Source organism: Cryptomeria japonica, chromosome 3, assembly GCF_030272615.1.
Source record: "Cryptomeria japonica chromosome 3, Sugi_1.0, whole genome shotgun sequence".
NCBI lineage: Eukaryota > Viridiplantae > Streptophyta > Pinopsida > Cupressales > Cupressaceae > Cryptomeria > Cryptomeria japonica.
Genome location: NC_081407.1, coordinates 995,786,044 through 995,923,947, shown reverse-complemented (window position 1 = coordinate 995,923,947; position 137,904 = coordinate 995,786,044). Strand labels below are relative to the sequence as shown.

General features: G+C 37.5%; 1 protein-coding gene across 3 annotated transcripts; it reads left to right on the top strand.

The window, feature by feature from the left end:
- Positions 1 to 16,466: 16,466 nt before the first annotated feature.
- Positions 16,467 to 84,947, top strand: LOC131045307 (probable inactive purple acid phosphatase 2). 3 transcript variants are annotated; one of them, XM_057978875.2, is made up of 3 exons: positions 16,467 to 17,431; positions 83,127 to 84,371; positions 84,599 to 84,947. In XM_057978875.2, the coding sequence occupies exons 1-2, from the start codon at positions 16,733 to 16,735 to the stop codon at positions 84,339 to 84,341; spliced, it is 1,914 nt and encodes a 637-aa protein (XP_057834858.2). In that variant the 5' UTR covers positions 16,467 to 16,732; the 3' UTR covers positions 84,342 to 84,371; positions 84,599 to 84,947. The 3 variants fall into 3 exon arrangements, with proteins under 3 accessions (XP_057834858.2, XP_057834857.2, XP_057834856.2); XM_057978874.2 differs by having other exon boundaries at positions 84,548 to 84,947; XM_057978873.2 differs by having other exon boundaries at positions 83,127 to 84,947.
- The last annotated feature ends 52,957 nt before the right edge of the window (positions 84,948 to 137,904 follow it).

Below are 137,904 nucleotides of genomic sequence, written 5' to 3'. Positions count from 1 at the left end.
TGTATACCATAAACAACTTCAAAAGGGATTTTACCTGTAGACCAGTTGACACTATCATTGTAGGCATATTCTGCTTGATGAATGAGCTGATCCCAACTCTGCCCATATTCCTTTGTTAAGCACCTAAGCATGTTTCCAAGAGACCTATTCACAACTTTAGTTTGGCCATCATTTTGTGGATGATAAGTTGAACCAAAAGAGAGATTAGTACCCAATCTCTTCCATAATGTTTTCCAGAAATGACCAAGAAACTTAACGTCTCTATCTGAAATGATGCTAGTAGGAAAACCATGTATTCTAACAACTTCTTTGAAAAATAAGTAAGCAATATGACTTGCATCATGTGTTGTCTTGCAAGGAATAAAATGAGCCATTTTGCTAAATCTATCAACTACTACAAAGATGCTATCAAATCTTGCTTGAGTTCTAGGTAATCCTACCACAAAATCCATACTAATGCAATCCCAAGGCCTATGTGGAATGGGAAGAGGCTGATATAAACCAGCATTGGAGGAATTACCTTTTGCCTTCTGACATACCAAACACTGCTCAACATACCTCCGAATGTCTTTCTACATCTTAGGCCAATAATAGAACCTTTGAACCAGTTCTAAGGTCTTGTTGAGACCGAAATATCCACTTAAGCACCCATTATGCTTCTCCTGAATGAGGTTCTCTCTCATAGAACCTTTTGGAACACACAACTGTCCACCCCTGAATAAAAAACCATCCTACAAAGTGAAATCAACATATGCACCATGGAAATTATTCTCAAAATCTTGACAAACTTTATAAGCTTCAGCAAAATCATCATCAGTAGGATACATATCTTTAAAACTATCAATACCAATGCTTTGAACTTGAATCTCATGAATCGTTAACAACCTTCTACTCAAAGCATCTGCTACTTTATTCAACTGACCCTTCTTATGCTTAAGAGTAAAAGTGTAAGCTTGCAAGTATTCTGCCCATTTAACATGCCTATGATTCAGTTTATCCTGTGAGTTCAAGAAACTTAGTGCTTGATTATCTATGTATACAACAAACTCTTTAGGAAGAAGATAATGTCTCCATTTCCTAAGTGCCTGTACTAATGCATAAAGTTCTAAATCATAGGAAGAGTACTTTTTCTTGGCATCATTCAACTTCTCACTAAAGAATGCAACTGGTCTATTCTCCTGACTTAAAACAGCTCCTACAACAATATTACTAGCATCACATTCAATAGTAAAAATCTTATCAAAACTAGGTAAAATGAGCACTGGTTGAGTAGCTACTTTAGTTTTAAATAATTCAAACCCCTTATTGGTTGCATCTGTCCACTGAAATTTTACCTTTACACCCCCTTTTATGGTGTCTAACATTGGAGCACAAATCTCACTGAATCCCCTAATGAACTTTCTGTAAAATTATGCCAATCCATGGAAACTTTTGACATCACTGGCTATCTTAGGAGTTGGCCAACTGGTTATTGCTGCAACTTTAGATTGATCCATTTTCAAATTGCCTCCTGATACAACAAAACCAAGATAGACCAATTCTTGCTTCAAGAAATCACATTTTTCTAGATTAATGGTTAGTTGTTCATCAGATAACTATCTCAAAACAATAGCTAAATGCTTCAAATGCTCTTCCTTAGTCTTATTGAAAATAAGAATATCAATTTAAATACACAACAACAAACTTGCTAATAAAATCATGTAAAACTTCATTCATGAGTCTCATGAATGTGTTGGGAGCATTAGAGAGTCCAAATGGCATGACAAGCCAGTCATAAAGACCCTCATTCATTTTGAAAGTTGTCTTCCATTCATCACCCTCTTTGATTCTTATCTGACGGTAACCACTCTTCAAGTCAATCTTACTGAAATACTGTGCACCCCCCAAATAATCCATCAAATCATCTATCCTGGGTATGGAAAACCTGTATCTGATGGTGATCTTGTTGTTAGGCCCAATATGGAAAGCTAATGTACTGAGAGGGGAGGGGTGAATCAGTACTTCCAAACATTTCTTCAACAATATCTTTACTGTTATGCATAAACCAAATAGTACAATAACATAATCTAAAACTAAAACAAATAGATAACAATCATACATGATTCACTCCATAACACATATATTTTGATTACGCAGAAAGCCTTGGTTAGAGAGAAAAACTGTGGTGGGGATGGCACCCACAACTTCACTACTGCAATAATAAAGAGTGCTCAGTTAGAGCCACATGTTTAGCTATTTCTGATAGCTTACCCTGTTAGGAGTAACAAGATCTGTTAGATCTACCTTGCTAAAGGATTTTACAACACTTCATCTAAATACTGCACCTAGTTAGAGGCTTTACAATTTATAGACTTGATTAGAGTCTTTTACCCTGTTAAAGGTTTCTCTTACAGCTTCAAAATATTACAATAAAATCATTACAAATATCTGCAACCTTACATCTAGAATGTTATAGCAGATTCTATGTGCTCAGAATAGATTACCTTGCTTATAGCATACCTTGGTAACCCATATAGTAACCCGGTAAACCCTTCTGTTTACTCTGTTCTTCGACTGTTCTCTGAAAACCTTCTCGGTGACCTTTGTGTCTCTATAACAGTCTTCTTACACTCATGCACACACCTTTAATTCTTTAACTCATGCTGTATAAATAGATCTTTTATGACGGTGATCCAATTCATTGCTTTGATCTTACAAACACGATTTATTGAATGAATAACCATGCCAAATATTTCATTGGTTAGATAACCTCAAAATCATACATAATCTTCAAGTGCAATTTCCAATGTGATAACGGTTAGATGTGCCTCGATCTTGTAACACATTTTCATATGCATGTCTAGGTTCAATGAATCTGGTAACACCTTTCACTCGGTGTAAATCAACTCGGTGTGTCATCTTTGTTGCTCAATAGACATGTAAAGATACTCGGTTGACAGCTCGGTGTATACTGCGTTCTGTGACTGCTTTCTTCTGTAACTGACTAGACTGTACATACCGACTGAATATTTCGGTAATAGATAACTAACTAGAGTATATAGTATAACTTTGACATAAAACTAATGGCAATCTGATAAGTAGTAACACATGTTTATGGCTCTAGAATCTGTACAAAGTCTCCATGTTCCACCCTTCTTAGGTGCCAACACTGTAGGTACTGCACAAGGACTAATTCTTTTCCTAATCAGCCCTTGGTCTAAGAGTTCTTGTATTTGTCTTGCTACCTCTTCATTTTGTTCAGGGGTCATCTTATATGCTACCTTATTTGGTATAAAGGCTCCAGGTATGAAATCAATTTGATGGCTAATAGCTCTAGGAGGTGGTAAAGTTGTAGGTGTACCATCACTAATTATTGCTTTGAAGTTATCAAGGATTTGTTGCACCTCATATGGTATCTCAACTTTCTTTTCTACCTTTTCTTCCTTGGGTTTCACAATGAGTGCAAATCCCACTCCTTCACCTTCTTCTAGTGTTTTTATGAATTCTTTCTCATTCACTAACGAGATGTTAGGCACTTTATTGCTTCTCTCTCCTTCTTCATTGAGGGATTGAATCTAATAGGTTACTCCATCTTTTTGAAATGAGTAGGAGTTTCTTTCCCCATCATGGTGTTCTTTTCGATCAAACTACCATAGTCTACCCAACAGTAGGTGGCAAGCATCCATAGGAAGGATGTCACATAGGATCCTATCTATATATCCACCTATGTGGAAATCTACCCAGGCTTGCTCATTTACTAACACATGTTGTCCCTTATTTAACCATGTGACTTTGTATGGCTCCTTGTGTTGTACCCTAGGTAGTTTCAATTTACTCACTGCTTCCTCTGATATGATGTTATATGTGGACCCTGAGTCTATGATAACCTTACACACCTTTCCCATGATTTTACACTTAATCCTGAACAATGCTCTTCTCTGTGAGACCTTTGTACTGTGTGGCTTCTTCATTAACACTCTCTTGATCATTAAAATCTCACCATCTTCTGAAGCTAGGTGGTTCAATGCTGAAGTTCTGGTATTACCTCCATCTTCCTGAACATAGTTTACCCTCTTCTCACCACCATAGGATGAACTAGGCTTCTCTAGGCATCTATAGGCAGGGTGGCCCAACTTTTGACAGTTAGCACTTCATGGTTGAGAAGTAGGACCCTCTCCCTGGTCCATTAGATCTACCCCTACTCGGGTTGCTTGATCCCCTACCCCTATAGTTGGGTTTCCTCTGAGAATCCCCACTTTTCTCTAGAAGTTTAGACTCTCCCTGGGATCGTTGATCTATGCTCCTTCCCCCAAAACTTCCTCTATGGCCTCTACCATCTCTTCCCCTACCTCTTCCTCTATTATTTTGATCTTGCTTTCTCTCGCCTTTCTCTTCCACCTTAAGTGCTTGTTGATAACACTTGTGTACTGTTTGTGGGCATAACAAGCTCATCTCTTCCTGGATGTTCCATCTCAACCCATTCAAGTACCTTGCCACTTTTATACTCTCATCCTCTACTACTCTGGATCTCATGCACAATTTTTGAAAATCCTTAGTGTAGCTACTAACATCTAGGTCTTTTTGTCTCAAATTTTGTCTTTTCCTGTGAAGTTGTACTTCATAGTCTTCAGGAAGGTAGGTTTCTTTTATTTTGGCTACCATTGCTTTCCAGGTGGCTATTGGTTGCTTACCTTCTTTCACCCTTTCCTCTTGGATGAACTTCCACCACGTTAAGGCTGCCCCTCTCAACCTTGATTTTTCTACCTTAACCTTTTGTGCTTCTGTTACTCCATCACATTCAAAATGGTTTTCTAGACCTTCAATCCACTCTATAAGAGCATCTGGATCCATCTTCCCACTAAAAAGAGCCACTCCCTCTAAGGTTTTACCACTCATGGCTCTCAAGGCTTTCAAGAATGGTTCTTGCTCAATGGCAGGGTCAGGCATGGGGACCTCATCCTCTATTGCCATCATTTTACCCTGATCTCCAACCTTATCATGGACTTCTTCAGTTTTGACTTCTACTTCAACTAGTTTCATTGCTAGTTGATCCAATCTTTCTTTGAGTGCCCTATTTTCCTCTTCTTGGTCTTCAACCTTCTTGGCTAACTCAGCATTAGTCACCATGTTTTCCTAATGTTCCTTTCCTCCTGAATCTATTGTTGGCTCTGATACCACTATGATAGGGAGATTGCTAGGTAAGTGCTCAAAAGGCCAATTTTGGTCAAGTTACAAAAGGAAACAAAAGTATTGTTTATGTCTGCTCCTTATGTTGGCCAATATCAAGATTAGTTGCAATAGTCAGGTCTCTCTACAAGTCTTCACCAACAACCTCCCTTTTTGGTGATAGCTCACACCCATGCTCAAACCTACTCCAATTTCTCACTCCACCCATCTACACATTCTCAAACCCTGTTCTTTTGGCATTCAACCCTCTGTTTCAGAGTGCATTAGGAGTCTTCAACATGGACGTGTAGGGTAACAAGATTTACTCAAGGTTTTGGCAATCAAACTTAGTTAAGGCCCATAGCCTTTGGCTTACTCAACTCACCAACCAAGGGTCAAAAACTCCAACTGAGGCTATGCACTATCCAAGGTCCTATTTGTCATTTGGTTCACTATTTTAAAATTTCCACACAAATTCTCATGAGCCCCAAACTCCTCCTTGCAATCGGGTTCTAAAAAGTGTGTGTTATGCAGTCAAAGGGCTACTAGCCCGTGGAGGCCTAATTGGCACCTTTTTGCTCACCCTGCCCAACGATGGGCTTCTTGACCATGGAATATGTTTTGGATAGTGTGGAATAGGTCTTAGCAAAGATATTTTTATGGTTTTAGGCTCCCTCAACCTGGTTTAGTGACTATCCACAAATTTAGGCTTAAACATAGGGTTTAGTGAGGGTTTGGATGCTTCCACCATGGATTCCTTTCACCAAGATTGATTCAAACTCCCACACTGTTGGGAGACCTATTCCATAGAAAATTAAAGCTTCCCCTACCTTTTATTGACAAGCATTATGCCAAACACTTGGAAAGCCACTGAGAAAAACAGTAAAATTGTCACTGTCACTGTCAAAATGCTGCCCTTTTACTAGTCGGCAGTTATCACACCTTTGGACCTGCATAACTAAAAAAGTGGAAATGTAAATACACCTCAAAGAGGTCTAAACACACTTGTGAAACCTCCTATTACATAGCCTTCATAGTTACAAGGCTTGGATTATGCTCTTGAAGCATTCCTTGAGCAATTTGGCAACACAATTCACAAAAACAGTGAACTCACTATTTTGCTTACAAAATGAGAATGTTCAATAAGAATAAGCTATTATAACAAACCAATATTATGCTCAACACTCTTGGCCATATGTCTAGACCTCTGCTTTATACATTTGTTCACTCCAAATTTCTTTTGGGTGCAAATCTTGAGTTTTTGATCATGCTACTAGCCGAGTAATCAATACTTGCCTAGTATTCACTCAAGTCCTCCTTCCAAACACAATTTTGGCACAATGAGAAGCATATCTACACTATATACATGAGTACCAACTTGAATAAATCCATATTGTGGGATCCCAGACCTGGATTAGTCAAGTGGTGGCATTTTGGAACTTCAAACCCTTGACAGGGCAGTGAGCACACATAAGTAAAATAATTTTGTATAAACAAATTTCCAAAGGGAACTAGTACTACAATAATTTGGAGAGAATTGTAAAACTACTATGCACACTTTCCAAAGGTAAAATATGGACTAGCAAAGCTACAGTACAAACTGTTACTCCCAAGAAGCAAAAAACAGTGAATAAAGCCAAAATTTCATGATTTTTTATTAGGAATCTCTTGCTCATACAATCACCAACCTTCTTCAAGGAAAATAGAGCTCTTTTTATAGTCCAAAAATTTATTTATCAAGCCCAGTATGGACATGAGGCTTCCACAACTTCATTTTGCAAGAAAAGTAAAAAAATGACAACTTTTACAAGCCTAAATGACAACATTTCTTGCTCCAAAAGACATTTTTGACAATATAACCTTATCAACTTGTCTAGACAAATTAGAAATGCTTAAAAAAACTTATCGAACATGTTTCAATGCTTTGGAAATCATTATAAGACCTTTTTGGAAATTTTGCATATTTTTGCCAAAAATTGTCAACTCAAAGCCTGAAAGGAAAAACTTGACCTCTTGAACCCAAAATGAGATCAAAACCACTAAACATGACACACAACAACCTAAAACAACATTATAAACTTGACACAAGACTTTACAAACATGAAATCACAAATTACTCAAAAAGGAGAGTTTTGCTCAACTAGGTGCTCTTGCACCACTCATCCTCATCATCATCATCTCCCTCAACATCATCATCTCCCTCATCATCATTTCTACGCCTCTTCCCTCCATGACCCTGTGGTATGTCCTCCTCCTCCTCAACAAAGGCTGGCACTGGCTCAGTTGGATTCGACAACCATGGCATTGCGTGTGATATCCAAAACTGTGAATACTCAGTTTTCATACTAGCATCAATAACCCCCATAACATAATTTTAGGTTCGAACACCTAGGCTTAGATACTTGGTCACAACCACATTAGTCGAGATGGTAGGACCCCACTTTGGCAAATCCTATTGGCGACGGGCGTATAAGCAAGCTCCCTGTGGTATACCTTGTTGTCGACCATACCGTCAATATACCCGACTGTGTAAGAACCTCTCAATAATGAGTAGAGTCCAACCAATCAAATACCATGAAATAAAGGTATAAGGCATCTCTTGTGCGTCCTCAGGCCAAGCCTCACAATCTAGATACGATCCCCAGATGATTGTATCCAAATCATCTAATACACGACACCAATACTCTAGTTTGCCCACTTTACGTTGAACAAAAACACCTGTGTACCCATATACATAAGGGTGGCCGACTGGTCTGTCTCTATCTACTAGCGGCCAAGTAACCACTATGTGCTCCAAGGCCCACACCTGTAGCAATTTCACCCCTACTGATAATCTTGTGTACTCTAGATAGACCACCTGATGGAGCTCTCTGTATAGATGAGCTAGCATGCATAACCCCCAAGCAAATCTACTACCCTTCGTCACCATGTACTCCAGAACTAATCCCCATCCCACTTCCAGTCCCTTCGACCTACGGTCGGGACATAAGAATCCTCCAATGAAGCCTGCCAAGACAACATACAATGGTGCATACCTATCAACTATCTCCCGCTAGGTGATCTCATACCCACTAATGTGCTCATCCTGGCACACTCATTGTAGAGCCTCAGTTCCACCCTCCTCAGTATGCTCATAGGTAGCAAACCTCCAACAATAGGGATCTGTAGAATCACGTACACGTCCTCAGGTGTCACCGTCATCTCCCCCATTGCCAGATGGAATGTGTTGGTGTCGCTACACCACTGATCCACCAACGCTATCAATAGAGCCCGGTTAATCGTATATTGAGGCATGTCAAGAAGAGAGGATAATCCACACCTCTCAATGATATCTCTATCCACCTTTGACAGCTGAGAGATCAGTCTCCATGTCTTCGAGAATTGCTCCCAAGACTGAAGGACACCTAACCTCTCTTGCATATTGAAACCATATCAATTCAAATCATATCAGCCATCAATCATAAACCAAATCTAATCTATCAATTTTATCCAATCACTCAACCAACATGTCTCAAAGAAATAAAAAACACAATATCATAATCCAATAATCAAATCTCAATCCAATACCATATCGAAATCAAAAAGCACCATATCAAGATCCAATAGACCCATATCCTAAATCAATAAAAAAAAAAATCAAAAATCAATCATTAATCAAATTAAATCTATCAATCAAGATCATCTTAAACGAAATCAAAGCACACGATATCAACATCAAACAATCACTCCTCAAGATTAGACCCATAACACAAAAGAAACCATATCAAGCTCAAATCCATATCAAGATCCAAGAGAATCATATCAGAACTCATCTCAATAATCAAACTATCAAACAATCCATATCGTGACCCATATCGAGCCCCATCTTAAGCAATCAAATCAATTAAACCCATATCAACACCAATCAAATCAAGATGAATCATATCAAAATCAAAAATCAACTCAACCCGAAGAAACTTTTTCATCTTACATTTGGATGCGCTAAAACACACTTCAAATGTGCTATAATCCCCCCTATGCACTAAAATTTTCATCTTATCAATTTGTTAAGAAATGCAAGCAATGCCAAATACATGGAGACTTGATACATGCACTAGCATAGGATTTGCAACCAATTATCACCTCTTGGCCCTCTTGTCAGTGGGGACTCGACCTCGTGGGCAAAATCCATCCACCCTTATCCAATGATGACAAATTCATCATCACTGCTACTGAGTGTTTCACGAAATGGATTGAAGTTATTCCCCTTACCCATATCACTGGAAAACAAATTGCAACATTTATTTTGAATTACATCATATGTCGATTTGGTGTCCTCCTTTCCATCATTATTGATAACAGTCGCCCCTTCAAGAACCAAGATGTCTGTGAGCTTTGTGAGAAATTTCATATCCAACACCATTTCTCCACATCGTACTATCCTCAAGGTAACGACCAGGCCGAGGCCTCTGACAAAAACATCCTTAGAATCCTCAAAAAGATGGTCAATGAAGCTGGTCGTGATTGGTATATCCAGTTGAACCCCACCTTGTGGGCTTACCACACGAATGTCTGCACTCCCACAGGTGCCACTCCATACTCCCTTGTTTATGGTGCTGAAGCTATATTGCCCATTGAGGTCGAGATACCCTCCCTACGAGTCTCTTTGCGCAACCTGATCAGTGATGAAGACTACAAAGTCTCCCACTTGCATGACTTAGAATTGCTGGATGAAAGAAGACAAACTACTTTTGATCACCTCTGAGCATATCAGTAGCGCATGTGCAAAAGTTACAACCACAAAGTTAGATCTCGCACATTTGAGGTTGGTGATCTTATCCTTAGAGAAAATCCAAAGAACCAGCAAGACAAAGAGAAAAGAGGCAAGTTTGAACCTAATTGGTTGGGTCCATATATTATCACTGTTGTGCATGGATCAGGAGCATATCAGTTGGCAACTCCCGAGGGTGAACCGCTTGAAGATCCAATAAATAACATTCACCCTCATAGATTCTATGCTTGAGCACTTTAGAAAATTTTCTTTAAAAGATCCTAAAAAATACTAAAAAATGAGAAAAAGATCCAAAAAAAACACAAAAAATGAGAAAAAGATCCTAAAAAAATATCATCACTCTGGTGAAAACCTGGTAAACAGGTGCCTTGTGAGACAAAAAAAAAGTAAAAAAAGAAAAGAAAAGTAAAGACAAATAAATTGGTCCACCGGTGAAAACCTGGCAAACAGGCACCTTGGGCAAGTACCATGGTGAAAACCAAACAACCGGTGCCATGTGTAGAGATTTGGCTCCTCTTTCCTTCAGTACTCTACGTGATCATGCCTTATTTGTATCTTCTCTACCATTCCATAATAGCCTTCGCACCCCCATCATAGCTTGTGGATTGTTTTGCATAACTTGCGCAGACGCTGCTCTTGTACGCTAAGCTAGTCTTATCCCTCACTAGGCATCTCCTTAACTTTAGCAGTCGGTTGGGATATTTGGCATCTCACAGTCGGAGGAACTATCTTCTAAAATGTACTGAAAAATCATAAAATGTCCTGAAAAAATCATAAAATGTCCTAAAAAAAATCATAAAAATCATAAAATGTCCTGAACAAAATCATAAAAATCATAAAATGTCTTGAAAAAAATCTTAAAAATCATAAAAAGTCCTGAAAAAATCTAAAAAATTAAAACATCTATAAAACCCTAAAAATCATAAAATTCCAAAAACATGTAATAAACATTGCAATGACACAAACACTTCGGACAAGCATGCAACTTTGGAACTTCAACGAACTCATGACATGATGAGATTACGATTGATCAAACATAACAACATCTGATCGACTTATTAAAACTAAACACATTAACTGTGAACAAAAATCATTCATCATGAAACATATTGTTTGCTTGTTTTCTTATTTTCTTTTGATTATTTCTGATTTTTTTTTTTTTTTTGACATGTCTTTTAGCTTTTCCAGGATGTCTCTTACTAGAGATTTTATCTCCAGGATGTCTTTGACTAGAAAGGCGAGGATGGGGGCATGTTCACCTATTTGTTGCTTTTGGATTGTTCCTTAGTAATATGATGACTTGTCTTAGGACATGATCATTTAAGATCATTGAGGACATAATAGTTTGATGCAAATTGAGTTAATCCTTCTTGTTTGATGTGTTTTCTTTCACACAATTGGTATGATGATTCATTTGGGTCTTATTTGTATCTAGATGAGTTTTTCTATTTGCCATAATAAGCTCAATGATGACTTTAGCACTTCAAAAGCACAAGAATTTTTATCACCTTTCATATCCTCTTTCTCATCATTCTTCTTTCTCATCACTTTTCTCCTTTCATCACCCTTTTCATCTCTCTTTTTCATCATTTCTTCCATCGTCTTCTTCATTCTTCTTATTGCAACAAGATCAATCAAATGCTTTATCCAACAGATTCATGTCTCTAAAATTATTAATCGCTTTATCATTTCAACCAACTTGCTTCTTGCAATCTCAATGCCCCTGGATCAATCAATCAATCAATCAATCATTGGATCACCTTATCTTGCGCTTGCATCAATCCCTATCAGCTTAATCAACTTAATCAACTTATCAACCTGGCTATACTATTCATTGCCATCAATTGTTCAGTTATGCCTTCCAACTGTGCATTTCCATCAAATGTACATCTCAATTTAATCACTTGTGCAATACCAATCATCCAATATCCTTTTTGTAATCTATTGAGAGATCAATCTCCATCAAATATGTTCGATCAATCTCTTGAGGGGGATAACCAATCAATCATCACCCTTATCAGGATATCTCTGGGGCATGTATTAGTTAATCATTTTCTTTGAAACAACGCGATAGCTGCATTGTCTCAAAGAGGGACAAAATGTAGACACATAAAATTTGCCATCTTAATCTCGGATGAATCCACCTCATTTTCCATGCATTATTCTATCTATTGTCATTTATCATCATTTATCCATTATTAATATTATCATTAATATTATTATTATTCATCACTTATCCATTATTAATATTATCATTAATTATTATCATTTATCACTTAATATCATCAATAATATCTATATTATCATTAATAATATAATTCCATTTATCATTTATTAATATTATTATTCTATCACCTATTTATCATCTATCACCTATATATTTTATAATAATATCATTTATCTATTTTCACAAATACATGCATTTACATTTATACTTTCTTCTCTACCCACTTACATTCACCTTGCACATGTGGGATCAAACTCTCAAGTCCAATCTTTTATCCCACATTCATCACATAACCTGGATTCACCTAGAGAATGCTTATAAAAGTAAAGCCCCTCTCCCATTTTGGGATCCACGACTTTGCAATCAAACTCTTGCATTCATATCTTACATTTTGATAGTTGATTCTTGCTTTCTTGCATTTCTCATTTTTGCATTTATTTGCAATCATCTCAAATCTTAATTCACAATAGCCTCTTGTGCATGTGCTTCTAAGAGCATCATTCTTGAACACAAGATCTTGGTTGATAGAAGTGTGATGGAGTAGGATTTCATAGAATGCATGTGTGTTTCTAGCTTAGAGTTTTGCTTTACATGTGTGTGTTTTGCAGGTACTTCATTGTTGGGTGATTGATCTATCTGAATATTCTCTCATAAGATTTCAAATCAAAATTTTCTCACCTACACCTCTTAAACATTTTCACATTGCTTAAGAGGTCACTTCTCAAAAACCCTCAAAGTCTTCATAAACCATTAAAGGCTTTATGTCTTCAACAAGCCAACCTCCAAAGTCTTCAATAACCATTAATGGTTAACTCAAACTTGACCCTTGGTTAGAGACTTTCTCTCTAACTTAACCCTTCTTTAACCCATGGGTCTCTTCAAGCATTCATTGCTTTGACCACGGTTATCCATTAACCCTTACACGAGTTTATCCTTTGGACAAAGGGATTATCCATTAAATCAACCCTAACCTTACCCCATAGGGTGACCACCATGTCTTCTCAGGCATTTAATGCCTCTTCTCTCTCCTCTCAAGCCATCTCATGTTGACAATTGTCACCATTTCATTGGTGAAAATTGTAAACATGGATTGAAGATCATTCAATCTTAGCCCTTGTTAAGATTACTCAATTTTAATCATCCAATTGCCCATTTCTTCTATAAATAGGCCTCATTTCTCTCATTATTGATATCTAGGTTTCATGTATCCAAATTATAGTCTACTTTCATCAAGCATTTGCCTCTATTTGATAACTAGCATTTTAATCATTTGGGAGCATATTAACATAAGCATTTTCATCATGAATCATGTTAGCATAGCTTGATTAGTTTATTTATCATATCATTATCTTTATCATAGAACAAATAATCATATCTAAGTAAGCTTATCATATCATATAGACCTTAGGTGCATCTTGCATATAGATCATTTTCATCCATTATCACTCATTCTTGGAGTTGTCATTCCAAAAGTTAGTTGTTCAATGATCTGAGAGCAACCATTGACTCAAGGAATCCTGTGAGATAGAGAACAATGAGAAACATCTTGGAGGATTAGCTTGTTTAATCCATTTAAGATTAGTTAGTCTTTGATGATATGATGAAAGAACAAGTATTCGATAGATTACTGAGGGGGGGGGGGGGGCGGCGGTGGGTGGGGTGAATCAGTAAATAGAAAAACTGATACAAACTTCCCAAACTCAAACTCAAACATACAAAGTAAACTTATCAATGAAATACCACTGTCAAGATCAATACTCATAAGAATACCGATTGACTGTTACAACAACTTAATAGTAAACAACATTTAACTTGTAAACATCCAAATGCTTTATCATATGCCAATGCTTCATTTCTCAATGCTTCCAGTTATCATGCCTTATCATAAATAGTTAAGTAGTTAATCAAATCAACCATAAGATCATAACCACAAAAACATTCACCACATGACACAAGTATTTATACGTGGAAAACCCAAATAGGTAAAAACAACGGTGAGATGGGACTCACAAGATAATATCTGAACTCTTCTAAAGTTCGCCCTGTTAGGAGCCAAGCCTGTTAAAGCTTTTACAAAAGTCCTGTTAAGAAACGATCCTGTTAGGAATCACCCGGTTAAGGGATTGACTACAAATGCCTTGTTAGAAGCAAATACCTTGTAAGGAGTAACCTCAGTAGAGGATTTGAAAATCCAATCTAATGGACCACCTTGTTAGAGGATTTAATAAGTAACCAAGCTTGTTAGAGCTTACCTAGTTAAGGGATTTCAATTCTGCTGTAATTGTTAGAAAACAATAGGAGTTTCTTGATCTGTCTGAATAACACTACACTTGCTTGATCAAATCCATTTAAGATTCTATCTGCCTTTACTCAAACTGCAGACTCATTCTCCAGTTCGGCAACCACACACTCAACTAATTTCCGCCAACTCTTGCCAACACTAAACAAAACAACTTCATCGACCTTAAATCTAAATCAATTAGGTCGGTAACACAACAAATATCTAATCCTCTTATTGAAATTACAAACAAGTCGGTACAAGCATGACCATTGGATTTCATAGCAATCTCTACATATCAATCAAGAAAACCTCAACCGCTCCTTGATTACCGCTTCATCAAGCTCAGTAACTCATCACGCGCTTTGCATTAGATGCAATACACTTTGCTCATTTCCTAGACAAACAAACAAACAAACACGCATATAATGACTTTACGTGTCACCATCATTACCGCTCAACATCAAATCATAAACCAACATAACCAATTCAACAACCTTAATCGGTTAGGGTTCAACAAAAAACAACTGGTAGGGTTTACCAGTTACATAACATAGAAAGGGTTTAACCTTTTACTTCGATTACCGGTTCAACTCACAAACTTACATACCGATTTACAATATCCTTCACAAAGCTCTTCCTATCGGTTACACGACAATATCAACAATAACAACAATATCGACAATATCATTACCGGTTCAATTGACATCAATGACAACATAACATATCATTAATACAATCTTCATGCAAATGCCAATAGTCTTTATATTCAAAAAAATCATTGGTATGTTAGTTTCTAGTTTCAAATTGATTGACTGATTATACTAAAAACCTTGCATACACAATGTTTTATCTACAAGCATAAAGGCATATTCAAAGAAATGTTTCTATTAGGATATAAATTTAATATTTAATTTAAAATGATTTTAAAATCTCTAATATAAATGATTTTAATTTTTAAAATACTTTAAACTTTAATAAATATCAATTTACAAACATATTTTTAATTTAATATTAATTTAAACTATTTTTAACATGATAAAATGTAAATGATTTTTAATTTTTATAATTATAAATTTTTTTAAGAGTAAGATTCATTTAAACCTTTTTAAGAAAAATATTAGAAACATACTTATGTGGGTTACATTTCTCGAGGCTTCATGCAGTTTGTAGATTGACCATATTGATGATGGAAGCCATTAGAATGGTGTTGGGTTGAGAGTTTTTGACCTCGTCAAATAAAGACTAGGTGAACACATACATTTCTTCGCAATTTCTAGCCTTCCTACTAGACCCTGGTGAGTTGAAGGTGGAGTGGCTTCACCTACTTTGTCTTGTCTTTAAGCAATAATTTTTGCTAGAGGATATAGACAGTTGTGTCGACGAAACCAAGAGTGGGAATTCCCTAGCCTGACGATATTCTTAAGATGTTTAAGCCTGGAGTCGAGGTCGCTAGGCAACCATTGGGGGCTAGAGCAACAATGTGCTCGACTACGGTGGGAAGAGCATACCTTCGTCGAGCGGTAGGTTTCTTGGGTTTTGAACATGGATGAACTATTGTAAGGTCACCCTAGAGCATCGATGCTTGATGACTGCAAAATCTGATGTAATTTTATTTTATTTATTAATATAATACCAATCTTTTTCTTTACAAAGTATTCACATCAAGTTTGCTTTTAAATGTGATTAGGATTACATATAAGTTTCCATGTTTCTATGACTAATATAGGACTTAATCTCATTGATTCAATTATAATTTATTCACATATTAATTTCAAAATATATGAATACAATACGCTTATTTACATAAAAAATAAAATTTTAAAAATTAATCATTAGTTAAATTTGATTAAAAGTTCAATTCAAATCTAAAATATCTCTCAACTACTTGATATATATTTTTCAAAAAATAAATATGTTATAAAATAAATATATTTAATAAATATATTTAGAATATTATAAGACCTTCATACATTTAACGAATAAACCAACCGTCAATTAAATACCACTTAATACACATCTATTCTAACAATAATAGGGATTGACTAACACGCATGTTAGTTACAAGTTTTACACCGTGGATTTTGCAATGGTTGTCTATTTTGAAGCCAGAATAGCTTCGGCCCACATAAACACAGGCAGTCGAAGTTGACATTCGAACCAACTGCTGCAAAACCAAACATCCTTTCTTGCTCGCTTTCTCAGTCAATGTTTCATTGCCTGCAAAAATCAAAAGCTAATTGCATTATAGCCAAGGTGTTTATTGCTGAAATATATTCGTATCAGTCCTCCCAAGCCAAGATTCGTAAAAATGAGTTTCGGCATTGAACAAAAGCGTGCATTTTTCGTGTTGGTGGTTTCAGTCCTCATAATTGGTTTTGCCAATGGTGTAAAACTGGAAGCATTTCCAAAGATATTGAACAGTTCAGGAGATAACATCACCTTGCGATGGGAAGACATATCCTCTCCTTCAGGCAAGGACTGGGTGGGCATTTATTCCCCTCCCGACTCGGCAGATGACCGCTTCATAGGCTTCATTTATCTATCCTCATGCCCAAATTGGAAAAAGGGTTCCTGTTCCATAAATCTTCCCCTTATCAATCTTAGATCTCCTTATGAATTCAGAATATTTCATTGGGACAATTCTATCAATGCAAGACCTGTGCACGGCGATCGCAATCCCCTGCCCTCCACTGCTCATTTCCTGGCCAAAAGCCAGTCTGTCACATTTAGGAATCTGAATGATCCAGCTCAGCTCCATCTGGCATTCACGTCCAATCAAGACGAGATGCGTGTCATGTTTGTGACAAAAGATGATCTCAAAAGCTATGTGCAATATGGGCTTGGAGAGGAGGGGCTGGATGAGGTTGCAGAGGCTGTGTCCATCACTTACAAGCAGTCGGACATGTGTGATGCGCCTGCTAATACTAATCTGGGATGGAGAGATCCGGGATACATTCATGATGCTGTTATGCAGAGATTGAAGCCTGGAAAGCGTTATTTTTATCAGGTAAGATGCAAAAAGATTTTTTTTGGGTCATTATTTGGCTCTTCAAGAGTTTCATCTTTTGGGGTGTCGGGGATGGAGAGAAATACCATTTTGCTTCTTGTGGTCAAAGATATGACATCATTCACAAAATAGCTGAGCTCAAATGGTAATACAGGCTTGTATAATGGAACTCTGTTTCATATTCCCAGGAATTATGCTTAAGTGTTGAAATTTGTTAAAATACTGCTTCCAGCTTGTTAGGTGTGGCATAATCTGACAGACAAGGCCAGTCTCCAAATAGATAATCCTAAGTCTTCAGCCATAGCATTTAAGCACAATGTTAGCTTGCAAAGGGAATTTATCAAATAAAAGAAAAGATGCATTTTCATTATCTGCAAGTCATGATGCATCCACATTCCAGAAATAGCAATTTCAAATATGAAGTGCTTATGATAACTATGTGTAGATTCAAACAGTGAGAATTCGATTGGAAGATAGCATTGTATGTCAACTACTACATGAGTAAATCCAGAAGCGCTATTAGGTGAAGAAGCAAAAACTACTGTACAGGAAAACCCAAAAGCACTATTATCTCATTATCATGGACTGTGGAAATACTATGTCTCTCATTGTCTATCAAGTTGTGTGGTCCAGTGATTGATCAAGATTTGAACATGTTCTTATCTTATTTGCATATTTAGGAATTTGCCTTCTTGTGTATTGGGGAAGGGAAAAGAAAGGAAGGACAGCATGGGAACATACCCCAAAGTCAGCCAGCAGAGCCGGGAGCAAAACAACCCAGTGGCCTCAGAAAAGGAAACAGCCACAACCCAGCAAGTTCATGGCCCTACAAGAGAAACAGCTGTCAAGTCACCAAAAGCAAGGGGAAATAAAGGTTTTTCATCTAAAAAAGAAAGGAAGGAAATGTCCTTTTTAAAAACCTTGATGCACTTTGCCCTATGATTCCAGCAAATTCAACCGTGCTTAGACTTTGGGTTAACATTATGCTTATAGGGCAACAAAGGATTCTCACTATTTGATGCAGTCAGAGATAAAGTGCAATACTAATTTGCTTCATCTGATAACAAAAGTGACTTTATTTTCTTCAATTCATCATTCATTCATACTACAGGAATTTCAGGCACCCACACATTCCTTGATGCAAACCAACTCCTCAGGATTAGGAGGCAGGACAAACTGATTCCTCAGAATCAGGAGGTATGTTGAATTGTATATGCTAAATTTAGAAGTGGTTTTTAACCATTCAGGCTTTTGGGGTAGAGTGGTCATGTGGATTCTATTTTTAGATTGTTAGTAATAAACTAGGAGATGGGGATAAGCCGAATGAAGGTAAAAACAAAAAGTGGAAGATATATAACGATTTAGAATTCAGGGCTAGGAGAACGAATTTGCTGTGAGTCATTTTTTTTGAGATGGAAATTGTGACTCATATATGGTTCTTTTCGATCTGTAAATATAATATTGCTGAAACATACATACTGTCATGCAGGGGATGTTTCTTCCCTAACTTTCTGCTGTGTTTTAAGAAGGATTTTGAATGTTTCTATGTTGAGTTTGACACTGCATCAGTTTGTAACACAGCCAAACCGGCTGCATGTTTGTGGATTATATCCTTCACTTATAAAACCTTTGTCATTTGGTGACAGCTGCCCCACCGCTTATGCCAGCAGTTACCCTAGCTTAGGCTGGTATTTCCTTTTTGTTAACAAATTCCTTCCACTCTTGATGGCCAAGTGTGTGGAGGCAGTCTATTTATGGACGGTGCTTGAGAGGTGGAAATAAAGGTACTGTTAAGGTAAAAATGGCAAGGTGAAATGCAGCAGGCTTTGAGCGTTGTGAAAGCATGCATTTGTTTTTTGTTTGAACGACTCATTGGAGGTGAAGAAGGATTAATAGTTTGAGGACTCGGATTCGGAGCAGACTCGGCAGCCCAAAATAGGATTTGGACTCAGGAATCGGCAAAAAAAACTCGGCAAAGAAGAAAACCATAGTTGTACAAAAAAACAAAAGAAATTAATGCATTTAGAGAACATAAGAGCCATAATTCAAACATTACACATGTCATACAATCTTCAAACACTCAATAATTGAAATTTCATCATTCAAGAATCATAAATTCATAATAATACTCATAGTGTCAAACTTTCAAATGTATAACAGCATCATAAGTTTATAAATGTTTACATATAATTATATGTCAAAATGAGAAAAACAACCAAATAAAATCTACATCTTCCTCTTTCCTCTCCTAATGTAACCCAATTTTTTAGGCCTCAAACTAGAAGGTGCTACGGGAGGAGTTTGTTCTTCAAAATCAAAACTGTCTTCGTCCTCCTCCATTGCTTTCAAATCTGCTTCTTCTGCTGCTCCTCTCTCCAATTCTGCAAGTTCTTCTTCAATAAGGAGGACATCATCATCATTTTATTCACTGACAGTCCATTCACCATATGGATTGATATCATCCAAGTCTATGGACTCTTGTGAAACTCCCTCCACCTTTCTAGTTTGAAGGCGAAGGTTGTACCAAACAAAGACAAGATCATTGAGGCATTGCTAGGTCAACCTGTTTCTCTTCTTTGTGTGAATGTTCTCAAATAAATTCCAATTGCATTCACACCCAAAAGCACTAGATGAATGGGATAAAATACGAATGGCTATTTTTTGAAGATTAGGTGTGCCAGCACCATAATTCTCCCTCCATAAATCTACAAAAAATCATTTAGAAATAGAAGAATTAAGTAAAAAAATATGAGAATCAAGTTTCTAGTTTTTTCTTGAAGTGTTAAACTAAATTTTTTACTTGGTTGTTGCTTATCTCTCCTATCAATTGCTTGAGATGAAGAAAAAATTCTCCCCGTTGTACCCTTGTAGACCTTGAATAGATTGAAATTAAAATTAAATCAAATATAGAAAATTAGTTACTATGTATGTAAAATGGATGTTTCTAGATAGTCAACACTGCCATAAATAAGGTATAGCAAATCTCACCTCCAACTCATCAAGAACCTTATCTCTCAACTCACGACGAGGCGCCATCTTATCAATGCATGTAATAACACCTGGCATGACCTCCTCATCAACCTTAAATGTATCAAAGAAGTAGGATTTTGGGTTCAAGAAGTAGGTCAAGGCATATATTGGCTGGTGGAGTTGGTTTGTGCATCTACAATCAATAATGCGCCAAATGATTTCATATTTTTTTTTGTTTCCACCATGGTAATGTGAAATAGCCTCTTTGGCCCTATTCATGGCCTCATAAATGAAACCCATTGGCATGTCTACCTAACCAAAGGTTCTATCACCTAAAAAAATGAAAACAAGTTTTAAATTATTAGAAAACTATGTTGGTGTAAATAATTATTCATTTTGGATATTATTACACTTTACTTAAGTTTACTCAGGAAATGCATTTCATAGTAGTTTGGGTATGAGACACTCGGGTGTTTGTGCCACATTGGGAAAGTGTGTGTAGGAGAAATTCCACCTTTTATGGTGTTGATCTTGTTGTTACACTCCACATTCAGTGGGTGATCCACCTCATGTGGACTATTATATTATTTCTCCTACCTACCCACACCTATTTCCTACCTACCCTTGTTTCTTATTGAGCCACATGTCATGTTTGTGTGCTCACATATCCCTAGCCTTGCCTATATAAGCAAGCTCATCTACATTGTATGTAATCATTATTATTGATCATTTTCTATTGATGAGAATACAGTTTATTCTTGTCCTATATTGTGTCTCTATTTTGTACATTTCATTGAGCTCTTGATCTTGGCAAAATCTCACATGGTATCAGAGCCATTGGGGCTTCATTGATTCGTCTTGAAGAGGCATTATTGTGACGTCAAGAGGCAGATCTGAGGAGCAGCATCTTTTGGAGGCGTCCTAAACCAGATCCAACCCTGCTATTGCGTCCAGAAGGCCGTTTCCATGAATTTTGGTTTTAAAGTCAGCCTATTTTGGTGAGAAAATTTTTTTCGCCAATTTTGCTATTATTGTACGGATTTCCAAATTTTTTATTAATTTTTCGAAATTTTTTTTTTTTAATTTTCTGCAAAAAAACTTTTCGAAAAATAAAAAAAATAATTAAAAAAAACTTTTCGAAAAATCAAAAAAAAAAAAAGAAAGTTTTTTTCTGCATTTTTTGGGGGGTCCGCAGACCCCCTCGTACCTGCATGTCGTAGGTTGCAAGCGTACTACCTGCCGGACTCTGCAGGTCTGGACCTGCCGCCGTCGCTCGCGCCTATACTAGCCCGCGCCCACGCCTGTACCCTGCAGGTTCACCTCCAGCCGGCGACGAATCCCCCGCTCCCGGCCACATCTTCCGGTACCTGTTGCCACTGCCGTGCCGCCATCGCAGGTCTCCATCCGCCGGCGTCCGAGCAGTTCCCTGCGACCCAGACTTCCGACCCGGGCCCATGGTCCTTCCGACAATGCACCCAGCAGCTCTCTTCCCGGCGGCGTCCTTACCTATTGCCGGAGCCTCCCGCTGACGGCAGTGTTCTCCGCCGGCACCTCTGCTTGCCAGCGCCGGACCCTCCACCGCCAGCACTTCCTTTCGCCGGCGACCACCCAGACAGGAGGACCCGCGTCCGCCACGTGGCAGGCGCCACTGGCTCGCGGGTACAACCCGTACACAGAGTCATCCGCCACGTCATCTGCCACGCAGAGCTGACGCAGACCGCCTAGTCAGCAAATCCGTACGGTACGACCTGCACAGTCACCTGCCAGTCAGCAGTCCGTACAGTACGGACGCCAAGTCATCAAGGAGGCAAAGTTTTTGCGACGGTCATACGGCCGTCAAATTTAACACAGTGACTTGTTGACGTCAGCACCACATCAGCATTTTTCAAAATTTTTGCAGGCCCCTCTCATTGAGCTTTTTGATTTTGCAGTTCAACTTCAAATGGCCATATCTTGCTCATTTTTGCTCCTTTTTTTGAGCAATTTTTTTTGAAATGGGCTAGAATTTCGTGCTCTCCGCAGTGGTGAAGAAATTTTTTGATTTTGATGCACTGTTTTTTCAGAAAATGCAGTTTTTGGTGACTGTACCTGAGTAATCCCAGTTTTTGCAACTTCAGAGGCTTCGTTTAGGGTCATACGACCTCCTTTTCAGGTGCCGTTTTTTTTGAAAGTGCGTATTTTTTCGTCTACTTTCACATGATGCTATCAGATTGATGCCATTGTAAGTAGAAATTGTACTTTCAGATTTTGGCCATTTTTGGCTCTCTTGGTACTTGTATATTTGCTTGAATCTCAGTTAGATTCATTGCACTATTGATTGAAGTCTCTTGTATCTCATTTGAGAAGTTGTAAAATTTGCATCATAAGTCCACTTTGCCTTGTTTTGCAAGTGGCTCATTGTAATTGCACTAAGTATAAAGTGCCAAAATCATCACTTTGGGGGGGGGGGTACTTTGATTGATTGAATTTGGGGGGGTGTCTCTTGTGCTTTTGTGCTATTGTGTTCCTTCCTTTTTGCTGCTATGGGTTCTTCTAAGTTTCCTCTCTTAACTCCTCATAATTATGCTACTTGGAAAATTGATGCATGGAGTAAACTTATGGAAAAAGGACTCACTCATTACATTGATGGAACTATTGTTGCTCCCGCTGATCCTAAGGTTGATCCAGTTGGTCACTTGGATTGGCTCACTAAAAATATCATGGCAATTGGTACCTTAAGAAAGTATGTATCAAAGGATCTCATTTTTCATATTGAGAAGTGTACTCTAATCAAGGATGCTTGGCAAAAGTTTCAAGACTTGTATGGTCAAGTTGATGAGATTAGGGGATATCAAATTGATAGTGATCTCACCATGCTAGATCCCAAGAACTTTGATACTATACAAGATTATGTCACTAAGGCAAATGAGTTGAGGGCACAACTCAAAGATTGTGGCATTGATAAGAAGGATATTCAATTGATATTCAACTTGATAGGCAAGCTTCCACAAGAATATGCAGCATTTGTTTCTAGTTTCCAAACCCATAGGATGACAATGGGTTCAAGCTACAAAATGCCTACATTTGATGCTTTCAATGAAATGTTGATGATGGAACAAACTAAGTTGATAAGCATGGGCATTCTTAAGGCTTCTAAGTCTCAAGCATTAGTGGCAAATCAAGGGAACAAAGGAAATCAAGGAAAGGACAACTCAAACAAGAAGAAATGGCAATCAAAGCCTAAGGAAAAAGCACCATCTTCTCCAAAACAAGGAGATTCATCCTCTTCCAAGAGAGATAATTCACCAAAGAGGGAGAGACCTACTTGTGCTTATTGTAAAAAGATTGGTCATGAGGAGCATCGTTGCCATTCTAAGAAAATTGATGAGCTCACACATATCATCAAAAAGCATAACATTGATTTACCTAAAGTCTACAAGAAGGATGATTCATCAACTTCCACTTCCTCACATTCAAAAGGAAAAGGGCAAGCATTCATGGCTTCTACAAGTGGGAAGACTCACTCTTTTGGAACAAGAAAAGGAAAAGCTCTATGTGCTACTATTAGTCATAATTCAGAGAGATGGCTTCTAGATTCAGGGGCTTCTCATCATATGGCATCTTCGCAGTCTATGTTCTCTACATTTGAGCCTTGCACCATGCCACAAATTTTGATGGGCAATCATACATACATGGATGTGATTGGGAAAGGATCTATTGACATTGAGGATAACTCCTTCAATGATGTGTTGTGTGTACCCCACTTGACAAACAATCTCCTTTCTATCTATCAAATCACACATGGCGCAACTAAGAGAGTTGTGGAGTTCACACCTGACTCAGTTTTCATTAGAGACTTGGAGACTAGAGCTATCATTGCGACTGGGGTGGTTGATCATGCATCTCGGTTATACTCCTTTTCAGATTTTGTTGATGATGATGATTTCACATTTGATGATTCTACACATGATGATCACACTTATTGTGATGGTTCAGTTTTTGAGGAGAACTTTGGGCACTTGAACATGGGGATTCTCACATGTGACCCCATTCTTGAGCCTTGTATTTCATCTCCTCATATTGATATCACATCACCTATTGCACCTGATGATACGGATAGTGCGACAGTTTTGCCTTCATGTGATTCAGTGCAACAGGATATTCATTATCTTCCAGCTTCAGATTCAAGGGATGATTACTTGACAGACATTGTAGGTTTATTTATGGAATCCTACATTGCAGATTTGGGAGACATCATTGATGACATTCATCGTCTCTTTGATGAAGGTGATCCTTCTTCGATTGTTGCGAGGGCACACTCTGACCCTCTTGTTCATTCTCTACATGATCATTCTTTCGAGGTTGACATGATTGTGGATACTTATGTACAGTAGTTGGAGGAGGTCTCTTTATGTTTTGAGGAGACATGTGAGTCTTTGGGACATGTTCTACATCCATCTCCACTAGATCTTGGAGTGCCTTTTTCAGCAGTGTGGCACAGTTTACCACCTTTGGAGGGGGTATCTTTCAACATCGACATGGGGACACTTGAGCAGTTTTCAGAGATTCCATTCATCATGAGTTTTCTTCATACATCTTCCCTTCATGATTGGGGAGACTTCATGGATACACCTTTGGTTTTGTTTCTTCCTAAGGGGAGGAATGTTGTTCGACGTTCATGGAGCAGTTTCTTCATACATCGAGCTTCTATCATTGGTGCAGATTCCACATTTAGGGGGGGCTTCCTAGCTTCTCTTCTTCTCTCAAATGGGGGGGACTTTTTCCTCACATGGGGTTTTGTCCTTCACATTCTTCTATGAGAGTTCTCTTGTATGTTTTTCATCTCTCTTTTGGGGGAGGGTTTTTTCCCATTGGGTTTTTCTCTCTTTCCCCACTTTGTGAGAGTTTTCATTGCATTGGTTTGCATGCATTTGCATTTGTACATGGGTACCTAACATGGCCTCGTAGCCGGGACCCATCTTGCATTGCTTAGTTGCATTGTAGACTTAAGTGCATTCCCCTAAGTTGCACTTAAGGGGGGGTGTTGGTGTAAATAATTATTCATTTTGGATATTATTACACTTTACTTAAGTTTACTTAGGAAATGCATTTCATAGTAGTTTGGGTATGAGACACTTGGGTGTTTGTGCCACATTGGGAAAGTGTGTGTAGGAGAAATTCCACCTTTTATGGTGTTGATCTTGTTGTTACACTCCACATTCAGTGGGTGATCCACCTCATGTGGACTATTATATTATTTTTCCTACCTACCCACACCTATTTCCTACCTACCCTTGTTTCTTATTGAGCCACATGTCATGTTTGTGTGCTCACATATCCCTAGCCTTGCCTATATAAGCAAGCTCATCTACATTGTATGTAATCATTATTATTGATCATTTTCTATTGATGAGAATACAGTTTATTCTTGTCCTATATTGTGTCTCTATTTTGTACATTTCATTGAGCTCTTGATCTTGGCAAAATCTCACAAACTAACCTCTCATTTTAAAAAAACAGCAAATAGATTGTCTTATATAAATTTTATGTTCGTGTTTGTTAATTACTCTAATTAACTCCTCTCCATTTTTGTTGAATGCGTCATCAAAAACTATACTTACAATCTTCTCCCTTCAGTTTTCTTGGACAAAGGAGATTGCAACCAAGTATCAGACACAAACATTTGCTTGAGATGCGGAATGGCACCAAGAATGCATTGCAATGTAAGGAAATGGTTAGCAAATCGTGTTACTCTTGATCTCACAAGATCCTTGCCATTTGTGTGTTTCCTCATCAAAGAAAGCACCCAAGTATGGTTGTAGATAAATGTGGTAACATTTTTAGCATCTTCAACCACACTTTTCACCCATCCAATCTTGCAATGTCCTCTAACAACAAGTCCAAGCAATGTGCAGCACAAGGAGTCCATGAAATTGTAGGATGCCTCTCCATAAAGAGTCCACTTGTAGCTACATAGGCAGATACATTATCTGTGATAACTTGGACAACATTCTCAACACCAACCTCCTGGATCACCCCATCTAATAAGTTGCACAAAGTCTCAACATTTTTGACTTCGTGCGAGGCATCTATGGACTTGAGGAACACCAATCCACTATTTGAAGCCACTAAAAACTTTAGGAGAGTCCTATTCCGTCCATTTGTCCATCCACTTGATAAGATGCTGCAACCTTTTCTCTGCCAAATTTTTTTTTTGTTCATCAACCGTAAGCCGTGTATTTTGTATGGTTTCCTTTAGCAATGGCCCACTCAAATCTCTTGTTACCTGCAACTGTCAATGCATTCACCAAACCTTCCCAATATGGGTTGTTCACCACATTAAAAGGTAAATTATTATAGTACCAAAATTTTGTTGTTGCCATCCTTGCTTCATGATGTTTTTCTTTATTTCATCCTGTACCTTAAAGTGAAGGTTGTGCTCTTGCAAGATTGCATGGAATAAAGTAATTTGGCCCTGATGGAGGAATTTGGCTAGCACTAGCAGTAGAAAAAGAATCCTGAGGACTCTCACCAAAAGAAGATGTAATGTCCCCACGTTGAAATAGGATTTAATAATAAATAATAATAAAATTAAAATACAAAAGAATAAAATAACATTTAAATTAAAATATAAAATTAAATATAATTAAAATTTAACTAAGTTAATGAATGGTCAAAAGGCATGAAATGAAAAATTGTGACTCCCTTGAACATGAGACATAAAAGGGAGAAGAGGACCTCATTTGAGGGGGGAGATGGAGGAAAAAAGAAAGGAGCATGTGAATCAAGAAAGAGACAATGGAAGAAGGAAAGAATGGGAAGTAAATAAGGAAGTGACTCTTCCAAAGGAGGGCAGAAATTATGAAAGGTTATGACTCTTTTGAAGGGCAGACATGTTGAAGGGTTGTGACTTCTCCCTCACAATGGAAGATATAAAGGGAAGGTGGTCTCATTTGAGGAAGGGAGGAAGAGAAATTGATTGAGAGGGGAGGAAGAGAGAACAATTGGGAAAGAATATATTATTTTAAAAGGTAGCGATGAAGGGTGGTGACCCAAGTCTTATGAAAGGTGGTGACCCTTTTACCAATGAAGTGTAAAAGAGATCATTCCAATTATTTAATGATCACTTATCAATCATCACTCCAATCATTCAAATCAAGAAACAATCAATCAGCAAATTATTCTATCAAATCAGCATAAATTCAATCATCATCCACCAATATATCAAACCAGCCTTCATTGCATTATCACTCACCAATATCTCAGATCATACAATCAAAGGAATTCATTCAATCGATCAATTATTCATGAATCATTCAACTATCGAAGGATTCTGATTTTATATAGATATTAGACATTTCTCTCAGCAGTTCGACTTAACACTCCAGTTGGTATGAATTTCTGTGCATAATATAAAGTGCTGTAACTGCATATGTTATTACTGCGTACTTATAATTTATGATGCAATGCATTATGAATTATATATAAATCAGTAAATCTGGTGACTTATATTTTGTAATTGACTTACTGAATGTCAGATATATTTTTCCGTATGTTCTCAATGTCTAATAGTATATCTGCATACATTCTGAGTATCTCCAGCCACGTGTGTGTGTGTGTGTGTGAGAGAGAGAGAGAGAGAGAGAGAGAGAGAGAGAGAGGTTTACAAGTAGGGGAACAGTGTTGGGGTTACCTTCTAGGTAGCCACCTCATGGTATAAGACCGGGGGGTCCCATGAGGCCAAAGGGGTACAAAGGGTGTTGCCTTTGGGCCTATGAAGGATGGACTTCCTGGGCACCCTATTCTTATGGTCCTCATGCTCTCTATCATGGTGAATGAATGTGTTAATCATGAGACACATGATAGGGGTGACAAGATTAAGGAAAATGGTGATAGGATATCTCACTAGGTATTCCACCTCATATGGTATGGGCCACATGAGGCCAAGGGAGAATGAGATCCGCCCTTGGGCCTAGGTTAGAGGGTGTCTAGGGCACCCTATCTAATCACCTTCTTCTATGCCCTTTATGGTTGAACTCTCAAGCATAATTTAATCTTGTAATTAGGACCATGTCTTGCATATGTATGATTGGTGTTTACTAATTAATAGATCTATTTAAATGAAATATGATTATTATATGTTTTTTAACTTACTTGCAAGGTTTCAGTCAAAGTAATAGGTATCTCTAACCCCTATCTCACCTCAATTAGGGGAGAAATTGGGTATCTCTAATTTGAGGACAGTACAAGTGGTATCAGAGCATGATCCTACCAGCCTGCAGGGTAAGATAAATCAATGGATGTTTTTGTCATTGAGAAGGAATCTAACAATATGTGTATTTCCATGTATACTCCATGTTTGCATATATCCATGTGTATGCTTTGTGTTTTTATGTGTATGCTTGGTGTTTGGTTCATATCTGATGTGTTTCTAGGATGTCTACTCCATGAATATCTATGATTACTATAAACATATTCCTATCATGATGAGATTTCTAATTTTGGCTGATCTAATATGAGAATAACTAGAGTGAACCAAAAAAAGATATGACATTGCTTGGGGAGAATCAATTTTGGGAATGGCAGATTGTAATGTCTCTGCTTTGAAATAGGATTTAATAATAAATAAAAACTCAATAATACTATAATTATAATATTAAAAAAAGAGAGGTGGCGAGACCTGTAGGGGCGGTAGCGAGAGTTGTAGGTTGGGCAACAGTGATACTGGGTGGTGGTGGAGAGACTTGCGACCTCTGCCAAACGGTGGAGATAACAAGTAACAAAGATCGCCCGTTGATTGTGAAAACATGCATTGAGTAATTCGGAGTGATGCGGCGAACCATGCAACCAGGGTTGCTGGGACCTAGACTCGTGGGAGTTAGGCAGGCTTCGTGGCAACTACACGATGATATATCAGAGAATAGGCACTCTTTTGATGGATTCCAGTGGTTTCCAGGCAGGCTGCAGGATAAGGGGAGAGAAAGAAGATTCCCACGACATCGTTTTGCATGCCGACTAGATCGAACACCACAGCCCCCCTTTGACATTTGCGAGGGGATACCACCGTTGTCACATCGTTCTCTATTTGAATCGCAGGCTAATCCTGCTAATCTTCCATCATATGTGACCTGGCCAAACAATACCTAGTTGATAAACCCCAAATTTCTTTCAACCCCAAACAATCTTCCAATAAACAACTTGCGCCAAGGAGCACCCTTCAAACCAAAACAGATTACACAGAACTGGAGAAAGAAAACCCCTTGCATATTTCTTCCCGATCCACTAGCACAAAACTCAGATGCAGAAGGTAATGGGCAACGTTTAAATGATACAGCTAAAGAGGGTAGCTGGGCTCCAGTCTCGCCAAAGATCACGATTGCTGCTAATACTGGAAATCTGGCAAATTTGAAGGTGTGTATAAGATCGTTTTGTCGGACCACATTATTCAACCTCAAATAGATCTATTATGCGCCACAGACCTCATTGGTAAACTTCATTCTACTATTTCCTTTATGCAACTTTCATTTTGGGCTAAATAGATTTGGCTGGGCTTGAAGGATATTTTTTTATGGATAAGCAATCTCTCTTTTTTATTGCCATTTTTTATTCCAAAGAACATAGAAATTGTGTTCATAGATATAAGGGATGGTTCTGTAAGGGTGTTGGTATTATCACTTTGGCGTGGGTTCCAAATTTTAGTCTGGATTCAGTTCCCCCTCTTTTCATGCCTTTTTGGATTACTCTCCCGGGGCTCCCGCTTGAATATCGTGATCCAGATATTGTGGAAATTTTGGCTAATCAAATGGGTATTTTTATCAAGTAGGATCTTATCCCATACGAACTTGCCCATTTAACCGTCAGGGTATGCTTATTGCTAAACCTCACAAAGCCACTTCCCAAGTCCATTATAATGACTTCCTCCATAGGGAAATGGAATCAAGACATTTGCATACAGGGTACTAGAGATGTTGATGACCGTGTAGATAAATTGGGTCATTTTAATTCGCAGTGTCAAGGATCAGGTATTGATGTTGTTCGGGTCTGCAAGGATTTTGTGACTGATTTCCATAAATGCTCCTTTTATCAGTCTGCTCCATCTCATCCTTCTACACCAAGTGGGACAACAAGTGTAGTTGACTCAACAAAGAGCTCCGTACCTCTGAATAATGTTGATAATGTTGCAAGACCTTTCTAGGGTGTTCAGTTTTAGGCAGTTCCTCCTCTTTCTCTGATTCCTTCTCAATTCTTCTTGGGTTGTATGACCGACATTTTACTTCCAGCAGAAAAAAGAACAAAGCCCTCCAATTGGAAGAAATCTCCTCAATATCAGGTTGCTATTCTTGGTTCAAGTTCTTTGCAAAAATTTGGGGGTAGATACAAGAAAATATCTTTTAAGATCCACTGCCCTTCAATCCTGGTTGATTGGTTGTATAAGAAAATATTTGCTTCCTCTCTCTTTAGGCAACTCACTTCTTCTTTTCTGAGTTTAACTTCTATGGGAACCTGTTGATGTGTATTTTGTACACGACCAAACACAGAATAAAATACCCAGAAGTATCTTATCCTCTCTTGAGTAAAGTTCCCAACTGCTGAAGATCTCGCCGAAGGATCAGTCAGAGTAACTCCAAGGTTCTGTTATGTAGGATCTCTACGTGTGGATAAGCTCTCTGTGGTATGATGTGATTTTGCTGGAATCACAAGGGGACTTACACTTGATGATTGAACGTTTGATTTGCTGTGAATATTGCTGGAACACAGGATTTCACTAATCTAGATTTTGAAAAAAAAGGAAAAGGATGAGGGCGAGGAAAGGATTTAATTCGGACACTAAGAATGTAGGAGCAATGAATAATCTTTGATGAAATTCTAACTAAGTCTTTTTTTGACATCCTAGGACCATCTCCACAAGGTTAGTGCGATCTTTGGAGGAAAGCTTTATGATGTTTAGATCATCGCTACAGGCATAGACACCATCCGATTGATGCATATCAGTGAAGAAGCGACAATTGAAGTTAGGCTTACGCTGAATGATTCCAGTTGACTACACAAGGCAAGTCTGCAATCAACAAACTGCTAGTAGTATGGATATACAAATTTCACCATCAATCAAACACATTTCTTCCACTCATCTAATAACATGAAATCAAATCTGAGAAGTATAGAGATCATGCAAATTGTTGAATCGACCCATAGATTTCACCATTTCTTCAATGAAGTTTTACAAGCCTTTTACAACAACATCTTGGCAACAATCTTTGCCTTCTCTTTCTATTCTACTCTAATTGCTATACTATTAACTGACTATTCACTATTTCTAACAATTCACCCTCTAACTACTGACTAACTATTATTAGCCTTTACAAATGAGGAGCCAGGGCTTATATAGTGCCCACAATACAATTCAATGGCTTAGATCAATTTGAGATCAATGGCCAAGATTTTACAATGAAACCCTAATTAGGGTTTGTTACAACAAACTTAATTCTGACCAATGAAATAATTGCATTATTTGGACACATGTCTTCTTTGGAATATTCGACCAATGGATAGCTGGTGTAGGTACATCGAAGTTAGTGCCATCTTTGATGAGTCAGGTACATTGAATCTGGACATGCTGAAGTGAACCAACCCGACTGGAGGAGTGATGACTGGGATGCTGTTGTGCGTTGCACACGCCCCCTGTCGCCGACAGGGTCCCCCTTTCCAGTTTTGAGTTTTTTTGATCGTCATCCCGAGAATCGAAGCAGAGTTTCTCGTGTCTCCTCGAGCGAGTTCGTGATGAGTTCGTAAGCTGATCGACGTTGGAGTAATGAACCAATGAGTCCTCTTGACTGATTTGGCTTTCGGGCGTAAATACCGAAAGTTTGTTCCAAAATTTCAAAGCTTAACGTGATGCAAACATTTTTCGGACTCCAGGTCCGAACTTGGCGAAAGTCAAGTTGAGGTAAAAGGGAAACGTTATGCGCTCCCCCTTTTGGATGTAAGCGTCCGAAGGTGAAAATTCAAAATTTGAAAGCATAAGGTGGCAATCGCATTCCGGACCCTAGGTCCGAAATTTCCAAAAAGTTAAAGTTTCAAAACATAACACTGCCCAGCCATTTCGGACCTTAGGTCCGAACTTCAGTGAAAGTTAAGTTTTAAAGCATATAGGCGAATAGCCATTTCGGACCCCAAGCTCCGAATTTCAACCAAGGCGAAATAAAGTTAAAACAACGTTTTCGGACCCCGCCTCCGAATAACACAAAGTGTTAAGTTTTAAAAACACAACAAAACAACGTTTTCGGACCCCCGCGTCCGAATAACACAAAGCGTAAGGTTTTAAAACACATATCAGACACGCACTTCGGACCCCCGCGTCCGAATAACACAAAGTGTTAAGTTTTTAAAACATATCAAATGGCGCATGCCTACTTCGGACCCCCGCGTTCGAATGAAGAGGGCGAAGTGTAAGTTTTTAAAAGCAAACAGCATCGAAAAACGTACTTCGGACCCTAAGCTCCGAAAAGGGCGAAGTTAAAGTTTTTAAAACATATCGAAATGCATACTTCGGACCCTAAGCTCCGAAAAGGGCGAAGTTAAAGTTTTTAAAACATATCGAAATGCATACTTCGGACCCTAAGCTCCGAAAAGGGCGAAGTTAAAGTTTTTAAAACATATCAAATGGCGCATGCCTACTTCGGACCCCTGCGTCCAAATGAAGAGGGCGAAGTGTAAGTTTTTAAAAGCAAACAACATCGAAATGCATACTTCGGACCCTAAGCTCCGAAAAGGGCGAAGTGTAAGTTTTTAAAACATATCGAAATGCATACTTCGGACCCTAAGCTCCAAAAAAGAAAGTGTAGTGTTTCAAAAGCAACATCAAAAACGCACTTCGGACCCCCACGTCCGAATGACCAAGGGCAAAGTGTTGGGTTTCAAAAACAACATTGAAATGCATACTTCGGACCCCCGCGTCCGAATGACAAAGACAGTATAAGCTTTTAAAAAAACATCGAAATGCATGCTTCGGACCCCCGCGTCCGAATGAAAAGGGAGTGTTAAGGCTTTAAAAGCAACCATATCAAACACGCATACTTCGGACCCCTGCGTTCGAGCTTCAACAAGGTCGGGCAAACCACGTTTCGGACCCTAAGCGTCCGAAATTCCAAGGTGAAAGTTTAAAAACGAAGTCCAAAAAGCAAGCAAAACATTAAACGCAGAAGGCACAGTGTGTAACGCGGAGGTCAGGACGAGCACACCCGCGAAGGTTAGATTCGAAAACCTCCAATTCAAAATTCGAAAGGAACTCTTAAATCCGAAAGCAAGGAGGTAAGACACTGCATCATCCTCCCATCGACCATTTAAAATTCAGGTTGCTAGGCACAGAACCATGTGAAATTGATAAATCCTCTTTCATCTTCCAAACTGCGAAAATTTAAACAGGAAGGATAACCGTTGGGATTCAAATTTTGCAGGGTCATCCGCTCGCCCCACCGCAAGGTCGAGCAATCACCCATCATTCGCTCCGATCAGGTAAGTACGCCTTATCGCGTACGGTCATTTAAAATGTGCGGATCAAATATGCAAATACGCAAAATTTGAAATGCTTAGAGTCTGCATCTCCATCATTCGAGCATCCAAAATTTAGGACTTATTCCCGGAGTTTGGCCGAAAACTGCATCTCTTTTCAAAATTCTCATGTTTTGTCTTTGTTAAAATTAATCAAAAAATTCGAAAGTGAGAACGCTTAGTCATAAATCTTCAGGAATATGATGCTGTTGAAGTTAATCAGATTGTTAGCCCAGAATGATATTTAAACTAATCTCGGTCTGTTGAAACACTTCTGTTATTATCTAACCCGCATCGTCATTCTCGTATCACCTTGTAATCCGTGTCTGGCTGTGCAGGATAAATGCCTAAATTAGCGGCAGAATCATCAAGAACACCCGCTGCAGCAGAAACCTCACGAGCATCCAAATCAGACGTCCCACGGAAAGTTGAAAGAATGAAGTATCAGTATCAGAGAGGAGGGTTAAGAGAGTCAAAGGTCCAGAGCATCTGGGACAACATTGGTGACACCGACCTTGGCCATATTGATATTCAGGATTTCAGGGATCGGGTCTTCTCACCCAATGCATATGGCAGGCCTAGGCAAATGCTAGAAAGTGGCATCGCCCAAGCAGCAGGTTTTCCTCCAGCAATCCAGAACTATGAATTAGTAGTGGAAGCTGCTCGGCATTATGAGCCAAAGTCCAGATTAGTGCTTCTGGAAGATATCACTATTGCCGACTTCTCCCCGGAGGCTATCGGTGATGCATTTGATATCCCCTTTCCAAATAATCCCATAGCTACAACAATGGATGAAGCACAAGGGGCATATGATATGAACCCAGCCCGATGCAGGGCATTGATTAACGAAGAATGGTTCAAAGAGAAAAGGCCCTCAAGCACCAGGATTGTGAAAAAGACCCCCAGAAGTGACTTTCATAATGAACATGGCGATATGGTCACCTTACTTAGCCGAGTCATGGGACTTCCTAAGTCCAACTACTTTGAAGAATGGATGTTCTATTTTACAGAACAGGTCTTTGCCGGAAAGTCTAAGTTTGACTGGGCCCAGATCATAAGTGATAACATCCACGCTCAGCTGATTGAGCTTGAGACAAAGAAGTATTTCACCATGACCTCCTATTTGGTCTATATGTTCGCAAAGAACCAGCCACTGCCAGGATTAATAATGAAAGGTGAGATCGGGAATGGGCCTGGTCAGGTAAAAGTTTATGATTGCTACCCGCAGCTGCACTACCAGGATATAGCTCAAAGGGAAAAGAGCAGCCCGGCTTACGCAGTTGGACAGTACGAACGTGTCAACGACGCCTTCACAATGCGCCTAGTCAGGCTAATGCAGGGAGGGTTACACATAAGGCTCTCGGAGCAAGCAACCATTTTGGTGCAGAGGTATGGGGCCTGGTTTATTCAGTTCCCAAGATTCTCCTACATCCGAATTGCTGGCTTTGAAGGTGCCCCCCTTCGACTTCCGCGGTACCCAACCGATAAAGTAGTCCTCATGGAGGTGGCAAGACAATCACGCCCTGCCGGCATATTATTACGAGAAAGCAAGCAGGCTGGATTTGCATTTCCAATGATCATAGGCAACCATGATGTCCAATTGAGAACTCCCACCCTAGCAGAAGAGTCCCTTGTAGAGCTAGCCTCTTATGGCCTACAGGAACATTTCCCAAGAAAATGTTTTGATCATGACAATTTGGCGAAGAGAGCTTACGGTAGGCGCTACAGAGCAAAGGAGTCAATTGAAGATTACTGGAAAAATTGCTCCGATGACTACGAAGTCAGGCGACGGGAATATTCTAGATTGAGTGTGCAGCAAATGCGACTCTTTGAGTACCGTCGAGTCCCGGATCAGCTCACAGACTCGGGGAACTATCTCCAAGTCCGGGAATTCGAAGCAGTAAGGCATCTCTTGCCAGGAGTTGATTGGTCTCAAGACCCAATCACGGATTTCGAAGCAGTCATGGCAGCCCTGGCAAGATACACAGATCAATGGTTACAACACCAGATCGAGAGGCTAGTCCATGAAGGGGTCCAGTTTACTTACCATCTGATGGGCAATTTCGACTCTCAGTCTTCCGAAGATGAAAGGACATCAGCTGAAAAACCAGAGAAAAGGAAGAAAACTAAGGCTTGTAGAGGGACTCGGACATCCAAAAGAACAAGAAGGGAGAAGATTCCCATAAGAAGGCCAGAGACCACTTCATCTTCAAAGGACCCCAGTTCATCCGACGACGCCATAGATTTGGATTGCATACCTGCTCCGCCTTCCCAGAGCGACATAGAGGCATTCCAAGCCAATGATCCTCCTGCTCCAGATATGCCGGACACCGAGCAAAAGGGCCCCAATCCGATTAAGCCGGGTGACCAGATAGAGGAAGGAGAAATCCCATCCACCCAGGGGATCGAAGTGCATGAACCTACCCAGCAGAGCCGCCATGAATTACTACTCCTCCATGCAGCCAAGGACGACTCAACTGTCGAAGGGGAACAAAGAACAGACGAGATCCATGAGCTCGAGGGAACCAAGGAGCCACCATCACAGGAAAATGTCAGACAATTATTCAGTGAGATAGGGGAGAACTCAGATGCAAACAAGGAGCTTCCTCCTTCTTCCACCCCTCCGATGGCGGGACAGCTGTTAATTTGTGATCAGCCAGTTGGAAGCATGGGAGCACAAGGTGCTAACTTAACCCTATCCTCAACCCAGACAGTGCTTCAAGAGTGGCTGATCGCCAGAGCTCAGCGCAGGGCCGCCACCAAGGCGCCCATCGACCTTGAAGACATCTTCTCACGAATGGATCAAACAAAAGCAAAAGGGAAGAAGAAACCGAGAACATACTCTAAGATAACCAAGGATGGGCAAAGGAACCGCACTCTTCATATTGCTACCCCGCCCGTAAACAAGCCAGCAGATCAAATAACCCTGGCAGATTATAGCATTACGACTGTCCCCATCGGACGAGCTACAAAAGAGCAAGAAAAGGAGGAATTTAAGGACTCAGTGCAGAACATACTCAGACAGCTCGAGGAAATCACGGCTGAAAAGGACATGTATCGGGCCCGTGCTGAACAAGCCGAGGGATACATCGATAAGCTCCTACGGCCACTACACAACCCCTCTGAATCCCATATTCCCCCAATGGCATTGGCGCAGAGGACCACAACTGAATTCGAAGGAATCCGGGATACCGCAAAGGCCGTTAAGGAATGGGTGCAAGACATCAAGAAAAAGGGAGAACAGATCCTTAAAGAAGTAAAAGAAATGGCTCTCCATCGAGAGCTCACTCTAGTCAGGCTGTTGGAAGTAAAGAGAGAATCCCTTCACATGCATGAAGTAGCGGCCTCTACCCTTCCCCTCCTAAGAGCTCTTTTCTGGACACATACACAAATTCCCACACTGCCTGACATCTTGAATCCCCATAGCATCAGTGTTCTCAAGGAATGGTATTGGGCCGTCACCATGAAGAACGACGCCCAGGAAATTATTGACAAAGAAAATGATGCATGTGAGGCAATTCTGGGGAACATGCAAGAACTAGGCAAGACCATCCTCCGATCAATGGTTTCGGGGTGGATAAATGACCTGTCCGACAGTGTAATCCGGCCGGATTGGGAGGAAAGATTGGGAGCAGATAAGGCTTCTTATTCCATTGAAGACTTGAGTTTTGCTGGTCAGTTCCATTCAGACATATTATGCTTCGAGCATAATCGCTCCAGCTGGAAGGACGGTTTAAGGCACGTGGACCAATATCTCGAAGGCATGCAATACAAAATTCGCCACCCTCCCATGCCGCCTTTTAATCCCCTCTTCCAATTATGCATCAAGTTTCAGGAATATGTCCGCGAGGAACGAGCAGCAGGTCGTGATTTATGGCGAGAGTACCTGCATGGCGAAGACCAGTTTCTGCAAAAGGAATGTGAAACCAGGATAGAGAAAGTAGTTTCTCAAAAATGCCTTTTTCCCTCCAAGTCTTAAAAAGTGCACTTTTGTCCCAAAAAGGTGACAGTTGACTTTTGGTCAACATATTGTAAAGTTTTTTGGTGCACCTCCCTTTTTTGGATTATTTCAAAAGTTGTAATTATCCTTTGGTAGTTATTGCTCCTTTTGGGGTAGTTGTAGATATTTATCCCCCTATTTATGAGTGTGGGTCCCTCTTTTTGTAAGGATGAATCTGGGCCACTAGTTTAGATTAGATCTTGGCCGTTCATCCATTTTTGAAACCTATTTAAGGGGACTGGTTTTCCCTCATTTAGGAGGAAGTTCTTGAATTGTTGCGAAAGCTCTGAAGAAATTTTGCAGGAATTAATACAATGGATTGAAATTACCTTCAAATTTCCTTGTGAGTGCATGGTCTCCTTCTTCATTTAAATTAGAAAGCTTTTAAATTATGTCTGTTCATTTTACACAGCAGTTCTTACCAAGCATCTGATAGAATCTTCACAGTCCATACCATTAGAGGATAGCTGATTGCTTTTTTCCTTTCTGCATGGTTAATCTGGGCTATTTTATGATTCAGTTCGATTATCAAATGTACACATATCATGAATGTAGAAGTTCTAATATTGTATTTGATAATATGAAAATCTGGTTTCTCCTTTGAAGATTGCACTGAGTTTATGCAAACATTGTGTCTGAATGACTGATGATGCTTAATTTGGTTTCCCGGAGGTGTCTGTCTGCTTGGGTAAATCTGTTGTCCTAGTTAACATTTACCATTCTCTTTCTCCCTACCCTTCCTTTCTTTCCTCCCAATCTTATTCCCCTCTTTTTTTAGAAATCTGCAGTCTTGCTAAATCAGCTTCAAATTAACCAACATCACCTGAAAGAAAACCAAAAGAGGTCCCTGGGAATTCGTATATGAAATTACTAATCAAACGTAAGCCCCCTTGTGTTTCCAGCAAAAACACATCAAGCCACTGAGAGATCCCGCAGTCAAGACCTGACAAAAGAAACCTTGAGGTTATCCCCATTGATCAAAACGTAGAAAATAGCATTAGGGATTCCCTTATTTCAAGAGAGGGTAGGATACTCAGTGAGTTTATTCTATTCTGCGTTGGCCGTATGGAGTTTGCATCGATGCGATTTCATCCACGTCAACAGATGCCACCTTGTCTTTCCTTCAAATGTTGGACTAGAAGAGGTCGTCCTTGATGAGGCTGGGCTGGAGAAGGTCGTCCTTGTTGATGTTGGGCTGGAGAAAGTCGTCCTTGTCCTGGCCTAGTCTTCTTTCATCTGCCAAAACAAACCAAAAGATGATTAAGGACACATGATAAATTCATTTCAACATAGCATTTTCAACTTAAATCATCAACAAAAAGATATTAACATGAAACTTGCCCAATATTTTCTCCAGGAACAGACCCTATAAGAATTTCGCCCTGGACCCTTTGGAAGGGTCAAGAGCGAAATTCCAACTTTAGCTCAAAATTCACATTTTTGAAGGTCAAACATCTTTCCAAGGCATTCCAAATAGCTTTTCTCACCCTAGTCCAGGCCTGACTTAGCACAACATTTGGAGAAAAGGATGGTTTTAGTGTTTTTCGCTCTGGACCCTTTGGAAGGGTCAAGAGCAAATTTCTTGTTTGTAGCTCATTTTTTTCATCATTTCAACTTCAATCCACCTCACAAGGCAAGGAAACACTTTTCTTCTCTCATCCAACCCAAGTTTATCTTGATTTTGCAAGGCAAAATAGGTGATTGAAGGATTTTCGCCCTAGACCCTTTGGAAGGGTTAGGAGCGAATTTCCTCTTCTGGCCTAAAATCATCACCTCTGGAGACAACCATCGACTTAAGGGCAATCACAAGGGCATCTTTTACCTTGGTCTAGGCATAGCTTAGCATAAATTTGAAAGGAATAGGTAGATTTTAGGATTTTCGCTCTGGATCCTTTGGAAGGGTCAGGAGCGTAAATCTTGTTTTAGGGCTATTTCACCATCCTTTCAACTTCAAATCACCTCCAAGACTTAGAACACCTTGCCTCATTCCTCCGCAGGTCATAAAAACCAAAATCTTGACTTGATTTGCAAGGAAAAAGGGTGATCTTAAGAATTTCGCTCTGGATCCTTTGGAAGGGTCAGGAGCGAAATTCTCATTTGGCTTCAAAATTTGCATTCTTGGCGACCAAAATCTACTCTAAGGCAATCCAAATGACCTCTCGCACCCTTGTCCAAGTTTAACTTTGCTCAAGTTTTGGAAGAAAAGATGGTTTTTAGGATTTTCGCTCTGGACCCTTTGGAAGGGTCAGGAGCGAAAATCACTTTTAGGCTCAATTCCTTCATCTTTCATGGTTTCTAGCAACTTAAAGTCACTCTCAAGGGCAACTTTCCTTGATTTTACCTTATCCCACACTTGATCTAGCAAAAAATTGATAGCAAAGAGAGGTTTTAAGAAAATTCGCTCTGGACCCTTTGGAAGGGTCAGGAGCGAAATCTCATTTTTGACCAAAAATCATCATTCTTTCAACTTGAAACTTCATTGCAAGGTAGAATCTCATCTTTCATCGCCCTAGGAACAAGATTTCAAGCCCAGGAAAGGTCAAAAGGGTAGGTTTGTAAAGAATTTCGCTTTGGACCCTTTGGAAGGGTCAGGAGCGAAATTTCCTTTCCTGGCTAAAATCCTTCATTTTCATAGCTACCAAACACTCTCAAAAGCTAGATCATGTTCATTCTCCTTCTCAACATGCCTTGGACATCAAATTTTAGCCAAACAAGGAAAGAAATGCATCTTAGGAAGATTTTCGCTCTAGACCCTTTGGAAGGGTCAGGAGCAAAAATCTTGACTTGGGCTAGATTCTTCATTTCTCCCTTTCAAAACAACCTCAAGAGGCAAAGACAAGTTACTTCTCTTCCATCCACGTTATAACAAACCAAAAACTTGACCTTCTTTAATGCAAAAATAAGAGTTTTTAGGGATTTCGCTCTGGACCCTTTGGAAGGGTCAGGAGTGAAATTTCCTTTTTTGGTCCAAAATCCTTCATTTTCATAACTTCCAAACATTTCAAAGGCAACAAGAATGTCCAACCTTCCTTCCAAGATACCATGCAAATCAAAATTTAGCCAAACTTAGGAGGAAATGAGCTTTAAGAAGATTTTCGCTCTGGACCCTTTGGAAGGGTCAGGAGCGAAAATCTCTTTTAGGCCAAAATCTTGTTCTTCAAAATCAATCAATTCCATCTCCAGGCAAAAACATATCAATTCATTCCCCAACATGCCCTAGAAACCAACACTTAGTCAAAATTTGAAAGGAAATGAGAGCTACAAAGATTTTCGCTCTGGACCCTTTGGAAGGGTCAGGAGCGAAAGTCATGTTTTTGGGCTTGATTCCTGACTTTTCCAACTCTCACCCTCTTTGGGAGGCAAACAAAGATCCTTCCTCATGCATCTCCACCTTGGTCTTGACTCTTGCTAAAGGGAAAATGAGTGTTTTCAAGAATTTCGCTCTGGACCCTCTGGAAGGGTCAGGAGCGAAATTCATCTTCTTGACTAAAATCCTTCATCTTTCAATCTTGACAAGGCTAGAACATTCAAAAATACCTCCAAACATGCCTTAGGAACTAGAAATTTGGCCTTGATAAGTGAGAATTCGAGGTCTTCAAGGATTTTCGCTCTGGACCCTTTGGAAGGGTTAGAAACAAAATCCCTATTCTTGGCCAAGATCCTGACTTCATTTTCACATTTCTTCATTCAAACAAGTGCTTTTGCCTTCATTCAAGCCTGGGAATGCGTTAGTTCTAGGTTTTGGTCAAAGTAGAACGTCTTATGGAGAATTTCGCTCTGGACCCTTTGGAAGGGTCAAGAGCGAAATTTGACATTTTGGACTCTTCGTCAGGATCATTTTATGGAATATAACATTTAAGTATAAGTCTTATAGTTTAAGTTATATTCCATATATACTTTCAGGATGTTTGAGAGTGGTTTCAGACCTCCATGAGTTATATTGCAAAATCTAGTTTCTGGAGGATTCTTCAGTTTTCCAGACAGTCAAATTTCAAGATCAGGACATTCCAGACTTAGCCAAATTTCAGGATCAGGACATTCCAGACTTAGCCAAATTTCAGGGCATTTGAAGATCAAGATGACATTCCAGACTTCATCACTCACCAACTCGACCTAGCTCGGACCTTCAAGGATGATACCCACTCACAAAGCAAGACACAATTAGCAACAAGAGCAAAACCAGGCCCTAAGGAAGATTCTCAAAGAAACCCTAATTCTGGGGCCCTATGGACTCACCCTGCCTCAAGCAAAGCCTGCAATCCAACGATCCCCTCGACAACACTTATCCTGCAAAGGCTAACAGACAAAACCCTAAAAGACCTAGAAAACAAACCCTAGAAAGCAAAAAGCAGGGGTCTCCATTTGCAATGGGGCGATGTGTGAATACGTCACAACAAAGGGTCAGGAGCAAAATTTGCATTTACACTCAACCTTTCATCATTTCCTTGAACTCTGCCGCTAGGCTAAGCCTTTGGGTCCTCCCCCCATACTATCAAGCCCATCTACCTTCAAAGTAATGTCCATTTCAATGTTTTTTGGCAAGAAAATTAGGCTATCCTAAGGATTTCGCTCTGGACCCTTTGGAAGGGTTAGGAGCGAAATTTGCATTTTAGGCCCAAATCCTCCAATTTTTCACCCCTCAATTGCTTCCAAGGCATGATGACATCCAAGCTAAGGCTCCAAGGCACAAAATTAGTCCAAATTTGAAGCAAAAGGGAGGATTCTATGAAAATTCGCTCTGGACCCTTTGGAAGGGTCAGGAGCGAATTTTTTTTTTTGACCCCAAATCCACCATTGCCTTCACTTCCATTCAGTTCTTAAGGCAAGTATATATCCATCCTCCCTCAACCATGTCCTAGGAACAAAGATCTTGGTTTGAACAAGGAGGAAAATAGTGTTTTTAGGAGAATTCGCTCTGGACCCTTTGGAAAGGTCAGGAGCGAAATTCTTCCTAGGCCCAATTTCTTCATCCATTCATCCTTTCTTTGTCTTGAATTTAACTTATTACACCTCCTTCCATCACCATCAAGTCAATTTGCTATCAAAACAAGGCTCATTTAGTACATTAGGCAAAATAGAGAGTCTTTCTAGGAATTTCACTCTGGACCCTTTGGAAGGGTCATGAGTGAAATTTGCAATTATGTTCAAATCCTTAACTTTTCATCACTTCACTCTGTTTCACACATCAATACTCTCTCAACTACGCCATAGGGATAAGATTTATGAGGCAAATTAGGACCAAGAAGGGAGATATGAGGAAATTCGCTCTGGACCCTTTGGAAGGGTCAGGAGCGAATTTGGGGAATTAGTCTTAAATACCTTCCAAACACTCAATCTTCACCCTCATTCACATTATTCTCACCTCAAGACATGCTAACAAATCACCTTAAGGAGGCACCTAGTCAAAATGTTGAATGAAAAGTGCATCTTAACAATTTCGCCTAGGTACCTTTGGAAGGATAGGACCTATCTAGGAATTTCGCTCTGGACCCTTTGGAAGGGTCAGGAGCGAAATTTTGCTTTTTTGCATAAATTCCTCACTTTCCCTCATTTCACTTGGTTGCAACTCATTTCCAAAGGCATAGATAGATCATTTTTCATTCAATCAAGGCGTGGAATCAAGGATTTTAACCCATGTTAGAAGCAGGAGAGGTTTTTAGAGAAATTCGCTCTGGACCCTTTGGAAGGGTCAGGAGCGAAATTCATGTTTTAGGTTCAATTTCCTCATCCCATCTCGTTCCAACTTGTTCACAAGGCAAAAATAGGTCATTCCTCACTCACTCAAGATGCAAGAGCAAGCTTTGAGGTCTAGACTGGGAGCAAAAGAGGTTTCTAAGGAAATTCGCTCTTGTCCCTTTGGAAGGGTCAGGAGTGAATTTGGCAATTGTGCTCAAATTCTTCATCACTTCCTTGACTAAATGTCCTAGGTCTTAAAGGCAAGGCCACCCTAGCAGGATATAAGGACTTCCTCAAACTCAATCAAGACCTAACCTAGAAACAAGAGCAAGGCTTGACCTAGAAAAGGCTTTCAAAGAGACCCTAACCTGGACCACCTACTGACCCACCTCAACTCAAGGAGAGCCTGCTATCCTAATGATCTCTCTGGCAACTCTCCAATGCAAAGGCAAAACCAGACAACTAAGCAAAGAAAACTTAACCCTAGAAAGCAAAAAGTAGGGGTCCCCATTTGCAATGGGGCGATGTGTGAATATGTCACAACAGGAATCCAGTGTCATACAAGTGGATACATTCGGATTCATCACTACTGCTAGTGCTTCCTTAGGCTTTTGTCGTTCTTCTTTTTTCAACTCATAACTAGCAAGAAGGGCCTTCATCTCTCTAACCATCTTTGGAGTAGATGCAAAGCACATGTCCACATTTTGTCCAAGTATTTTGGCAATATGGTATTTTAATCTATTGATTCCCCTCGTCATCCATTTTATCGCATTCAGTGCAAGTGACCTTGCCTTTCTTATTTCCCGATATCATATACTTCCATTGAAGGTCTTTTCTATATGGCCTTGAAGATGACATTGCTGTTTGAACATGTAAAAATAAAAAATATTAGGAGAATTTTGTAAAAATTCAGAAAAAAATGATAATCAATCTTTTGAAAAAAATAGATTTCAGACACAAGCTAAAAATACTAGGAACTAGGTAAAGAAGAGAAATGGAGTTTTTTTTGCCCGCATTTCCCCCTATTTTTCAGATTTTCAATTGAAGAAAACAAATAAAAAGAGAAGAAAAATCACTTACTTGGCTCTAGTTTGATCTTGTATGCTCCTCTTCTCCTCTTCTTCCAACCTATCTCATCGTGCAGACTTATTTTTGGCAACCAAGAGGCAAGAAATGATTTAAAAAGTTAAAAGAAAAAATCATGTTTTAATGTTGGCTGGGCATGTGACTGGACGCGCGAGAGTCCTAGGTTGAGACTTGTGAGTTCGACTCCAGAACTTGCGCGAGTCCATGCCTAGAACTTGGCGAGTCTGTGCTTGGACTTGCCAGAACACAGCCCATGAGTCCATGGCACTTGGACTCGGCAAGCTCTGAGACCCACAAGTCCACCAAGTTTTGGCGTGTTTTGGTCGAGTCATTAAACTATGGATGGATTCACAAAGATCGATTTTATTTGAAGTTTATTATGAGCCTTGTGGGAAAAATCTGTAGAGATTGATAGATCGAAGTGCTGTTATTCTGGAATCTAAAGCTGTAATGGCTGACCAAGTGAATAGAGCTCGAGTTGTACAAAACATTAGAAGAAAGAGACAGTCAATGAAAAATATTGTGAGAGCTATCGTTGAAGCTACACGAGTTTGGAGTATAAGGTGTTCAAGATATGAGATAAGGGACATATCTTCCCCACTAGGTGTAAAGGAAGTAACAATAGAACTTTAGGGAAAGAGAAAGGCGTGAAGTGGAAACTATGGAAGCAATACTATATCAGAAAGTTGGCCAAGCTTGAAGAGCTGAACAAGTACGTGGGGAGCTCAAGAGATGGCTCAAATAGAGTCAAAATTTCGTAGACAAGGTTGTAATCAAAATTTATAGAATAGAGAATGCTTATGGGTTGTGATTGAATGTATTATGAGCTGTTTGTAGAAGGAAATCGAGTTTGGAGGATAATTCCAGTTTGTTAGAGTTGTGGAGTGACAATTTGTAGTGGAGTCTTAATTGAATGTGATTGAATTTGAAGTTCATGATTGATGTTAATTGATTGCTGCAAAATAAATGTAGCTAGTATGAGTGAAGATCTGCTTGGATGGTTTCCCTTCAATGAACACCCAGTCAAGGACTACATTAGTTTGATCTCACAAGCTCTAACCCAACAATTTTTAAAGGTGAGCCTTCATATCTTCCTTTAGAAAGAAAGTGATGTTCTAATAATGGCAGTTCAAGTGTAACATCTGCTTTTTCAAGTGAATGGAGTAGGAGAAAACATAGGAGGGGGGGAATCAAAAGCAAGGAGGAGGAGAGCAAATTTTATTTTGTGCAGGCGGGAGGAAGAAGCTGGCCATTGATATTGTCAATAGGGAGAACGTGGTGGAGCTCATTAAGCTAACGAGAAGTAGTTGCAGCTGTGTAATTTGGTTTTAGGCTCTGCGTGCAAAATATGGAATTGTATCACAATGTGAAAAAGAGGACAATCAATTTGGTAAAAGGAACAAGGAAAAGACAAAGACAAAAGGAAACAGAAGACTAGCAAACGGAGTTGAAAAAAATAGAGTATGAGTTGGAGAAGGTGAAAAAGGATGGTGAGGATAAATAGTAAATACTCACCTTGTGAGTATGAGTAATATTTAAAGAGAAATCCATAGAGTCAAAGATGAACCAAGGGATAAGAATATGGAAAGATTAAATCCCTTGAAGGGTTGGCAAAATTATTAGTGGATTGAAAACCCTTAAATATAATCTTCCAAAAGTTTTAGAGAGTAGATATAGATGAATGGGATAAAGATAAAGAAGATGAATGGAATGAAGCTTTTGAGTTGTGTTACCCTGAAGGAGGGGAAGGTATTGAATATTACAATACAAGAGGAGAAGAGTTTGAAGACTGCAATGAAGAGGACTGCAGCCAATCTCAAGAGGAGGTCCAAGATGTTGTAGTTGTGGAAGTAGTCCACGTTAGAGATGAATTTACAACAAAGATGGAGATCTTTTAGAGCCCTATATGTGATGAAGTGTTATTGGTTTTGGAGAGTACAGCCAACAAGGAGCAACTAGAGGTTTGTCTTGAAAATCCCTTAATCGATGAAAAGAGAGGAGAAGATCATCACTTTCTTGGAGAAGGAACAAGAGTGATTGGGGGAGGAAGCAAAAGCCAGACATTTGTTGTGTAGCAAAGGAGGACAATGCAAAAATGGAGTTGACTTGTGAATGATGTCACATGGAACTAGGAAATGAAGACCTCCTCACCATGGATGATTTAGGAAGCATGCCTAAATGGCATAATGCAGAGAATGAGGAAGCTCATATGAGAGTTTTTGTTTTTAATGATTTATGTGCAGCTGCAATAGGAGGTATGAGCGCTGAAAAGAGCCATAATGATTTTGAGTGGAGAAGGACCACTTGGCAGAGGAGGGAACCAACTGGGCAAAGAGAAAGATAACTAATTGGTAGAGGAGGAGGATCTCTGTTCCAACAAGGTTACAAGAGATCTTGAGCTGTCACTAGAGATGCATATAAATCATTACTCAAGTGAGCATGCCTTGAGTTATATCATGCACTTGTAGACTTCATAAGTTTATCTAGGAATCAGTATAAGATTAGTTAGAGAATATTTCAAATTAGAAGAAAGAGCCTCTTAGGTTGAATTCTTGTGGATCTTGTAAATAGTAGTAAATGGGTTTCCCTTTTGACTTTAGACTCCTGTTGGAGATTCACATTATTAAACACCCTTTTAAGGGCCCTATATAAAAGAGATTGCTCAGCACTCATTTGAAATGGTAAGGAGAGGCTTTTAAGGGGAGACTAACTTGTAAAAACTAAAAAGACACCAGGAGATAGTTTTACTGAGTGAAGATATCACTAGTATTAGAGTTAGTTAATAGAAAATTGCATTCACTTTTAATGCTAATGTTTCTTTTACCACAATGGATTTGTGTCTCGAGATCTTTGTCTTTGATGCAAATACGCTTGAGTGCTTGTTTTCACAAGATATTTTGGAAGTTGATCGATGACTTGGGTTCAATTTTACAAATAACCTGTGGGATTCACAGCTGCTTGCTGCACCAACTGACATTAGACAAAAGAGTATGGCTTAGAAAGGAATTAATTTTGGTTGGGGAAGAAAAGGTGATTTATTGCTAAAAGGTAGAAGGAACATGATCATGAGGTTTGAACCCAGCAATGTGATAAAGATGAGGATGTATGATGAATCATTCACTTAACACAATCATCCATATTACAAACATCACTTCACAAAATATGACCTCTATTCTGAGCATATTATCTAATAAAATATATGCTTGCAACAAAAAATTATATTGTTCAAGTAAAGATGCAGGATCATGATGTGGGATGTCCACAATAGTGGAAGATTCTCCCTGATGATCTCTAAAGGATGCCCCTCTATAGTAAAATGAGTCTCCAGATCTGCATGGATCTCTGTGGGTATTATTAGTATTTAGATTAATTTAGCTTATAAAAATATATTATTATTTGCATTAGAGGCATAGTTTTGATTGTGCTAAAGATGGCATATGGTTGTACCTAGGTTGAGGTTGTAGCAGACATAAACGCATTAAATGGGAATAAAACATGATGAATTGTATTTGATTGGTACCCAGTGCCTAGGCTGTGCTATGGCAAACCGGCATGCCTTTGACCCAGTTAAACTCAGGTTTTGCAGGTTATTCAATAACCCACGTTTTCATCTGCTGTTTTAGACTTTAGGGTTCAATTTGCTTTTCTATTTTTCTCTCCCCTTTTAAACCTGTGTAATTGGATTGCATTTACACTGTCAGTTGGCCATGTTAATTCCATGTATATGTGATTCTAAGATGGCTGTAGAGATGTTCCTAAAGTGTAGAAACTATTGTTTATACTCTGGCTTAAATAATAAGCCGTTCTACATTGCAATAACTGTGACTGATGTAATCAATCTAATATGGTAGCATAGCTAAGTTTCTGAATGCCATGTCACTGAAAAATATTCTGGAAGCTTGCTGAAATCAGAGAGGTGTTGTATTTGTTGGCTGGCATAAGAAAGAAGTGAGAAGAATGAGGAAGAGAGGGGTATTTGCAGTTATACCAAGGTGCACAAATATACTGGCAGATAGAAAGTGCTGGCACTGGCCTGTGGGCTTGATGAAGAGTGTAAAATCCAAGTAATGGCAGATGGTAAAGGCTAGTTCAATATAAGAACAGGTTTGTGGATGTGTTATGAGCAGAATGTGAGTTGCTGCAGGGAGCATCTCATTTGTGTGCTAGCTAGACATGCCTCTGAAAGGATATGGATCTGCCAGACTGAGATCTGCTGATGCTGTGTGTCTATTGCCAGCGTGAGGAGTGGAACACAACAACACTAGGAAGAAGCCATGAGAAGAAGCTGTGGGTCAAGCTCTGAGATGTAGCAGGTGTGGCACCAAGTTTTGATAAAATAAGTTCTATATTTTAAATTTTTATCAAAGTTAAATCTTTATTTTGGGCTGCACCTTCCTTTTTTGCAGTACATAAAATTTGAACTCTATATTTAAAAAAAATATTTGCGTTAAGTCTACCTGGGAATAATTCCGTAAACTTTGAATGGGAGGATAGTTTTCCTTGAAAGTTTGCCACATTGCGACTATTGGCATGTTAAACATCCCTATAAATTTGTTTTGCTTGAGCATTGCCAAGTCTCTGGATTTAATTGTTTCTGTAATTTTTCTAGAACAATAATTTTATTCTAATATCTTTCAAACTATTAAGAGTTTCCTTCTGAAATTTTGCCACATTTTTATTTATTGAGGTCTAAAACATTCATGTAAATTGGCTCTACTCTAGCTCTAATGAGCCTTCACATTTAATTGTTTTTGTAAACCTGGAGACGTGTATTGTATCCTAGTATGGCAGACATTCAGACCTTTCTTTTTCCCAACTCTAAAAAGTTGATGAGAAAGAATTATGGCTCATGGAGTCATAAGATACTCACCTTTTGTGAGTATTGTGACATTGGTCAGATCATGTTGGAGAAAAAATCTGATGATAATCTAAAGGACTATGAAGGAAACTATAAGAAAGCTTTAATGATGGATGCATTGATTCTATAGGCTCAAAAGTTGTTAATGTAGCTATGCTTTGGGAGAATCTCAAAACCAAATACTAGATGTTGGAGGCTAGACAAGGCTTGTATTTGAACATTTGTTTTCTCCTAAGTTATTGAAGGGTGGATCCATGTTAAAATAGTTGTTGTTTTTGAACGATCTAAGTGATCAATTGTTCAATAACTAGTAGTCGGTGGATGACAAAGATATGGTAGCTTTGGTTGTATGGAATTTGCCATTGTCATATGATTCATTTGTTGAATCTTTACATTTGATTGCAAAGACGCAAACACTTTTCATTTTGAGAAGGTATTTGCAGTTCTCTTGCAAAAGAAGAGATGAGATCTGGTAGAAGAATCAATTTTATAGTCTATAGAAAGTGCATTCAATATGCAATACAAGAATGAGAGGCAAAGGCAGGCAAAACACCACAAGTGCATCAAATGACTCATCAAGATGCAGTAACACATCTGGAAGATCCAGATCAAAGTGCTTTTATTTTAATGAGCGTGGATACTTTAGGAGGAATTTGTTAATGATGATAGCTTCGGTCAGATAAACATAATCATGGATGATAATTACATCAATAGAATGATTTATGATTTTGTTATATATGTATACCAATATGCATAATAATAATAATTGAGTTTATTATTATTACATATATGGATATACATACAAACATAATTATAAATGGATATTAAATCATAAATCATTATATTGATTTATTCTATGTGGAATAAATAATCATGTTATGAATAAGCATCGATTCGATTGAATGATCAAATGGCTGATCATACATCGATCATCATTACTATTATTCTTCCAGGTATAAATCTGTGTTTATCGATCTAAATTGAGTATCGTGCATGATCTAAACCCAGTCGATATTGTTTATTGACTACTTTCATTTATCTTTACTATAACCAATAATGTGTATCGATTTACTTGATCTTTATTATAATCAATAATGTGTATTGATTTAATGATGCTTGTGTTATCATCAGTCTAACATACCGATTAGGAATCGATTTGTTAATGGATTATAAACTACCGATTATGAATCAGTATGTATTATGTTTGCATTGATTAATGAATAGACATATTGGTGGAGAGACATGTCTCCACACATGTGGAGACATGTCTATCCATCGATATGTCTCCTCACCCATATATTTATAATCCACGATAGATTGGTGAAAGGATGTACAACAATCTATTAGTGCAAGCCTTTGAAGATCTATCTCATTCTCAACACTTAGCAATATTTGTGATATAATCAGCAACACTTGAAGTATTATCAATACTTGGCGAATCAACATACTTTGTGTTCATACTATCTTCTCTTTATACTTGCAGCAACTTGCAAGATTCATAGGTTAGTGAGACCATCATTTGGGAGACAATAAAATTAAAAGATACCTCTATTTCTATCTACTAAGAAATCTAATCTACTTTAACATGGTATCAAAGCAAGGTCAAGGAAGATCCGATTAGATTTGAGATAGTAGATTATCTAGACTATCATTTTGCTCTTAGGAAAAATCACATTCCTTTCTTCATAATGGCAAGCGGAGTCAGATTCGAAGATCGTCTTGAAGGAGTGTCTAACTTTGTATCATGGAAGTTTAGGATCATGCTTACCTTGAAGGAGAATGAAGTAGATTCATTTATAAAGGGAAACATACTTGAACCAGACCATGATGTTGAGAAAATTCAATGGAACAAGAACAATGGAAAAGCTATGAAAGTGATTGTGGATGTAGTTAGAGACCATATAGTTCCAGTTTTTTCAAAGTATGACACAACATACCGCATGTTCAAATCACTTGAAGACATGTAAGAAATAAACAATACCAGCAGAGCTCTCACGTTGAAAAGAAAACTCCATCACGCGAAGATGAATAAGGGAGAAACTGTCTGTTGTGACCTTTTCACACATCGCCCCATTGCTAATGGGGACCCCCTCTTTTCCTGCTTTCTGTGTTGTTAGGTTAGGGTTTTGGCTGCTTAGTGGGCAATTTTGTGTTTCTCGTGCTCGAGTCTTGGAGTTTTGATCATGCTTATTGTCGTCTAGGGTTTTTGAAGTTATAGGATCAAGTTGCAAACGTTGATATTTTAATGATCCTAAATTTTGTCTAAGTGTTGACCTTTTGAGTGTTAACGTGTTTTTTAAACACGTGCATCAGTGATTTTAAAGTGCCAAGGTATTCCCAGACCTTTTGGAGTTGTTTTCTCGCTCCTAAGGTATTATTTAAATTGATTTCGCACTTTATCCCGATAATTTTCTAGCGTTTCGCTCTATTTTTTGGAAAATTTGCCTAAGTCCAGTCTAATTTTGAAGTTTCTAAGTGATTTTGAGTGGTTAAAATGCCAAATTTCTAAGGGAAATTCATATTCCAAGGGTTAGAAGGTCAAATTCCATGCTAGAGGTGCTTTTCCCCTCATATTCCAGACTACCCACCCTTTTCCCCCACTCAAAATCCACACTACACATGGGTTTCCCCTGAAATCCATACTGGCTACAATTTTCCACCACTGTTTATCCATGCCTGGGTCGATTTTCCCCTAGAAGTGCTAAAATTTGGCTAAGTGTCAGGATTTTTCTAGACTGCCATCGATTTTCCACCAGGAGTGCGGACTGGAGTGCGGACTATAGTGCGGACAACGTTGAGGATGATTCCATGCCTGGATCGATTTTCCACCAGGATGTTTTATGGCAAGTTAGTGCAGATTTTTGTGTAGACTCTCAATCCATACCCAAGTCGATTTTCCATTGAGAGCATTTTAATGAGTTTTGAGTCCGGATTTTCATCCATACTGAGGTCGATTTTCCATTAGGGAGTGTTTTTTGCAAACAAAGTGAATTTGGAGCGTGGGTTCCTTTTCCAAACTGCCATCGATTTTCCCCTAGGGTGTTTTTTATGCATTTTGATGAAATTTTGTATGGATTTTTGTCCAAGCTAAGATCGATTTTCCCTTGTGGGGATTATTTTGACATTTTAAGTGATTTTAATGGGATTTTTCAATCCCAACCCAAGTCGATTTTCCCCTGGAGGCTCAATTTTGATTTAAAATTGAAATATTTAATAAATGAGCCCCATTTAATTGCTTTTAAATGATGATTAACGATTATTTAAAATTTTAAAAGCAAAAATTTAATAACTTGCAATAAGCATTTAATATTTTAACCTTCTAGAAGCAAGTTGGTTTTTACCAAACAAGTATATAAGCAAGTGTTTTATCCCACATTGCTTGTGTGGTGAAAGTGAGAGGAAAAAGCAAGTATAAGAGAGGAGTCTCCAACAATATTTTATTATTAAATCTGCCAGGTGTCTCCATGAAAGGCGATTTTTCTCTCTTATTGGCGAATTTTGGCAAAGTGCTGAAGTGAAGTGTTGGATTGAGGATTTCTTTCCTCCATTTTTTCCACTTGGCTATCCATTCCCTTGCTACCATTGAAGACCATTTTCAGATTTGGCGATTTTTACAAGTTTGGCGTTTTTTCCAAATTTGGCGATTTTTGGTGTTTGAGAGTTTGGCGATATTTTTCCTCCATTGCTGCTTGTTGTTCCAGACCTCCATTGTTGTAGATTCGAGCTACATTGAAGACATTTTTAGAATTCCAAAATGGCGTCATAGCTGGGAAAGTTTGATTTTTATTTTGCAAGTGTTGGGAGCTTACTTTGGCGAATTCCATGCATGTTTGATGTTACCTTGACCTCCCTACTTGCTGTCATTTGCTTCAGATCTGAGGTTGTCTTCAGATTTGGACCTCCATTGTTGGCTGCACATTAATTTTCATTGCCCAGCCAATTTCAACTTAGGCGATTTGCATTTGGAGGTGTTTTGTGGAGTTTTAGTGCATTTTTCAAACGATTTTATCATTGTTGCAGGTCTGAAAACTCCATTATAGGCGGTTGTTCTCAGAAATCTTCATTTCCAGCCACCTAACCACTTTGGCGATTTTGCTTGGTGCTGATTTCTTAGTTATTTTCTATCATTTTCAGGGATTTTTCACTACTTTGCAAGGTGCTGGTAAGTCTGAAGTAATTAATTTTCAGACTTGTCCTCAGAAATTTATTTTTTACCAGCCACACTTACATTCCTGGATATGATTGTTTTCATCATCAAAACTGATTTTTATCGAGTTTGTGCATATTTTTGAAGGATTGCAACATGGTTTTTGAAGTTAATTTATTAGTTGCAGGTTGTCTTCAAATTTAGACCTCCATTGTTGATTGCGGAAGGTGTCTTTAGACATACCTTGTATGAAAACACAACCTTTCACACCTTTCCTTAGTCATCGTTGATCCGGTATACTCCTTTGCATTTTAGTTTGCATATTTTCTAAGCATAAGGAGGTATTAATGAATTTTATAGAGGGTTTCCATGCCCTAGTGTTGTCACACTTTGAATCTAATTATCAAAATCTACAGAGTATGGATTATTTTCTTGACTTCATGCTCTAATTAGCTAAAATCTTTAGAAAGTCAGGAATTTTATCAAGAGCATTCTTTATTTTCCCTAGTCTATCTTCAACCTTCGTATAGGTGCGATGTCGAAGTCCGGATTTAAGGAAAGGAAGGAATTACTGAAGATGCTGGAGACTGGATTCTATCAAGAGCTCAAGATTTCATCCAGATGGAAGGAGATCACAGATACAAACATGCATTTCCTAGACTTGGACCAGATGCGACAGCGGATGTTCGGAGTCGGAAATCAAGTTCCTTCCTCAGCATATGCGAACATTATGAAGAGTGGTATTTTTCATGCCGCTGGATTTCCACAGTCCATACAGTGCAGTGAGCTTATCCTGGAGTGTGCACGGTGTTATGATCCGCTCATGCGAATGATCAAGACTCCTAAGGCTGTTGTTATTGCTTACCTTGCTAAGGATGCTATTGCTGAGGTGTTCGGAATTCCACGCGGAACAGATATGAAGGATGTGATCAAGGATGAATATACAGAAAGATACACGAGGATGGGTATATGCAAGAATATGATAAACAAGGAGTGGATGATTGAGCCTAGGTCTCATCATTCCAAGGCTGCCAAGACACTCATGTGCATAGATTTCAAAGAGGAGTATAGCGACTTAATATTCCTACTCAACAGAGTGATGGGGATGTGTTGACGTGTATTTTGTACACTATCAAACACAGAATAAAATACCTAAGGGTACCTTATCCTCTCTTGAATAAAGCCTCTGATTGCTGAAGATATCGCAAAAAAGGATCAATCAGGATGACTCCAAGGTTCTTCGTTGTAGGATCTCTACGTGTGGATAAGCTCTCTGTGGTATGATGTGATTTGCTGGAATCACAAGGGGACTTACATTTGATGATTGAACGTCTGATCTGCTTTGAATATTGCTGGAACACAGGATCTTACTAGCTTTGATTTGAAAAAAAAAAGGAAAAAAGAGGAGGGTGAGGAAAGGATCTAATTCTAATACTAAGAGTGTAGGAGCAATGAATGATCTTTGATGAAATTCTAACTAAGTCTTGTTTTGACATCCCAGGACCATCTCCACAAGGTTAGTGCGATCTTCGAAGGAAAGCTTTATGATGTTCAAATCATCACTGCAGGCATAGACACCATCAGGTTGATGCATATCAATGAAGAAGCGACAATTGAAGTTAAGCTTAAGCTGAATGATTCCAGTTGACTACACAAGGCAAGTCTGCAATCAACAAACTACTAGTAGTATGGATATACGAATTTCACCATCAATCAAACACATTTCTTCCACTCATCTAATAACATGAAATCAAATACGAGAAGTATAGAGACCATGCAAATTGTCGAATCGACCCATAAATTTCACCATTTCTTCAATGAAGTTACAAGTTTTTTACAACAACATCTTGGCAACAATCTTTGCCTTCTCTCTCTACTCTACTCTACTCTAATTGCTATTCTATCAACTAGCTAATCACCTTCTAACTACTCTCTATCTGTCTTCTGACTGCTTCCAACTATATCCTTTACAAAATGAAGAGTCGGGGCTTATATAGTGCCCACAATACAATTCGATGGCTAAGATCAATTTGAGATCAATGGCCAAGATTCAATAATGAAAACCCTAATTAGGGTTTGTTACAACCAATACATAACATTTAATGCTCGACCAATGAAATAATTGTATTGCTTGGACACATGTCCTCTCTGGAAAATTCCACCAATGGATAGCCGGGGTAGGTACATCGAAGTATGTGCCACCTTCCATGAGTTAGGTACATTGAATCTGGACATGTTGAGGTGGACCAATTCGACTGGAGAAGTGATGACTAGGATGCCACCTCGTCTGACACTTGTAACTTGGTAGATATTCAACTTGATGTTGTTGAGAAGCTAGCTTTAATTAATTCATCTGGAACTATCTGCTTCTTCAACGAACCCTTTGCTCTGACTTCTTTTGTCTTTGTTTGCAGGATGTTGATGTACCTCGTCTTGGAATGCTGGATTGGAAGAGGTCACCCTTGATGATGTTAGTCCGAAGAAAGCCATCCTTGTCGATGCTGGATCGAAGAAGGTCGTCCTTGTCGATGCTAGACTGGAGGAGGTTGCCCTTGTCCTTGCTTGATCTTCTTGGAGGAGACCGTCCTTGATCTGGCTTGATTTTCCTTGAGGAGAGTCTTCCGACTTGTAGATCTTTCGAGCTTGGGAGTCACCATCTTGATACCTACACAACATTTCACAATTAATAATATATCTTGAAGTGTAGAAATTAGGATTCAAAAGGAAGATTTAAGATTTTAATTAGGAAACTTCATGATAAATCTTGAGTTATCATTTCCTAATAACTACGCAATTTTCAAAAACTTGAAGTTCAAAATTCACAATTTCAACATTGGGACTAGGATGATCTCGCCATACCTCCACTTGAGAATTAATTCTTAAAAATGATGCAAAAATAAGGTGAATTTTGGCTAGGCGAAATGTAGATTGAAGTCCTTCCTTTAGCAAAATGTGCCTCCTTTAATCTTCTCAAGCATCAATTCCACCACCTTTAGTCTTCAACACTTAAGATAATTCGCTCCAACTAAACCAGATTTTGCACCTCCTTCTTTGCTCCTCAAATCACACTTGAAATAATGAATGAATGATGATTAAAATTGCTCAAAATACCCCCATTATATAGGGCGCTCACCATTTCATCTCCCCATAGGCCGACTTGGCAAAATAGGCCAAAAAATAAATAAATTTGCAAAAACAAGAGGCCGACCTAATAAAATGGATAAAAATAATACCTCAAGCACTCCTTTTTCAATTTTAATTTTAATTTCACAAAAATTAATTTTAAATGCCTTAATAATAAAAAATTGATTTTTTGAGGCTCAAAATTAATTTATTAAATGCTATGCGCTTTTAAATGCCAATTTAATTAATTCTTTTTTTATTTCGAAGTTGATGATTTTGGCATTTCATGCGATTTGGAGGATGTCAACGTTGGGATATGGCAAAAATAAAGAATGCACATGTTAAGCGCTCTGGTCCCTTGGAGAGGGACAGGAGCACTTTTTCATTTTTAGGCTAGGATTCTCAATTTTTTAAAGTCAAACCTTTGTTCACCATGTTTTAGAAGATCCTTCCCATCTCATACAACTTTGCCTTAGCATAATCTCGGAGGGAATTTGTTGTTTTCATAAAAAGCGCTCTGGTCCTTCAGTGAGGGACGGGAGCACTTTTGAGTCCATTGCATGAATTCTTGATCACATTAATCTTCAATTTACCCTCAAGGCGTAGAATATCACATTTCACTCCATCTTGAGCCTTGGTGATAAAAATATCCTTTCAAAATGCAAGATAAATGGTCATATTTGGAAATTGCGCCCTGGTCCCTTGATGAGGGACAGGAGCACTATTGCCAGTTGTCGTCAAAATTTGCAACTCTCGCATCTCAATTCCACTTCAAGGCATTTTAAACATTTTTTCAAACTTGCGCCTTGGCCTCAATTTGTCCAAAATTGGCGAGAAAGGCGAGATAACATGTTAAGTGCTCTAGTCCTTCAGTGAGGGACAGGAGCACTTTTTCATTTTTAAGCTTATCCGTCCTTTGCTAGCTTCCCAAATTATCTTCAATGGGCTAATCATGTCCTCTTCCATTCATTTCAATCACAAACTTGCCTTGGCCTTGCAGGAAATTTACACTTTTTGGAAAATCGCTCTAGTCCCTTGGAGAGGGACGGGAGCACTTTTTGCATCTTGGTGTATTTCTTTGTTCTTTTAAACCTTCCAATTGCATCTAAGGCATAAAACATCATTCCTCCTTCCCATCCAAGTCAAGTTTTGCCATAAAATATCGAACAAAGAGGAGAAACTTGAAAAAGTGCCATGGTCCTTCAGTGAGGGACAGGAGCACTTTTTGTCATTTGGGTTGATTTACTCCCTTGTGATCCGCTTAAATTATATTCAATGGACAAAACATGCTTCCCTTAACCTCTTCAAACCATAAAATCACTTTAATCTTGTAAAGGCAGTGCAAATTTGAAATTCAAGCTCCGGTCCTTCAGTGAGGGATGGGAGCACTTTTTGCCCTCTAAGCCAAATTGTCTCACTTTCCACCTCGAAATTCCTTTGCTAGGGAAGATTTCATCTTACTTCATGCTATGAATAGAAGTTAATGTCCAATAAAGGTCTAAAATTGTGCATATAAAGAAAAGTGCTCTGGTCCTTCAGTGAGGGACGGGAGCACTTTTGATCTTCTAAGCAAAAACTTCATCATTTCATTGTTTTCAATCAAGTTTGGATGCTTTATCATGTTCATTTAGTCCTCCACTATGCCTTTGATGTTTCGATTTGACCAAACAAGGCCAGGAATGGCTCAAATAAGTCTTTTCGCTCTGGTCCTTCAGTGAGGGACGAGAGCACTTTGCCTTGGTCCCTTGGTGAGGGACAGGAGCACTTTTTCCTTTAACCTTCAAAATTCACCATTTTTGTGCCTTCAAAATCTTCAAAAGTATCAAGTCATGTCCAATTATCATTCCGGAAGACCCTGCACAAAACAAAATAGAAAAGTCAGTGACAAATATGCATAAAAGAACATTTGTGCTCTGGTCCCTTGGAGAGGGACGGGAGCACTTTTGTCCTTTCTAGCTAATCCATTCAAAATTTAGGTCTCCAATCATTTCACAAGGCAAAGTTAGGTCATCCTCAAGGCCCGGAATTTGTTAGCAAGCCCTCACAAAACAAGAAATTGCACTTAGAATGAAATTCGCCCTGGTCCCTTGGAGAGGGACAGGAGCACTTTTGCTGTTTCAGGTATCATCTTGCCTCCGAAAAATGATCAAAATTTACCTAGGCAAGAATACACAATTTCATCTTCAAAGTGCTAACACTTAGACAAAATTTGAATTTTCCCTCAAAAACCCTGACTAGACCTAACCTGGGACCTATCTGACCTCCTGACAAACTCACCTTACTTCAATAATCAATCCTCGGAAGGATGCTTAATAACTTTCAAAATTTGACTGGACTCAGCTTGAAAAACATCCAAAAGAAACCCCTAAGGTTTAGCCCTAGCCCAGACAGACAACTCACTCATTCAAAACCCTAAAAGCAGAGAGAAGAACAGGCAAAACAAAAGCGAAAAGAGGGGGTCCCCATCTAAATGGGGCGATGTGTGAAAACGTCACAACAGGATGCTGCAGGGAGCAATATTCGATGGATGGATGTTCTATTTCATCCAGGATTGTCTTAGAGGAACATTGGTAAATTGGTCTAAGATTATAAGTGACAATCTGGACTTTCAACTGAGGAATGTAGAGCGGTCCAAGTCATTCGCCATGACTTCTTACCTAGTATATCTTCTTGCACAATGTGTTTCATACAGAGGATTGATATGCAAAGGTGAAGTCGGGAATGGGCAAGGACAATTCAAGAGTCATGAATGCTACCCCCAGCTGAGCATGTGTAGAATTGAAGACTATAAGAGAGTGAATGATGCATTCACTATGTACATCACACGGATGCTACAAGGCGGAATCCACAGAAGATTGTCCAAAGAGGCAACGGAGTTAATATAGAAATATGGATCGTGGTATATTCAGTTTCCCACTTTCACGTACCTTAGGATTCATGGGTTTCAATCCGAACCCTACAGGCTTCCTAGTTATCCAACCGACAAAATGATCTTGTTGGAAGTGGTGAGACAACTTCTAGAGTTCGATGTCATTCAAAGAGAGAAGCATAGGACAGGCATGACATTCCCTATTTCGGTTGGGAAGACGTCAGAGGTTTGCCAGTCTGCCATAGCTGCCAGCACTGCGAGTGAGGAGCTTGTATTCTATCGATTTTCTACATATAAGAAAAAAGAAAGATTTGATCCAGACAAGAAAGTTGGAAGGATTAGAGGAGAGAAGTTCATTCACAAAGTTGACATAGAAGTTATTGGGTCAACCTGATGGACGAGCAAGCAGTGAAGAGAAGAATGTGGTCCAGAATGTCAATGGATTTCATGAGGAAGTGTGGACTTTTCCTCATTCCTAATCAAGTGTTAGATAACAGATATCATACACATCCACAGTATGAGAGTGAAATGAAGAAGGCAATCCTATTGCCTAATTGGTCAAAGTCAAAAGAAATTGACCTGAATATATTGATGAGAGAGGTCTTGACTTTCTCCCCTGCATGGGTAGATATACAGATGAATAAGTTAGTTGATATGGGTGTTCCCTTCACTTATGAAAGGATGAAGCAGAAAGAGTCTACTTCCGAGGATGATCAGAGGACTATCAGTGATGTCAGGATTCATGCAAACGAAGAGAGTCAAGCTCCCAAGAGAAGGAAGAACATGCTAGGAGAAGTCAAGGCCAGAGGGAAGAAGATTGAGGAGATTAAGAAGAAACAGAAGACTATCATTCCTCCACCTATCATTCCTTCACTACCTCTCAGTGTCTCATCAATCGAAGTGATTGAAGTAACAGAGTAGAACAAGGAAACCCAGTAGTGTTCCAACACAGTGATACTACCAGAGAATACTCAGGAGTTACATGCCATAGCGACATCTGCACCTCCGAATGAGAATGATGATCAGTCGGGATCCCCTACTGTCCTTTTGGAAGTTAGTTTGGGAAATGAGGTATACAATTGGACCAGGAATAATCGTGATGATGATGATGATGTTATCTCAGCATTGAGAGGACTTGATCGAGAAATGTGTCGTGATGATGGTATGGAGATGGCCACTATTCCTGAATGGCTGATGAGAAGTATGGAGAAAAGTAAGAAAATGATAGAGGTACAGCCTATTGATGACATTGATGACTACCTAGCTAGGAGTGTTGAGGAGAAAAAACCCAAGAGAACGAAGATTTTGTCGCACATAGCTAGAGATGAGACAGGAATGCGGATTGCTCAAATTGTTGTTCCTATTGCAGGCATGACAACGGACATTGCTACCCCTATAGATTTCCAGATCACTTCAGTTGCCCTTGGTTGTACATCCAGAAAGCAAGAATTTCAGGAGGTTGGTGAAAACCTCAAGACAATTGATGCAAGGTTAGACAGAGAGATTGTGGAGAAAGAAAGGTACAGAGAAGAGAATATCAAACTTAGAGAGTATATTGCAGGGATAAGGCGTGAAAATCCCACCCTTATTTTCCCTATTGCAGTTGACCATGGAATGCATTCACACTATGAGGCAGTGAGAGATACACTCTCGGAGGTGGAAAAGTGGATTGAGAATACAAGAAAGCAGGCAGATGATTTCCTTACTCAGTTTGTCCATGCATATGATAGGACAATAGGGCTCGCATTCAGAATCCAGTATTTGGAGGGAGTTTGGGAAGAATTCCGGCCTATTCAAGAGAAGACTATTCCACGCCTCCAGGCTTTGAAGAGGATTCCTAATTCCACCTTGGTCAGCGAGAACATTGTGCACAGTGGAGACAGATACGATTTCCATGGCTGGTATTGTTCATTAGCCATGAAGAAATCAACTTATGAGAATGCCCAGTCGAGTTGTACGTAGATGGAGGGATTGATTTAGGACATTCAGATGAAGATCCTTGCCTCAATTGAGGAATTATTGGGTGTTGATGTTAGTGATGCAAGTGGTTTACACTTAGCCGAATTAAGAGACAAGATGAAATTTATGTATTTTTGCCAGTTGGACTCTTTGAAGAAGAGTCAGATAGACGACTTGGTCTCTTTGTTGATTCATGTTCATAGTTTGGAGAAGCTCATGCCAGAATGGGAGAACACTTTGGATGCTTGCTCGGATTCACTGGACGTGATTGATTTACAGCAGGATACCTTGCCTAGCATTTCCATGGAGGAGTTAGATTCAGTATTGGCTAGATTCTTGGAGTATGCTAGGAGAGAGAGATGCAGGGAGGAATCTTCTAAAAGGTTCCCTATTTGATGACTAGGTATCTTTTTATTGGGCCATATGTAGGTGGCCATTTTTTATGTAAACCCTAATTAGGGCAATTCTAGGGTTTTGTTGGCATGATCTCGACTGTTGATCTTGTATCAATCTGGGCCATACATTTTGTAAGAGACTCTATATATGCCTCCTTGTCTCTCATTTGTAAGAGAGTTTTTGTAGAATTGTTGGTATATGCTGCAACTATTTGAATCATAATCATTGTTCAATTGTTGGTGATTTTGCTCTTCAAGTGTTGTCTTTGCATTCATGGTTCTCAATTCCTCCAAGTTAGATTAGAATTTATTTTCATGTATGTTAGATTAAGTGAAAGATTTGTTGAATTTATTTGTGTGGAATCCTTAATCCATACCACTAGCCTCTTGCCACTGGTAAGTGTGCCTTGTGTGGTCAACTGGAAATTTAAGTAAGCTTAACTTCAACTATTATGTGTCCCTTGACAAGCATCAACTTGGATGGTGTCAACGTTTGATGGTGATAGCCTAAAAATACTTAAGTATACCTTAGATGATTGCACTAAGCTTGTGTCAATACCTATTTGTGAGACCTCGCCTAGTTTGATTCCGCTAGATCTGTTCATCATTTCCTACATTCCTAGGCTTAGAATAGATTTCCTGAACCCTATTCCTTTTGCCCATTTTTTAGTAAGAAGTAAATCCAGAGCCATATTGATAAATCTTAAGTTGTCAGCACACCTACTCCGCATCTTCATGATAATCCAAACGTTTGCGTAAGTCCCCTAGTGAACACAGCAATTCACATCGACCATTGAGTTACCCACTCGTCAAGACCTGACATGTAGAAACCTTGGAATCATTTTAGTTGATCTCATTCTTAGCATCTGAGGTGATTTTGTTCAAGAGAGGGTAAATTATCTTGGTAATTTATTCTGTAATGTTATGTGCCTAAAACACACATCAATACTGTCACATCATATTTTATGAGGATCACTGAATTGAGGGACCAACTTTCTACAATTGGTCATCTAATTGACAACAAGGAGTTAACATTGATGGCTCTGAATGGACTCCCAACATCATGGGAATCATTTATTCAAGGAATAAGTGCACATTCAAAGCTCCCCAAGTTCGATTGGTTGAAGACGGATTGATCACCAGGGGGATTGACTAAAATACCACCAATGAAGATATTCATGTGTTGAACTCTCACTCTCACAAGAAAGGGAAGAAGAGGAACTTCAAGAGGAAGAAGGACAAGGGCACCAATGGAAAAGGCTCTTCCAAGAAGAGGAGAGACATATCTCAAGTGCAGTGTTTCAGATGTCATAAGTATGGACATTATGCCATGAAGTGTCTGGATAGGCCAAAACAACAAGCCTCCATTGTTGAAGTTGGAAAATCTAGCGTGGGGAATGAACCCAAGAAGTTTGTCTTCTATTCAACTCTATCAAGCCAAGTTTCAACCAGCCTGAACACCTGGGTGATTGATAGTGGAGCCTCGCGTCATATCACCGGATTCAGAGAACACCTAGACACTATGGTGGAGAATTTTGATGAGGAAGTAACCATTGGGGACGATTCTAGCTACCCAGTCAAAGGGATTGGAACCTGTACCATAAATCTGAAAACAGGCATATCTCTTCAGCTCACAGGAGTATTATTTGTGCCAAGGATAAAGAGAAATCTAGTCTCCATTTCTGCACTTGAAGATAAAGGGTATAGGATAACCTTTATGGAAGGCAAAGTTCTAGCATGGCCAAAGAACTCCACAATCAAGAAGGCTCATACTATAGGAGTTAGACATGGATGCCTTTACAAACTATGCACTACTCCCACTCTAGCCCTAATTCATGAGACTTCAAATTCAAATGAGATTTGGCACAAAAGATTATGGCATCTCCATTTTTCGTGCTCTACCCTCCATAGAGAAAATGGTGATTGGTTTGCCTAAGCTAAATCAAAATCATGAAGGAACATGCAAGGGTTGTGCCCTAGGAAAGAATACAAAAGGAACTTTCCACAATAGTGATAGCAAATCTAAAAATGTATTAGAACTAATTCATTCTGATTTATGTGGACCCATGTCTATAACCTCTATAGGAGGATTTTTGTACTATGTAATATTTGTAGATGACTTCTCTAGGAAAACTTGGATATATTTTCTTAAATGTAAAGAGTCTAAAGAAATCCTTATGAGGTTCAAGGAATTCAAGGCCCTTATAGAAAACATGTCAGGGAAGAAAATCAAAACATTAAGGATAGACAATGGGGGGGAATATACTTTAGACATTTTTAAGGAGTTTTGTGTAAATGCTGGGATTATGAGGGAGTTTACTGTACCTTATAATCCCCAACAAAATGGGGTGGCAGAAAGAAAGAATAGGACTATAGTAGAAGCTGCTAGAGCTATGATGTATGATCAAAACATAGAAACTTCATTTTGGGCCGAAGCCTCTAGGACAGCTGTCTACATCCAAAATAGATGTCCTCATTCACTTTTAGACAACAAAAACCCCGAAGAACCATTCACTGGCATCAAACCTGATATAAGTCATCTAAGAATCTTTGGTTGTCCTGTCTACTTGCATGTACCTAAAGAAAAGAGGTCTAAGTTAGAACCCTCAGGCAGGAAAGGAGTATTTGTAGGCTATAGTGAAACATCTAAAGCCTATAGGATATACATACCTGGTCAAAGATTAATTGAACTTAGCAGAGATGTCATTTTTGAGGAAGACATTGCTTTCAAGAGATCCAAAAGCTCTCATGAGATAGAAGATCAAGATCCTTCTAAAAATATGGAAGAGGATCATGCTCCTGCGATTCAGAGGGAGACTCTTGAAGAAATTGAAAGTGAAGGTCAAATTGCTCCCTTAAATGAACCCTGTAATGTAAACCGAAAGAGACCACTTTGGGCTAGGAAGATGATTCAGGAAGCCAAGAATTATGCAGCACCAAAGGGAACCTTCAGGGAAAGCAAGAGACCTCACAGATTCTCTAGTTATGTTGCCTTGATGAGTGAGATCATAAATTCAGAACCATCTTGTGTTAAAGAAGCTCTCAATCATCAAGTGGGGAAAGATGCCATGTCAGAAGAGTATCAGTCCATTGTAAAAAATGATGTCTGGGACATCGTACCAAGGCCTAAAGAAAAATTTGTTGTATCATCAATATGGCTCTTCAAGATCAAACATACTGCAGATGGTAGCATTGAAAAACACAAAGCCCGGTTTGTTGCCAGAGGTTTCTCTCAAAAAGAGGGAATTGATTATGAAGAGACTTTTGCCCCTGTTGCCTGATACACTTCAGTCAGAGCCGGAATTCCTATTGTATCATCAAAGGGATGGAAGATCCATCAAATGGATGTGAAGACTGCATTCCTAAATGGCACGATTAAGGAGGAAGTCTATCTAGAGCAACCTGAAGGATTTGTTATACATAAGGCTGAATCACATGTTTGCAGATTGAAGAAGGCTTTGTATGGACTCAAACAGGCCCCTAGAGCCTGGTATGAAAGGATTGATCACTACCTCTTGGGGTTATGGTTTTCCAAGAATGATGCAGATCCAAACCTCTACTTTAAGGTAATTGATGGTGATATGTTAATTCTTATTTTATATGTTGATGACCTATTGATCATAGGAGAAGATCACCTAATTACCCAGTGTAAAAAGGACTTAGCTTCAGAATTTGATATGAAGGATTTAGGTATCCTACATTACTTTCTTGGATTAGAAGTTTGGCAGCAGGCAGATGGCATCACTCTGAATCAGGGAAAGTATACTATTGACATTCTGAAGAGGTTTGGAATGATAGAGTGCAGACCCATGTCTACACCTATGGAAACAAATTTGCACAAATTGAAGGAAGCAGCAGTAGACTCAGAATTTGCAGATCCCACTCTCTACAGACAGATAATTGGATCCTTGATGTATTTGGTCAACACTAGACGTGATATTTGTTATGCAGTGAATGCACTTAGCCAGTTTATGTGTGAACCAAAGGAGATACATCTTGTTGCAGCAAAACACATTTTGAGATACCTTCGAGGCTCAATTGGATATGGTCTTAGATACAAACATGTAGACCTAGATTTGCATGGATACACTGACTCAAATTGGGTTGGAAGTGTGGTTGACAGAAAGAGCACATCAGGATGTTGCTTCAGTTTAGGATCAGCAATGATCTCATGGATCAGTAGAAAACAATCCTCAGTTGCACAGAGCTCTACAGAAGCTGAGTACATTGCAGCCTCCATGGGAGCAAGAGAGGCAGTGTGGCTTAGGAAATTGCTTGTAGGACTGTTTTGTCAGCTCTTGAATCCTACTATCATCCATTGTGACAACTAGAGTTGCATCAAGCTTTTAGTGAATCTAGTGTTTCATGATAGATCAAAACACATTGAGATTCCTTATCACTATGTTAGAAACATGGTAGATACTGTAAACACTTAAAAGATCAACCAAGAAACATGCCTTCCACAAGAGAATGTTGCAACATAAGCTTGCATGAACATGAGTTGAAATGCTCAATGAGATATGAAAATGGTTCAATTGATATGATACAATGTACAAATGAGCCTTGCTTATATATGCAAGATGATGAGGTAGGATTACAACTATCCTTGATACAAACATTAAATGCATGACGCATAATGATAAATGCCTAAAACAAATATTGAATAATGAGATATGACTCATATCTTCTAGAATGCCACCTATGATAACCAACACAATCCTATTAACATTATTAAATGACAAGTTACATAAAGCAACTTTATGACAGCTAACTTAAATGCAAGCTAGGTCCTAAGTAAACTTAACATGTGAATATGTTCTAACCAGGCTTGCAAAACTCAGCGAGCAATTCAAAAACTCGCACGTAATCGCGATCCATAATGCCGCGCGAGTTAATCGCGGAAATACTCGGGCCGATTTTTTTATATACTCGCCGCGATTTTTTTGGCAAATAATCGCCGTTAATGGCCAAAACCCGCCCGAAACGCGGCACAAAATGCGAGAAAAACGCGACTTAAGTCGCAGGCAAAAAAAAAACCGAAGTCTTTATTCCATTTCGCGGCTCGCGCGACTCCGGAAGGCAAAAAACGCCACGCGATTTGCATAGGGTTTGCATTTGCACGCACGACCAGGTATCTTTTTGTATTGTTTTATTTCGAATACACAGTCATTTTGCCTGTGTAATACACAGTCATTTGAAATGACTGTGTATTACACAGTCAAAATGACTGTATTGTTTGCATTTGCACGCACGACCAGGTATCTTTTTGTATTGTTTTATTTCGAATACACAGTCATTTTGACTGTGTAATACACAGTCATTTGAAATGACTGTGTATTACACAGTCAAAATGACTGTATTGTTTGCATTTGCACGCACAACCAGGTATCTTTTTGTATTGTTTTATTTCGAATGACTAAGACTGTGTAATACACAGTCATTTGAAAATGACTGTGTATTACACAGTCTTAGTCATTTCAAATGACTGTGTATTACACAGTCACGGTCATTTCAAATGACTGTGTAATACACAATCATTAGTAATTACAATTTACAGTCATTTCAAATGACTGTGTATTACACAGTCATCAGTCATTTGAAATGACTGTGTAATACACAGTCATTTGAAAATGACTGTGTATTACACAGTCACAGTCATTTGACTGTGTAATACACAGTCATTTCAAAATGACTGTGTATTACACAGTCACAGTCATTTCAAATGACTGTGTAATACACAGTCATTTCAAATTTTCAAATGACTGTGTATTACACAGTCATCATTACACAATCACAGTCATTTCAATTTTCAAATGACTGTGTAATACACAGTCATTTCAAATTTTCAAATGACTGTGTATTACACAGTCATCATTACACAGTCACAGACTCAGTCATTTCAAATGACTGTGTATTACACAGTCACAGTCATTTCAATTTTCAAATGACTGTGTAATACACAGTCATTTCAAATTTTCAAATGACTATGTATTACACAGTCATCATTACACAGTCACAGTCATTTCAAATGACTGTGTATTACACAGTCATCATTACACAGTCACAGTCATTTCAAATGACTGTGTAATACACATTCATTTTCAAATGACTGTGTATTACACAGTCATCAGTCATTTGAAATGACTGTGTAATACACAGTCATTACAGTCATTTCAAATGAGAAATGACTGTGTATTACACAGTCATTTTCAAATGACTGTGTAATACACAGTCATTACAGTCATTTCAAAATTTCAAATGACTGATGACTGTGTAATACACAGTCATTTTCAAATGACTGATGACTGTGTAATACAGAGTCATTTTCAAATTTTGAAATGACTGTGTAATACATAGTCATTTTCAAATGACTGATGACTGTGTAATACATTAATCATTAATGTACATTGTAATTAATGACTGTGTATTACACAGTCAATTGTGAAATACTCATAGTCATTTGAAATGACTGTCAACTGTGTAATGTCAATGTGTATTAAAGTATTTCATTTAAATTTAAATTTGAAGTTAAAAACTTAAAAAAATACACAACCAATTAAAAATTTTAATTTTAGAGAGTCATCTATTAATAGATGACTGTAAATAAAATACAGTTATACAGTCATTGTAATTTTTGGATGTTTGTGATTTTTTTTGGTAACAATGTTATTTATCTCTAAATGTTGCCTCTCTTTTGCTAGGTTCTTTTCCACATCTTTTTGAAAGAAAATGGATTCAGCTTCTACAGTTAAAGTTGGTGGCAAAAAGAGAGACCCTTGTTGGAAACATGGGAGACCAGGTCCAAAACGAGGAGATGTTTTTTGCAACCATTGCAAAAAAATTGTAAAAGGTGGCATTAATAGGTTCAAATATCACCTTGCAAAAATTCAATGCCGAGATACCACAAGCTGTACGGAATGTACTGAAGAGGCTACGAGAGATGCAATAGCAACGCTTGAAGCATATGATCAAAGGAAGGCAACAAAAAAGAGAACAGCAGAGGCAATGGCAGCCCCAAGGGCAGATTTGAGTTCCATGGGGTCACATACAGATGTGGGGACATCTGGTTCTTCCCTTGGGCCACGGATACGAGCAAAGGGAACTTTGGACAGCAACATGGAAAACTTCTTTATTCCACGTAACACTCCTGGTGCACAACCTGGATTGCTTGGCACTGCATGGAATAAAGAGGCTCACCAACAAGCCAAGGTGGCGTGTGCTAGATTTTTTATCTACAACGATGTTCCGTTCAATGCTATTTCTAGTCCATCTTGGGACCAATTGGTCACCGCGTTGACTGTGGCAGGTAAGGGGTTCAAATCCCCAAGCCGTTACGAGGTAAGTGGACCGTTATTGCAGGATGAGGTCCAAAACACTCATGCATTAGTGGAAGAGCAAAGGACTATTTGGGAAAAGAATGGCTGCACCATTCTTTCTGATGGATGGACAGATGGTAGGAACAGGACACTCATCAACTTTCTAGTTGCTTCAGGAGGACAGTTAGTATTTTTAAAATCAATTGATGCCTCCAATGAAGTGAAGAATGCGGAGACCTTGTGCAACATGTTGGATGAAGTGGTGATGGATGTGGGAGTGCAGAATGTCATCCAAGTTGTGACTGATAATGCAGCTGCATATGTGGCAGCCGGCAAAGTTCTAATGGCTAGACATCCGACATTATTTTGGAGCCCTTGTGCTGCCCATTGTCTTGACTTGCTCCTTGAGGACATAGGGAAACTAAGTTGGGTAAAGAAAGTGGTTGAAGATGGAAGGAATATCACCAAATACATCTACAATCACACATGGGTCCTGAATCTTATGAGAGAGCACACTGAAGGTAAGGATCTTGTGCGGTCGGGGGTCACACGCTTTGCTACCAATTTCCTCACCTTGCAGAGCATACTTGCTACATTGCCCAACCTGAAGCGGATGTTCGTGAGTGAAAGATGGTTGGGGAGTCCTTATGCTACAAAGCCTGAAGCAGAGAAGGTTGTGATTGCCATTTTTGATACTAATTTTGCCAAGATAGTGGAGGAGATCATCAATGTAAGTTTTGAAACTTTAATTGATGATTTATTATTTAATTTTCTAATATTTCAATCTGCTGATTTTGTTAGATTTTTTATATCTAGGTGTCGGAACCGTTGGTGAGGGTGCTACGAATGGTGGATGGGGATCATAACTCCATGGGGTATCTATATGAGGCCATGGATAAGGCCAAAGAGGCGATTCAACACTTGTATGGGTCAAACAAGACCAAGTATGAACCCATATGGCGCATAATTGATCGGAGGTGGAACCATCAACTCCACCAACATATTCATGTTGCTGCCTACTTCTTGAATCCCAAGTTTTTTTACTCTCCGAGTTTCAGAGCAGATGCAGAGGTTAGAATTGGCCTTGACACATGCATTCGGAGATTAGTTGATGATGAGATCCTTCGAGACCTGATACTTGATGAGTTGCAGAGTTATAAGAAGGCCTTAGGGGAATTGTTTTCTTCACCTGATTGCAAACGTAGGAGAGCCACCTTACGACCAGGTAAAAAAAAACATATGTTTAATTTTTACCATTTATTTCTCTCTTTAAGATTATTGAAATCTTTACAAGTTATAAATCACATTTTGTATCCTTGCAGATTTGTGGTGGGAAGATTATGGTGCCACAACGCCTAATCTTCAAAAGCTTGCCATCCGCATATTATCACAGCCTTGTAGTGCTTCTGGTTGTGAGCGCAACTGGAGTGTTTTTGAGAACATCCACACAAAAAAGCGCAATAGGTTGACTCAACAACGCTTGAATGATCTTGTCTATGTGCGGTACAACATTCGATTACATGAGAAGAAGGTGCTAGGGCAAGATTCACATGAAGCACTTGACTTGGATGACATTGATCCATATGCAGCAGAATGGGTTGCTTCTCCTGATGACGTTGATAATGATTTGGATCCATTCCTTACTAATGAGCAGCTGAGTGAGTTGGAGAGGGCAGGAGAGGAATGGGATGCGGAAGTGGCAGCACGTGAGGAGGAGCAGGAGGTTGATCATGCAGCAGAGGCACCTGTTCGTGTTGAGGATGTTGCCACTACTTCAGCACCACCCATCCAGCGGCCACAATCTGTTTTGAGCTTTAGTCGTAGACGCAATTTATGATTTCTTATTTTCATTGATACCAAACTTTGAACTTGATATGTAATCAGAATTTCAGAGGTTCTTGTTTTGTGGTCTATGACTCTATAACTCTATGAGACTGTCACTATGATACGTTGATATGTATTGAACTCTTATACATATGTTGCACTTGGTTTTTGGGTTATGCTATGATACTTGCATTTGTTGCTATGTATTACCAAAAAAATTTGATTTATATATCATGGAAATCATATATGTTATACAAATTTGGTGTAAATGTGTGTTTTTGAATTATATATAAAAAAAAAATGTATTTTCAAATGTTCGATAAAGTTGCCGAGTTTTGCCGAGTTTTTTGCCGAGTTTTGGCGAGTCCCGAGTTTTTAAAATTTTTTGGCCTTGCCGAGTTATTGCAAAATCCGAGTTTTTCATCTATGGTTCTAACTATGAAGTAGTTAGGATATAACCATATTCACACCAACATGGTCCAATGAAGACACCTGCAATACCTGGAGCTAACTATCTTTTCCTTATTGTTGATGATTTTTCTAGGAAGATGTGGGCATTCTTCTTGAAAAAGTAGTCTAAATTTTTGTTACATTTCTTCACATTCAAAACCTTGGTTGGAAAGCAAGTACAAAGATCTATCAATTCATTAGGGTTTGAGAGTGGACGGGAATTTTCCTCCAATCAATTCAAGGAATTTCGCAAGAGGAATGATATACATAGGCAATATACAAGTCCACACATTGTACAACAAAAAGGGAGTTGTGGAACAAGGGAATAGAATGTTATGGAGATGGCAAGGTGCATGGTAGATAATCAAAATGTGCCATATCAATACTCAACAAAAGCTGTAAATACAATTGTTTGTGCCCCTCATTAGATTCCGTGTAAGGCATTGTAGAATCCCACTCTTGAAGAAGCATGGTTAGGGAGATATGAAAAAAGTAAAGGTATATGTTCGTTGTCTATGGTGAGTAGTCAAAGGCATACAGGATACCTAATGTCTCTATGAATAAGATTGTGATTAGTAGAGATATGGTTGTAGATGAGAAGATGTCTTTCTTCTTTGATAATGGTGAATCTATATATAGTATTGGTAATTGTTGCTGATTTTGGAACACATTATGGTGTTTAAATTAAACAAGCAACATTAGATGTGTCAAATTCCAAGGGGGATCTAATTGATAAAAGGTTGAGCATTCTTAGTCTTCACAACAAGTTCAAGGATTTGTTGGAGAAGAGAGTGATTCTTAGTCCTAACAAAAAGATTGGGAGGGCCAACGAAAGATACTGAAGTGTTACTATATTGAAAAGAATGTTCAAAAAGATGAATTGCTAGAGGCAATAGAAGGTTGGTCTATGTGACTGGGGAAACAAATTTCACAAGGTATTGAGTAGGTAATTTTACTCTTATTTCTAGTCCTTCATAGGTATTTGAGCCTAGCTGTAATGTCCCCTTCTCAATGAGGTGCTTTCAGTGGTCCATTGGCCTATCTCAGGGACCCGTAGGCTATGTGGAATGAAGAATTAGGGTTTCAAACATTGGTGCAGCATGAACTTACTATTTTTAGTAAGTCAGGGATTGACTGTTTAGATGGTGCTATCTTACTGAGTTTTCCATGTTCTGTCACTAGGTGCGAAGATGATGTTTTTCGGAGCTATATTGCTTGACTTACTATTTTTAGTAAGTATCAGTTCTATTTATAGCAGGGCAGTTCAGAGATTCAGTTCAGTCTAGTGGATGGTCCAGCACTTCAGTCCTCAATTCATTTGGGTTTTGAGCAGTATTTGGCTTGCAGGATGATTTATTAAATATTAACACTACATTCTAAGGTTAATATTTAATTATATTATTTTGGACGACTTTGGGAAATAGAAGTTTATTTTATTCAAGTGATTTTATCAATTTTTCCTAAGTCAATGGCATAAGGGAAATCGAATTATTTCATGAGCATCACTCAATGTCTTGTTTGCAAGTTATTATCCCAGGCAAAAGTTTGAACTTACCTAAGGGAAGGGGACGCCATCCTTGAGGGACTTATTTTATATTTTTCAAATGTTTTTGGGTGCCTTTGGGAGGAATAATGAAGTGACATGTAATTTGGATGTATTTGGGTGCATTTGCATTTGAATTTAGGGAGCAAAAAGTTATAAATAAGAGCCTTGGGCTCTCGTTTGGATCATCTAAAGAATTTGCATTTTTATGTTGCCGAAATGGAGAGCAAAACTGAGCTTTGGAGTTGAGGCTTCCTAGCTAGCACAGTTTCGTACTTGCAATATAGTACCTAGCTGGTGGGTGTGATTTAGAGTTGATTTTGGTGTGAGGGTTTTCAGTTTTAGAGTTTTGGTGAGTTTTCTATGTTGCTGGTTTGGAGTGGCTGAAGCGGATTTCTGATTATAACTCTTTGCCCGAGTGCTCGTTTCTTCTGGGTAGAGGCTCGTCGGAAGCGCCTTGGAGAGGCAATCATTCCTTTGGAAGGGCGTTGGGTTTGGTGATGATATGATTTTTTGAGATCAAACCGAAATTTGCAGCTGGTCGTACCTTTCTTGGAGTGCCTTGGTTTGCGTGCCTTTTGCGTGTGGTGATTTGGGTGCTGGTTTGAGCTCATGGTTGATTCGCCTTGGTCATAACAGTTGTTCGCTTGATTTCATGAGCATTTTGGAGCTGATTCGGAAGAGTTATGTGCATTTCCATGTTGTTGGCCCATTTCTGGAGATGCTGGTATTTATATCAGAATTGTTGTTTTTATGTTTTAGCCTGAAATCAGTTCTAGCCTATGATTGAATGTTGTATTACTTCATTGTAATCATCTTGTATCATTGGTTAGTAGTACTAACCTCATATTGAACTTGAAGTGCTCATTGTAATCCCCACTGCATAAGTGGAAGAGGCTGGCTGGGCCGCCTTAGTGTTTGTAATTTATTTGTGCTTCTATCCTCCCATTGAATAAGTGGTTGAGTGGTATTGTCCTCCCACTGAAATATGCGGTTGAGTGATAGTTTTTATGCATAAGTCCTCCCGCTGCATAAGCGGTAGAGTGATTTGGTTCCGGTTATGCTTTTGTTCCCTTGGCTGGTTTACCGCCAAGTTCTTGTTCTTCATCCTGCTGAAAAGTGGAAGGGGCTGGCTTGCCACCCAGCATTGTACTTGCTTTATAATTTCCAACAAATCAGTGAGCTAACGAGCCCCTTATCACTGTATGCTTTCACCTTCCCACATTGGGCACTTGGTGATCAGAAAGTGGAAGGGTTACAATTTCAGCAAGCATTGAGTTTATATTTTCTAACCTTAACGGGTTACGTGTTTGGTTGTAATTCTTATTGTGCTAAAAATAAAAAAAAATTATCCGGGATATTACACTAGCACATTTGAAGAGGCCAAAGGAAACCCTAAATAGTGGCCATGAAAGTGGAATATGATGCCTTGATGAAAAATAATCCTTAGGTGTTGTCAATATTGTTTGCAAGGAAGAATCCATTAGTTGTAAATGAATTTATAAAGTCGAGCGTAAATCAGATAGTTCTTTGCATAGACGTAAAACCCAAGGAAAACTTGTGGTTAACTGTGAGTACTTGATGCCCACCAACTTTCTCATGATGGTTAGAATTGGAATGCTTGGTTTTATCAAAAATTAATCAATGATGATCAAAACCAGCAAAAAGCTAGGCAAATGTGGAAAACACATGGTTTAAATGCATTTTTTTCGAAAAAACCCATTGGGTTTTTCTAAATTGCATTAGGTTTTTTTTTATAAATCCTTCAATATTCATTTCTTTGTGATTTGTCACCTTTAGGCAGCTATTGAACATTTTTTAAGTATTTCAATGTTTTTTAATTTGCTGCATTTTTCTCATTTTCTCATTCAATTGAATTCCATTTACACTTTCAGTTTGTTTGTCATTGCTATGTAAGTATAATGCTACTATGGGTCTTCAGACAAGTACAAAGCTCATCTTGTCGACAAAGGATATGCATAGGAGGAAGGGGTAGGCTATGAAGAGAACTTTTCTCCTATGTAAGAACCCAACTTGGCTCTCCTCTGCTGACTGTTTCTTTTGAATGCAGTAGATTTGAATTTGTTTTGGTTTTTGAATGTTTATGGATTTTTTTGTGTTTTTTGGTAATAATGAGCAATGATACAATACTGAAATAAACTCCTATGCTTAAAATAATACTGAAACAATAATATTACTGCTGGAATTAATTTACGAGACTATCAAGGGAATGTTGTTCTGTTTTATGGCCAATATGCCTGGAAAACAAATTCATTACAATGTAAGATAAAAAACCTGATTTTTGCTGTCCCGGTAGTTGAAAAATCTGCAAACTGCAAATTTTAATTTTTTTGAAAAAAATTACTGTTCACGCGGTACTGTAGCAGTCCGTACGGTGGTACTGTAGCAATCCGTACCGTACTTGTTAATCACCAAAATTTCTTCAATAAATCTGCAATAATTTCTCGTGAATTTATTCTTCAATTCTGCGCAATTAGATGCAAATAAGACCTCTGAATGAAGTCTTCCTGAAACCAAATATCACTGAATATTTCATCAGCTCAGATGGTGAACATTGAAGCAACTACGTCCTCCAATGGTGGCTGAAAACCCTAGTCTCAAGAGCAAACCCTTTCAATTTCACAATGTCAAAATAAATTAGCCATCCTCTTCTTTCCAAACTCAACGCTATATATCCTTTTTTGCAAGTCGTACCCTAATCCTCTTAATTACAATTTTGCTTGTAATTTCATTTAATTTCACTTTGGGTGTCAAAACGATTTTAATCATTAAATGGGCATTTAATTTTAATATTTCAATAGTCTGGTTCTGATAATTTAATTAAAAACATGGCCCCGTCTAATGATGAGTTGACCCTCAAGTTAAGTGATTATAATATAAAGTCACTTTATAACTTTATTATTAAATCACTTAATAATAAATGCTAAGTCATTCAAACTTGTCTAACTCCACAAATATTTTGAATTTAGCTATGCCGTCTGAAACTGGAGCTCACTAGTTGACCACCCATATGACCGTGATGTCTGCTAAAAATAGTAGGGGTCCATCTCCAACTGCTAAAAATAGCCTGGCCAAGCCAAACTCAAAGCAAAACTCATCATAAACAAACTCTGGCAACCCAGAAGTGTACTCTGCTCTGTCCCCGGAAGATCTCCATGCCAAGGTGACCCTCTATCCAATCCTACTAGCCTACGAGGATCTTTGATAGGCTAATCACAAGCTAGAGTGATGTCTCTAGCTAGAAGGGGACATCACATCCTACTATCAAGATGGTAACCTTTTGTTGGTTATCTCCATTGCTACTTAGTTTGATTCCAATTATATTAAATGGATGTTAAAAGTTCTTCTTGAATGGAGACTTGGAGGAGGAAGTCTATATGGTGTAGTCATAGGGTTTCCAGGTTCTTAGAAAAGAATGTTTGATTTGTAGGTTGGTGAATTCCCTGTATGGACTTAAGCAAGATCTTCAAGCTTGATATTTTAAATTGTCCTAGAGATTGTGGTTTCAAAAAAAGCTATTTTGAACCCACTGTCTACAACAAAATCATTGGTAATGACATAGTGATCCTAATTGTCTATGATATTGATCTTGTCATCACCAAAAGTATTGTTGCTTTAATTCAAAAGGCGAATTCTCATATTTATTTTCTTTTTGAAATGATAAATCTAGGTCGGCTTCAATACTATTTATTTTCAAAATTAGCACTTTGATCATACTATTTTTCGTATCGCAAACTTTGTATGCCAAAGCTCTTTTAGAAAAATTAGGAGTGATTGATGTGATTCTACATCTATGCCAATGGCTAAGTTACTGGTTCGGATTCGGGAGTGGGTTCGAGGACGCGAACCCGATTTGTGGGTTTGGGCAAAATTTATTTTGCCTTTTGGGTTTGTGGGTTGGGTTCGTTTATATATATATATGTATGTATGTATGTATGTATGATGTATGTATATATCCGCGCGTGTGTGTATGTATATATATATTATATGCAAAAATGTGTGTGTGTGTGTGTGTGTATGTATATGTATGTATGTATATATATATTATATGCAAAAAATTTAAGAAATATACAAAATTACAAATTTAAATATACCAAGAGAGAATAGATGAGCAACTGAAGTTGTTTTAGGTTTCAAATGTATTTAGCAAGGGGTGGATTAGGGTTTTTTGCTTTAAAAAGGCAAAAATAATAATTTTTTAATGTTTAAAAGTCACTCTAAGTGACTTAACCTAGCCAAAAAACTTGGGTTCACCCGGGTTCGCCCGAGTCCAGACAAGGTTCCCCCCAAGGGCACTAGGTTCCTTGTGGGTTCGTGAACACAAATCCACAGGGAACCCAGGGCCCCTGGGGTGAACCCTATCGGAACCAATCACGAACCCAATGCGAACCAGGACCCATGTGGACCTGGTCCGTGTTAGGGGCTCTAGATAGGCGAACCCGGTAACTTAGGCGAATGGAAGTTGGGATAAAGCTTTCAACTAAAACTTATTTTCTTCTAATCAGTGAATTAGGAGTTGATAGTTGGTGGGCAGTATGATTTATCTTACTACCACCTGACTAGATGTATGTTTTTTAGTAAGTTGTCTTTCACAATTCATGTCTAATAGTAAGTTGCCTTTCACAATTCATGTCTAAGCCTCAAGAAGAACATCGGCAAGCTGCAAAATGAGTCCTTAAATATGTCAAAGAGTACTTTGAATTTGGCATTCTATATTAGAGATCTATTGACTTCATACTAGCAAGATATACTGATTTTGATTGGGCAGGATTAGTTGATACAACGAAGTCTACAACAGGTTATGATTTTACTCTGGTTCAGAAGTAATTTTTTGGTGGAAAAAGCTATACATTTGCGTCATTGTCCACTAAAGCATAATACAAGGCAACTATTAAAGCTTAATATGGTTATCAAGGTTATCGGTCCATCTTCAATTTGACCAAGCAATACCAATCTCTCTTTTCTTTTGTTACAACTAGAGTGTTCATCTGATAAGGAAGAACCCGGTCTATCATTACAAGACCAAGCATATTGAAGTTCATCAACATTCTATGCACCAAATAGTTGACAATGAAGATAATTGTCTTTATTATTGTCTTGCAACAAAGCAAACTCATCTAAGTTTGTCAAGTTTATAGATAAACTTGGAATTGTATTTGGTTTAGTCATTAGGGCAGTCTAGCTTTGTTTGTAATAATGCCAATGGTTTGGTATTGTTAGAAAAGTAGAGGTGTATTTTTGCTTGCCCTAAAGATGGCATATGGTTGTACATAGATTGTAGGTTGTGAATATAATGTAGGAAGTATTGTTAATTAATAGGCTTCTATTTAATATAAGCCATTTTGCATTCTAATAGCTTTGGGTGGTGCAGTCAATCCAATAGGTATCCACTATTGTAGTTTATGCAACAGTGCATATTTGTAGGTGATTCAAGATGCTCTATAGATTGCTCCTTGAGTGGTGGATGTGTCATCTCCCCTTTTTGAATCAAAGATAATAAAGTGCACCTAATCCTATTATTTTATTTTTCGTAATCTTTTGTAAGGTGTGGGAAAATAATTTTTAAAATAGTAATTTAAGTTTGTGTTAACTTTATGTTTTAATTTTTTAAAAAGTGGACAACTTAATGTTGTTTTAAAAGAGGATCAATGTTATGTCATTAGGAAAGTGAGCCAAGGGGGCTTTCTTGTTTTTTAAGATAATTCCAATATTATATAAAAATTTAGGTTGCTAGTTCAGGTTCGGGCACCAGTTCGGGTTCGAAGAACCGGTACGCTAATACGACAAAATTTTGAAAAGGTGTTTGGGTTCGTTAGTACAAAAACATATATATATATATATATATATATATAAGCATGAATTAAGATTAGCATGTCACAAAGCATCATATAAGCAACAATACCAACAAAAACTTGTAATCATAGCATCATGATCAACCATAATAACATCATATACATCAAGTTTAATATCAAAATGACAAAATATTCAAGTATCATTGTTTCAACTTTCAACAATTTAAAGTTTAATCATCAAATGGATTCTCTAATTCATCATCCTCATTCTCCTCCTCCTCATCCTCCTCCTCATTGACATTGACATTAGATGAATCAATACCAATGCCACTTGCACTTGCACTCGCACTCGCACTATAAGTTTGCTTGCTATCCGAGTCATCAAATGCAACAAGCTGAGAAGCGGAAGCATCCAAATCAGTATGCTTTGGCTCTACATCCCACATCTTCGTTTCCCCTTGCTTGTAGTCATGTTGCTTGTGTGAAAGAAGACGTAGGTTGGAATGCACGTATACTAGGTTCTCTGCTCTTTTTGATAGCAACCTATTGCGCTTTATTGAGTGGATGAAAGAGTATGTTCTCCAATTTCTTTCTGAATTAGATGAACTAGCAACCTATGAAGACAAAGTAAACAATTAAAGTTATACATTTATAAAAATTAAGATAAAAAATTACTAGCAACCTATGAAGACAAAGTAAACTATAAATAAACTTGTGATAAATTTTAATTAATTAAACTTGTGATAAAACTTTGACAGCGAGGGGTTGTAGGTTTTGGAAGCATGTGCCATGGAAGTACCGCCAACTATGAGCATCCTTCTTGGATCTATGACGAAGAGCATCAACACTTGGACCATTTCCATTTGCAAATTCTATGAACTCATTTGTAACAATATCTCGCAAATCATCATTAGGAAAGAGTCGAAGGAATGCTGCCTTGTACCCATCAAATACTTCTAGATCTCTCCATGGTGGAATCCTTCCTGGTGTATCAAGAAATTGATTGCTATAGTACTTTGGTGTCAAGGCATAGGCAAGAAGATGCAAAGGAGTGGTCATCTTATTCTACATTTCTACAACAATTGCTTCCACTTGTTTGAAGAATTTCTCCTCGAGGTCATTCTCTCTTGCATTTATAATGCACTTCATTTTTTCAAGCATTGAGTCAATGCCATCATAAATGTCACCAATGCAAGGCCTATCCTTGTCAGTATAGCGAATCATGCTCATAACGGGTTTAGTGAAACTAAGGAGATATGTCACAAGATCCCACTATGACTCATTCAATATCCATTCCCTAATTTTTGCTGCCCTCTCACTGCTACTCTGCTTCCATACAGTCCAATTTGTGGTGATCACCATATTGCAAAGTGCCACTTTCACTTTCACAAGTCATCTCAAGACAATTGTGTTTGATGCAAAATGGGTCTCAGCGACCTATAACACAAATTAATGCCAAAATGATTAAAAAATAAAGCCAAACTTTAAAGAAGAATACACAATATAGCTTACACAATGATATTATGAACATTGAAAATTAAAAAAATCAGAAAATGTAAAATTAAATTACTATTTCACTTACCTTCAATAGCTCCAAATTTGAAAAGGATCTAAAAATCCCTTGAGACATGTGGTGATTTGTGATGAACGTCGGGATGTCGTCAACCTCTACATACACATCTTCGATTCATTTAATTTTTTTCCCAATCTTTTGTAGCATAAGATTGAGTGAATGGATTGCACAAGGTGTCCAAAAGATGTGATCATTGCGGGGTCCCACTGACTCAATGGCGGAGATGAGAATATCTGCAATAAATTGGCCATCTTTTACTTGGCCCTCACAATCCACAGCTTTCAAAAACATTGCCCCTTTAGGGGACACCTCTATGGCATTGATCAAGGGATGATTTTTAGAATCTTTGCACCCATTTGAAACAATTGATACACTTGTATCAGCCCATGAATCGCTTATGGGTTTCAATGCATCTTCAACCCCTTCACCTCTTTTTCCAATAAGGCTCCACGTACCTTCTCATAACCTGGGCCCTTATACCCTCTTGAAGCTTCATTAACACTTCTCAACATTTGCTTCCAATATGGGGAGCGAACAACATTGAAAGCCAACCCATTCACATATATGCACCTTGCTACATCTTGGTCAGCAATGTCTCAACTCTCATTTTGAAATGTGGTTTCTAAAAGCCCCTTTGTTCTTTTGCGTGTCAAGGGTGCTTCACTTTGAGGTTCAGCAATGGAAAAGAAGGGGTGGTTTTCTACTACAACATTGCGATTAAATGGGGTTGCATTCCTTTTTTTTTTTTTGCTGCAGTTTGATTCAATCTGCGGGCTTCCCTCTCTTCTGTTGCCTCATGCTCCCTAACATATTTTATCACCGTCTCATCTGGTATAGGTTTACCCTCTTTTCCAGGGCATTTTTTGATGCCTCTTCCTAGTATTCCACACAAATGGCCTACCACCCAAAAATATGAACTATTACATTCAACACCACATCCTTGGTATCTTGAATGAAATCCCCCACCTCCTGGAAGCAGTCTTAGAATGTCAACATACTTCCACAGAGGAGAATTTGGATTATTTCTTTGTTTTGAGATTTATTGTTCATTTGTGGCAATGGAGGAAGAGGTAGATGCCATTCTAGTTCCTATGGCAAGAAATAATATTAACAAATTCACAACAAAAACAAAATAATGAAAAACAATTAATGTTTCATGTTTGACAATTTGTGAAACAAAAATAGTTGAAAAAAAGGTTAAAAAACCTACCTCTTTTAGCCAATGGGAGCTTGCAAATGTGTGGAAATGATGCTGCAACGCTTGTTGAAGCTTAAAAAATCAGTCTTCAACTCCTCTTTGATTTTGGAAGCAAAACTTTGTTCACCGTTTCTTCAACCTGCTAGCAAAAAACTTTTGTTTGCAACACAAATGAGGAGAAATGAGCAAAGTTTATGTTTTAAAACTCACTTTTAGGGTTTTATTTTCATTTTTTTAAGTGGCAAATTTTTTTTTTTTTTTAAAAATTGCAAATAAAATGGCGTTTTTCAGCCACCGGCCGCTCGGGTTCGAATTGGGTCTGCCTTGGTCCGCCTAGGTTCGACTTGGGTCCGCCTTGGTTCGCCTGGGTTTGATCTGGGTCCATCCTCACACGAACCATGCCTATGGAATAAGGACCCTGTCTGGACCAGAGGGCCAGGAGGGCAAACCCGGTAACTTAGATAAAAATTATTGTAAAAGACAATTTAATATTTTATTTGGTACAGACTGCTTTTTGAGTGGACTCACATGAGTCTTTCACTTGGACTCGCGCCATTCACTAAACACGCCCAGCCACGATTTTAAGTGTTTTTTTTTAACTTTTTTCACTCATTTGGCATTGTTGCTTGCTGAAAACAGGTTTGTAGAGTTTGAAGGAGGAGAGGAAACAAGATTAAAACAACCTCATTCTCTTCATCAGAATATATAGATGAAATATAACATTTAAGTATAAGTCCTTATACTTTAAGTTATATTTCATGTATATATTGGCAGGATGTTGAGAGTGGTTTCAGAACTCTAGGAGTTATAATGCAAATTCTAGGTTTTAGAAGATCTTTTAAATTTTCAGACTTAGTCAAATTTTAGTAATCAATAGGCTCCTATTAGCATTCTCTCCCTTTCTCATTGCTGCCAATGCCATAACCCATCCTCTGGCAACCATAGGGTGAAGATTAAGGAATGGATTGATCATCTTTAACTTTAGCTCTAGATTAACATAGCAATCCCGTAATTGCTTCTTTACGTGCATTTGACCAAATGCAGGAGTTATATTTATCAGGGAGAATTCGATGTATTGAAGTAACAGCAATGAAGGTAAGGACATAAGGACTATAGAAATATTGAAGAAATTAAGTGCTCCAAATAGGCTATAGAATTAAATATCACAGAATCATATTAAGCACAAACTGATTTAAAGATCAGTATGTCAAGCCATGATCCGTATGAAATCAAATATAATTTTTCTGTTTTTACCAAACATAAGTTTTGTTACCTGTATTTTCTGTTTGCAAGATTTTTAATTTTGAGCTACTGGTAGTACATATGTTCTCTTATCTACAAATGTTTCATCAATTCATAATTTTTCAGGTTGGAAGCAATGAGGGAGGCTGGAGTTCAATTCGGAGCTTTGTATCTCCAGACAAAGAATTGGATGAGACTATTGCATTTGTTTTTGGAGATATGGGAACATCTCTTCCATATAAAACATTTCGTTGGACCCAGGCAGAAAGTGAGCTAACCATAAAATGGCTACTGCGAGACCTTGAAGAACTTAGGGATAAGCCTGCATTTTTATCTCACATTGGCGATTTGAGTTATGCCAGAGGCTATGCATGGTCATGGGATTCCTTTTTCTCTCAGATTGAACCTCTCGCATCCAAATTCCCCTATCATGTATGTATAGGAAATCATGAGTATGACTGGCCACAACAACCGTGGAAACCTTCATGGGCAAGTTCAGTTTATGGGACTGATGGAGGTGGTGAATGTGGGGTGCCTTATAGCCTGAAGTTTCATATGCCTGGCAATTCTTCATTTCCAACAGGAAATTCTTCTCCAGCAACTCGAAATCTCTACTATTCTTTTGATGTGGGAGTTGTTCACTTTGTGTACATCTCAACTGAAACAAATTTTCTCCAAGGAAGTGATCAATATGCTTTCATTGAGCATGACTTAAGACAAGTTGATCGCATTAAAACTCCATTTGTAGTTGTTCAAGGTCACCGTCCCATGTATACCACAAGCAGCAGGATAGGAGATGCTCCTATTAGGGAAAAAATGCAGGAGCACTTAGAACCTCTTTTTGTGGAGTTTGGTGTCAATCTTGTTTTATGGGGTCATGTTCATAGCTATGAGAGGTTTTGCCCACTAAAAAACTCCTCATGTGGAAATATGGATATTGGAGCTAACCTTCCAATACATGTTGTGGTTGGAATGGGTGGAAATGAAGTGCAACCGCAATGGCAGCCTAGGCCTGATCATCCAGCAGATCCTATTTATCCACAGCCTATTGGGTCCATATATCGCAGCGAGGAGTTTGGTTATACACGTATGCATGCTACAAGAAGCAAACTGTCAGTTTCCTATGTAGGTAATCATGATGGACAAGTCCACGATATCTTAGAAATACGCCTGAAAGGCATTGAGATAGTCTCTTCTAGCTGGATTTGGTTTCTAAAAGCAGTTTCCTTATTCCTGGTTGGAACTTTACTTGGTTTTTTTGGTAGTATATTGTACTACTACACAACAGGAAAAAAATCTCGCAACGTTCAGTGGGCAACACTGAGTAACTCTGACTTATAGCTACCATAATGCAAGGAGGCACACCAATATGTAAGTTTATTCTGTAAATAACTGCTAGACTTTCCATTACAGATTATTTAAAAAAAATAATTATTTAGCCGCTCTTACGAGGAAGTAGGTGCACTATAGTTGGCTCTGCTGTAATGCATTTACATACATGCTGAATTCTACCATTGTATATGATGCTTTTTATTCTTTAATGGCAGAGGTTCTGCAGTCTTCTTTTTAACAAATGACAACAATTGTCTTGAACTTAGCTAATTAGTACTGAAGCATTCGAATCAACTGGTGCTATACTGCCATCCAAGCGTCAAGCTTTCTACATTTCAGACTTTCTCCAAGTCTGTGTTTTGTTCTTCGGCTTATTATCAGTAAATTGTTTTGTTGTTTCTGCAAATGAAACTCAACTTCTCTGTTCAAGATATACAAGAGTGGCAAAATATTATCGTAGTAACAACAGTTCTGTTGAAAAACGAGCACATTCTATACTATTTGTAGGAAGAAGATGGTAACAATTACACTATAACTCTTGCTTTTGATTTGGGTATTTACAGATCATGTTTGTTTGTTTGTTTGTTTTAATTGGAATAGATCATATTTGTTATATTTCTTTTTTGTATACTGTTCTGGGAAAAGCAATCAGGCAACTAGAAGGGATCAGTTTAACTTGAAATTTATGAACAATAATGAATGGGTGTACATTCGTTCAGAAGCCGTTTCACTGAACTTATGTAGAATCTATCTTAATTGAGTCTTTGGACCACGTCAAATTGTTATTTTGTATATAACTCTTATTGAGATGACAACGATGTAATTTTAGATAGAGGAAGAGTGAGGTATTAACTTAAAGAACCAAATGTAATTATAGAACCTTTATTTGGTTTAATTCAAATTCTTATAAATCTTTTGGGATGTTACACATGATACTTTATGATGATTTCGGTCTTGCTAATGTTTTTTTAATTCTAAAATATTTTATTCATTGATGATTATAATAGAAGAATATGGGTATATTTTTTGAGAAATAAATCTTAAGTCTCTAGTAAATTTAAAGGGTTTAAGGCTCTTGTAAAGAAGCAGACTATTAAAAAGATGTTTCGAGGGCTGATAATGGCAATGAGATTTATTTAGTAGATTTTGATAGGTTCTACAAAGATCATGGAATAGAAATATATAAGACAACTCCATGTACCATTTAGTAGCATAGGGCTATAGAAAGAATGAACAAGACATTAATACAAAGGGATAGGAATATACTTAGTAGGGTTGGCTTGGAGCAACATTTTCAGCAAAAAACAATTGTTTTTTTATTAAGGATCAAACAGGTTTTGAGGGGACCCGAAACCCTTTACAACAAGTTTTGAAGGGACTTGAAACCCTTGGATTTTCCAAGGATCTGAAACCCAAAGAAAAACATTGCTAAAAGATACATCATAGACAACCAACAACCCAACCTCAGCCAAATCATCAAAGTATAACTATTGAAGAACCAGCTGAAAAAATAAAGTCGAAGCCATACTCCATACGACTCAAACAACACCAAAGGATGTCAATACATGATAATCCAAGGGTTTTATCAAGGCTCCCTTAACCTACAACAAGTACCAACGGTTTTCCTAGGCACCCATAACTTGAACATTTGCTTTGGGCAAGGATCCCAAAACCATAACAACCAGAATTTTGAAGAAAAGCATAAAGGAACAATCTGGAACCAGGGGATTTTGACAAGCTCCCCAAACGATTATATTGGGTTTTGATATGGCTCCCAAAACCAACAGGTTGAAACCAACAAAGACAATCTATCTAAAAGTCAACTTCCTTCCAACAAAACTCCGCTCCACCTCCATAGGAACCCGACACACCTCAAGAGGAATTGAAGAGAAACGGACCATCAGTTGAACAACCCAAACACTGTTCAACCCCACAAGGTCCAGAGGCAAAAGATCAGAACACTAGTTTTTTGGAATACTGGGTTTTAGAAAGGCTCCCAAAACCTTAAAAAGGTAACGAGGCACAAACCAGCCATACACTAAGCGAACAAACTCTACCAGAGTCTAGGAGAAAAGTGACAGAGAAATAACAACATGGTGATGAAAACAGTAAAGCAGCTAGCCTCAAGAAACAGGGTAACAAACACCCCCAAAAAACTCCATTTGACTTCGCCCAATCAACCACTCTTTCCCATAAAAGAAAATCCATTCACCTCACTAGAACAAGCATGGAAGGAGAAAAGAGGGAAGGAGAACCAAAACCCATCATCATGCTCTCAAATAAAAACAGGGAAAATGAGATGAGAGCTAGGGTAGCAACGAGACCCCTCATGAAAAAGATGGAAATAGAGAAGCACATGGTCTACAAAACAAACAAGAGACAAATCCCCTTAGATACCGAAATAATGTCGATGGCCAAAGGCACAAGCAAGCAAACCCCAACAAAGAATCGGGGCAAACTGCAACCAAAACTAGAACACATGCCAAAGCAGAGGCCACGTTGGAAATCACAAGCACCACAACACCCATTGAGCAAGGCAGAGAAACGGGACCAATAGCCTCCAAGAGGCTACCAAAAGGCACGAAAAAAGAGGACCAAGCAAACCCCCAACACATATATTTGTAACAGCCTTTGCCAAAAAACTAGGGTAAAACCCCCCAACTATTCCATAGCTCGCTCCACAAATAGAGGTCCATTGCAAATGGCAAACACAAATGGAAGAATAGAACCCCCAAATGTAAAGGGAAGCCAATCATCGTCTTCATCTGGCTCACCATCATCCTTGGCTTCTGCAACTCCACCTATAGCCCTAGTCTCGCCTCTGCTTCTATGCGCGCGCTCCATCATGACAATGCACCATCATCCCCGACTTCTGCAACTCCACCCGGAGCCCTAGCCTCGCCTTCGCGCGTGCCCCCCATCAACAAAAACAATTGTTATAGCTTATTATCTGATAAACATTTCTCATACATCAACTTTGCTAATAAGACACCCATGGACATGAGGTCAAGAAAAAAGCCTTCACTAAGATATTTTATAGTTTTTAGTTGTGAGGCATATAGTGTCTAGCGATAAGAGGTCAAAATTGAAGAACAAGGTAGTAAAATGTGTCTTCATTGGTTATGGTATTTGTGTGAAATGGTACAAGCTTTCGGATCCTGTGATTGAGAGAGTTATGTATACTAGAAGTGTTATGTTTAGAGAAATTAATTCTTCTTTCAATGTATTGTGAATTAATAAAAGAAAAATGTGGTTTAGTTACTAGAAAATATTGAGAAAGTTGAACTAGAAGCCCACAAAGGATCTAAAAAGGAGAGCTCAAATAGTTTAGAGAGTTTAGAATGGGAGATAGAACCCTCTCAAGGAGACCCACTTAGCACAAAAAACAACCAAATGAGTACTATCTTCTTGATTGGAGATGTATTTTTACTTTGATTACTACCACTTGATGAACTTATGGCTGAAATGGAGGCTATGGATATGAATGATATAGAGGCCTGGACAATGGCCACAAATGAGGAGATGACCCCATTGAAAAATGGCATGTGAAGAATAGTACTATTGTCTAATGGATGTAAACCCATTGGATGCAAATGGGTGTTCAAAAAGAAAATTGATTTAGATGGCAATGTTGAGAAGTACAAGGTGAAATTGGTTACAAAGATTTATTCCTAGGTTGCGAAAATTGATTATAGTGTCATGCCACCACCCTAAAGAAGACTGAAAAGGGAACCGATACTTAGAAAATCATTTTATTAATAAGACTTCACAATTTTCTATAGGAACTAATGTTTTAGGCAATAGACATCTTCATAAAACAACAATGGGAAGACAATGATCCAGAAGGCTAGAGATAGATCGATCCATATACAAAGATAAAGATGAAGCAAATGGTTCAATACCCACTCTAATACGGGCTATTAATTCATTATTAGAGGCAATAACAATAGTAGTTAATTAGTCAAAACGCAAAGACATTGTATTAAAGATCGCCACCTTTGCAAGGAAGATGAACCGTTTGGGAGAGACATAACCTTTCATCCACATTAAGGAGATATATATGCAACACATCATCCATTCAAGGAGGCATCAAAGAAGAAGGTAAGAAACTTAGATCAAGTACAACAATCAACAAAGGTAGTTTGATATTTATAAGAAGGATTGATTCATAAATCAACCTAAGGAGTCATGCAAGGACCAACAAATCAATAGCATCGAAGAGAAGAAGGAAAGCATACCAGAATATATTTGGAGCATACATAAACATATCATTACAACAAATATACACATAGCACTACAAAGAACATAAAATATATTATTACCACAAATATAAATCTATCGTGTTGAGCAATTCTGAAAGGTAGATACTGTAGATTAGACAAAAACAACTAATTAAGCATCAGCCTCATAGAGAGTAGAACAGTTTTGGATACATCAATTAATCAAGCATATAGACCAGTCCTGAAACCATTATTTGCTGCATGTTGAACCATTATTATTATTGATCGGTGACTTTAAGACAAGATACTAAGTGACCCTTCACATTTCCAAGCATAATCCAAACCCTATTTTGGGAATTCTAGGAAAAATCAAGTAAAGTCCCAATAGGGGACATTGCAATTGGTATTAGAGCATCCTTCCTGCCATCTTGTGAAGAGTACTTAATGAAAACCTACCATAGAAGAAAGGCCTCATCCACCATGAGTGAGCAATTGGGCAATGAATTGAGGGCTTTCATAGAACGAACCAATCAAACCCTCATTAGCCAAAATGAAAAATTTGATAGGACAACCTAACTTCTCCTCTAAGCCATACAAAGCACAAATAACAACAATTCTAGATCCAATCAAAAGCATGGAAGGGATACTCATTCCACTCACTCTGAAAATGATCAGGCCACAAGGGCATCAACACCTAGACCAACAATACCAACTCTCTTACCTAGGGAAGAGCATATGTTAGAAGAAGAGGTAAACAATCCAGCCTTAGATAGCGTAGAAGAACTTGCTGAAATATACTTTAGATTAGACCCCGAAGTAAGAAGGAATGTATCCTTTAGGGATTATTGTGAAGCAAAAAATCGAGTTGACCGTAATAGAAGAAGAGGGCACCTTAACAAAGATCTAAAAGAAAGGGTAAGAAAAATGACCCTCCCAAATTTTGATGGCTCCGGGAAATTTACAGCATGATCATGGATCCAGAAACTAGATACCTACCTATCACTTAGTCTAATGATCGAAGAAAATGCTATTAAGTTCATCGTACTCCATTTAGTAGGGATGGCCCATGATTGGTAGCACTATGACCTTATTACTCAAGGCCACCAACAAATAACTACTTATGATGAATTTACCCAAAAACTTATCACAAGGTTCGATCAAAAACATCTTGAGTGGTATTTTAAAGAACTCACTCAACTAAAGCAATATGGAATAGTAGAAGACTATGTTATCGAATTCCAAAAAAATAGTTGTGATGGTACCAGAAATTTCTCAACGGAGATTCATGTACCTATTTGTGGAAGGATTAAAGGAATCAATCAAGGGCATGGTAAGTGCCCTCGATCCAACAACCCTTGAGGATGCAATCCAAAATGCATTAAAGCTAGACATCACACATACAAATGACAAATTCCATACAAGGAATCAACCTTTTCCCCCTCTATTTTTCAATGAAAGAAATGAGCTCATAAACAAAGGACTATGTTTTCAATGTAAGGAAAAATGGGAATATGGACACGATTGTGATTGAGAAAGACTTAAAAGACGACAAGAAGACCCAAAAGAAAAGGTTTGTGCTTCAAATGCAAGGAAGAATGGAGGCCAGGACACACATGTGGAAGCCAATTACATAATATAGAGGCAATGTTCGACATTGAAACAAAAGGAAATCCAAGCAAGAAAACAAGTCACAATGAAGAAGATCTTAAAAGCATCCAAGTGGGAGAAGAAGGACATTAAACAAAATGGAGCTTTGTGGAGGAGCCAATCTAGTAATTATGGTGCCCTTACATCCTCAAGATCTATGGGACATATTAAGCAAACGTTGAAACATATTGGAGAAAGCTTGTGACACATCAATAAGCATACACGAGCGGATAGATTGGGGTTAGATCCACTTTCTGGCTTGAAATGGATTAGGAGTAGAAGGATTGGGGTTAGGCTCATTTTCGGGCTCGAAATGGATTAGGAGCAGAAGGATTGGGGTTAATCCCACTTTTTGACTCGAAATGGATTAGGAGCGAAAGGATTGGGGTTGGGCCCACTTTCTAGCTCAAGAGGAAAGATGGGGTTAGGCTCACTTTCTAGATCAAGGGGAAAGATGGGGTTAGACTCACTTTCTAGCTCAAGAGAAAAGATGGGGTTAGGCACACTTTCTGGCTTAGAAAAAATGAAGGATCTAACAACATGTGTATTTGTTTGTATACTTTGTGATTGTACATATTCATGTGTATACTTTGAGTATTTGTGTATGCTTTGTGTCTGCATATATTCATGTGTATACTTCGTGTTTTCATGTGTATGCTCCGTGTTTGGTTCACACTTGATATATGAATAGCTAGAAAGACATAAATCGCATTTGAGGTCACAGATGTGTGTCATGCTTCTAATCCTCATCTTAATATATGTTAAAATCACCCTCTCTTTGATGCAGAGAGATATCTAGGGTATTGAGCAAACATTGCAGATAACCATACTAAATAAGGAATACAAAACTCCAAGGATTGGTTCGGGGACCTGTTGTGAAATATGGATCGAAGAATAATGATAGCGATTCTAGAAGACTGATTGCTGTGAGTTATTGATCGTCTCCATCATTGAATCCGGTTTAAATACAAGAGGAAAGGTTGCCTACGTAGGGACATGTCCATACGTGGCAGATGCCACATATGGACATGTCCCTACGGAGGCAACCGTTCATAACAATTAGTTTGTTTATGTTTAATTTCCAAACTGTATGCTCTGTTAATATATCGCTCTCCAGATAATAACCGATTTACCATTAGTTAGATTCACGAGGGCTATATCTTAACACTCCCTCTTAGCAGGAGTGGATCTAAGTAATTTTCTTGGGAGCATATTCTGTCATGACTTCCGACACAATTCGGGACTACATTTAATATAGTCTTGTCATGACAATAAACTCAATATCATGATATCCGGCTCAGTCCGGGACAATCACTTAAGAAGTCAATCATGAGATGATCACATACTTTAGGATCAAGATATCCGACACAGTCCGGGACAACAACTTAATGTAGTCAATCTTGACACTTAGTCAACTATTGTCAAGATCGTCACCTTGAAATAGTAACCTTAAACATAAGAAGATCGTCATCTTCTTGAACACAGTTAGAATATTGCAATATACATTTTATTTATTTATTCATGAACAAATTACATGTGGTAGGAATTTCATCCTAATAATCTCAATTATAATCTAGTCATACCAAGTTTACTTCTGAAGTATTCTATCTTCAATCTTGCAAGTGGCTTGGTGAAGATATCAGCATTTTGTTCTTCAGTACTGATGTACACTAGTTTTATGACGTTTCGATCTACCATATCTCTTATGTAGTGATAAGGGATCTCAATATGTTTGGATCGATTGTGAAAAAGTAGATTTACTGAGAGCTTGATACAGCTCTGATTATCACAGTGAATTATTGTTGAATTCAAAGTTTTTCCAAATAATCCAAATAATAACTTTCTTAGCCATACTGCTTCACGAGCTCCCATGGAGGCTGCCATATATTCTGCTTCGGTGGAGCTTTGTGCAACTGCTGATTGTTTTCTGCTGAACCAAGATATCATAGCAGAACCAAGACTGAAGCAACACCCTGTAGTACTTTTCCGGTCAGTGGTACTTCCGGCCCAATCAGAATCAGAATATCCTTCAAGTTGAATCTCAACATTTTCATACTTTAAGCCAAGTCCGATTGTGCCTCGTAAATATCTTAGAATGTGTTTAGCAACCATTAGATGTATCTTCTTAGGTTCACACATGAAGTGGCTTAATACATTTGTAGCATAGCAGATATCAGGATGAGTATTTACCAAATACATGAGTGAACTGATGATTTGTCTGTAGAATGTGGGATCTGTAGGTTCTGAATCTTCTACTTCAATTTTCAGCTTCTGCAAATTAGTTTCCATTGGTGTAGCTAATGGCTTACACTCCATCATCCCAAATCTAGTTAGAATATTTGTGGTGTACTTTCCTTGATTTAGGAAGATGTAGTTTTTCTTCTGCCATACTTCTAATCCTAGAAAATAATGTAGAAGCCCTAGATCCTTCATATCGAATTTTGCTGCTAGATCTTGCTTACATTTCTCAATGAGATTATCCTCTCCTGTTATCAAAAGATCATCCATGTAAAGGACCAATATAATCATATTGCCATTTGAAGCCTTGAAGTAGATGTTGGGATCTGCTAGGTTCTTGGAGTACCCTAGTTTGGAGAGATAGTTGTCTATCCTTGCATACCAGGCCCTAGGTGCTTGTTTTAACCCATAGAGAGCTTTCTTTAGTTTACAAACATAGCAATTTTTATCACGTATGGTGAATCCTTCTGGTTGTTCTATATATACTTCTTCTTCAATTGAACCATTTAGGAAGGCAGTCTTTACGTCCATTTGGTGAATTTTCCATCCTTTTGATGCTGCAATTGCAATGATTGTTCTTACTGACGTATACCGGGCAACTGGGGCAAATGTCTCTTCATAATCAATTCCTGCTTTTTGATAGAATCCCCTGGCCACAAAGCGAGCTTTATGTTTTTCAATGCTGCCATCAGATGCATATTTGATCTTGAATAACCACTTGGATGAGACAACTGATTTGTCTTTTGGTCTAGGCACTATATCCCAAACATCATTCTTTAGTATAGATTGATATTCTTCAACCATAGCATTTTTCCAAGCCTGTTTTGATAAGGCTTCTCTGACATTTGTTGGTTCAGAATTTGTGAGTTCGGTTAGAAGTGCAGTATAACATTTTAGAGTTCTTGTTCTCTTATTTTCTTTGGAAATTTCATTTGGTTCTACATTATTCTCTTCAATCATTTTCCTTGCCCATAGAGGTCTTTTCTTGTTATTGAGTGTTTCAATATTTTCATCAACAAGAGGTTCAAAAGCTCTTATGATGTCCTCCCTCTCAGTGTCTGAAGGTTTGGAATTTTCTATGATATTCTCCCTCTCAATCTCAGTTATGTGATCTTCTTCTTCTTTAGTAATGTTATCATCCTCAGGTTCTTTGAGTGTAGTGTTTTCTTCAAACTTTACATCTCTACTTATCTCAATAGATTTTTTCCCAGGAATGTAAATGCGATATCCTTTAGTATTTTCACTATAGCCAATGAAGATACCTCTTTTTCCGGATGGTTCTAGTTTTGTCCTCTTTTCTTTAGGAACAATGTATATATACGGGACAGCGAAATATCCTTAAATGACTTAAGTCTGGTCTATTCCCTATAAAAGCTTCTTTAGGAGTTATGTTTTCTAGAACTGAGTGCGGACATCTGTTTTGAATGTAGACTGTTGTATTTGAAGCTTCTGCCTAGAATGAAGTGTGTAAGTTTTGGTCATGCATCATGGCTTTTGTTGCTTCAAATATGGTTTTGTTCTTTCTTTCTGCTACTCCATTCTGCTGTGGATTATATGGTACAGTATACTCCCTCTTAATCCCAACAGAATTACAAAAGTCTTTGAAGTTGTCAGATGTATATTCTCCCCCATTGTCGGATCTTAACACCTTAATTTTCTTCCCTGACTGGTTTTCTACTAGTGCCTTGAATTCTTTGAACTTAGATAGTACTTCATTTGAGTCTTTGCACTTTAGAAAATATATCCATGTTTTTCGAGAGTAGTCGTCAACAAAGATTATGTAGTATAAGGATCAAGTTAGGGATGGTGTTGACATGGGACCGCATAGGTCTGAGTGAATTAGTTATAAAATAACTTTTGATTTGTGCTCACTTGAGGCAAAAGAAACTTTCACATTCTTTCCCAAGGCACATCCTTTGCAAATGCCTATGTGTTCAGATTTTAGTTGGGGCAGTCCTGAAGTAATCTTCTTTATGTTGGATAGAGCACTATATCTTAGGTGTCCTAATCTTTTGTGCCATAATTCATTATTATTTTAAACTTCAATATTTAGTGCTTCCTTTTGATCACTGCATAGTTTGTATAGGCTACCATCTCTTGAACCTACTGTTATGGCATTTTTTATATTTGTATTTTTAGGCCAGAGTAGAACTTTATCTTCATTGAAGGTAACCCGATATCCTTGATCAGTTAGGCCTGAGATTGAGACTAGATTTCTTTTTATTCTAGGTACAAACAGAACATCCTTTAATTGTAGAGATACTTCTTTTCTTAGTTTGATAGTACAGGTCCCAATTCCTTTCACAGGATATGTGGAGTTATCTCCAATAGTAACCTCTTCACTTGAGTGCCCGTTAAGTGTTTCAAACTGATTTCTGAATCCAGATATATGCCTTGATGCTCCACTGTCTACGATCCAAGTGTTTTTATTTGTATTTATTTCGCTTGATAGGGCTAAGAAGAAGAGTGAGTTTTCTCCTTTGACTTCAGCTAGAGTAGCTTGTGTTTTCTTCCTTTCTGGACAATTCCTGTGAGTGTGCCCATATTTGTTGCATTTGTAACACTGAATTTTAGACATATCTCTTTTCTGATGGTTTTTATTTCCTCTCTTTCGTTTGGAGAACTTTTTATTTTTGTTGAAGGTATTTGTATTAAGTGCTTGGATTTCTCCTTCTTTATTTGTCCCTAATCCTCTTGAGATTAGTCGAGATTCCTCTTGATTGCACTCATTCTTAAGTTGTTCAAATTTGGGTAAGGGGGGTGTTCTGCTAATACATTGAATGAAGGATTCCCATGAAATTGGTAATCCTCTTAGGGCTATGAGAGAGATTTCTTGATCATCTACCTCATTTCCAATAGTTTGTAATTGGTCTTTTACTTCAGATATCCTTGAAAAGTATGTAGATATTGTATCATCTTTATTCATCTTTATGTTTAAAAGTTGTTGTTTCAAGGTTAACATTCTGCTCGCATTGTTAACTTCATATGTATTTTTAATGGTTTTAAATACTTCATATGCTTTAGGCAGTCTGGCTATAGATGGAAGAATATGATCTTTGACTGAGTCAATAATTATTTTCTTTTCTTTATTATTACGCCTTTTCCAGGTAGATTTCTCTGGTTCATCATTTGGCATGTCTAGATTTTCTTCTATGTAAGACTCTAATTCTAGTTCTTCAAGAATGGCAATGATTCGTATCTTCCAGGAAACGAAGTTGGAGGCTCCTTCGAGTCTATCTTCCACTCTCATAGTACTTGAAATTTTGAATATTTTCTTAGTCGGATATATCCTTTGTGTATATAGCCTCTGTGTTGATTTGCTATTTACTTCCGATAAATGCTTATGAGTAATATGGCTGTCTAATTTATTCTCTTAATATGTTGGCTCTGATACCATGTTATGAAATATGGATCGAAGAATAATGACAGCGATTCTGGAAGACTGATTGCCGTGAGTTATTGATTGTCTCCATCATTGAATCCGGTTTAAATACAAGAGGAAAGGTTGCCTACGTAGGGACATGTCCATACGTGGCAGTTGCCACGTATGGACACGTCCCTACGGAGGCAACCATTCATAACAATTAGTTTGTTTATGTTTAATTTCCAAACTGTATGCTCTGTTAATATATCACTCTCCAGATAATAACCGATTTACCATCAGTTAGATTCACGAGGGCTATATCTTAATAGGACCCTCATTGCTTGAGGGCAAGCAATCTCAAGGAGGGTAGATTGTCATGCCTTTGCCCTGAAAGAAGATTGAAAAGGGAATCAATATGTAGAAAATTGTTTTATTAATAATATTTCGTGTTTTTCTATAGGAACTAATATTTTAGCCAATATACGTCTTCATAAAGCAACAACGAGAAGACAATGATCCAGAAGGCCAGAGATAGAGTGATCCATTTCCAAAGATAAAGATGCAACAAATGGTTTAACACCTACTTTAATGCAGGCTATTAATCCATAATTAGAGGTGATAACAACAAGAAGTAATTACCATGATTAGAGGCAATAACAACAACAGTTAATTAGTCAAAAGGAAAATACATTGTACTAAAGATTGCCACCCTTGCAAGGAAGATGACCGTTTGGGAGAGACATAACCTTCCATCCACATTAAGGAGAGATATATGCAACACATCATCCATTCAAGGAGACATCGAAGAAGAAGGTAAGAAACTCATATACAAGTACAACAATCAACAAAGGCAAATTGATATTTATAAGAAAGGGATCCATTCATAAATCGGCCTAAGGAATCATGCAAAGACCAACAAATCAATGACATCAAAGAGAAGAAGGAAAACAAACCAAAATATATTTGGAGCAAACATAAACATATCATTACAATGGATATAAATATAACACTACAAAGAACATAAAATATATTATTACCACAAACATAAATATATATTGTTGAGCAAATCTAAAAAGTAGAATCTTCATATTAGACAAGAACAACTAAATAAGCATCAATCTCATAGAGAGCTAAACAGTCTTGGATACATCAGTGAATCGGGCATATAGACTAGTCTTAAAACCATTATTTGTTGCAGGATGAAGCATTATTATTATTTATCTCTGGCTTCCCTTCAGATTTCCAAGCATAATCCCAACCCTATTTGGGAATTCTAGGGCAAATCAAGTAAAGTCCCAATAGGGGACATTACATATAGTGAATTATTCTTCCTAATTGCTATTTGTCATCCATTTGGTTTTTATTATCTATTGCAATGACATTTTACTTTGAGATTGAGTAGATGGATGTGAAAACTTTTCTTAAAGGTGATTTGCAAGAAGAAATTGATGTCACAACTAGAAGACTACACTAGAAAATGTAAAAGAAAAATGGTTTGTAGGTTGAAATCTTTTTATGGTCTTAAAGTTATGATAAATTTGTGTTAGGATTAAAAATTTTGAGGTCCAATTAGATCATTGCATCTACTATAAGATAGATAGCGTTCACTTTCTTATTATTGTAGTACAAATTGATGACATGTTATTTTTTAGTAAAAATAAGAGTATGATTAATGAATTGAAGTATTACCTTTAGTTTAGAAGAGATAGTGTGTAAGTTTAGTGTTAGAGAGATTCAACATGTCAACTTGTGGGCCTTTGTATGTTCCCATTTTAGCGGGACTAAGTTATGTTGAGCATTGTTTGAATTCTCCTATGGGACAAAGGATATGGCTAGAGTACCTAATGCTAGTGCAGTTGGGAAATATCAACTGGATAAGAAAGTGAGGCTATGCTCGCTTTTTCTTGTACAAAAGAGAATACATCACAACTACCCATGCTTTTAAGGAAGCCAATTGGCTTAAGCAATTGTATTAAGATGTGGAGTTGAGTCCAGAAACTATTATAGCTATTTGTGATAGTTAGAGTGCTATATGTTTGGCAAATATCCCAACCTTTTTTGCAAAGATGACACATATTGACATCCAATATCATTTTGTTCATGAAATAGTAGAGCATGGGAGAGTAATACTAAATAAAGTTGATACTTCGATAAATATTATAGATTCTTTGACAAAGTCTATGAGCGCAAAGAAGTTTAGGTGGTACAATGAGTCTATGGGCCACTCAAACCCTAGCAATTAGATTTCAATATTAGTAAGTTTCACTTTTCTAAAAGGAAAAAGTGTGGCAATATAAAATATTTTCACATAACCCCAAGAAAAGTATGCAAACAAGTATTCAAAATCCACCACCCAAAATAATAGACAAATATACCATTAATATGACATAAGATATACCCTAGAAGCATTCTCCATTAGAGAAAAACATAGACTCTAAAACAATCCACACTCAATTTAATATTCATATACACTTAAAGAGTGTTCATGAGTACTTCTAAAACATCAAAAACCCCTCCAATGCACCTTCCACATGTTCAAGAATAATGGATAACCATGCAACTATTGAATATCTGGGCAACTGAGGGAGGGGGGGGGGGGGTGAATCAATTGACAACTTAAACAATTTCTTCAATGCTTTCACACATCCAGAATAACCAATAGAATTAATTAAAGTAGATATAACATGAAAAGACATACACACAACGCATCACACAAAGAACACCTGATATGGTGGAAAACCCAAGAAGGGAAAAACCATGGAGAATGTTAGTTCTCAATATAACACCGATTAAGGTGATTTTTACAAATGGTGGCTCACTGCAGGAGGGCTCACTGTCGAAGAAAGAAAGAAGGAAAGAAAGGTAATCCACCACTGTGACACACTCTACAAAACCGGAACTGCTTTTGGTGCCTCAACACCAACACACCTCACACATCATGAATAATCAGATCTTTCCTTTTCAATCTCGCATATCTTCAATAAAAATGCCACACTTTTTCCACACCAACTCATTCAGATCATCCTCATATATATACTATCTCCGGGAAACATAATCTTTTAAGTCGGCCAAGACGAAGATCTAAAATAGGTCAACACTAAACATTCTAGTGGTGGGAATGAGTGAGAAGTAGACCATACCACAACACACACCATCAGTTAGATCAACATGTTACATCCATCACAAATTCCGGACCCAAATCATGACTCACACGTTGCACCAATGCTGACACTCATCCTCGACTTCCAGACCTAATCCAGACCCAAAAATCATTGCCCAATACAACAAAAATAAGAATGGAATCAATATACACATGAATACAAATGATCAACATGTTATCTGATAAACAGAGAAATTAAGACCATTATCAACTCAATCAATCCACATTGAATATCAACTAGAGCACATCTTCTAGAGCACCAAGGATTCTAGGAACACATCTACCGAATTACCAACACCAAAACTATGTGCTGACATTAATGACAACCATTATGTTGACATCAATGACAACCAACACAATCATCAATATCACATTTGCAACAATCTCCCCCTTTATCATTGATGGCAACATCCATCAACAACAAACACAAAACTCTTTGCAACATTAGATCAACAACTCTGCATAACTCTATGTCTCTCCATCTTCTCTGTATCTCTCCCCCTTTATCAACAATGACAAAGGCGGGCATAACTCCCCCTATGAAACTCACTCTTGCTCCCCCTAAGAGAAAGCACCCAACCATTAGTCCAAATAAGAAATAAGCAAGTTGTTCACTGGACCAATGCACATCTGAATGTACATTAGTTCAATTGAGGAAGGGGTAATACCCTTAACTTATGTCGAAGATACTCAAAAGTATCTAAATACACAACGCCTTAATGAAGATATCTACAATTTTCTCTTTTGTAGGTACATACTCAAACTTTACTTCATTATCCAACACTTTTTCCTCAAGAAGTGATGTCGAATAGATATATGCTTTGTTCTAGAATGTTGTACCGGATTCTTGGAAATGTTTATTGCACTAATGTTATCACACATAATGAGATGGGTTAATTGAATGTTATACCAATATCCTTCAACGTTTGTTTCATCCATAGAATCTATGTGCAACAAGAAGATGTTTCAATATATTCTTCTTCAGTTGTAGATAAAGAGTCAAAATCCTGCTTCTTACTTGATCAAGCAACCAACCGAGAGCCAAGAAAGAATGCTCCACCACTTGTACTTTTCCGGTCATCAACACTTTCGGCCCAATCTACATCAGTATAAGCTGTCAAGGTGAAATTTGAATTTCTGGGATACCATAAACCAAATTCTTTTGTTCCTTTTAGATATCTGAAAAAATATTTTTACTGCCAGTTAATGTGATTCTTTTGGTTCTTGCTAAAATCTAGCTGCCAAACAAACTACATACATGATATCCGATCTGGTAGCAGTTAAATATAACAATTATCCTGCAATCATTGACTTTTACTGACTTGCATCTGCTTTAGGGGACTTATCATCTTTTGTCAACTTGCATCTTGTGGTCATAGGTGCACACACAGGTTTGGAGTTCTTCAACCCAAACTTCTTCAACAATTCTTTAATGTATTTAGACTGAGAAATGAAAATTTCTTTGTCATTCTGATTTACTTGCAAACCAAGAAAGAATTTTAACTCATCAATCATGGAGATCTCAAATTCCTTTTGCATCTCATTAGCAAATTTTCTGCACAAACCTTCATTTCCTCCAAATATTATGTCATCAACATAAACTACAACAATTAAGGTTTTACCTGAATCGGTTTTTAAATTTAAATTATTGTTACCCGAAACCTTTTATACCTTGATCAATCAAATACTTATCTAGCCTTCCATACTGTTGGCGAGGGTTTGCCTATATCCTAGGTGTTGTCATCATCTTTAAATTTTTGCGTCCTAATTTATGTCATGATCAAGGTTTATTTTAGGGAGGTTAGTTCTATGGTAATTTGTATCTTCGTTTTTAAAAGTAAGGTTCGCAGGTTGTAAAATGTGTACCTTATTGAACTTATGTGAACCTAGCTGAACTAGCATGAACTGCCTTGTACTTTTTGTTTTCGTTCGAGTCGGTCATGTCTCCTTTCTTTCGATATAGTCGGGAGTCTTTCTTGATAGATACATAAACATGCTTGAAGATGTGTGAACTAACTTGAACCTTTGTGTTCAATGGGTTTACGGTGTTCAATAAGGAAATGTTATGATTCATTTTGAGTGCCCAGGACTCTTCTTTCAAAGATAACAACTGGCGTCGATTTTCCCAAGGCACATGATTGGATGTTTGTAATCATGGAAAGTTAAGCTCATGACACACGTCATAACACTTGCATGAGTAGAATGAGTGAGGTAACAGAAGTTAAGAGATTGCATTTAATGCTTGTCATATCAAAATCTTTGGCATGTGTGGGGCAGATTTGTTTCTCATAAATTTAAATTTGATATACGACACTGTTACAAGTGATGATTTTATCAGCAGCTCAGTTACTTTTTGGTAAGGCGCTGGAGGTGGTGAGAGGTAAACTTTTTCTGCAAGCATAGGGATTTCAGGAATTTGTTGACACAAGGTGAGTTCAGTTTTTCCATTTTCCTGTTGGCTTTACTTCTGGTTTTGTTTTCCTACTTGGGGAATCGTATTTTAATGGCTGAGTTAGTGAAAGTGAGGTCTGCATTTCATTTGTTCGGTAATGCTGCTAGTTTAGAATGTGTGCATCCTGAATTCAGTGACACTGCCCTAAGAGACTTTGACATGGGTGACCTCTTAGAGAGGTTAAAAAGTCAAATGTCAAAACCGTTCATGACTGAGATAGCAAATAGTGGTTTAGTGGAAGCAACAACCTTCCCTTTAGCAGACACTTGTCCAGAATTGGTGAGAGAATGCTTTAACAGGTTTGATATTAGACACCACTGTATAAGGAAAGATGATGGTCAAGTCTTGTTAACAGTGAACTGGGAAACAATTGTCTCGGTTTTTGGAATTCCTAAGAGGGACACATACTCTGAAAATTTACCCCTTCTCTCTGTTACAAGATTTCATGAGAAGGCGGACAAGTATAGAAATGTTATTGCTAGAAGCTGGTTGATTAAACCTCAGAGAGGGGGTTCTCGTTTACCGAAAACCTTGAATAGAGATCATGTGAAACCCTACATTAGGGATTTGATAGTTTTGTTGCATAAGGTTAAAGGAGTGACTGATTCGTACCTGTTCACGGAATGGATGTATCATTTCGTTCAAGTAGTCTTAGACGGAACTTGTTACATAGATTGGGGAGAAGTTATTGCAGAAGAGCTCCAAGATCAATTGAAACAAGCACGGTTCGGGGATAAATATTTCTACATGTCTTCATATCTTATATATTGTCTAGCATGCACAAAAGAATCGCAAGGAGTATCTCAAGCCCCAGCGTTTGAAGGAATCCGGGTTTTTGAATTCTACCCCTGTTTTCAGAGTGAGAAGGCTTTGGGAAACTATAGGTGGGTTCATGATGTTTTTACTAGAAGAATGTTTGCAGAATTGGCAGGGAACCTGGAAAGAAGGATTTCTGAAGAGGCTCAATAATTAATCAGAGTATACGGGAGCTACTATATTCAGTATCCCCACTTCACTTACCTTTGGGTGGGTGGTTTTGAAGAGGAACCCATGAAATTGCCTTGATATGCTTTTGATTGTTTTGTGCTAGCAGAGCTTTGTAGGTAATTGGCTCATGTGATTAAAAAATATGCAAATTTGGGTGATCGTGAAGCCCTCTTTCCCCTAGAATTAGGTTCTTTTTCTTGCAAGTCATTTGCAGATGAAACAAGTGTTGGAGTTGATTTAAAGAGTTTCAATTTTGGTTTCTATCAAGCTAGGAATAGTTTTGATAATAAACTCTTTGTTGTTCAGACCTACAAATTAGGAAAGAGTTATGCTTCTTCTACCCATTTGGAAGATTCTGGGGAGGACTATAAAGATGAGCTTGAAGTCAGGTTAAGAGATTATAACAGGTTGAGGATCCAACAGATTATTGATTGGAAGTTGGAGGTGAATGTTGAAGGGGTTACAGATCATGACGAAGACATCCTTGATCCCGAATTTGATAGAATCAAATCAAAGCCTTTAGATGAGATAAGTTGGTTTGAGTATGAAAGGGATGACATCGATGTCAGAGCAATAACTGTGATTCAAAGAACCTACATTAGCTTTCTAGAATGAGACGTTTGGATGCTCAGAGTTCAGAATCCCAAATGATTAAGTAAGTTGTTTTTAAGGCTCCTGAAGCTAACGTTTCTGAAAAATATTTGTCTTGCAGGAACAGAAACAAAAACCAAGAAATCTTCTCACCATAAGAAATCCACCTCTACAGCTAAAGAGGCTATTAGATCACCTTTTTCTGTTCATGTGACTAGATCAAGGGCCAAAACCGGTAGGAGCAAACCACAAGTTGCAGAACACTTTATTGATCTGGACCCGAGCGAGGAAGGTGTGAAGGATAAGTTGCCAGAAGTAAGAAATTTGTCAAAGATGGATCACCTTGAAGATGACATTGATCTGGATTTTGCTGAAAACCTTGAGACTTCTCTTGGTTTTAAGGAATAGACTCAAGAGAAGTCTTTAATTCTAAAAGATTATGTTGTCAATTCTCCCCAATGGCTAGTGTCTTCTGTAAACAAAAGGAAAAATGTTGTTCCCATCGCTTTCCCAATCGGCGATGTTGTGAGTAAGTATGTAACGAAAACACCTCAGCCAAAAAGGGCAAAAGCAATGACAAGGTTAGAGATTGATGATAAAACAAGTAAATGGATGACAGAGGTTGCGAAGCCAAAGGTTGATGGAGAAGCATCTAATCTTTCTACTGATAGTTACCACGTAGAGAAAGTAGAGCTTGGAGTCGCTGACAGGGATACAGATAACCACCACTTTGAAGTTTCTGCAAAACGCATGCTAACCCGATCGCAAAAGGATGAAAGGGATAAGAAGGAGCTAAAACAGACAATCAGAGTGCTAGCGGATTGCATTGATGCGACAAGTGGTGTATCTTCCTCTCCTAAGCTGTTAGCTCAAGCTTACTAATCTTTTGATCTCACATCACCTTGCAGTTGGAAGTTATTGAGTCAGATCCAAAGGGGAAAGGCAATCACAGCCGTTTTTTATGATTGGGTGAATGGAGTCATTAATCACGGATGCAAATTCATTCGAGAATCCAGAAAAGTGTTTGATGAAACCTCGCTGTTAATAACAGACATTCAGTCACAGGTTAAAATGTGGGAAAGTGAAGAAAGCAAATGGACGTCTGCCTCTTTACAAATTTTTGAAATTCAAAAGTATGGGGTCGCTAAGTTCCTTACTGAAAAACCACTCAAAATAGTGGATGAATCACTCTTGTTCACTGGCAAGTGCAATATTGATTGGAGGAATGCAACACTCAAGACAGGATGCGTAGAATTCATCAAGTGGGAGAAAGAAAAGGGGATATGTCAGAATTTAGCGACTGAATTGAGACATATTCATACCACTTATGTCTGGGGCGATGGTCAAGTCAAGAAGAGCATGAATGCAGTTGTAAAACTTTTATGTGATGCCATGAATGAGGTTAAGAAGAATGTAGCACCCACGACAACTGATTTCACAAAGGTTGCCAGGGTTGAAGCTGTATTATACATTTATGCAAATCAATTACCTAACTGCGTGGATGAAATAAAAAAGATCCGACTAGACGTAGAGGCGTGGAAACAAAGGATGTCATATGTTAAAGTTCCCAATGTTCCATCTTTACAGGAGTTCATCGCGGCATAAAAGGAATGGAAGGCGGAGCTAAATGTCAATGCTGAGGATGGCGTAACTCAAGGATCTCCAAGGCCTAGTTAGGTTCTATTTTTGTTTTTGAGGACGTGTCCTCTTTGATCTTGCTCAAGAGACTTTTCTGTTATTTTTCTTTTACAGTTATGTTTTCAAACTGTTTCTGTTGGTATCGGTTTTACCACATAAAATTACTCCGGATGGGTAAACAAACCATGGATGTTATTTAAGGGATGTTGGAAACTGTTGAAGGGTTCGATTCTTTTTGGAGAAATCCAAAAGGGTTTTTTTTGGGATTAATATTGTTTTACTATATGATTCTTTCGAAAGGATAATCATGTGTTATTAATATTTATCTTTGAATTAATGAAGAAAGAAGATATTTTACTTAAAGATTTGAATCTGTGCGTTCAATTTTGAGTATTTGCCTCTTTGTGGGTTAAACTATTATTGAATCATGTATGTTCATGTGAATGATTTACCTGAGAAAGGGCATTATCTAGCAATACTGATTTGCCAATTCCTTATTTATGTGTAGTTAGAAATCTGTGAAATTGTGTTTTCCATGATTAGAAGAAATATTTACATATGCTATGTTCATTGCATGTTTATGGATGAATGTATCGCCTTAACTACTTTCTGGTTAAAAGTAGGCACAAAGTTATAATTGAGTAATTTATTGAATATGATATAAGGGAGTTTTGTCTGTTTTAAAATTCAGAGGGAAAAGAACAACTGTGTTTTCCCAAATTGTTAGTGCACAATTGTGACTTCGTAAGGGCATGGAGTTTAATAGAATAAAGATCAAAGAAGCATAATATGTTAACTGACACATACCAAGCTCTAGGAACTTGTTTCAATCCATACAGGGCCTTCTTCAGTTTGCAAACAATGTTTGGATCGTCTTTCAACTTAAATCCTTTCGATTGTTCAATGTAGACTTCTTTTAGTTCTCCATTCAAAAATGTTGATTTCACATTCATTTGATAGACCTTGAAATCCTTAAAATCTGCAAAAGAAAGAAACATCTTGATTGCCTCCATCCAAGCAACCGAGACATATGTCTTCTCAAAGTCAATGCCTTCAACCTATGTATATCCTTTACAAACGAACCTTGCTTTATTTCTCACAACTTTTCTATCTTCATCAAACTTGTTCTAGAATACCCATTTTGTTCCAATTACATTTTTATCTATTGGTCTGTGAACTAATTCCCATGTCTGATTCTTCTCAATCCGATTCATTTCTTCTCTCATTATCTTTATCCAAATCTGATCATTGCATGCTTCTTCTATTGTTTTCGGTTCAGTTTCTAATAGTAAACATAAAAAAACTTGTTCTTGAGCTGCTTTGCTTCTAGTGATGATTCATTTGTTCTTATCTCCAATAATCTAATCCACTGAATGATTCTTCTAAACATATCTTGGGGTTTTAGATGTAGATTTCGGAGCTTCCTTTTCTTCTTCACTTGTTTTCTCTTCCCTTTTTTTGTCATATAGTTCATCAAACTCATATCCTACCAATTTATCAGACTCCTTATAAATGTCTTCATCAACTTCATGTTTGCACTTTCAACGATCTTGTTTAGCCTTTTGTTATAACACTAGTATGCCTTGCTCCTCGTAGAATATCCTAGAAATATGTCTTCATCTACTCTGCTGTCAAATTTTCCAAGATTATCTTCATCTCTTCGGATATAGAACTTGCTTCCAAATACCTTGAAATATTTCACTATGTCATTTTGTTGTGGTGTCCTAGGGGCATACAACTGTCTTCTTAAACCATGTTTCTCATAAAAGTTGTTAAACTCATCAGAAGTAAATTCTCCTCTATCAGACCTCAAACATTTAATTTTTGTGTTTCATTTCCTACTTTAGCCTTGAATATCTTAAATTTTTCTAATGCTTATGACTTCTCTCTCAAAAATGCAACTCGTGACATTCTTGAATAATCATCAATCAACAACATGAAATACTTATCACCTTGTATACTCCTTGTTCTGGTAGGACTGCATAGGTTTGTGTGAACTAAATCCAACAATCTGGTGGACGAATTCTCCTTTCCTCTTAAGTTCCTTTCGTCTACTTTCCAACTTGACATTCTCTGCAAATGTTGTTATCTGGTTTGGTCAGCCTAGGCAAATCTCTCATTGCACTTGATGAACTAATCTTCACCAAGTTGTCAAAGTTGATATGACACATCCTTCGATGCCAAAGCCAGCTATCATTGATTTGAGATAACAAACAATGTTTTGTAGCTCCTTCTAGAAGATACATATTTCCACCAATCCTTTTTCCTATTGCAATAACAATTTTGGATCCCTTTTGGATCTCAAAACCATCATCATAAAAAACAACATTATAACCATTTTCACACATCTCTCCAACACTCAAAAGATTATTATGCAAACCCTTCATATAGTAAACATTGTCAATATTATGCTTTTCATCAAAAGAAATAGAACCAAATCCCACAATTTGCACGTTGTCTGATCATCTTCGAACCTAACAGAACCACCAACATACTTTTCAATTTTTACAAACTTACTTTTATCACTAGTCATATGATTTGAACATCCATTGTCAATCAACCATTCATTTCTATCTCTTCTATCATGTAAGGTAGTAGCAACGGTCTTAGGAATATCAATCTTAGGTATATCTCTTTCTACCAAAAACAAACAATCACCATCTTCATAATTTGATTCATCATCTGAAATACCAACATCATCTTTGACATAATAAGTTCTCTTATTAAATTTCCCTTTACAATCTGTAGACTTTTGTCTTGAACCTTTTTTCGGACACCTAGTAGCAATATGACAAATCTTTCCACATCTAAAGAATTTAAGAGGTAATATACCTTTGTATTTGTCAGTGCCTTTCTTTAGTTTTCTCACAAAGTTTGCTTCCATCTCATCTGAACTTTCATCTTCCAAATTTTCCTCAGGGGCTTTAAAGGTAGACTCAGATTTAGCTTTGTCTTTTCCAAACTTCCTTATCTCAAATGCTGATAAAGTGTCATAGAGCTACTCCCTAGTAAACTTATTTGGATCATAGGTTTCTTCAATAGCAGAGATATTTTCACTGTAGCTTTCTGGTAGGGACATCGGAATCTTCTCAAATATGTCTTCATCTGTCAAGGTGTCACCAAGTTCTCTGATTTCATTTACTACATTGTCAACTTTCTGAAAAATAACTTGTTATATATTCTCCTTCTTCCATTTTTCAAGTTCTCATATATGCACTTAGCTATTAGCTTCTTTGATAATTTAACTTTGTCATCTTCTTCATAGATATCTCTCAATTGTTCTCAAACTTCATAAGCAATATACAATGAAATAACCTTTATCAATTCAATCTTTGATAAAGCACTAAAGATAGCATACCTTGCATTTTCATTCTCTTCATAAGCTTGAATCTCATTGGGAGTGGTCAAACCATTTGCCGGTTGAACATACTTAGTTTCCACTGCTTTCCAAGTGTTGTAACCCAAAGAGATCGGGTAACCTCTCATCTTCACTTTCCAAAAGCTATAGTTGAATCCTTCAAAGATAAGAATAGTCAATTTATCTGCCATTGGATTGGGACCTACCTCAAGTGGTTAAGCTCTTCTCCAAGGAACCAAAGCATTAATAGCAATTGTTGAATATTCGGGCAACTGAGAGGGGGGGTGAATTGGTTGACAACTTAAACAATTTCTTCAATGCTTTCACACATCCGGAATAACCAACATAATTAATTAAAGCAGATATAACATGAAAACACATACACACAACACATCACACAAAGAACACCAGATATGACGTGGAAAACCCAAGAAGGGAAAAACTACAGAGAATGTTAGTTCTCAATATAACACCGGTTAAGGTGATTTTCACAAAGAGTCACTCACTGCCCAGAAAGAGGCTCACTGTCGAAGAAAGAAAGAAAGGTAATCCACCATTGTGACACACGTTGCAAAACTGGAACTGTTTTCGACGCCTCAACACCAACACACCTCACACATCATGAATAATCAGATCCTTCCTTTTCAATCTCACATATCTTTAATATCAATGCCACACTTTTTCCACTCTAACATTTAGATCATCCTCATATATATATTGTCTCCGGGAAACATAATCTTCTAAGTTGGCCAAGATAGAGATCTAAAATAGGTCAACACTAAACATTTCAGTGGTGAGAAGGAATGAGAAGTAGACCATACCACAACACACACCATCGGTCAGATCAACACGTTACATCCATCACAAATTCTGGACCCAAATCATGACTCACATGCTACACTAATTTCGACACTCATCCTCGACTTTCAGACCTAATCCGAACCCAAAAATTATTTCCCAATGCAACAAAAATAAGAATGGAATCAAGATACACATGAATACAAGCGATCAACACGTTATCCGATAAACAGAGAAATCCAGAAATCCAAACCATTATCAACTCAATCAATCCACGTTGAATATCAACTAGAGCACATCTTCCAAAGCACCAAGGATTCCGGGAACACATTACGGAATTACCAACACCAAAACTATTTGTTGACATCAATGACAACCAACACAATCATCAATATCACATTTGCAATAGCAACCACACATACCATGTCATTCTTCACATGTGCACTCTATAGAGAGTTCAATACAAATGATAGCCAACCTCAACCATTAAATGTGTTTGATTTATATATTTAATCTCATATAGAACCATTAAGTAGTATTAGCTAAACCATGATACCATAAAACAATTGAGCTCCTCATTTACATTTTGGTACCATGTTTTTCCAATATTAAATATTTTTCAATGTGCAACCCATACACAAACTTTAAAACCAATGTTACATTACAAATTTACAAGTGAAGACAAATAAATATTCAATGTGGCTAAATACATCTCCAAAGATGCATCACAAATAAATTTTTATTTTATATGAATTACAATATTTCTTTTCTTATACAAAGTGCACAACACTTTTTTTCTTAACATTCTTCCACTTGTATACATTGTATAAAGCTCAATTAATGAAATAAATTATCATATCCATACATGAAACCACATGAATCTTTTTAGTATGCTCTTGTGATCCATCAAGCTATTTGTAATAACATTCAAGGTGAACACCATCTCAATTAAAAACTTCTCTCATTCTCCAACATGCCACCTATAGAAGAAAAAAAATAAGACGAGGTGAAAATGCACTTATCCAAAAAACATAAGCATTTTATCCAAGTGATAATAAGGGCTTCAAAATGTCACCAAAGAGAAAATCCACATGGCTAGAAATAGAAATTGTAATAAATTATCATACATCTGATTAGCCATACTTCCAAAAATATTAAAAACATCATTAGAAATCATGATGACGATATATCCAACCTATAAAATAAAAACAACAAGCTCTATATATAAAACTTGTCAATGAAGCATACACACATGCACATATATCCAATAACTCCTATTGTATGGATAATATTAAATCTGAAATAGATCAAGGAACACCAAGTCTACCAATTGATACTCATACCAAATTATGACTAATAAATAAAACCATGTAATACAAAGAATAATCACCATATACCATAGGGTGTGTTCATAAAGACGGGGGACCAAGACTTGGCGACCATTGGTTTTTGGTCTATCAAAGACAAAACTTGGGAGCATTATAGGGTGCTTACATTGTTTTTGATGAAAAGAAAAGAAATTAGAGGCTAGGTTCATTTAAGTCTAACTCCAATTCTTCTAATACCTTTGCAAAGCCATAATGTGAGCAAGGAAAAGTTTGATTGTGTTTGCAAAACCTTTGAGTGGAGGTGATATTTTAGGTTTTTAGCAATTTAAATTTAAATTAAATTAGTTTGCAATTGTTTAGATTCAATATTCATTTTTTTTCAAGAATTGAAAATCCTTCAACACCCTCAAACCATAATTCACCAAATTGTTGCATGAGGAAAGTCCTATTGAAGAGCAGGCAAAGCCAAACCCTCTTCAAAATCCTTCATCTATCCCTTGCCATCCCCATGAAATGGGAGAAAAATTATTACAACAAATTGAAATTATTGAACATTGTGTTGTCATTGATGCCAAAAGTGTAGTCATTAGTGTTATTTATGTCAAGCTATCTAGGAGGTTGTTGGAAGTTTAATTACTTTTGACATGGCATGCAGAGCATCTAAAGGAGTTAGACATGTATGTACATGAATTATCATTATGTTCTTCTTGATTTCAAGTGTCTGGAAGGTACAATAATGTTATTTACTATAATGTCATGTCAGTGCATTAGTGATCTACATGAACACATTCAAGCTTAGTGGATATATATTTTGTAGTATGTCACTAGTATCATCTTGTAGACACCTAAAACTAGCACAACTAATTAAATGGATTTTATGCATTTAATCATCATCAAATCGTCTATTAATTAAATTAAGATTTAATTAATATCCCTATTCTTCTAAATTGACCTTTTTAATTAAATTAAGATTTAATCAATATACCCTTCTTCTATCTAAGCCATTTAATTAAATTCACATTTAATTAAATACCCCCTCCCCCGCTTCTAGCCATTTTAATTAAATTCACATTTAATTAAAAATATCAATTTATTCCCTTTCCCATTTTAATTAAATCTACATTTAATTAAAATCTCCTTTGCATCTAAATAAATCAAAATTTATTTGTAAATCCCCCCCACTTGCAAAATCCTACAAATGCAAGTTGCATCCTCTTTTGGCTAAATTAAATCTTTTTAATTTACTAAAATTCCTATTTTCCCTCACCCACTTGCCAAATCCTACATTTTCCACTTGCCCTCCTAATTTCTTCTAGAATCCCTCTAATCCTCCATTAATTAGCCTAATTCTCCTCATCATGTCTAATCCCTAAATTTGGGGGAGTCACTTCCCCAAATTTGGAGAAAGTCTTCAAAATGCATTTAAGACCTTCTCCTTTCAACAAGGTAACTTGTTGAACACCCCCAAATTTGTAAGGCTCTTACAAATTTATCCCCTAGACCACTAGTGGTTTTCCTCCTTGAGCAAGTTAACCTCTAAAAGTATTCAAAAGGCATTTAATGCCTCTTACAAGCCCACATCCCTAACCCATGATGGTTGTCCACTTGACCATCATTTATCCTTGCACAAGAGTTTACCTCTTGTACAATAGCATGCTTCCTTGGACAAAAACATTATCCAATGATGTCACCACTTGAAGCCTTCCCTAATGCTTAATTAGCATCTAATGCTTTCTTAGCATCTCTCAAGCCCTCTCAAGATGACATTTGTCAACTTGGGATTGGATTGAATCCCTCACATGGATTGATAACTTTCAATCCTAGCCTTTGTTGAGATTACTCAATCTCAACCATCCATTTCTCTATTTTCTTTATAAATAGAGCCTATTTCTTCAATCTAAGGATCCCATTCACTTCTATTGTATCCAATATATAGTCTAATTGTGTTGTGAAGGTTATCAAGGAGCTCAATCCCCATCACCAAGCATTTAGGCCATCTTAGTTGCATTATAGCTTAGTTCTTTTAATACATGTTTAGAATATTTTGCTAACTTAATTCATCTCATTTTCATAGCATTCTCATATCGCATCCTCATATTAGCCTAATTAGTTTACTTAACCTTTAAATTTGGAACTCATTTCATATCTTCATCTTGCATCTTACATCTCCATCCATCATCTCATCTTAGCTAGGATCTTAGTTGTATGCATTTCGATCCTAGAATTATCATTCATAACGCGTTCTCTAGGTTGTCATCTTGAGGATCAAATTCTCTTCTAAGTGAAGGCCACCTTGAATCTTAGAGATCTTTAGAGATAGAGGAGCATAGGACAGGCTTAACAATCTTGAGATTTCTTGGACTAACAACTAGATTAGTTTGCATTTTCTATTTCTTGATCTCACTAACGTAATGTCTCATGTGTGTGTGATCTGTGTTTTCTTGCATTTGTAGGTATCCCCCACATTTTAACCACACACATCTCAATCGTGTTTTTGCTGTTTAAAAAGATTTGGAAGTATCTACAGTATGTTTATGAAGTTTGTTGCTCGGAAACTATGTATGCTTTGGCAATTTGTTTTGTACCACATTCTACCACAGTAATGTTTCATGGTTGTGGTTTTGAAGATAAGTAAGGTTAACATAAAGAAAAATCTATTAAAGTTTTAGAGGTGGAGTCTGAGAAGAATGAAAGCTAACGTCGACATTATCCTCACATATACCTATTCTCAATCTATACTAAATGTATGCACTAGAAGTATTGCACTATACACTATTTAGAATGAAGCATTTGGATGTTCTTTGGGGCTAGTAGAGTGTGTTAGGTAACATAGAGTGCGTCCTCACTCCTAAAGTAACATGTGTGATTTAGGAACTGGCCAACTACAAATTTGATTAACGAACCAAATTTCAATTGACTTGCAAAGAGTGTTGAATATGGTCAACGCCGACATTAAGTGGTAATTATTATTGGAATACATATATATGGCCAATCAGATTCATTCCAATGTGGTGGTGGTGTGTGTACACAAAACTCATAACAACAAAAGTTATTCAAGTTGTCTATTCAATGTGTGAATTGAATTGAAGATTTCATGCACCATGTGAAGATGTTCTGAAGTATATCAGATCATGAAGATGCTAAAGATTTAGTCTTGAAGGTCCACATAACATCTTTTATTTATTTTGATGTATTTGAGATTGGTATCTCATATTCTAAGTTGGTGCTTACATCTTGGATTAGGGGATTAGTGTCTCGTAAGTGTTGATGGTAACCTCACCTATCATAGTATATGATTATAGGTCCAAAGATGATCAAGATGTTGGCAATATGCTGGATTTGGTTAAGTGTTGTCATTGATGTCAACATTGTATCCCGGTTGGATATGGTTTTGCTATCCCTGTTTGTCTTGGTATTTATCTTGGTTTTGGCTTTGACTCTGATCCGATATTGTCAGATCATTGGATGCTTATTCTAGATGGTTACATGCTTTTCATATTCTATTGGTTCATGTTTTGGTGCTCCGGTAACTATCACTTATGTTCCCGGTTGGTATTTCCTGGTACAGGTTATCTTTACCAGTAACTGATATTTGATGTTTTGATCAGACGATTTTGGTCTGGCTTATGGAATCAATTTTTATCATGTTGAAGGTGCTTCTTGATCATATTCTGAGTGTTTGGTGACTTTTCATTGGCGGGCATGTTGTTATGGTGGTCCTATTTGGATCTGGTTAGACTTTCTGTGTTACTTCACTGAGGGTTTCTACCGGTTGGTGAAACAAGATTTTGGTCTTAGCGGAATTTCCGGTGGATATAATTGTTTGGATATTTGAATTAGGTCCATGCTATGTAATGTAAATCATAATATTGGTCCGGTAATACCGTGTAATGCAATTTTTGTTATTCTGGGTTTTGGGGTTTAGGGTTTAGCCGACCTTATCATAAGGTTGATGATCTGTATTTATAGGTGACTTATTCATATAATATGCAAGAGGTGTGGGATTGATGGTTATGTCTGCATTATCAGAGGAAGGTTTATGTGCGAACAAGTGATATATCATTCGGCAGAAGGTTTTGGTATTGCAGGGCAGACATTTGTACTTAACCAGAACTCTATCAAGCATTTGGAGATGCTACTTTCATAGTTCATTCTTTCTAAATTGTAGTCCGATGTTTTGTAAGTCAGTGAGAAATCTCTTTTGTGATGAGAAATGAGCTCTAGGTGGTTGGCCTGATTGCAAGTGCAATCCCCATTGTAATTATTTCACATACTGCTATAGATGTATTATCTGATTGTGGGTAGGGTTTCCCACCGTGGTTTTTCCCTTTATCGGGTTTTCCACGTCAAAAATATTGGTGTTGTTGGCCATTTGGTGGAAATGATTATGTGTTGCATTGATGTTTTGTCATTGATGTCAACACTAGGTATTTGGATGCTTTACTGACACCCTTTTGGTCCCGGTAGGATGAGTGGTTTTTGGTTAACTTGGATCCGATATGATCCGACAAGCTCCGGTATAATCTGGTGATGGAATTGGCTTGTTTGTGATACTTATACTCATATTTGGTCCATTGGATGCTATCCTACTTGCTTAGAAGCTTGGTTTCTAGTTCCGACGAGGGTTTCACTGGCAGAGCTTTTGATGGAGATCTTTGATGAATTGCATAAGTGGTGTTGGTGCAACTTCTGATGGAGTTTCAAGATGTTGTTGGTGATCATGTTTGAGACTTGGCGGTTAGAGATCATTGCTGAAGTGTGTGGACTTATACTTGGTCCCAGTTGATCTAGGTTATGAACTGACTTTAATGTAACGTATGGATAGGATCTATTGATGTATTTTCGAGATGTCTTATGTGTTGATATTACTTGTTTGGTCTAAGGTCGACATGGTTTGTAATTATGTAATTAGTTTATTGTCTGGTGGCCAACTTGATTGTTTATGGTCGAGGGTTTGTATATATAGATGTAAGATCTCATTGTAGATCATCATGGTTAATGTAAGAGGTTATGGTCAAGGAATGTAATGAGCGAATAATGTAATATCATTCAGGTAGAGGATTTGGTCGATCATTGGAGATCGAATTGGGTTTATGTAAGAGGATTTAGTCCTTTGGTATTGAGCTTAACCAGAACTCTAATCAGGCATAGGAGATGTTATCTTTTGTAGTTCAACACTTCTCTGGATTGTTGTATGGATTTATATGTAGTCAGTGAGGCTCCTTTTGTGATGAGCAGTGTGCTCTAGGTTGTTGGCCTTTCTGCAAGTGCAGGCCCCTTCATTGTAATTCACATACTTACTGCAAAAGTATTATCTGATTGTGGGTAGGCTTCCCACCGTGGTTCTTCCCTTTACCGAGTTTTCCATGTACAAATCTTGGTGTTGTGTGAAAGGCTTTTATTCTGTGATGATTGTTTATGCTTAATTGGATTAACTGTTATTCTGGTATTAAAGTTTTAATTGATGAATGTTCTTGTAATCTGTAACAACTGATTCACCCCCCCCCCTCTTAGTTATCTTCTGCTTATTTAAACTATCTAACAGTTGTGTGTACTGTGATTTCATGTTTTATCCTTCATTGTGTTGCTTTCTTTTGTGCTATGGTTAAAGGTTTTTGATATGCAATAGTTCTGATTTCTGATAGTAAATTGATTCACCCCCCCCCCTCTCAATTTACTCTCGGTATCAGATATGTCTAACAATTGGTATCAGAGTGTTGGTCCTCTCTGCATAAGCTTAACCGCTTGAGGAGATCCGATGGCAACTACATCTAGTTCTACATTCAACCCCTATCGGAAAGAAAGTCCTAGATTTGATGGTACAAACTACAAAATATGGAAGGAGCGAATGAAGATTCATCTGAGATGTCTTGGAGCTTAAGTTTGGGAGATAGTGGAGAAAGGGTATATACCTCATGATCCTAATTCTGGAACACCGACACCTATTGATGAACATAAGAGAGTTGAAAATTATGTTAAAGAAAAAGAAGCATTGTTAAGCACCATATCTAATGAAAAGCTATTGAATGACATGGAGTTAGAGAATACAAAGCAGATCAAGACAAAGCTTGAAACTCTTTATGAAGGCGACCAAGCAGTAAAGATTGCAAAACTTGAAGGTTTTTGGGTAAGATATAAAACTTTGAAGATGGAAGAAGATGAGAAGATAAGCTCTTTCATGGATAGAGTAAATGAGATTGTTATGGGAATCAAATGTTGCGGCGGATCAGTTAGTGAGGATGAGATTGTGTCAAAGGTTCTGAGAGTTCTACCTCCAGGATATATAAGATGAAGGCTACTGCAATCAATGAACTCCAGACAATGTCAAGTACCCCTATTACCAGAGATACTCTACTTGGGAAATTGACTGCTTTTGAACTTGAGGAACTTGGAGATTGGAGTGCTACTAAAAATGAATCTGCATTTAAAGCATCTGCCTCCGGTAAGCAAAAGATAGATTGGAAGGAATTGTATGTTAAAGATTTGGAGGACATTGAAAGGGAAGACAAAGAACTTGAAGAGGTGGAAGCTCTGATTGCTAGAAGAATTCCTAAAGGATCGTCTGGAAGTAAGTATGAAGGAAAAGTGCCTTTTAAATGTTTTTCATGCAATAAGATTGGTCATTTTGCTTCTAGATGCCCTGAAAGAGTTGTTAGGAACCATAAAATATTTGTGAAGAGTTATAAGCCTAATCCAAAATATCATAACATACCTAGATTTACAAGGAATAAGGATAAATCATGCTATTATGTTGGTGATGATGATTTTGGTATTACTGATGATGATGATGATGATGATGATGATGATGATGATGATGAACCTGTAAGTGGAACCGACAATGGAAGCTCAAGTAAAGATTGGGTCTTTATTGCTATCAAGGATGATTCTTTGGAACCTGCCATTGAAGCAACTCATACTGAGGAGAAGGCTTTAGCTGCTAAAATTAAAGAAAAGGATGAATGGGTTATAGAAAATGGATGCTCACATCACATGACCGGTGACAAGAGAAAATTTCTATCACTACAAGAATTTGATGGTGGACTAGTTAGATTTGGAGAAAACAAGGCATGCAGGATCAAAGGCAAAGGAAAAATATCATTGGATGCTAATTAGACTAATACTGATAATGTTTATTATGTTGAAGGCTTGAAGCATAATATTTTAAGTGTAGGTCATATGGTGGATAGAGGATTTCATTTGAAATTCAAGGATGGAAAATGCAAGACCATCAATAGATCTGGATTGGAAATTGATTTCGGAACCCAGACCAATGGAAACATTTTTCATTTGAACTCTGGTGAGAAAACTTGTTTGATTGCTCAGATTGATGAAATTTGGATATGGCATAAGATGATGTGTCATGTAAATTTTGATTGCATAGTGAAGATCAGTTCAATACAGGTTGTTAGAGATTTGCCCAAGATTGTCAAACCTCATAATCTGGTATGTAGAGAATGTCAAATGGGTAAGCAAGTAAGAACTTCTTTTAGAAGCATACATGATAAATCTAATGAAATTCTTGATCTTATTCATACTGATTTGTGTGGACTGACAAGGACTAAAAGTTTTCAAGGTGATAGATATTTTATGTTACTTATTGATGACTACTCTAGAATTATGTGGGTTGCATTTAAAAAAAAAAATCAAAGCTCTTGAGAAATTTAGAATCTTCAAAGCTATGGTTGAGACTGAGATAGAATTGAAGATAAAATGTTTAAGATCAGATCAAGGTGGTGAGTTTACATTCGGTGAATTCAACAACTTTTGTGAGAAGAATGGAATTAGAAGACAAATTTCTGCACCTAGAACTCCACAATAGAATGGATTGGTGGAAAGGAAAAATAGAACCATATTGGATGCGGAAAGGACAATGATGACTGAAGCTAAATTGTTTGATATCTATTGGAGAGAAGTTGTCAATATCGTTGTATACACTTTCAATAGAGTACACATAAAAAGTGATACCGGTAAGACTCCTTATGAACTATGGTTTGGTCATACTCCTACTGTTAGATATTTCAGAATTTTTGGAAGTAAATGCTACATTAGAAGAGATGATGCATTGGGAAAATCTGATCCTAGAAGTGATGAAGGAATGTTTTTGGGTTATTCTACTAAGAGTAAAGCATATAGATGTTATAACAAAAGATTGAATAGGATAATGAAGAGCATAAATGTTAAGGTGGATGAACAAGGCAGTAATCAGATCAGATCTTATGACTATCGACTAGAAGATGAATTTATCAGACCTGAATCGGTAATGCAAGAAGTTTCTTAGAGCATTGAATCAGTAACTCTGACAACATCAAAAAATTCAACTGTGACTGTTGAAAAATAGAAAGAGTCAATAAATCAAGAAAATTCAAAGACTCCCAAGTATGTGAAACTAAATCATTGTGAAGATCAGATCATTGGAGATAAAAGCAAAGTTGTGATGACTAGAAGAAGGCTAGCTACTGAAGAGGTATATTTGATTTCTCAAATTGAACCAGAATCATTTATTGAAGCAAGTAAAGATGAAATTGGATGAAAGCAATGGAAGAAGAATTAGATCAGATAGAAAAGAATAAGACATGGGAATTAGTTCCTAGACCTAAAGATAAGAATATTATTGGAACTAAATGGGTTTTCAAGAACAAATTGAATGAGGAAGGTCAAGTTGTAAGAAACAAGGCTAGATTGGTTTGAAAAGGTTATTCATAGGAAGAAGGAGTTGATTATGGTGAGACTTATGCTCCGATTACAAGAATTGAAGCGGTAAGACTATTTTTTGTCTATGTTGCACGCAAGAACTACAAAGTATATCATATGGATGTTAAATGCGCATTTCTTAATGGAGATCTGGAGGAGGAAGTCTAAATTGAGAAACCTAATGGATTTTATTTATCATTTGACAAAGACATGGTTTGCAGATTGAAGAAAGCTTTATATGGACTAAAACAGGCTCTTGGAGCATGGTATGCTAGATTGGATAGATATCTTTCTAAGCTCAGTTTTAGAAAAGGTAATGCTGAAAGTAACCTATATTATAAAATTGAGCATGATGACATACTAATTATTGAAGTCTTTGTGGATGATATCATTTTTGGCGGAGAAGAAAGCCTATGCATGAAATTTGCTGATGATATGAAGAATGAATTTGAAATGTCTATGATTGGTGAGATGAAAGTTTTCTTAGGTTTGCAGATTACTCAGATTGATAAAGGTATTTTCCTTTGTCAAACTAAATATGTGAAGGAATTGCTTAATAAGTTTGGACTTGAGAATTCAAAACCTGTCGGTACTCCTATGATAACCGGTTGCAAATTGTCAAAGGATGATGAATCTCCTAAAGTGAATCCAAGTAGATACAAATCAATGATTGGTGGATTGTTGTACTTAACTCAGACTAGAACTGATATAATGAATGTTGTTTATATTGCTTCCAGATTTCAGTCGGATCCTAGAGGAACTCATGATATTTCTATTAAGAGGATATCCAAATATTTGGCAAGTACAACAGACCTTGGGTTATGGTACCGAAAGAATGATGATTTCAGATTATGTGCCTATACAGACTTTGATTGGAAGGAGATGTGGATGACAGGAAGAGCACCACCTGTTACTATTTACTAAGTTGTCATTAGTTTTATATCCAAAGTCATCCTATATACTCTAGTCGGTTAATACTACTAGAACATTCAGTCGATAAGCACTAAAGCAGTCGGTTACAGAAGATACAAGTCACAGAGTCTAGTATACACCGAGCTGTCTACCAAGTAACACTCTATGTCTACCGAGCAGCAAAAATGATATACTGAGTGAACACACACCAAGTGAAAATGTGTTACCAGATTCATTGAACCTAGACACGTGTGGAAACGTGTTACAAGATCGAGGAACAAAGAACTGTTACCATATAGGAAATTGCACTTCTAGATTGTGTATGATTTTGAGGACATCTATCCTATGAAATAATTTCTAGGGTTATTCATTTGATGAATCTTGTTTGTAAGATCGATGCATGAACAAGATCACCGTCCTAAGAGATCTATTTATATGCAGAATGATTTAAGGATCAAAGATGAGAAAAAAAGTATGAGACATGTGTGATAGATAAGTTGAAAAGCAATATCATGAGAAAGCACAATGTGTTATGACTGTTATGACTGTCAGAAATATTCAGAGGTCACCGAGAAGGATTTTAGAGAACAGTTAAGGGACAAAGTAAACAAAAGGGTTTACCGAGTTAATCTATGGATTACTGAGGTATGCTATAAGCAAGGTAATCTCATTTTGAGTACATAGAATCTGCTATAACATTTTAGATGTGAAGTTGCAGATATTTTGTAATATTGTGTTGTAATATTTTGAGTTGTAAGAGAAACCTTTAACAGGGTAAAAGACTCTAACAAAGTCTATAAATTGTAAAGCCTTTAACCAGGTGCAACATTTTAGAATAAGTGTTGTAAAATCCTTTAGCAAGGTAGATCTAATGATCTTGATACTCCTAACAGGGTAAGCTATCAAAAATAGCTAAACATGTAGCTCTAACCGAGCAACCTTTATTATTGCAGTAGTGAAGTTGTGGGTGGCATCCCCACCACAGTTTTTCTCTCTAACCAAGAGTTTCTGCGTAACCAAAATATATGTGTTATTGAGTGAATCATGTATGATTGTTATTTATTTGTTTTAGCATTATATTATGTTACAACAGTTTTTGGTTTATGCTTAATAGTAAAGTTATTGTTGAAGAAAAGATTTGAAGTACTGATTCACCCCTCCCCTCTCAGTACATTAGCTTTCCATATTGGTCCTAACAATTGGTATCAGAGCTTCAATCTAGGAAAAGGGTTTAACAGCCTAAAGAAAAAGATCTTATCAATGGAAGGCTATAAACAATCTCGGAGAATTGTGTATCTGCAAGAAGAGTTGGATCATGCTAATCAAGTGATTGCAGACATGCAAAGACAAATGCAAAAATCATTGAAAGTCAGAAGAAGGTTATCTGATGATCTATAGGACTCACAAGAGCTGGTGGAACAAATTGAGACATCATCTGAGAACAGTATATCTGAAGAGACTGAAGAGATGATTGGAGAATTGAAAGAAAAGAACAAAGCAATGATTGAACATTTAAAAGCAATGAAAAGGGAACATGAGCATTTCAGCACACAGATGACTGAAAATCTAGATGCATTGAGAACAACTAAGGATAAGATAAGAGATATAGAAAGAGAAAAACATCAACTTGAAGTATTAGTGACTGAAAAGAATGATGAAATCACAAGGATGACTGGAATTCAACACAATATGTCTGATCAATTGGGTTATGCACATCATGAAGCAAATCTGAAGGATAATGAGAATCAACCATTGAAACTTGAATTATCAAGATTGACTGATGAACTTGAAGCAGAGAAGAAAGCCAATGAATCACTGATGAAAAGTTATGAAGCATCAAGGATGTTGGATGAGCAATTGAATATAAGAAGACCCAACAAAGATGCAGGACTTGGTTACAACAGAAAGAACTCTATCGAGAAAGGAATCTTCATCACCAAGAGAGGAGAATCATCAAAGAAAGCTGGAAACAAGAAGAACATCAAAGGAAAGAAACTTATTTGCAACTACTGTGGAAATCAAGGTCATACTGCCAACATGTGCCAAATCAGAAAAGGTAAGCAACCGAATGTAACTAGGTCTAATGGTTCTTATTACAAATGCAATAAGTATGGTCACACATCTAATAAATGTAGGACAAAGTCTGTAAGCAATTATCAGAAGGCAAAATTCAAGGGGTTTTGCAAAAACTGTAATAGATATGGACATAGTACTGAGAAGTGTTGGTTTAAGCAGAAGAACTATATGTGGTCTGCGCACAGAGAAAATACTGGAAGCTACTTAACTCACACAGATCCTAACCAACAATATGATGCAGTACCATGGGATTACAATACAAGAATATGGTGTGAATGTTGTGGAAGATATGGACATATAAGTGCCAACTACTTTATAAGGTTTGGAATGAACAACCAAAGATCATGGAGAAATCCTGGTATGGCATGTTTTCATTGTCACAAAGTTGGACACTTGGCTGGAGATTGCAGAGATCAACCCAGAGGAGATACTGAGGTAATAAGAAGCAAATTACAGATGATTTGGAAAAAGAAGGAAAATGGATCAACTAATGAAGAAAGCACCTTACCTACCGAGTTAGGTGCACCTATTCCAAATTAATCAGTGAAGGTATGAAAAGACTGCATTCTCTCAAGGTTAAATCTTAACAGTTCCTATTTTATCATGTACTTAATTCAAAATCTGCATAGCTAAGATGCATTAGCAAGTTCAAAATTTTACCAAGTCTTTTGGAGCACTAGTAAAGTCGGTAAATACAGGAAGTCTGGCTACTTGGTAAAAGCATAAAAGGTAAGTGGAACCGAGTGCATTTAATGTTTTCTTACCTAACTGCACGAAGCCCGATAAGGTAAAATTGTGTACTTAAAGCTTTTACATGGTCATTTTACACTCACCAAGTTTTCAAGAAAGCAGAGCGAAGCGATTCAAAGGCGATCAAACACCTCCCGAGCGAATTTCAAGGTATTTACACATCGATCTCAAGCATTTCTAAGAGCTAGCTAACCGAGAAATATCAGTGTGATTATTTTATATTACCCTAAGCTTTTTTTGTTAGTAGCTATCCTGAGTTTGTAATGGCTCCAAAGATTCAGAAACCCACTGTTGTTGAAACCATTGAGAAGCCCTCATTGAAATATTCCCTACCTCCCAAAGTAGAATCTGAACCGGATGATAAAACGACATTTTCACTCATTCTAGATAGGGTTATGCTGGTTGAGGATATTAGATTTTTCACCAAATGTCGTGTTGAGGAACTAGGTCATGTTGAGATCAAGGACACATATGATGAATTGTGTGCCGATGGAAAACTAGATAACAAGTTCGAACACATTAAAATCAAGGGATTGACCGAAGCCCTAACCTATCCCCGTGTATTCAAACCCCAATGGGTCAAGTTTGTTCTGAGCAGAGTTCATGATGACTTCATGTGGTTAGAGGAGCAACCATTCAAAATCACCAAGGAAATCATTCACTTGATAACCGGATACCCTATTGATGACCATGCCTGAGCTCAGAAAATAATTTCACAAAAGGAATTGATCACTTTAATCGGAGTTGAATCCGATTGCAGAGGTCTAAAACTGAATAATGTCACATATGCAGAGCTGAAGTTTGCTATTAGAGTCATAGGTTATTGTTTCTTTCAATCGGCAAGGGAAAACAGTGTACCATGTGCAGCTATTGATTTAGCATATAAAATTGTGAAGAAGGGAATGAAGATTGATCTTTGTGAAGTGTTGTTGAAGAATCTGTTTGAAAATCTAAACACCATAAGGAAGCTGAAGAAGAACAACTCAGCTAACACACTGAAGTTTGGATCACTCTTGGTATGCATGTTTTTCTATTTTCAGAAATTCTTTCCATCTGTTGGTAATGTAGTTTGGGAGCTACACCGACCAATCACCCATCAAATCAATGACTTCATCAAACAGCTAGGTGATAACTTCAATGAAATTATGGATGATTATTTTAGCAAGTTTCAAGAAAAGATGCATAACAGGTATAGGATTCCACCCAAGTTAGTGGAGAAATACAAGGATGGTATATGCTTTGAAGTAGACACCGACTACTGCTATGTCAATGCGGTGGAGCCGAGAACTCAATCTTTGCCACCTATGGGTTATGAGATTGATTTTGACATTTCTCAACAACAGATAGATGCCTTTCTTGCACTTCCAAGGCATGCTACAGAAATCAGGTACGAAACCTATGAAGAGGTTAAAGAAAAAGTTAAGATGAGCATTGTAGTACCTAAGGCTACAAGGAAAGCAACTAAAATGATTAAAGTGTTAACTAAGAAATTTGGAGAAGGTTCTTCCTCCACTCCTGTCAAGAGTGAACTACTTGCAATTGAGGAAGAATCTGAAGCTCATGAAGCTGTTGTTACTTTGAGCACCGAGTTGCCAAAAGGTAAAATTTTGAAAAGGAAGAAACAGGACTCATCACAAGTATCACTGACTCCTCCAGCAAAGTGACCTAATACTAGAACATCTACAGTGTCACTGAGTAAGAAGCAGAAAAATGTCGCAATGCCTAAGGTCAAAAGGACTTATAAGAAAATGCCTCAGAGACTCATTTTGAGCAAAGAGTCAAGTGACACAGAGTCTGAAGACACAAGCAAATTTCAGATTGTTAAGAGTCAAAAGGAAGATGTACATAGCGTTGATAATTTATGTGCTAACCTGAAACAATATGGTGGATTTGGAGCTTTTAGATATGTGAAATATGATTCCATAAATGAAGATGAAAAGAGGCAAATAGAAGAAGCAGTAGTATGTACACTACTTAAATTCCAAATAGTCCCATTGGAAGTGACTGATTTCCTTCCTAAAACATTGTATTCACATATTGACACCAGGTGGCAATATGCTATGGACTCGGAGAAACAAGTTAGAGAAAGAGTTTTGGTACATCTCTTTCCAGACATGTCGGTAGATGACATTAAAGAACATTTAAAGACCTCACAGACAAACTTTCAAGTAAAGCAAAGAGCATTGAAAATGATGAACGGTCTTTATCTTGAAGTTGAGAATGAAACTAAGGAAAAATGGCAAGAAATATTCTGACTCAAGAATGATGAACCTCATGCTCAACCTCAAAGTGAAGTTGAAATAGTTGACATCACCGAACAAGATCCTGCTAAAACTATTTAATTAGATGAGGATGTCATGGCTTCTGAGGATTAGGGACAAGAAATGATAGAAGGAAATGCCTATGCCAAATTGGTATCCAGTGAATCAGTTTTGGAACAAGTCAAGTCATATCCTCCGGTCACTCAACAAGTCCCAACCGAGCATCCTAAGGATACTAATCAAGGGAAAGGGGGTCAATAGTCTACCAAAGAAGAATCTACTTCTCAGACCACTAGGGAACAGACTTCTCAAGCACCTGCAAGCACAAAAACTATTGCCACTGAGACCCCAAGCACAGAAACACCAAAGGACAAAACAGAGGCTACAGGAACTGACAAAAGTGTTGCCTCTACCGAGCAACCTATCGAGGATGATGAAGCCTCCAAAGCCGTTGTACTAGTTCAACCGATGAAAGCCACATCATCTAGAGACAAGAAAATGAAGAAACATAGTTTCAAGATAGATCTGTCTAAGCCCATTGTGTTGCCAAATGTTGACATTTCTAAACTAAAAGGGCAAGCACTCATTGAATTCAGAGAGCTATGCAAAGCCAAAGCTGAACAAGAAAGACAGATGGCTATTCAGAAAAAGAACCGTGTACTTCAGAAGGTTAAGGCATTATTGTCAGACATGCTACCTGAAGCTATCGTGAATAAAGATGTTGTCATCCATATGCAACTGAATGAACTCCTCACTCAATTAGAAGCATCAATAATAGACACATTTGAATACCTTAACAAGCTGAAGGATAAAGAGCTAACTGCAAAAATGATTGAAGAAGTGCAGAAAGCAATTGTTGTAGGTAAAGTTAAACTTGTTGGATTCATAGCTGAGTTGTCCCCTCAACTTAAGCATATTCCTTATTTGTTTCAAAATCTCTGTACACTCTCTTTATTCATTAAGGTGTTAGCATTCCAATTACAATGAGAGATTGTTGGCATTTCAATAAGGATATTGAGAAGGTTGTTGATGATTATGGATATAACTGATTAAGGATGTTTATTGTCTTAATATTATTATTTTGTCATTGATGTCAAGAAATTGATTTTCTGATTCGGTATGATGTTGCCATATCTTAAGAAGTATGTTTTGAAGAGAGTTAAGATGTCGGTAAAAGACACAGAAAGAATGTGATGAATAAGGGGAGGAATAACTTATTCAATGGGCAACTATTACCGAGTTAGACAATGATGAGATCATGATGTTTAGATTGTTTTTTGATATCCTAAATATGTTATTGATTGTAAGGTTAATACTATACTATGTTACCGAGCAAAGAACCTAGTCGATAAACCCTAAGGAACCTAGTCAATAAACCCTAAGGTTATCGCTATCAGTTAATGAAGGCGAAATGTCTACCGAGTGAAGTTTAGTATTCACCGAGTTGCAACCGAGCTGTAACATAATGTATTAAATGATTAAAAGCGGTATTTAATGAAGGAAGCTGATGAGTTGGAACTGATTAAATGATTGGTATGTCGTGCATGAAGTTTGTTAAAGAATCTATGGCAAAGGAAAATCCGTAGGAAGATCTACAGCTCAGATTGAACTGCAATACCCTAGCACAAGTTCCAAGAAATGTATGCAAGTTCCAAGGTGAGGTAAAACATTTTCAGATCAAAGGATACATTGAACCTGGTCAAGTTTGAAGATCTGATGGCTATGATTGATCATGGGAAATGCGATCAAGGAGATTAAGCGATTGGCAAATTGTTTATAAATAAGGAACTATTGATAAACAATGTATGCGGGCAAGTGTAAGCACAGGGACGCTACATAGTGATTACCGAGCACTGAAGCTTGAAGACCTGTTTTGATAACAGAGTATAGAGCCCAACAAAAGGACAAGATAAGTCCTATGACTAGATTGTATTGAGCAAATAAGAATCTGCTTTAGCATTTTTAGATGTGAAGTTGTAGATATATTTTCATTACTGTTATTTTGTAAAGTGACAGACAATCTCTTAACCGAGTGGACTTAACAGTCTTATTTGTAAAACCCTCTAGCAAGGTGATATTCTGATTGAGTGTTTGAAATCCTTTAACAAGGTCACTTCTAACAAGGTGAAGATCCTGACAAATCTGAGGGAAATCCCTTAACCGGGTCACATCTAGCATTGTGTTTGTAATCTTTAATAGGATTTGCTTTTAACTAAGCATACTCTAGAAGAGTATATTTCTTAGTGGGTCTGAAATCCCACAGTGGTTTTTCCCTATTTGGGTTTCCACATTAAATCTAGTGTTATATGTTTTGTGATCTTATATGTTTATGAGTTTGCATGCTTTACAGTTTTTCTGATAAGGTTACCGAGGTTGAATCTGTTGATTTTATGGAAGATTAAGTTTGTATGATTCAACCCCCCACCCCCCCTCTCTCATCTTATTAGCTTGGCATTTGTACTAAACATTTAGTATCAGAACTATCAATTGGTATCAGAGTTGTGGACTCCGGAAGAAAACTTTAAAGGTACTTAAGGAAAAGATCCAAAGATGTATAAGAGGGATGCACCGAAGCTGAACAAGTCTAGTTTCTCTACATGGCAGAAAAGGATGAAGTTGCACCTATCAGGAGTTGGAGAATATGTTGTATATTATCTGGAGAATGATTTCATTACACCTAGCACCTATCCATTGACAATGGAAGAGATAAAGGCAAAGCAAGAACATATCCAAGCAATGATTGAAATAACATCTGCATTGACCGACTCAGAGTTTAATGATCTAGAAGGCTGTAATGATGCAAAGGAAATGTGGGATAAGCTCATATTTGTGTATGGTGGAGATGAACATGTTCAAAGAGCAAAAGTGGACAGTCTAAGAGGACAACTTGAATCTATGAGGACGAATGAAGGTGAGAACATAACCCAATACAGTAGAAGACTAAAGGAGATTGTCAATCAAATCAAAGGAGCGGGTGGAACTATTGAAGAAAAGGATATAACAAGTAAGTTGTTAAGAACCCTTCTACTAGCTTATGCAATCCGAGTCTCTGCAATCATTGAATTGAGGTATGTACCCAATATGTCAGTTTCTTTGGATGCTACTATTGGTAAGCTACATGTATTTGAGTAAAGTAACATTGATAACAGTGGGTCTTCGATAAATAAAATTGAGTCTGCATTTAGTTCTTTTCATCTTGATGAATCTGATGATTACAATGATAGAATGAGTAAGTACACTGAAGGGGATCACAGTGGAGCAAGTGTGAGATTTCGCAAGAACATGGAAAAAGTGCACAAACTATATGAGGAAATCAAGAAGTAAGAAGAGTTTGAAGCACTATTAGCCAGAAGGTTACCGAGAGGCAAAGGTAAGTATAAAGGAAAACTACCTTTGAAATGTTTCAATTGTGATAAGATAGGACATATGGCCTCAAACTATCCTGACAAAGAATCTAGTGAAAAGAGAGATTACCGAGATAACAAATAGAAAGATAATCATTACAGAGGACACCGAGACTTCAGGAGAAGAGATAAAAAGACATGCCTAATAGCTGATGAGGAATCTAATGATGATAAATAAGATGAAACTGATACAGAGGAAGTTGTTTATGTGGCTATCAAAGATGGATCAGATGAAGAAAGGTATGAAGAAAAACCTTTAATATCTCATATAAATACTAATGATTCTTGGATCATAGATAGTGGATGCTCACATCACATGACAGGGGATAAACACAAGTTTGTTATATTAGAAGATTATGATGGAGGCTATGTAAGATTTGGTAATGATGCACCATGTCCGATAAGAGGTAAAGTATCCATAACACTTCTTGACAATGCTAAATGTAATGATGTTTATTGGGTTGAAGGTTTGAAATATAATTTGTTGAGTGTAGCACAGCTAAACAATACAGGATACCGAATAGAATTTCAGAAAGGAATTGTCAAAGTTCATGACAAGCATGGAAAGTTAGCTGCTACCAGGACACAAACAAAAGGTAACACATTTCATCTTGACTCAACTTGGAATAAGTGTCTATATGCAAAGATAGATGATACCTGGTTATGGCATAAAAGGTTTTGTCGTGTAAATTTTGATAATCTGATCAAAATAATCAAGAAGCACCAAATAAGAGGCCTACCAAGTCTTGAAAAACCTGAGAATGTTATGTGTCGAGGATGCCAGATGGGTAAGATGACAAGATCAAGCTTTACAAGTAAGTCCTACACTTCTAAGGGAATTTTAGATCTTGTGCATACTGATCTTTGTGGTCCTATGAAAGTTCAGAGTTATTATTGTGATAAATATTTCATATTATTTGTGGATGATTACTTAAGGATGATGTCGGTAATATTTTTAAAAGAAAAATCAAAAGCTTTTCAAATGTTTAAATGGTACAAGGAAAGATTTGAAAATGAAACAGGAAGACAACTGAAATGTCTTAGATCAGACAGAGGAGGAGAGTTCACATCTGATGAGTTCAACTTATTCTGCAATGATCATGGTATAAAAAGACAAGTCTCTACACCGAGAACTCCACAACAAAATGGAATTGTTGAGAGAAGAAATAGATCTATTGTGGATTGTGCCAAAACCCTGATGATTGAAAAGAAAGTGCCACAAACATTTTGGAGAGAAGCAATAAGCACATCAATTTACACCCTGAATTTAGTACAACTAAAGAAAGGAACCTTCAAGACACCTTATGAAATCTGGTATGACAAGAAACCTAATGTAAGTTATTTTAAAATCTTTGGAAGTAGATGCTATGTACACAAAGATGATAGAAATGGAAAGTTTGATCAGAAAAGTGAAGAAGGAACATTTCTTGGTTATTCTTCTAGAAGTAAAGCATTTAAATGTCTGATCAAATCATCTAACAAAATAGTAGAAAGTGCAAGTGTGAAAATTGATGAATTTGCAAAAAGAAATGATAAAGGAAACTCTATGAAACCAGAAGATTATGAAGAATTTGTCTATGTTCAACCGACAAGTCCTACCGAGAGAACTGTTGAAGGAAATGAAGAGAATATCCAATTACCGAGTGATGAAGAAGATCATACAAAGCCTACCGAGCCTATATTAGCCAAGTATGTCAGAAGGAATCATGCATCAAGTCAGATTATAGGAGATAAGAATGATCCAGTGATGACAAGGAACAAACTGAGACAGAACACATGTCTGATATTTGAATTTGAACCGAGAATAGTGAAAGAGGCATTTAACAGTGAAGATTGGATAAATGCTATGACAGAAGAGATTGATCAAATCAAGAAGAATGACACATGGACACTGGTCCCAAGACCGAAGGACAAAAATGTAATCGGTACAAAGTGGATTTTCATAAACAAGCTGAATGAAAAAGGTGAGGTTATTAGAAATAAAGCAAGACTAGTTTGCAAGGTTTATGCCCAAGAAGAAGGAATTGATTACGGTGAGACTTTTGCACCTGTGGCAAGACTTGAAGGAGTAAGAACATTGTTGGCATATGTTGCTTTCAAAAATTTCAAGGTATATCAAATGGATGTCAAATCTGCATTTCTGAATGGTATATTAGAAGAAGAAGTTTTTATTTAACAACCTGAAGGATTTGTTGAAGACAAGATTAAAGATCGGGTATGTAAATTGAACAAAGCTTTATTTGGTCTGAAACAAGCACCTAGAGCATGGTATGAAAGATTGCACTCTTATTTAATCAAGATTGGTTTTATAAGAACTAGTGAAAATAGTAACATGTACATGAAGAACAATGAAAATGGAATACTGATCTCAGCCATATTTGTTGATGATATTATCTTTTGTGGAAATGACTCTCTATACAAGAACTTTGGAAATGAAATGAGCAAAGAATTTGAGATGTCACTAATCGATGAGATAAAGTATTTTATAGGTTTATAGATACTGCAAATGAAAGATGAGATTTTCATTACTCAATCCAAGTACATAAAGGAAATCTTGAAGAAATTTGGAATGGAGGATTCAAAACCAGCAAGTACTCCTATCACTACCAACTGTAAACTATCAAATAATGATGAATCTGCATCTGTTGATGAGACACTTTACCGATCCATGATTGGAAAGCTGCAATATGTTGTTCATAGCAGGCTAGATATAGCACATGCAGTAGGTATAGTTGCAAGATTCTCTGCAGATCCTAAGGAAACACACATGACAGCAATCAAGAGAATTTTCAGATACCTGAAAGGCACTGAAGATTATTGCTTAGTATATCAGAAAGGAAATGTTTTTGATTTAAAAGTTTATACTGATGTTGATTGGGTAGGCAACATTGATGATAGGAAAAGCACAAGTGGAGGAGCTTTCTTTTTAGGAGAAAGACTAGTAAGTTGGCTTATCAAGAAACAAGAATGTGTTTCACAGTCAACAGCAGAAGCTGAATATGTTGTTGCAGCATTGAATTGTACCAATATAGCATGGATCAAACAACTATTGGAAGGCATAAATGAGCAAGTTACCGAGCCAGTAACTATATTCTGTGACAATACTAGTGCCATAAACATTTCAAAGAATCCTGTTATGCACTCTAAGACAAAGCACATCTCTATCAAGTATCATTATCTTAGAGAAGAATCTCAAGAGAAGAAAGTGGTGTTGGAGTATGTTAGCACAAAGGAACAAATAGCAGATATCTTCACCAAGCCACTGCTAAGGGACACTTTAGAGTATCTCAGAAGCAAGTTAGGGGTCCTACCCCTATCTTCTACTCACTGACCGAGTTCGGTGAAAGCATCAATTCGATGAATCTACAGAATATTATGTGTGGATTGATGCTTGTTTACACACTTTAGGAGATTTTCTAAAGGTGTGCAGGGAATAATTACAGGGAACAGGAATTGAAGACATAATGCTCTGACCGAGACTAAGTTGAGACTGAACAGCAAAGGAAATCACTTCATACAGCAAGAAAATATGTTTTAGTTTTCTTTTTTGGCATTGTTGTCAAAGGGGGAGAAGACTAATGACAGGGGGAGAGCATTTCAGCATTTCAGCAATCTGAATCCGAATCATTTAGGTCAAATCAATTGGTTTTGCCATCAATGCCAAAGGAGGAGATTGTTGGCATTCCAATTACAATGAGAGATTGTTGGCATTTCAATAAGGATATTGATAAGGTTGTTGATGATTATGGATATAACTAATTAAGGATGTTTACTGTCTTAATATTATTATTTTGTCATTGATGTCAAGAAATTGATTTTTTGATTCAGTATGATGTTGCCATATCTTAAGAAGTATGTTTTGAAGAGAGTTAAGATGTCGGTAAAAGACACAGAAAGAATGTGATGAATAAGGGGAGGAATAAGTTACTCAATGAGCAACTATTACCGAGTTAGACAATGATGAGATCATGATGTTTAGATTGTTTTTTGATATCCTACATATGTTATTGATTGTAAGGTTAATACTATACTATGTTACCGAGCAAAGAACCTAGTTGGTAAACCCTAAAGTTATCGCTATCAGTTAATGAAGGCGGAATGTCTACCGAGTGAAGTTTAGTATTTACCGAGTTGCAACCGAGCTGTAACAGAATGCATTAAATGATTAAAAGTGTTATTTAATGAAGGAAGCTGATGAGCTGGAACTGATTAAATGATTGATATGTCGTGCATGAAGTTTGTTAAAGAATCTATGGCAAAGGAAAATCGACAGGAAGATCTACAGCTCAGATTGAACCGCAATACCCTAGCACAAGTTCCAAGAAATGTATGCAAGTTCCAAGGTGGGGTAAAACATTTTCAGATCGAAGGATACATTGAACCTCGTCAAGTTTGAAGATCTGATGGCTATGATTGATCATTGGAAATGTGATCAAGGAGATTAAGCGGTTGGCAAATTGTTTATAAATAAGGAACTGTTGATAAACAATGTATGTAGGCAAGTGTAAGCACAGGGATGCTACGTAGTGATTACCGAGCACTGAAACTTGAAGACCTGTTTTGATAATAGAGTATAGAGCCCAACAGAAGGACAAGATAAGTCCTATGACTAGATTGTATTGAACAAATAAGAATTTGCTTTAGCATTTTTAGGTGTGAAGTTGCAGATATATTTTCATTACTGTTATTTTGTAAAGTGACAGAAAATCTCTTAACCGAGTGGACTTAACAGTCTTATTTGTAAAACGCTCTAGCAAGGTGACATTCTGATTGAGTGTTTGAAATCCTTTAACAAGGTCACTTCTAACAAGGTGAAGATCCTAATAGATCTGAGGGAAATCCCTTAACTGGGTCACATCTAGCAATGTGTTTGTAATCTTTAACAGGATTTGCTTTTAACCGAGCATACTCTAGAAGAGTATATTTCTTAGTGGGTCTAAAATCCCATAGTGGTTTTTCCCTATTTGGGTTTCCATGTTAAATATGGTGTTATATGTTTTGTGATCTTATCTGTTTATGAGTTTGCATGCTTTACAGTTTTTCTGATAAGGTTACCGAGGTTGAATCTATTGATTTTATGGAAGATTAAGTTTGTATGAGTCACCCCACCCCTCACATCTTATTAGCTTGGCATCTGTACTAAACATTTAGTATCAGAACTATCATAAGGATATCAAAAATAAAATCAAAGTCATTGAACAAGAGATCACCAATCTCTCCAATACATTGACTACCGAGCCAAATTCTATTCAGAATTTCTACACCAAATTGCAAACTCTTATGGCTCAACAGTTGGAACTTCGAAATGAAGAGCACAAGATAGGGATGGATATAATGACTCTTCAGAAATTATTCATTCCTCATCTTTCATCTATTCAAGAGCAGATCAACCGAGCCACTCATTTATCCACTCAACCAGAGGGAAGCACACTAGATGGTCTGATCTCACTCCTAGCTGATATTACATCTCAGAATTCACTCATGGATAGTGTCAAGGATGCCCTCTCTACCGCTCTCACTGATGCAAGGTCAAAGTATAAATCCATTTTTGACCAGTTGCCTCCACCGAATGGTAACTAGTTTTGATGTTTGTCAAAAAGGGGGAGTATAGTATCAAAGTATCAAAGGGGGAGTGTAGTATACAGGGGGAGTATACCAAGTAGAACAGAGTATCCAAATGCACAGTTGAATTTGACAGGGGAGCAGTAAACACCGAGCAGTGATCAAAGAGAAAAGAACAAGTGCAGTAAACACAGAACATTGATCACCGAGCATGCAAAATCAGAATTATGTACAGTATATTGATAAGGGGAGTATATCTGAGTATACTATTTATTGACTATTGTATATACTGTCAGTTTAGTCAAATTTTGTAAGTATATAGATTTTGAGTTATGACTTTGAAAGGAGTTTTGTCAAACATTTCAAAACTAATGTCAAAAGGGGAGATTGTTACTATTTACTAAGTTGTCATTAGTTTTATATCCAAAGTCATCCTATATACTCTAGTCAGTTAATACTACCGGAACATTCAGTCGGTAAGCACTAAAGAAGTCGATTACAAAAGATAGAAGTCACAGAGTCTAGTATACACCGAGCTGTCTACCGAGTAACACTCTATGTCTACCGAGCAGCAAAAATGATATACCGAGTGAACACACACTGAGTGAAAATGTGTTACCAGATTCATTGAACTTGGACACATGTGTGGAAATGTGTTACAAGATCGAGGAACAAGGAACCGTTATCACATAGGAAATTGCACTTCTAGATTGTGTATGATTTTGAGGACATCTGTCCTATGAAATAATTTCTAGGGTTATTCATTCGATGAATCTTGTTTGTAAGATCGATGCGTGAACAAGATCACCATCCTAAGAGATCTATTTATATGGAGAATGATTTAAGGATCAAAGATGGGAAAAAGAGTATGAGACATGTGTGATAGATAAGTTGAAAAGCAATATCATGAGAAAGCACAATGTGTTATGACTGTTATGACTGTCAGAAATATTCAGAGGTCACCGAGCAATATTAAGGGACAGAGTAAATAGAAGGGTTTACCGAGTTAATCTATGGATTACTGAGGTATGCTATAAGCAAGGTAATCTCATTTTGAGCACATAGAATCTGCTATAACATTTCAGATGTGAAGTTGCAGATATTTTGTAATATTGTGTTGTAATATTTTGAGTTGTAAGAGAAACCTTTAACAAGGTAAAAGACTCTAACAAAGTCTATAAATTGTAAAGCCTCTAACCAGGTGCAACATTTTAGAATAAGTGTTGTAAAATCCTTTAGCAAGGTAGATCTAACGATCTTGATACTCCTAACAGGGTAAGCTATCAGAAATAGCTAACATGTAGCTCTAACTGAGCAACCTTTATTATTGCAGTAGTGAAGTTGTGGGTGCCATCCCCACCGCAGTTTTTCTCTCTAACCAAGAGTTTCTGTGTAACCAAAATATATGTGTTATTGAGTGAATGATGTATGCTTGTTATTTATTTGTTTTAGCATTATATTATGTTACAACAGTTTTTGGTTTATGCTTAACAGTAAAGTTATTGTTGAAGAAAAGATTTGAAGTACTGAATCACCCCTCCCCTCTCAGTTCATTAGCTTTCCATATTGGGCCTAACACCACCGGTGGTGCATTCTTTCTTGGAAAGAAGTTGGTTTCATGGCTTAGTAAGAAACAATCATGTACTTCATTACCTACTATTGAAGCAGAATATGTAGCTGTTGCAACCAACTGTACTCCAATTTTATGGATGAAACGGATGTTGAAAGATATAAGGATAAGTTATGATGAGCCTATTGTTATTCACTATGATAATACTGCTACTATTGATATGTCAAAGAATCTGGTATTTCATTCCAAATAAAAACACATTTCTATAAGGTATAATTTCTTGAAGGAAAAGGTTGAAGCAAAGGAAGTCATATTGATTTATGTGCCTACTAAGGAGCAGATTGCAGATATTCTAACAAAACCATTGCCTGAAGATACTTTTGAATATCTCAGAGATCAGCTGGGGCTTACCAACCCTCCAGAAGAGACTTAGAGATGCAGGAATGCATCAATCCGGTAAGCTTATCAGATATTTTCTTTAATCTGGGTTAATGAGATGATGCTACTACTCAGGGGGAGTAGTCAGCTGTTTGGTTCAGTATTTTTGGTTTGGCATCCGACCTTTTTCATTGATGTGAAAGGGGGAGAGATGGTATTCATGTGAAAATCAGTCATATCTTTGGGGGAGATTGTTGGCATTCCTTGGCACTTGGATGTTTTTCACATTCAGTGTTGCCATCAATGCCAAAGGGGGAGATTGTTGGCAATATATTGGATTTGGTTAAGTGTTATCATTGATGTCAACATTGTATCTCGGTTGGATATTGTTCTGCTATCCTAGCTGGACCTATCCCAGTTTTTCTTGGTAATTTATCTTGGTTTTGGCTTCGATTTTGATCTGGTATGATCAGATCCTTGGATACGGTTTTGGATGCTTATTTTGGATGGTTATATGCTTTTCATATTCTGTTGGTTCATGTTTTGGTGCTCTGGTAACTATCACTTATGTTCCCAGTTACTATTTCCTGGTACTGGTTAGCTTTACCGGTAAGTGATATTTGATGTTTTGATCAAAAGATTTTGGTCCGACTTATGGAATCGGTTTCTATCATGTTGAAAGTGCTTCTGGATCATATTCTGAGTGTTTGGTGACTTTGCATTGGTTGGCGTGCTGTTATGGTGGTCCTACTTGGATCTAGTTAGACTTTCTATGTTACTTCACTGAGGGTTACTACTAGTTGGTGAAACGTGTTGGATTTTGATCTTAACATAATTTTTGGAATATATAATTGTTTGGATATTTGAATTAGGTCCATGCTATGTAATGTAAATCATAATATTGGTCTGGTGATACTGTGCAATATAATTTTTGTTATTATGGGTTTTTGGGTTTAGGTTTTAGTCGACCTTATCATAAGGTTGATGATTTGTATTTATAGGTGACTTATTCATGTAATATTCAAGAGGTGTGGGATTGATGGTTATGTCTGCATTATCAGAGGAATTTTTATGTCTGAACAAGTGATATATCAATCGACAGAAGGTTTTGGTATTGCAGGGAAGACATCTCTGCTTAACCAGAACTATATCAAGCATTTGGAGATGATACTTTCACAGTTCATTCTTTCTGGATTGTAGTTCGATGTTTTGTAAGTCAGTGAGACTTCTCTTTTATGATGAGCAGTCAACTCTACGTGGTTGGCCTGATTGCAAGTGCAATCCCCATTGTAATTATTTCACATACTACTGCAGAAGTATTATCTGATTGTGGGCAGGGTTTCCTACCATGGTTTTTCCCTTTACCGGGTTTTCCACGTGAAAAATATTGGTGTTGTGTGTACTATGCTTTCATGTTTTATCCTTCATTGTGTTGGTTTCTTTGTACTCTGATTTAAAGGTTTTTTATATGCAATAGTTTTGATTTCTGATAGTAAATTGATTACCCCCCCCCCCTCGCAGTTTACTCCCGATATCAGATCTATCTAACACAAGACGCATACACCAAAGATGATGAATCAATATAGTTTCAAGAGTATGGTGCATAGGACTGGGACCATGATACATCCATATTAGATAATATGGTGTTGATGAATGAATTGTTGGATAACATATTTGCTACTGATCAACATGTAATTTTCAATAATGTTATAAAATTTATTATATTTTCTTTTAAAATCTAAGATTAAGTATATTAATCTATAATGAATGAAAATTAATGTAAAAAAATGTATCTAATAAAATTCCATGTCAAACTATTCATTGTACATTTGTAGGTCCTTTAGCTCTTCATTATGCAACCATATCAAGTCTACATATATGTAATTTATAACAAAATAAAAAATATACTATCTATTTTTTTTGTCTTATATGAATGATAATCTTAAAATTCACATTTGATGATGAATGGGTGGATGTTGAACCTTCAACATTAGCATCCATTGGCGGTAGTGGTTGTATGTTAACTTTAATTTGTTTGTGTACACATTTCATGTTATGCACAAGTTCTTAAGTTTACTTAGGGATAGATAACCTTCTTGACGCATAGTTGTATATTAGCTATGAGGTTAGGTATATCAATTTTTTAGCAAGAGTGGCTATACCTACTCTTCTTTCTGATTGGTACAT

Coding starts and splice junctions, on each gene's coding strand:
- LOC131045307 (XM_057978875.2), top strand. CDS start 16,733: ATGAGTTTCGGCATTGAACAAAAGCGTGCATTTTTCGTGTTGGTGGTT. Junction 17,432..83,126: donor GAAAGCGTTATTTTTATCAG/GTAAGATGCAAA, acceptor ATAATTTTTCAG/GTTGGAAGCAATGAGGGAGG.